We start from the raw sequence: 144,179 nt of genomic DNA, 5'->3' as shown, positions 1-144,179 counted from the left end.
CTTGTTTAGGTACGGTAGGTGATTATTTTTTATAAGCAAGACTACAAAAACCTACATCATGCGTATTCTGACACGCACTTGACCTGTTTATTGTATCATCGAAATAATGACCTACGACGGCAAAATTCTAACAAGCAGCGTAGGTACAATCAAAGTCCGGTTTATACTGTTCACCACCTATTTAGCATCAGTCGCTAGTCAGAAACCGTAGCACAAGATTTGCTCGTTCGCATTCGAAGAGTCGTTTTCGACTATGGAAATACTTGAATATCGGAGTAAAATCTCATTTGCATTGTATAAAGCTCAAATTTGCTTACAATACTTTAGCTCAGATGTTTGATAGTTTGTAAAACAAAAATCAGAAGAACATGGTTTGCGACTCTGAAACAAGTGACATTCGGTCCATTTTACTTTGACGATACAGAGTTTGATGCGAAAACGATTCCTGGATAGTGAGCGAGCAAATCTTGTACTGAGGCTACAGTAACCTTAGTACAAGATGCTCGCTCGCAATCAACTAGCAAATTTCAGAGTATCGAAATACTTGCACATCGGAGTAAAATGGATCTTATTTGAATGGCACTAAAGCTAAAATTTGCCTACAATTCGCTACGATGTTTGACAGAATGTTTGTTAAACAAAAATCATAAGAATAGGGTTTGCGACTCTAAAACGAGTGACATTGGGTCAATTTTACTTTGACGATACAGAGTTTGATATACGCAAACGACTCCTCTATAGCGAGCGACCAAATCTCTTACTAAGGGTAGGCACTGGGAATCGAATCCCATTACGGCAAATTTATGTCCTCCGCATAGGTACCTATTATTACCTACTCTCAATAAAGTAAGTGGCTTGAGTTCTCATAGAATATGGCGAGGCAATTAATTAATTTAATTCAATTTTTAGATTTGCATAATAGAGAAATTTCAACCTTCTATGATCACATTGTGGTAAATAAATATCATGTTGTCTATCCTAATATATTATGTAAGTCACAATTATCACAATCTCTTTATGAAACTTTCGAAACCGGTGGTAGACTCACTACGAACCGATAATCAAAAGTTTGGAAAGCACTCAGAAAATATGCCTACTTAAAATAAATAATTTGTAATTTTGCATCAATAGATACGATGTATAGTGAAAACATCGTGATTACTGTTCCTAATTCATTCTGCATGCGTCACAGAACACCAACCAAACATTTGCAATGAAACAAAACAGTGCAGATGCTTTGTGCAATGCTACACGTGTTCCGAATATAAAATTCACTAATTTGTGGGTGTCCTGTTTGTACTCGTTAGTGGTTGGTTTGCGCAGTTAACAATAATGTTTTTGTTTTCATGTAAATTCAAATTCAAATTTTCTTTATTCATGTAGGCCTATCAAAGGCACTTATGACCGCGTTCATACATATATGTTTACATAATTATAAGGGGATGGTGATAACTTTGTTCGCCAACTTAAACCTAAAGCTACGAGGTTTCCAAAGCGCCCCCCTGGTCTAAGAAGATCTCACAATAAACTTAGCCGGGTATTTTTTTTGTATTCACAGTAAATTAATATTAAGCTATGAAGTTTCAACAATATGTATCGAATGTAAATGGTTAAACTAACATTCAACTAATCATATTCCTGCTCTCATTGCGCTATCAGGAATAAGCCGGTGACGGTAACAGACCTGATGGATTGACACTGATTTCATTTCATGTCAGGGAGACAGCATCAAGACCGGGAGCGGCAGCTGAGACGGCTGACCAATCCATGGAGGTCAACAAAAACGAAATCACGTTAAAGCAAACTACGTTAAATGAGAAAGGAAAAAATATAAAGTAGCAAAACGGCTGATACAGTCACCTTTGTCAGCATATGCCGCAAAAATGTTATGTGAGACTCTTGCGTTCATTATCTTATCCCGCGAAATTACGTTGGAGTGGCATTTTGGGTCTAGCACTATGTGCAGTTCCAGTTGAGAAAAATTAATATATAAAGGCTAATAAATATAACCTAAAATAAACTAATTGTTGTATAAATATAACCTAAAATAAACTATTTATAAGGCTAATATGTTTTTTGATAGTTTAAAATGGTATCCTTTTTTTTATTTTCTAATGCATTTTAGCTTGATAGAAATGAAGTAACTACTCAACTGTTAACTAGCGGACTCGCGCGACTTCGTCCGCGAATAAGTCAACTTCACAAAGTTGTCCAGGACTGTATTATAGAACTTTAAAGAAACAATTCCGATATACCTACAACATATTTCCGTCGTTTGGCGTAACGTTTACCGTTAACGCATCGCACGCATCGTAATTTCTCAAAAAGGATAGTTTTTGCTGTTTTTGCAACATTTCTCTTGGTCGTAGCGTGATGCTAAATTTATACTACCAATCCAAAAAAAACTAAATCGGAACAGCATTTTCTGAGACAAGCGCCAAACAAACTCAAAAGCAGACAGACAGACAAGAATTCAATAAAAATCTGTTTTGAACTCAGTATCGACTATAAAGCATCCCCCGGTCAAAATTTCCAAAATATATTAAATGTACAGAAATCTTCCAGTTACAGATTTATTATATGTATAGATAACTTTAGTACTGAAACCCTTCATCCATAATTAAGAGGAGTTTCTGTGATTTATATAATCAATTTTCCTTAGTAAGCACTAAGCGGTTCAGTCGCTCACGCTAATGGGGCAATAACTACTCCTAAAGGTAAACAATTTATACCTGATTTTCCTTTAGACCCTTTTCCGTGCGGTGGATACATAATCATAAAGCTGAAATAGGCACCCATAAGGTGAAATGAATATAAAATATTGCTTATGGCAGCGGTTAACAGTGGGGTTTAACCTACAGCTTTATACCGATACATTTTATAGGTAAAAATGTTGGGGCTTGTACGAGTAGCTGTCAAAGTCTTCGTGATATTTTTTTTTCCATGCGTAGCTGTTCTATAGCGCTGATAATCAGCCTTGGTAGATCTATATTACTTATGATAAAAAATGGAAAATTCCAATATTTATATTTTTCTCGTCCTTTTCGCTTTCTGCTTGCCGGGGCTAATTATTTTTCCATACAGACCATAATATGTTCACATATGTTCTAACCTAGGTTAGGTTTTAGATACAAATTTAAGAAAGAAATGCAAAATATTTTTTCGTTTCCAATGATCCGCTGCTACGCCATCGTCCTAGGTTTTTCTGTCACTCGATTTGTCCAATCTTATGACGTACTTAAAAATACTCGAACGCTGTTTTCTGTATTATAGATAATGCGAAGCTTAACAGCTATTTGCGAAATGCGAAATGCGGAATGTTTTGTGGGAAACCTCATATATACTCGATGTTATAATAATTTCTATACCGATAGTGCAAGCCACGCGTATCTTACAAAATAATAATGTGAACAGATTTTCTATTTCAAGAATGGAAATATAGCTACACTAAATTATATTGTAAATAGATTTGGGGTACCTGAATTATGATGCATAAGTACGGCCGATATCCTTTTTTCTACACTAAATTTGCTCATCGAATAGGAAAATACGAGCTTTGCGCACGGTGGAGTGAACGTCCATTGTAGGTCATGCTAAAGGGAATAGTAATAAATATAACGTTTAGATCTAAACGTCCCAAAATTCATACTTTTGTGAAACTAGTTTGATTTCTTAGTATCAGCATGAATTATAGATTACAAATAATCATAGATAGTAAAGTACGTTGTTGGGATTTTTTTTTTAAATGTAACCAAAAATGAAACTTACGGTAATTTTTAATGACGTAAGCAGCACCCTAGACAATACAGTTTATTGGCGCCCTTTTAAGAAATTTCTTAACAAAATACAACTATAATGTAAATCGATATAGCGTTTAATTTTTAATTCAGGTTAGTTCAAAACATATATTCTGGTAAATGGATAAATGAGTAAAAGATTAGGATTTATTTTACAGATTCAATTTAAAACACCTTACGCCGTCACCTAGTTCGCCTATACAAGAATGGACCATTCCTAAATGTATGGTGCCTAGCTGTCAAAACAATAATATTATTCTTGTGTGATACAGGCATGGGCGAACAATACAGGTACGTTCATCTTATCCGAGGAATGAATACTGTTTACTGTTGGTAATTTAATATGCAATAATATTTATTCAGGCTCGAAGGAAAATATTATTTCGCAGTAAAATGGAAACATTGTTTTGTTTTAAATAACCAACAGTGATAACTTAACCAATATAATATGATTTGGAACTGTGCACTTTTAACTCATGATTACAAGATAATCAGCCAGCTACGAAATTCGTAGTCGCTTTTAAATGATGTTAACAAACCAAGATTTTCGGATGACTTCCGGATATCTTGGTTTGTTATTTGGTTTTTTTCATCTCCTAACGGTTGGGAAAGTGTATTTGGAGTAAACCAAAGAATAATATTAAAATTTAAAATTAATGTTTTATGTGGGGATTCATTTATTTTAAAGATAAGAGAAATAGAAATTATTGTTATTAATTTTCGTATGAGGGACGATAGGGCTGACGCTCTTATTCTTAAGAAAAGTCCTGTATAAATAAAGAAAAAAAAATGTTTTTCGGAGGTTTTCTTAGGATATTATTTTACCATAAAATATTTTTTAAGGCATGATTCTAGTTTCTCGAGCATCAAGATTAAATAACACAAAAACATACAATACTATTTCTCAATAAGTCGTAAAATAAGTTACTTTAGGAGGGCCGTTAAGATGGTGTTATTGAGATTCCTGATTCGAATAATCATGAACAAAACCTTTTTATCTTTAAGGAAAGTTTCCCAGAATAATTCAAAACTTTTTAGTAAAAGAAAATTATAACCTTTACATTACTTTGTATTAATATAGAGATTCGCTTTATAAAGATAATTTTATTCTAAAAGCAAATTTCTGCAGGGAAGAACTATTTTTATAAATGAATAAAAATGAATTAAACTGCTTTATAATATTAAGTCGTAGAAAGAAAATACAGAACATTAAATAAAAATAATGTGACCGTACTTTTTCCTAGGGGCGAGTTTTTTATTCACGTAGCGAAGCGAGCCGACAGTATTAATAAATCCCTCTACAAGTGAGAGCTGTAGGAACAGGCTTAGAGTAATCCCTGCAAACTGTTTGCAGACCTATGGCTCATTTTACTGACGCCGAATAGAATAAAGGAGAACGCGATAAGGGTACAAATTTCTACAAAAAATAATAATTTTGACGGCCGATTGGCGTAGTGGGCAGCGACCCTGCATTCTGAGTCGAAAGCCGTTGGTTCGATTCCCACAACTGGAAAATGTTTGTGTGATGGATATGAATGTTTTTTAGTGTCTGGGTGTTTGTCTGTGTTTAATGAGTATTTATGAATATTATTCATAAAAATATTCATCAGATATCTTAGTACCCATAACAGACTTTAGAGTTACTATTGTCGTAGTATATTTATAAATTAAGCGTGATATAAAGAATCAAAAGAATATTCAATCAAACAGGCAATTTCGATATGCGTTTTTAATCGTTCCCATGGTAATGGTATGATTTATTGCGACTGTTATCAAACGATTGAATAAGTGATTTAATAGGTTCCTCCTTTTTTCCAACAGCAACTTTGGCATTTGTAATATTTATTCATCATCTTCAACACATAACAAGGCACGGCTCTCCTCTCAGAATTTGAATGGTGTAGGCCGTAGTACACCATGCTCGCCAATAGCGGATTGGTAGGTAGCCATCACGCGCCTTTTAGAGCGTCATGGGGATTTCTAAGGCCTCCCTTTCTTCACGAGTTTTTTTTTCTTTCTACGTTAAAATAAGTGGTATTTTAATTGTTTAAATTAAAAAAAGCAAATTGCCACAAAAAGTTAGAAGAGCGTATCGGGAATCGAACTCCAGGTAAGGCTTACAGGTTTCTGTTCGATGTTTAGTTTCCTTCTACGTTAAAATTACTTATACTTTAATTGCTTTATTAATGCTAATCGGGAATCTAACTTGGTCCCACCGAAAAGGAGGCCGAAGCTCTAGCCACTAAGCCATCAACCTTTTTAAATCCCTACTTCCCTATCCCTATCCCTACTTAATATTATAAATGTATTAAGTTAAAACTACTTAACCGATCCTTATGAAACTTTGTAGACATACTCATGGAAGTAATATAGGATACTTTTTATCTCGACATTAAGCTCGGTTCCTTTGGGAGAGGGGATGAAAGTGTTAGACGATTTAACACCAAAACTCCGACAAATTATAACCGATTTAAATAATTATTTTTGTACTATAGAGGTTATAATATGTGATTAATTTTGCCCAAACTTTGCGTAGATCTGAATATTGTTGGAGATAGAGGACAGAACTCCTCAGCGGACAGCAGCAAACCCCTCATTTAAGGCTTAGCGATACTGAATACTTTAATTTTTTTTAGAACTTCAACTAAATTGAATGTCATATCAAAAAACAATATCAAACGCAGAAGAAGTCGCGGGCAAACGCTAGTATTGATATAAAGTAGGAATACAGAGGACGGAGAATCCACCTGCAAAGCAAAGTACGAAATGATAGCGGGTTTAAATCTACCTTATCCAGAGCTCGATTGCTACTTGAATGTTGAGAATAGCCTTTGATGCCAATACAGTACAGTGTACAATCCAGACTAGTAAGCGTGAGGCCAGGCGAGCGTAATTTTGTGAGTTTTGTGCGTAGTTTCGGTTCAACTAAAATTCTGCTGAGCTGAGCTACGTATTGGACCTAATATCCGATTTACAGCTCACAAAATTACATTCACCTAGGCACGCGTATTCATGTACCTTTCTACGTTTGTGTTAATTACATAAAGTGTAATTAATCCATAACAAGATATAAAATGTTTTTACAAATAACCGGCTTCTAAAATAAATGTTTTACCAACCAAAAATTTTAATTGCAACTTCTACTTCTACCTCGATATACGGAATACATCTGCGTAACAGTTTTGAGTGTACAGGCGTGTTATGCTGTGTGTGTGATTACGTAAAATTGCATATTTATGAAAGAGTGGCAGTTGATTTGGTGTCAATTTTTGAAGTTCCGTTGTCGGTTTTTACAATTCTTCATCTGATCTCTTTTGAACAACAAAATAATTTTGCAAATCCGTCTACATATGATAGAGTAGCCTGAACATATATTAAATAACATTCAAATTGATAACGTTCTCGGTTTTGAAGTTGGTTTAAAAATTGTGTGAATTTACGATGAATTTTTTCCTCGTCTCACCCCGACCGAAATTTGGTTGTTGATAGCGCGCGAGTCTTGAGGCGAACTCAATTTTAGTTGACAGTTTCAGTTTCAGTTTCTCAGTGTTTTCTATGAAACGGAACGCAGCCGAAATTTTGCGAACAACGCTCAAAAAAAAAACGCTCGTCTAGCCTCACGTTAACGATCAATAAATGAGTGGAATAATGTGTGGTGACTCGTTCGACACGGTCCAGTGACCACGCTTGAATGAATGTACTGGAATTATGTGAATAAGCGTATTATGAGATGTGAGACGAATAGAATTATATTATAATCATAATGTACTTATTAATTTTTTTAAGGATTGTACATAACATCGAGTAAGCACTAACCATGCTAATAATACAATTGTGACTATTCGTTTATTTGTTACATAATATGTTCATGTCAACCGCTGCACTGATTGTTGTGAAATTTGGCGAAAGAGATAACTGGCATCCCGAAGACTGACATAGGTTTATCGTTTTACGTGAAAATAAAGGGTTCCAGTGGAATTCATAATCCTCAGCTGAACCATCCAACCATCTTACCGTCGTCGTCAAGTCATCAAGTCAACAAGAAAATAGATTGCACCCTGGATATTTGCAACATAATATTTTTTAATCCAAAACTTACAACAAATATATTTTAGAACACCAACGCCTACGGTTTATGCGTGTGCAGCCGTCAATACAGCTAGTAAGAATATATTTTCAATAAAAAAAAATCTATATAATAAGAAGCTCAGATGCGACCTATTAAAGTAAAATCTTTATAAATATTCCTTCAATTCCTAATATTCCAATTAGTATCAAATAATAGTTTAATTTAAACTTAGTCAGAAGTCAGGAGCAATATTCCGAATATCGGATAAGATCCAAGTTATTTAATTAAAGGAGATCGAGAATTTAGGAGATTTAAATTAACGGGTGGAGCTTTAATGCTGCATCGGGCAGCTGCGCTCGATTTTATTGCCTTATTGCTCTGTTAATCCGTTTCTTTACAAAATTCTAATTCGGTACCTACTCGTTATATAAAATGATTTGTAAGAAACTTATTATTATTTTCATTGTCGTCTATGTTAGACCATTTAAACATTGTCTCAGAAACCTTTTTTCCTGAACAGACCAAAACGTGAGCGAAAATTTTGTCTTCATTTGCTACTCACGACCACTGACACAGTCGCGACACCGATCCGCCTCTTCACTCTTCTCTGTGCAAGAACTTCGAACAATGCGGTATCATTCACGCTCTTCGCAAACCACCTCTCTATCTTCGCCTGTCGATCGCAAAGATTGGTAGAATCTCTCTTGGGGCATGCTCTCTTGGCGCAGTCTATAAAGCCTAGCCACGTTCTGTCCGCTCTTCTCTTTGCGTATGCCACAGCAGAAGATTGGGAGCGGTGATAGCGCATTGAGTAGGACCTCGACTTCACTTTCGGTGGCTCGAATTCGAATCCCAGCTCGCACCTCTAACTTTTCTAAGTTATGAGCGTTTTAAGTAATAAGTATTGTTGTATTTTTATTTCTTACGGTGCCATTTTATAACAGGGGTTTACAAACAGTGTATTTTGGACGCAGCTACAAGGCATAACGATCAGATACTTTGCTTGCACCATTTAGTTAAAATTTTCAGATAAGATGATTTTTTTTTATGGGCGGTCCTATTCTGGCTATTCCTTTCTGAGCTGAAATGAGGTGATATTGTTGACGAAATTGAAGACTAAATAACCCTGCCATTTGATTGAGATTTCAAAAAAACACACAACAAAAGCACTGGAACTTATTTATTTACTTTTCTATATATATTCTTAAATTGTTGACATCGACTTTAGATACTTAAATGACATTTACTTCTGGTTAGTGACAAAAGGTCTTTTGGCAATTAGCTTATTGTTGAACCAGCTGACAGGCAGAAATCAGGTCCGTAGCTGGGTAGCAATTTGGTTAATACCAGGACGACTGACTTGTAATCGAAATTAAAATGCCTTTAAAAGAGATATATTACATTGTGACGCAAATTGTCTAAATCAATAGTGTGTAAGCAAATAGTATGCTAGTATTTTAGTTATATAACGGAAATAACTCAAACTTCCTTGTGTTTTGCCTAGTTTTTGTTAGTACTTCTAACGAAAACCATTCGGAATCACATGCTGTATCAGAACATTCCCAAAACTCTGTTGACATTGTTGCTGTTTAATTCACTAGTGATACAATGAAACGTGGGAAGAAAACAATTTACTGAGCTTTACCAAAGCCTGTTCGTGTTGGGCTCACTTGTAGAGGGATTTATTAAACGACTTCGCTTTTACGCGATGTAATAAACTACCTATTGCCCGTGATTTAGCCCGCTTTTTTTTCATAAAATCCCACGAGAAATATTCGTACCTACTACTGGAATAAAAGTATTTTGTAGAAATAACCGGATGCTAACTACATAGATGGCCAAATTTCATCTAGGTCAGTGCAGAGGTTGATTTGACATATGTAACAAACAGACAAACCAAAACACACTCTCGGTTTATAATATTAATATGAAGAACTAAACTATAGTTTACCGTGGCTTGGTCCGTAAAAATATATGTATGATATGTGTCTTATAATTATTTTGTGTATATATATATATATATATATATATATATATAAACGTAAACTATAGTAATTGATATTAATATTATAAACGCGAGAGTGTGTGTTTTGGTTTGTGGGTTTATATATATATGATTCTTCAGATGAGCCTTCAGTCCAGCAGCGGACTTCTATATGCTATTACTATTTCAACATTACGAAATAGGTATCACCTAATGGTGACAACTATTTCGTAATGTTGAATCTATCCTTACAATAATACTGTAACTGGTCGACTTAAATAACTGCAAGATATTTTGATACTTGTTTTGGAGGGCATTCTATATTGAAGCCAAACGGTGTTTTTATTTTTGTCTGTCTGTAGCAGCGTCTCAATCGTTTGTTTAAATATGTTAGATGTCAGATTTATTGAGGAATTATGTAGAAAATATAGCAGTACGCTGCGTCCCGCGTATGCATATGCGCGTACGAAGTCGCACGTCAAAGCTATATTATATATAGCAACAATTGTACCTACTGCCTTTCTTCGTACAACTTAAGAAAGTTACAATTCCAAAATATTTAGTAACAGCTCTTCAATCTACAAATCAGTGTAAACGCGAAAACAATAGTTTTGTAACTAGTTCTTTATTCTTCGGTTTAACAGTATTCATTTCCCAGCAATTCTGTAACGCTCAAGAACGAAGCCACGAAGTAATTACTTAAAGTGCATTCCATACCACTTGCTGGCATAGATACACTTAACTTGCCAAGTTTGTGTAACTTAGTGAAATTTACCTGGAAATTTCAACCAGTTACAGAAGGTCTGTTGCGTCTTTATCTTCTGTCCCATTTCAGTCAATTTCAATAAGAGTTTTTAACGGCTTAATCTCAATAGAGTGGTTGGTTTGCCATTCTGCTGGGATTACCCATTTCATCTAGGTATAAAAGCATCAAGATGCATTCAGATAATTGAATGATGATGATATATATCAGTGCATTTTTTTTTTGCGTTTATCGTAGTAATCGCTTAGTCGGCTTAGTGAAAAGTATTTTTTTGACGATCTTTATTTGCCCACTAATATTAAATCAAACAAGAATAGAAACTCAAAGATAGAAGTCGAGTTCTAGTTGTGGCTTTTCGTTTGTAGCAATATCTGACTTTGTACTAGGAAATCATGAGCGAGAAGAAGCAGTTCGTGTTAAATTATTATAGTCGTAAAAATGTAATAGGCCCGTTTTGACATTTGTGCAAGACCATAGAATGTAACTTGGAACGAAACTGAAAGAAACAAAAAAATAAAAATCAATTACATCACTTTACAATACATAATAATATCAACCAAGTACTGATACAAACTTGAATTGATTTATCGTGAGTATCGAGTACAGAGTCTTATGGTTCCATAACTAGTTACGTCGCGATGACAAATGTCAAAACGGACCTATTACATTAATTTTTTCAGTGACAGAATCTATCCATTTACACATACGAGAGATGTGACGTCAAAATTTTTTTTTTTTATTCGGATTAATGATTTTAATGAAATAACGAATATTACGACCCCGGGGTCGATATTCGTTATTTCATTAAATTGAATACGCGAGTACCTCTGCTCAATGTGCGTTTATGAAGTAACAATGATTGAAAACAAGATTAACGGAAAAAGAGATCGTATTTGTTTCACTAAGTTTTAGAGTATACTTTATTTACTTTATATAATGCTGTAATCTTAGTTGGTTGTGGCTGTAAAGTCCCGCATTGCAACAGTTAGGAGCTCCTCTCTCTCCTATGTGAGAGAAGGCCATTGGCTCAGCAATGCAACATAAATAAGCTGAGAGTAAAAAGTTGAACATAATTAGGCTTAGAATGAATTACAAGGATTAAATAATCCTTAGTAATATTATAAATGTAAAAGTGTGTTTGTTTTTATGTGTGTCCTGCCATTCGCCCTTAATAAGCTCGTAACGTATCAACTCGATTTATGGCACAGAGTTGGAAGGGCAGAGTGTAACATAGGCTATTTTTTATCCCAGTAAAACAAACGGTTTCCACTGGATTCGTAAAAAACCGTAATAAAAGCGGACGAACGAACGAAGAACGCGGGCAATAGCTAGTAATTCTGATAAAATATAACATGGACGATGCTAAGTATACCAATATTGTAATATATCCAATATTCCATGTTAAAGGTTTGTTTATGTAGGTTCAAAGAAAACTGCTTCGGAAGGAAAAACATTTTGTCATTAGCCTCATATCAACATTCACGCCGTCAATTCCTCCTGGGCGATCCAAAAGCGGTTTTATATGAATTCTATGTCTTTGATGCGAGATTTCTTATATTCGGGTTTGATTTCAATAGTTTGCGATTTACCACTGTTTGATAAAATTGCAAGGTTATTCCATGATGACCAATAGCGGATTTAGTATAACTTTTCCAATTTTATTTGCCACGTACATATATGTTGTACCATTTGTCTTCATAAACTTATTAGAAACACACGCGATAGTTTTTTCATGCACTGAAAAAAAGTATCAATATAATTCAAATATTCTACCAGTGAGTCTCCTTCACAGGCTCTGTTGAAAATCATACCTATGTTATACATGTAAAAGTATAGTGTGTTTTTCTTCCTTTTGTTCATTAAAATCTTATTATACAGTACAGCAATATTCATGTTTTTTTTGCAGGAATAACGTCTGAAGCTCAATCCTGCGACTTGTACCTACTCTATATGTATCTAATCGAACAATAGAAGTGGCGAGAAACGCAGATGTTTATAGTTGATGAAAGTTACGCTACTACTATTTTTTTTTTAACTAAATATTCCACTAAGACTTCTACACGAATTTCGATTAAATGTTAAAATTTGGTTATTAGTTTGCCCTTACTTTATGTAGCAATACTATTCAAATATAAGCACTTATCTTATATAAGGCAAGAGGGGTTTTCTGTACTTTTGAAGAAGATATGACGATAATTAATAGGTTCATGATCCCCTTGGTTATAACGATCCAGGAATGTAATGAATAAATGTTCTTTAGCTATTTTCTTATTTGTGATTTTTTTTAATACCTCTAGAGATTTTTACTTATTTTTGAAGTTTAATATCTTTTTTCCAAGTCAGTACCCTCGCCCCGCCCGAACCAATTACAGTTTCGCGTGGAATTTAACACTTGAAAGAAAATAAACTTAAGTAATTCACAAACGAAATAAACGAAGCTTGACAATATTTTATGCTAACATAAATTTATTTGCGCATAAATATTTACAGTGTTTGAAATATTGTAAAAGACAACAATTTTCTTCACGTTTGAGTTATTTTCCTTTAAGAAAAAGTTTAATTTCTTGTCTAATATAACTCGCTGAAACCTGCAGTCTGATACTCTATGACATTCAAACATTTGTTACATCTACAACATTAATTATTTTACTGACAAAATGTATTAACATTTACACATGTACGCATTTCTGAAATTTGTGATCTTTAGAATACAACAATCCTGTAGTTCTTAGAGTTTAGCTGCACTACTTAAACACTTCTAGAGCAGTGGACAAAATCTATTCTTTAAATAACAAAGACAAGGTAACAACTTCATTAATTTTAACACGCTAGTATGAATGAAAACATTTGTTAAATTGCAGATTGTGCAAATAAAAGTGGTTATTATCTTGGTGGTTAGGGTTTCGGTCTTCCTTTTGCGGGGACCAAAATCCCATATCCATGTTCCAAAATTTTACAAGATCGTTCTTTTGCTTTATAGATTTAAGTGACTCCGAGTTTAAGTTTACTACATTGGATAGATACACTAAGTCCTAGGAAGTCTTATCAAGGGCATCTTATCTATAGTGACAAGAGGCACCGGTCACATGAATAAAACACTATCACTATCACTATCAACCCATTACCGGCCCACTACAGAGCACGGGTCTCCTCCCACAATGAGAAGGGAAACATCGAAAAGCACACTTATAGGTTCCACTAATTACCCCGTTGCGTTGGTTTAGTGTTTAAGGGCTTTTTCTATTAAATACTTTTCAGTACCAGTCCGGAGTAAGAAAAATGGCGGTGTCTTACCTCGTGCCTCGGAGAGCACGTTTAGCCGTCGGTGCCGGTTATTATCACTTACTTGAGGTATCAATTATTAAAGCCCATCAAACCGCGTTTGAGCAGCGTGGTTGGTGTGAGCTCTATATGCGTATCTCCTATGAGAAGCGAAGCCCGTACCCAGCAGTGGAACATTCATAGCCTGCGGATTATGAAGCTGCTGTAAAATAAAATGACAATGTACCTCACATTACAATGCCAGGATTACGTATTTCGTATAGCAATATAAGAGCAGTTGATCGTTTGCGTTATACATGGGGTGTCGCTACAGATTGTGTGAGTCCCCGCATTGTCTGTCTCTAGTGCCGTGGAAAAATGCCACCCGGGATCATCCGTTCCACACGCCTGAACTAACATTGACAATCGGCGATATTATTTTTAGTCTGTTTGTTTTTTTACAGCTAACCTACGCAGACAACTTATACGTTGGACGTTGTATTTCTGTCTGATGACACATAATTACATAATTATTGATATTATAACAACGTCCCTTATTATAGCGAGGTAAATTTTAGTGTTCAGATGCTGAGTACCTGAGACCCTTTTTAAAATTATGTTTGAAAAACTTTGTTTACAGTGAATTCTTTTTTTTTGACAAAATATACCGACTTTGTTATAAATGTTGTAGAAAATATTTATTTCTTGCTTTTTAATCGTATAACAAAGTCGGATATTTTTCATTAAAAAAAAACCACGCTTTTCAGTTGGTAGGTTTGCAATCATATCGGAGTAATAATAGCCGAATGTCAATTCCTTATAACCTTCTACAAAATATTGCCGGGGCGTTAATGCTTGAGAAGTTCTCCCGGCACTTCAATAGGTACAACCGAATTGAGAACCTCCTCCTTATTTGTAAGTCATTTAAAATATATGTTTTTGACAAAATTTCTGACAGCGTCTCGGTATTTATCAATATTATAAGTATTTATGTATATTATTCATGAAAATATACATCAGTCATCTTAGTTTCATAACACAGGCTACGCTTACTTTGGGTCTAGATGGCGATGTGTGTATTGTCGTAGTATATTTATTATTTATCTATTTATTTATTTCAAAAAAGGAGAGCTTAAAGAAAAAACCCCATAACTTAGAAAAGTTAGAGGGACGTGCTGGGATTCGAACTTGGCCCTTTTAAAATTAGGCCGATTCCTGATCACTAGGTTATCATCACTCCCCTAGGCTATCACCGCTCAGTTAGTCTTTTGTTAGTTATAAAAAAAAATTGGATTTTATTATTGGGACACATAGATTAAAAAAAAACACTATATAATAAATAATGTACGGATAAATGCTTATCCTCGTTAAGTTTAATTTTATTTAGACGTTTAAAAATTCCAAAGAAAAAAATTTTTCCCACGTAGCATTTAAGTTCACATTCTAGTTGAACGTTCTAATATCTCTAAGCTCGTTTATTACCCACTGTTGGCGGCTCAAACCTCCTGTCACATTGATAGAGGTATTTAGATTTTTGATCGGGTAATGCGGTTTTTAACAACTATTACCAAACTTTAGTGAAGCAGGATCCAGATATGCTATGCTCATTTGCACGGTCCCATCACCGTATCCGTAACATACGTCTTGAAGAACCTTCTTATCTTATTGTGGACGCCTTTCTGTTTACTCCGAATTTCGAGCTATTCAAACAGTAATTATACTCGTATAGTCACTATAAATGGGTTATCCTATTTTTTTGCCGTAGGCAAGTAGGTAAAGCTATGAAAGAATATAGAGACTACGCAATAAATGATTGCGGAGAGGATCAAAGGGCGATATTAAATCTTTTTTTTTATCCGAAAAGTGTTTGGCAAATGTTAAAGGAAACTCGATTGGATGACAAAAATTCTCAAAAGCTTTTTCTCAATCTTCAAGATTTGCCTTTTCATTAAATTTTATCTGTAAGACAATTCTGACAAATGCATTTAGCACTTTTGTCGCAACATTTTGATAAAAACCAATAACATTTAATTGGTTTTTTTTTTACCGATAAACTATTCGACAATACATAGATTGTGATATTTCTCTGTTAACTCAGAAGGCACTTATTAAATTTATAAAACGTTATCAGGAAATAAATACCTAAAATATAAATGCTTATTTACTCGACCATGGGTAGGTACAATTAATTTGTAAAATACCAACCTACTGAAAAGAAAAACAGAATAACCAAGTGAATAAGGGCTTTTCTTCTGTACGCGTTTAACTGGGTGATCTCGTTACATGTTTCTGTGGTCTAATTGGACCTAGTTTCTGCGAGTAGTATGTAAATGTGGTAGATAATTGTATGAGGGTACAAAAACTCACGCTTTCTGAAATGAGTGTAGTAGCTATCATTTTTTTAGCTATCTCTTCATTTTGGACATCTTTTTTAAAGTCAGAAAGAAGTTTGCCATTTTCTGCTTATTAATCAATCAATCAATCAAAAATACTTTATTGCACACAAGAAAAAAAAAGAGATCAAAGGTACAAGTCAATTAAATTTGTGTAACATTTGTGTGTAAATTAATGTAAAGCTTACACGAATGCAATGCAAAACGAGAACTATGAATGTATGATATCTACTTGCAACTACATAATGGGTGAACAGCGTAACTTTGCAGTGGACCCAGGAAATTTAGAGATAATTAAAATGTTACCCGTCTGCCGCTGCAAATATCATTCGTTCATTCGCTTGAGTAAAACTTCATTCACAATTAAATTTGTCCGCCGTAAACATAGTGGACATGGGGTTTTTTAATTAGTCTACTATTCACTGTCATGAAAATGTCGGTTGATTTACAACGCTGAAATAATTTAATAAGCATCGAGGTTTTCGTAAGAAAACACTACGTGTTCCTTCATCGTAATAGAAGGTGAGATTTCATTGCCCAAATGATTCATTTAATCAATTTATTTTAGGTTTCCCATCCCATCCTCCTCCGGGGATTCATAATATGCTTGAGATATATAGGTGCCCAGATAGTAGAAGTAAGATTTTTCGTTGATTACTACATCCCATATATATTCTATACCTGTGCATACATTTATTTTTTAATATATGTATGCACAGGTATACAATATTTTATCAAGGAAACACTGAAATCCTATTTATAATTATTCTGTAGTTGTATACCAAATGTGTACCATTCTAAACTACTGGACTGATTTTAATGGATTGTTTTGGGTGTTTGAATAGCTCGGGGCATGTTTTTCAAATTTACAATTAGACTGTGGCAACTTAGGATAAAAATTAAACTTCAGCACATAAATAAGATAACCATAATAGACAGCTCTTTTAAAAATATATTTAGGTGCACGGTTGAGTAATCAGAATCTCCATGGTTCGGAGTCGTGACGAACAACATCGGCTTGTGTATATAAAATAAATATTAAATTCATGGTAACATCTCGTTCCTAATTTGCTTTATTTTATTATGCCACTAATCTCAGTAAAGCCACGCACTTAAAGTGTCTCAGCGTGCAAAAATATCACAAAAACACTTTCAAATGTACATAAAAACGTTCCATGCGTTCCTATCACTGTGAATATTTTACATATCGGAGCCATTAATCACTTGGACGCACGATAAAGTAGGGTGGGCCATTTTAAATAATTTACGTGATGGGATACTGCATGAATTTCCGAATTATGTTATCAGCACAAAACATTATATTGAAACTAACATGTGTACAAATTTGATTCTGTAGTCAACATCATTATCAATTTAACTGGTGGAAAGCTACTAGCGAGTTACTAGCAAGACGTGCCGCCAAGGTATTTAGCGTTCCAGTACGATGCCACGTGATAACCGACATGGGGGCTTATTATTACTGCTGTATCCCTCCACAGGTAAGCCTCCTACCATCTTAGACTGCATCATCGCCTTTTTAACGTCCGACCGTGTTTATCGCTGGACATAGACCTTTTTTCTCATAGAAGAGATGATTTTAGAGCATTGGCCAACTTCAGTGCTCCAATACGGGTGATGAATTTTAACGATTATATTATCGCGAATTATAACCGGTATCCACAACAACAGAATAGTCTTTACGGCTACATAGAAATGTTTCACATACACGTTAATACAACTGTATGTTGAATCACGTAGCAGACATGTCGCCCGAAACATCTATAGGCATATGTAAATTGTACATAGTCTGTCAGCATGTCCTATTATCTGTAGGCGTGAATTCGTGAGTAGCTAAAAGGGCCATTTGTAGTACAAATGGCCCTTTTAGCTACACCGTTAAAATACACTGTGAAACAGGCCAATAGGTACGATTCAGAATTTTAGTAACAATATTATAACACTTAATACATTTTTTAAAAGCAGTGATAACCCAATGGTTAGAGTTTCGTCCTTGACGAAGGAGAACATTGAGGAAACCTACATGCCTGCGAGATCTTCATAATCGTCTGAAGTCTGCTAATCAGCACATGGCCAACGTAACGGCTTAACGTAACCTCTTTTTGGGAGGATAGTCGTGCCCTGTAGTAGGCCGAAAATGTACATGAAACACCAACGCAAGTGGTGCAGAACTGCACAGGATTGGCAGAACATATAAAACACTTAGATCCACAGGCACATTCCTGGAAGTATTTAGCAGCCTGCGCGGTTTTCTGGAACGAGTTAAGATGGCTGGAGGAGAGAGCAATAGCAGCTAAGAAGTTTAATGTACAACAAGCGACATTCTAACGGGCGGAAAATGACCCAGAGAGATATTTGTAAGGTGTATAAACAATAATAATGAAACCATTTTAATACTTTTAACCCAATATACGCTACGTATACCAACAATTTTACCACACAAACCGCACTCCACAGTTTGATTCTATAATAATTAATTTGTTCCCTAACATTCAGACGCTCTTAAGGAGGGGAGCAACATTTAGTTTGTAATTAATGTCTGGTAATATTTCTTGCGCTTACGAACTCAATTTGTAACTAAACTGTTTTAATCGTACTCTGATTGATGTTTGTATAACATTGTTCGTTAAAGTGGCTAATTGACGTTACGAATGCGTATGAAACATTATCTATACTCATATATACCTAATACAAAAGAGTTTACCTTTCGGCCAAGGTGATTAATCTCCAGAGAGATTTTCCCACTACGCGAAAAATATTATAGAGTTCAAAAGGTGTGTGCGCAAATTCAGGTGCAATTATTATTATAATTTTTTTTACACCTTCTTTTGTACTTTTTACTCTTAAATTTATTTATTAAATACCTACACCTTTTTATTGTACTTTTTACTGTTAAATATGTAATGATTGTGTTCGTTTTATTTGTTCTTTTTTCAATTTATTACAATTTTTTATTAAAATTTAACTCTTTGTTATAATAATACCGCAAAGGGCGACGCGGTTGTTTGCTCAGTTTGATACTGGAGCAGACTGAAAATCATAAGGCTGGGCTTGCGGCTATTTGCCATATTGTTAATAACAAATTGGTAATAATTTAGTTCGAGTTCTTGTATTAACAATAGAGTCGGGCAATAAAGTATTATTATTATTTATTATTATTATTATTACTCTCTATTCCCTCAATCTCATAATCAGATGTAACGGCAGGCGACACGACTGGCAATGATCGGGCGCAGGACCGACAGCTTAACGTGCTCTCCGAGGCACGGGGGTTAATCACCGCCAATTTCCAAACTACGGGCTGGTATGATATTAGTAATTTCTTGATAGAAAAACCAAATACTATTCATTTGCCTCGTGATCCGCAGGCCGTAAGTAATACTCATAAATAGGTAGGTTTCAATAACTGTAACCTCGCATTGAACCACTGAAGAATTAACGGACTTGCTTAGCGACCATATTAAAGAAATCAAATCACGTGAAATACTTATAATTTTATAATTCCGGTAACCGTCCCTGGTTTTCATGATCAGTTTTACGTGATCAATTTGAGCATTTTAAATAAAAACGCACAACTATCAAAGAAGTCTAACTCGTGATGGCATGAATTTCCACTATGTTTTCAAATGAAGATACACAAGTTCCTTAAAAAATACTCATATTGCTATAGGTGTGCACATAATACTTGAGGAGCTCCCTAGATTTCTCCAGGATCCCTCCAATGAATTGTCACCAAATTAAAATGGGACCACCTCTGAACTATAACGTACCAAACAAAAAAATAATAATCAACATCGGTTTATAATTGGCGGAGTAATCGAGTAACGAATATACAAAAAAAACGTACAGTTAAATTCACAACCTCTTCCCTTTTTTTAAGTCGGTTTAAAATTAAGGAATTAAAAACATCTTCTTTACAGCGCATCAAAGTTCCCGCTGTTCGTACACTTAGATCTTTTAAACTAAGCAACGGATTTTACTGTAGTCTTCATTTTCAGCATTAGATAGAGCGTATATTATACTAAATACCACACTCTTATATTAGACTTCTGTTACTGGCAAAAAGGGAACTTTGGAGGGCTTAACTTTGGAAGTGCAGGAAGGCTACCGATGGGTAGTGGGAGGCATACTTTTTGCGCACCTTTATTCATTGTACGGTTCGTAGAGTATATATATCTCTCTTTTATAATCGACTTCAAAAAAGGTAAATGTTTTCCACTCGGTGAGTTTTGTTAGTGAAATAAAATGAAATAATCTTTATTGGCTGAATTTGGTATAATATTGAGGTTCGTTTTTTTGCGATAGGTATGGGCATTTTTATATGTTTTTAAGGTCAGTACTGAATTATTTGCTCCTCGTACACTACGTTTTGTTTCTTGGTTCGATGACCGATTCGGTAGGAGACGCTCGCGTACGTCCTATTAAAATATTAGTTACGGCCCATCAAACCGGGGATAAATAGTCCAATCTCACTTTTTTGATACCGTGCATCATTTCAGCAAAAAAATATTTCAGTCCCCAAGTCATTATTTATTTACTGTAGGGTCCAACTCGAAAATAAAGAAACTTTAATCTTCTTTCCAAACAAAATAGCTCCCGTTGTTTGAACACTTCGATCTCATAAACTACGCAACGGATTTTAACGCAGTTTTCAGCAGCCATAGATAGACTTATTCAAAATGAAGGTTTATACGTTTCTTTGTTTATATGTTAGTAGAGAAAAGCAAAGAAATTTAAAGATTTGTAATGTGATATGGTATCAAAAACATTTTTGTGCGCTTACAAAGCATATGCAGGCTAAGCCTTGAATATTTTGAATTTAATTAAATTAACGTACTTCATAATTGAATTATTAATCACTCCAAACTGTCACACACCGTCGCGGCCGGGCGGGTCGCTAGTATAAAAATAAAAGGTATTTACCTGATTTGGAGACCGATTGGAGCCGATTCGTACAAGTACGGTACGTAAATTAAAAAAAAAAAGTCTTATACCTACAAATAAAAGCCACTTAAATATCGAAGAAGCAAAATTTTTACCAAGTCATCAATAACTAATATAGCAATCAAAATCTCGTTGAAAAAGTTCCTAGTTACAAATTGTCATGTAAATGTAAGAATTTATTTCGTGGAAGCTAACTCTGGACAAGAAAAATAGATTTAATACAATCGGTAGTGCACGTGAATATTATTTGCTGAACTCTTAAGATCGTGGCTATAATTTTCCATACAGATGGTTTGTCATGGAGTAGTTATAAAAGTTTTGATTAGTTTTGAAACTCGAAATTTTTGCAGCCCAAATTCAAACTTTCAGTATTACATTATTACTAGGTCATTACATTTATGTCTGAAAGTTCTCCATAGAGTTCTCAAAGGTGTGTGATTTCTACCAACCTACACTTGTACCACGTCTAGGGTGGTAGTCTCTTACGGCCTAAACTCCTCTCAGAGGAGCACCTATTCTGTCATAGTATACTTCGTAGGACGTTTGATATATTTTAAAGTAAAAAGAAAATGATAAATTGTTAATCATTTCTAACCTAACTCGTCACCACCAAAGAAACCAAAGAACCTCAAAGTATAGGTTGGATATATAATACCGATAACACACACCTTATTACCACAGACAACATATGTACTGTGGTAATAGTTTACAATAGTATATTCATAGTATATTCAAAATGCGAAAGTGATGTGAAGCGATTTGTTAATTAGTCTTATTGTAAGCCTATGTTCCGCTTATCTTGACTTTTGGCAAATTGATAGCTTGCATCCTGGATATGGATATAAAATACATTTATTCCGGAAAATCAACCGGAGACGACACCCGCCGAATGAAAAAAATTCCGTTACGAGTATCTCAACAGCAAAACCGATCATGACAAAATTGATTGATTGATGCTTCCATTGTAGGAACGAACATGGTATTTTTTTCATGTAGTTATTAATCATTAATTTATTAAATACCCATCAGTATCTTGTAGATCTTATAAATGTCGTATTTAAGAATTCATATTTAAAAATTATTACATGCATTTACATAATTGATAATGATACGTACCTCACAACCTCAACTTCACCTATTATTCCCTCACCTCAACTATTTAAAAATTATAACACAGTATGCTCTTTTCCAGTTTAAAGGTTTATCTATCGTATGAGAAGAGATTTGAAGCATGTAGAATTTACTTAGTAGCAGGTTCAGATAAAAAACTAGTATTTTATATTTTACTGTTTGTAGATTTTCTAGTTAGGTAAAGCTGTCTTTGCTATTGAAATTGCAAAAGGAAAGTACCTGCCTCGCTAACAGCAATGCATTATTGCACGAATTTAAATTCGATTCAGCAGCGAAAACAAATACAGCATTTAATGTGTTTCTCTTGTTTATATTGCTAAGTGATAAATTTATGTAGTGTTTGCACACAAATTTGAATAATTACTAGTACTAATTCGGTAACAATATTTCGTCAATAACATACTAAACCCTAAAAGATAAAATATATTGTACCTAGCATACTTTATTGTTATTAATGTTTGTGTATCTCTGTGTAGTAGAGGCACTTCATTTAATTAAAATAATCATCTCAAGCAAATTGAAGAAATATCAATTAGGTTAAAACAGTATTTAAACTAAGAAATTCTAATTGTTATGTTTTAGCTTGTACCTCTTGATATTATTATTGAAGACGTTTCTATTTTGGTTGAATTTTCTTCGAGTGTTTATTAAATACTCGCAAAATGAAATTGCTTTCTACAGACTAATAACATTAACGATGAGCGTGGATGTAAGGGAACTTTGATGAAATTAATAACCTGAGTTGGTTTGCTTACACAGACTGGAAAGCAAAGATAGACTTTGTTTTTACTTGGTCTAGTCGTAGAAATTTTAATGACTATAATAACTTATTCAAATAAAGAGATGATTAAAACAAAAAGGATGTAAACATTGCCTACTGTTACAGATTTTAGAATATGTGATATGTTACAAAAACATCATATATTTTAGAATCTGTCCTCATTGGAAAATCGTACCTCATCTCGATCATAAGTAAATAGGCAAAATTTTTGGTGACCTTTATATATTTAAACCTAGCCAGCAACACAAAAGAAATAAAAAGTAATACTGATGGAGACTGATTTTTAATATTTTCTTGGTCTTAGTATTTTCTTCTTATTTCTCTTTTTAACACCTTTTTGGCTTCAAATTCTGGTCACTTTATAACTTTTACCGTAATTTTAGGAATTTCACATTGTTTTTTATTTATTTTATACTGTTGTGTATACTGTGTAATATTATAGTACAGATGATGCGTAGAATAAATAATATTTTAAGTAGTAATTGAAGTTAGGTAGTAGGATTATAATTCGTTTTACACATATAACACTAGGTTTTATATTCCTCAACTTCTTTTAATTATGTAAAAAGAAACTGTTTTATTATTCCTCTATTTTCAACGTCGCCAGTTCCACTGGGAATTCGTTGTCTTTTTGAACGGAGTTACTAAAATGGAGGCTGAAGTGATGTGTTTTAAAATTTCATCCCCATTCAACGCGGCTCTCACTCAACGAGGAGAAAGGATTACGGCACAAAGTAACTTTGTACTTTTATCACGTTAAAATTCGTAGTACCGAGGTACTTTTTACTTGACTTAGATTAGTTCAAATATTATAATAATAAACATAAAAATTACCATGGCATTTTTGGCAAATGAAAAACGAATCCTTACATTGAACTAGTTACATCATATTTATTAATAAGAAGGTATATGAATAAAATAAATACAGCGTGGAATCCGATCAGCCTATACGGATTAATATAACTTATGAAGAACAGAATTTCCATTAGTTAGCAATAATTTCGGCAGGTGTCGGTTGATCTCAAATGCATAATATATTCATTAATTAGAGGGTAGACTAATAACTGGGATTTGACATCGAACTTGACGTTTCAAAAGTGCTTATAAAGTAGGCCTACTTGAAATAAATGAATTTGAATCTGAATTTGAATTTGAACGTCATTCCTCATTCAATCATACCTCATTCCTCATTCTCTCCCACGAAATGCATTATTTAACCCAGTCTCCAGGCGAACTTTGTTGTTTGTTCCACCTAAGTAACAGACGTTTCTGAGTCGTGAACACATGCATTCGGCATATCGAAGTGTTATCTGAACTAATCATTTGTGTGACATTTTAAATCTCCGCGTCAGGTGAATTGTAAGGTGAATAAAGGATCATAGAAAAACTTTTGTGGGCTGTGCCAGGTGAGTTTGTTATAATCCCTAACATAATGCTGATTTACTTTAATTAATCGTTTTACACCTGCTGGTGTAAAGCAGGATTTACAAAGAAGCCTCTTATACGATTCAAGTGCTTTACACTTAAAGCAAGGATTCCTAGACTTTATTGGGTCTATCCACTAGAGCGTCGCAAGCTTTGCCAAGACGTGGCTTTTTAGGTAGGGCTCATAAAAGGAACTGAGATTCCGAAGAACCTGACTTTGCTACATCGTGTCTTTTACAGCGGGCGGAATAAAAATACTATCGTATTCTCGAGCGTCATTTGTTAAAGATTGGCTGTATAAATTGACTGATTGGCTGAATCATAAGCCATTAATTGAGGTAGATACATATGACCGTTTGGCAGGAACCGGATAGCAGGTCGCGGGAATGAGAAACGAAATTTAGTTTTAGCCTTTTAGTTTTCTAGACATTATTATGATGAATAAAAGGTTTCTTTATAAAAATTAAAAAAAATATATTCTCATAGCAAAGATTTTCGACTTCTCTTTTAAAAAATACGAGATACATCGAATAATAATAAAACCTTGATGCTTTCATTTTATTCCAATACAATATCCCTTGACCGCAATATATCTAAGACATTCAAAATCAACCCTTCATAGGTTTTATTCATTATCGTACCGGAACGCTGAATCACTTGGCGGCACGGCTGTGTCGAGAGGGCGGTAGCTCGCATCGGCCAAAGCCTCCCACCAGACAAAATATGAAACCTATGCAAACCTAAAAGACTAAAGTTTAGACATACATGAAACCTACGCCTATTATTAAAGATTTACTTTGTTTTAGCTTGTAAATATTTTGTTTTAAGATAAATAAATGTTGCCGCTACAAAAGTCTTGCTGTTTATCGGCTCTAACGAATCTGTGGGAAGCAATTACAAGGAAAATAATGTCAAAGGTGCTCGCTCTGGAGCCAATTGCTAGGGGACAATAGACATTTTATCACAATGAAAATAACAAAATGCTGCTGGAAACTCGCCAATTATTATGGTCGGTAATATAATATCAGGGTTGATTTTTTTATAGAACTCGTTGAAGCGTTGTGCCTTTAGAATCGAGAAGAACTATTTTTGTAGGTAATTGTATTCGTAATAAATAGAAAAGAGGGATTGAGAGCTTAGACCCATCGAGTTGACCCAATTCGGATTGGCGGGTTTTCTGTGAAAATAGAGGCTTTATAACATGATACCGAAGGTAATATTAGATCTACCTTTACCTAAGTTTTAACAATATATTAAAAAAACATTTAACAAATTGTGGTTACTACACGATTGATGAATTCCTTAACGACAAGGCTGCTTGGAAGCAGGCCACTCCGCTCCTATCTCTCACAAAACACAAAAAAGACAAACCAGGGTTTTTTAAGCGTTTTTACAAGAAGGTTTTTCTTTTGAAAACCTGCAAATCGCGTATATTTTCATCCGGCAAAGCAAAATGTAGACAGACACATTTCATCAACTAAATTAAAGTTATCCTATTTTAAAATAGTTAAAAGAACATACTTCTTATCTCTTACAAGTTTTTTAATGATGCAGGTCGTACTTCTTGATGAGCAAACTTAAATATTCTCATATAAGTAATAAGTAGGTACTAACTCAACTAAGTCGGCCAAAGAGAAACTTTGTGCTCGAGAACTTCATATCAAACAAGGATTTATAGGAAATGTTCACAAGAGTACGCAAGATAGTAGTTAAATCCTCTTAATAGGAATGTGAAGTACCTACTTACTTTCGAAGATAAAAAATTTAAAGATTTTGAAAAGCGTTTATCTGCTCCTAATAATATAAAATACCTTTAAACGAGAAATTCTTGTAATTATGTATAAATATAATGTGAATCTCGTAAACGGCTACAACGATTTTCATGAAACTTTGTATTCAAGGGGTTTCGGAGGCGATATAGCTAGGTGTCATTTTAAAAAACGTTTCTATCCGAGTTTTCAGGCAGTGAAAACTGCAACAAAATCATTAGAAGACAAAGGTAAATTTTACCACGATTTTCAAGGTTATACCTAATCTCGGGCGATCCTGAAACCAGAAGACCCAGATTCCTTCGAGTCCTGATTTTTTCTTTTTTTCAAAGCAAAGAATAAAAACCTAAGCTCGGTCCTTCATGTATTTTGTATTTCATTGGTACCGATTTAAGATTAAGAACATAAATCTATAAACTGGGGCTGGCTGAAAACCAGTGCTGCGCGTTTTAGTTTGCAGCTATACTGAGCCAGCTCCTTTGACACACATTTTTTTTTTTTTTTTTTTTATACTTTAACAATTAAGTATTTTATTTCACAAATGTAACATTTTACACAAATGTGTGACAATAAATACGATAAATACGATTTTTCTTTCTTTATTTCTTTCTTTCTTTCAAACTAAGCAAAACTGACAGGTGCAATTAGTAATATGACAGGTGCAATTAGTAGTAAACCGATAGAAAGATTTATTTATTTGAAATAATTGCCGGGCTATGGAAATTACCCACATAAACAGATCAACACTTTGCAGGGCATACAACGCATACCTCCTAGAAAGTGCCGCTCTGTGTCCACTGTCATAAAGACAATACTATGACTTTTCATTTTTTTATCTTAGGTATACTGACTGTCCCGGCAAACTTCGTACACCAAACCATTTTTTTTTGGATGAATATTATATTTAAATACTTATTAACCTATTCCGGACCAAGAGAAATCCAAAAAATCAAATATCATAAAAATTGGTCCAGCCGTTCTTGAGTTAAAAATGGTGAAACTAACAAGGCTTTGTTTTTTAAAATAGATGGATTAATTCATGTGTGCAGAATTCGATAAGATTTTGTATAAGGAAAACGTTACTAAATCAAAAATACGACATTAACGGGTAGGTTACCAGAGTCTTAATATATGTTTCTAATACAGTGCGTTCCGCAATTCTTGATCCTATGTATTGTCTAGAAAGAAGATAATTAAATGATAAATTTATTATTAATTACTGCACTTCAATTCTTTCAATAGAGCTTTTATGTACATTATTGACATTACATTGCTTTGCTGGTTGGAGTGTCGATTACTAGTGGCTTAGTTCGGACGTTGTCGTGGGAATCCGTCTGTTAATTTCAAAGGGTCTCAAATCACAGTCCATTAACCTTCTTCATAAAGAAAAAAATGGGTACAGACACACACGCTAGTGATATTATAAGTATTTCGTTACTTCATTGGCTAATTATTAGGGGAGTAGAGATCGTGCTTTGCGAGTTACGAGCAATGATAATTGATACAGCATACGTAACGAGTGCCTTTCAAATAAATTAAAATAAAAGTGTGCATTTAATGTACGAAAGCTTTGAGCGAAGGATGAAGGCATTTAGCGCGTTTAAGTTACTAAGTAATTAAAATTAACTAATTATTAGCTAAATTAAATAAATAAATATACTACACAATACACACATCACCATCTAGCCCGAAATAAAGCGTAGCTTGTGTTATGGGTAAGCTAGCTGTTGAATATTTTTATGAATATAATACACAAAAATACTTAGAATATACAGATAAACACTCAGACACTGAAAAAAAATCATTTTTATCACACAACTGTGGGAATCGAATCAACGGCCTAGGACTCTGAAAGCAGGGTCGCTGCCCACTTTGGTTTAAGTTAGTTAATAGCTGCAGTGGACTTTCATATCCGAAATGTCGCCCACTGAAATCTGCTGCATGGAATATTGCTTACACTGTGCTTATTGCTACAACGCTGTTAAGCGCCTATTCGTCTTTGTATTTTCTTCGTCGGTATAATAGCAATAAAGAGATCGAGCAAAGCAAAATTACTATGATAACTGAGCTGGTAAATGTAAGTTGCGGTCGCACGGTTAACTATACAATTAATTAAAGCTAAATCTCTGACGGCTCAATTATTAATGGCCCGCATACCGCTTACCAAAAATTAATCCGGAAAGTAATTAAACATTTTCGCCTGATTATAAAATGTTGCGCCCCTTAATCGGCATATGATTTCACGTAATAACCTATTTATTCTATTTTACCGCCTCAGTACCTTCTTAAATTAATTTATTTTTTTGAAATAAAATTTTTAAAAATATGTGGTTTTAAATATATACCTATAACTAATTAAAATAAAAATAAAATTGGTTTTCTTAACAGCATACAGAAATAGGTTACATTAATTATGGGTAATTTCATGTATGTTTATATTTTATTTGTATTTATATGTAATATATTTATATATATATATATATATATATATTATAGTTATATTTATATGTATATATTTTATTTATATATTTGTATAATTATAAATCTTATTTATTGCACCAACTACCTCTTTTCTATGTTTTTTTCTTTTACGCCATTGGTTGTCTGGAAGAAATCGCTATGTAGCGATAAGGCCACCAAATTGTACTTCCTTGCTATGTATTTATATCTCTGTAACTACTTTTTTTCTTTGGTGTACAATAAAAGTGTATTCATTTATTCATTCATTCATAGGTACCTCCAATATACTATGCTTTTTTATACTCGTAAACATACTTTGAAAGCATTGTTTAGTTTATTGCAATACAGGGCAGAAAAAATGGGCAATAGATTTACTAACTAGAAGTTTTGCTGTACAATAAAAATAATTCTGAGAAATAACATTATTATTTAAACTTTTGTCTAACTGTTTGCACATCACGTGGAAACTACAGAAAGGATTTGAATTCAATATTTAATATTAACGGTGTACCGCGACTTTGTCCGGATTCAATTTGTAAGACGTAAAATTTTGTCTGTCGTAATTTTTCAAATTATATACATGAGAGTTGTTCAAAAATAGGCTGAGATACTTTTTTGCTATGAGAGTGTTATTGAAGCAATGAAAAACATGTCTTTCCTCATTATGATCCGACTTTAAGTGGATCCCAACTCTTTCTTAGCGGAAACCAATTAAGCTAACTTTTAAATTTTAATTAAATAACATGGTAATCTCATGCTGAATACTCCCAACCTCCAAAGTGGGTTACCCTACTTGCCAACTTGGTTCGAAATGGCTTCGCCCAGCGCAATTATTGACTGAAATCGGTTACTGCTATACTGTCACAAGTTTCTTGATTATTAGCGGCCATTTGTGATAGGAAAGTATTTCTTTTTGAGCTAGAACCCATTACATATAATGGGTAATCCCGATAATAATTTGCAATTATTAATGTTTACGTGATTGAGGATTTAACATCATGGGAGATTTGAGCTCTATTCAGTGGTTCACTCAAATTGTGTAATGCGATATATGTTGTATGTGATGTGTGTGATATTGTGATTCATTTTTGACGCGGGCATGGTAGAATCATGGTCCAAACAATATTTATGACATCGTCCCATGATGTCATCACCTGTCCCGTCGCTAACCTTTTGACGATCTCTGGCGCAGTGGTGATAACTGTGGTTTTAAGTTTGAGGTCCCAGGTTCAACCCCCGGCAGGAGCAATTAAGAATTTATAATTACAGAATTTTCTCTGGTCTGGTGGTGGGAGGCTTCGGCTGACGCCAACCTGGGGATCGAACCTAGGAAGTCATGATCTGCAATAAAATATCCTTACTCAATTTGATTAACCACCGAAACTTTCTCTTTACTTCCACACCAGATGTCACAGTTAGTTATGGATATATTTCCTTGTTACTTCTTAGTACTTGCTTTTCAAATTTACGATTCACCAATTGCACGCTGATTCGGCTATAAATAACGGCCAGGCCGACATTCATCACGTTAAGGGCTCAAGTTCGACTAACGATTTAAGCACGGAGCATCGGACAAAAATTTCTAACAGAAGCCCTTGCTTCATAGAACCTTGAATCAATAACATTATTGATGATCAAAGGCATGGACAATATAGCCCATAGCGTATTTTTCTTTTTAATATAATGACAGTACTTTAGCTGTGCCCATCACCAGCGTGTATCGTGAATGGTAATGTATCTTTATTAAATGGAAAACCAGAAAACTTTAAATAAACTTTTTTTGTATTCTTCATTGGTAAATCTAAACGTTGTGAGGGCTCCGACGTTTTAAAGACACAAAAAAATGTCTCTTAAATCTTTTGTTTTCCCGGGATATAAGGTTTCTACCTCATACGCGTCTCTATCTAACCCGTTGGCGTTCGTAAACATAGCTTCAGTGGTAAAACTAAGAATTGGTAACAAACATACAAACAAACAGACACACGTTTGCATTTATAGAATAAAAATTAATAAGAACAAGTATTTGCAGGCCTTTTGTATGATAAGAAATCTATTTAGTATTGATTGAACGTGGTGACTTCATTTAAACTTCTTCGATCGGCGAGCAGGCCTCTATTCGAATTTAAGTATATTGCAGGTCGCAAAGTACATATTGAGCACACCAACCTAAACGATTTCCCGCTACTTCAGTGAATTACCATGATTGTGTCATCAACTAGCACCTATAAAAATGCTCTTTATTTGAATATTTCAATAACAGTGCTATAAGTCTTTCTCCCTAAGTCATTTCGAATGTTTGACAGTGGGTTTTCTTTCAGTAAGTTCTCAGTATCAGCTTGGAGTAAAATAAATGCCATATCTATTAATCAACGTTGAGGCAGTACGGTGAGTCTTAGTACAAAAACCCTTTTTCTTAAGAATTGGAACACAAAATGTAGTTTGCATTATAGACAAATACATGATTATTGAAGCTAATTTTTTTGTTAGATAACACAAAGGAAACTCGAATTACTAATTAGTCACCTGAATCCCAAATATCTGTATCATTAAATTTATTAGTAACTAAGTAGTATCTAACCGCGCAAACTATTTGAGCGATACACGTAGGCATTGGATAACTTTACTGTAATAATAAAATTGCCGTGTTAAATTGAATTTTGTAGATCTCGTGTAGATGAATCTTATTAATTGAGGTTGGCTTACACAAACGGCGGACACTGACAAATAGTTTGCGAAGACCGACGGGATGCGGTCTGCCTGTAAGCTCCGGTTGCTGAAGGTAATCTAGAGTCTAGACTGCAATAAACCTAGTGATGCTAATTTGTATCGAAAATAAACTGGTGTAAATAAATTACATTACGTGATGAATGTACGTATATATCTATTGCATTTTATCTTAACCGTTTAATATAATTTTTTAACGATTTTTTTTATTTGTATTTATTAATATACTAGCTGACCCGCGCAACTTCGTCTGCATCAAATTGGTTATATTACTGCATATTATTTGGTTTAAATATCTTAAAAAAGCGATGAACCTAATTGCAGCGCCACCTACCGAGTCCAGTTTTATTTCCAAACTATATACAACGCGGTCGGGCGGCCCTCCGCATTGTTCTTGCTTTTAGTGTTTCTAAACTTGTCGTAACTTCTAATTTGAATAATTTAAAGAGGCATTTACATAATCAATTTTAATGATCAAACTATTTATTTGGATAAGGATTAATATCATAATAGGAATGTCATAATCTTTACTCATGATTAACTTAAACATGTAGTACATTATTTTTATGTATTATCAATCATTTTCGCGGCGTACGCGAAGGTCTAAGTCGGTATGACATCTTTGACAAACATCGTTATATTTCAGCCAATTTACAGAAAATCATGGTTTAAGTGTATTTTAATACACTTACTAGTAGTTACTATTTTCATTAGTGAAAAACGCACGAAAATCCGTTCGGTCGTTTTTCAGTTTTTCGCTAAGACAGACAGACAGAATAGTTGCCTTGGTAACTTTCAGGTCCTTAACTATGCTTATCTAAAAAACCACGTCAATATAAAACGCGAATTGTGCGGATGTTAAAAGACAATTGCGGAAAAAATAGTGATGCAATCTGTTTGGAGCTGTATCCTGTTTGGAAAAGTATCCTATATGTTGATATCATACCACTATACCAAATTTTATTTCAATCCGTTCAGTAGTTTTTACGTGATGCCCGGACAGAAAAAAATGTTATATAAATCTGTTATGGACTCATATCGATTAAAAAGGTCCCATCCCCCGGTCAAAATTTTCAAAATATATTAAATGTAGAGAGATCTTCCAGTAACACTTTTATTATAAGTATGTATAGATAGATATAGATTGGGTGTATTAAATTTACGGGATTTATTTTATTCTGATGTTTCCATGATAGATAAATATTTATATAGCAAATTAAGCTTAATTTTGGTAAGAAATTCTTTTTTATAAAATTACGACAAAATCAAATTTCTGCTTTTCCCTGTGGCCTGTTACGTTAACTCATAACTTACCTAGGTATGTAATGCTTAAAACAAAAACAGACTAAACTGGTCAGATTGATAGCTTTTAGTATAACAGGAAAACAAGGCCAGAAAATATACCTGTCTAGAAATAATGCTTATAATATATGCGTTACTATGGCATAAATATAGGTACACGACATTAGACACTATAGGCTTTAGTCCGTAGAAAAACAGGTACGCTAAAATCTCATATGAATACGAAGTACAAATAAACCGAAGAAATCTTTTCTCTACATAGTGGTTGGACATGAAGTGTTATTCTTTTCTTACATGCTTTATTAGGATTCTTTCGGGGAATGGTGTCCATTTGTTACGGATACAGACAAATGTTGTTACAGACCTTGAATCGTTTTATGCATGACACAGAGTAATATCACTGTCCGATTTCTGAGTGCTCACTTGTATGATATAGATTGAGTACCATTTTAAGATAGTATTTTTCCTTCTATATTTCGCTGTTTCTTGTTCTCTTATCGAGAGTTGGTTATTATCACCATATTTTGGTCTTAAAATGTTTTGTATATATCTCGTTTAACATTGAGTAATTTTAACATACAGAGGTTAAGTTTAATCTAAATACACACACATAAATATATAAATATATTGTTTTTTTAACATACTCGCAAATAACAATGAAGAACATACTCTATAAAAATTGTAACGATGAAGTGGTCAGTTACTGGAAGAAGCTAGGAATCATCACATCATCCTATTACCGGCCCACTACAGAGTAAGGGTCTCCTCCTACAATGGGATGGGGATAATGCCGTAGTCCACTACGCTGTTCCAGTGCGGATTGGAGGACTTCACACAACTTAGAGAACATGATGAAGAACTCTCAGGCATGCAGGTTTCCTCACGACGTTTTCCTTCACCGTTGATGTGCAAGTGCAAGTGATATTTTAATTACTTAAAACGCACCTAACTTAGAAGAAAAGTTAGATGTGTGAGCTAGGATTCGAACTCAGCCCCCCGAAAGTGAAGTCGAGCTGTTACCAAATGCGCTATCACCGCGTAAGCAGTTAGTAGCTAGGAATAATGCTTCATAATTCTTAGGGAAGAAGATATGCCAAAATTCAGATACAGGACTGTGGTTTATAAATATCTTTAAAGTACGGCAAATCTGTGACATAAAATACTATGCTCATACTAAGATGAAATAAACTCCCGCTTGTTTGAGCTCAGTGGCAATCAGAACAACAAAACTTTATTCATATGATATTCACTAAGAATAAGTAATGTTTTGCTGTTTGTTGTTTCTAATAAATAAAAAGTATTAATCGTGGCTCACCGATTAAGACAGACAACAAACGATGAACCGTATGAATATATAGCGGTACGCATGTTACATATTACTTTCGCTACATGAAAGGCCTTTGTGGAAAATTCCGTGGTAAATGCTGACTGAAATGAAAACTCCACCCATGTATAAGGAAGATATATAAAAGATTCAAAAGTCAAAACTCCTGTGGGCTGACATAGGAAAACCTAACACGCCCTGCGTTCATCCTGCCTTGATCCCCTACTCATTGTGTTGTTTTGCTCTATCTTCTATGTATTCGGGCGGAATGAAACGTGTGACAGGAAACAGTTGGCGAGATTTAGTTTAAAGCCGGCTTGAAGCGATTACTTACAGACAGATTTGTCCCAATTGCTGACTTGCTGTCTGTTGTGGATACAATCGGTCTTGCTTGAGAAGAGCTTTACAATTGTAACTACTAGATGTGCTACGTGTAAAGCAGTGATCTGAACGATCGAAACCGTTCAGATTTCTTACCAAGTCAAGGATCCGAGTTTTATGTCTGAACGTTGCATTTTTGCATGAAGCCTCATATCTTGAAATACTAAATATTAAATGTAAATCTAGTCTAAAGCTAAAAATGAAATGATGAGAACAAAAATATACATGCTTTCTTACAAGCTAAAGTGGTAAACTTTTTAAAAATCTGTATCTGTGTGTGTGTAAGTAAAAGAGGCATGGTCGAAAAGCATATTATGTTTCCGACTCGTTAATTTGGCTATTATATAACTGCAATACCGACTTATACTGGTTATATTTGTTTCTCAATCATTCTTAAAGGACACATCTGCCTATTGGATTGGAATTAGGCAGAAATATTTTAAACTTATATACCTGGATTAACACTGGACCGTTTGAAAGCCCAATCAGTGGCTAACATGTATCTAAATAATAAAATAAAATTCTTATGGACACAAAACGTCAGCTGTCCTGTGACCTACGTCACGTTTAACAGCTAAGCTACCAAACACATTAGCTTAATGTGAAACGTGTTGTGATATTATTGTTGGAGAAAATTTTACGTTTCGACGACAACTTTTCTCTAGAAGAGAACATAATGTGATCCCCTGGAGTTATGTGTATTATAAGCAATTAAAAATCATTTGTTTCAACGGCAAAGGAAATTGTCGTGAGGAAATATTCATACCTAAGTTCTAGATAAAACACATTGGAGACCCTAGAGAGCCTAACTTATAAATATATTTCTCGTTAAAGTCCTATACCCAGCAAACGAACTTACGAGTATAAGAATATACTAAGGAGGAAGAAGGCGTGGTGTTTTATAAATAAAAAAATCTTATTTTCTATTTTATATATTCTTATTTAAATAACATCACAATCACGAATGCGACGCGGTTATGCCACAAAAGAATTCATAAAGTTAAAAGCTACCAGTGGGGGCGTTAGAAGACATTGTAGAGGAACTAAAACTGGGAAAGTAGACGTTTCTATTGAAGTGAAGTTAAGCGTAAGGATGTCGCTTAGAACTGTTGAGACGATAAAAAAATTTCCCCAGTTTGAATCGACGTTTGTTGAAATTGTTTTACATCTAATCAGAAAATAATTTTCAGTAAGTAGTATTCTATTCCATTTAGTTCGTTAGTTAGTCTTGTTCTTTTTATTAAAAGTGTAAGAAAGAGTACGTAACTTAAGCGTTGATAAAGGGTTAAAATAAATACATTAAACAGGTTCGTTATAATATGTCTATATTCAGGATCTTACAGGTTTAATTTGTAACTAACTATAGTTATAATAATTAAATTAAAGATCTAAATGTACAAAAAATGTTTATATACAAGAACTCCTATGAATATACGATAATATAATATTAATCTAGTATATCTATAGTTGGTATAATTTTCAACACATCAGGAATTTACAATAATTAATGTTGGCGTAAAACATTGATGACAATCATGAACAGTTTTTTAAATTATACAATACACTTAATAATAATTATTACGATATTTACAATAAATTGACAATACTAATATTAATGAAATTGTCGTATAAGACAAAACTTTCTGTAATTAAATATTTTATAATTTTTTTGTGGACAGCGTAAATGAAAATACAATATATTTTTATACACTGCATTTATTTTTGTATTAACATTATAATTATTTCAGTAAAAGTTTGGGAATGAAAATTTAATGTTCTTCATAAATCCTGATAATATTTCTTAATGTTACTCATGAAGAAGGTATTCTTCATGAGCACTTCACTAAAATTCACATTTTAATGCCAGCGCCTACATTATAAATACCTATATGTAGCAGAACAGGATTGTATGTTAAAAAGTATTTTACAGTTACTTTGACGTGGGAGTCTCTTAATTCATTCGTTTCAGTGGTGTACGTACGCAGTCCATTTTGTAAATATTAAATTAAAGCTTTACGATTTATGTATATCGTTTATTAATTACTAGGTAGCACGATAATGGCAGTAAGCCACCTAGTAACAAAGTAATCGCGAAATAGTTGCTATCGTAAATGATAGGCCAATAGGTTAAAGGGAATTATTAAAGTAGTGATTTCTGTCTTTCTCATTTACTTCCTTAGGTTTCTCACAATCTAGCGTACAATATGACAATGCAGTGTCATAATTCTTAATTTATTTCATATATCTACGTTCAGAAACTTTCACGTTCCTTATTATATAGTTCATGTGTTGTTCATATGTTCTCTAATTGTCACACTAAAACTGCACCATATTGAAGAAAATTTATAATGATTTTCCCTATATTTACATTATCAACAAACTCGCCATTCAGTGTTTGTTATATATTATCAATTGGACATTTGGCACTTTCTTGCTAACATCGCCGTTTTTACGAGTTCTGAACAAATTTAGGTATGCATCGATATCTACGAAATTCTGTATAGACTCACCTAATTCCGACTTAATATAACGGTGAGCTCTTAATCTATCTATTTACATCTCACATTCAGTCAAAGTTTCTATTTTGGCAGAATACCTTAATAACGGACTTAATTTTGAAACAATTACTATAAATTTGTAATAATAAACATTGTTTTTATATTATTATCAATAAAAATTGTAGGCCCATCTAATTTGTTAAACCTATTTTAAGATATTATTCGTACAATATCCAAAGCTAATCAGATTTTTTTTTTGGCACTAGTTATTTCTTGAAATAGGCCGTACTAAAAGCGCCTAATTTGTAACTCTAAAATGTCAGGTAATTCTTATAAAATCGTCATATTTTGGTGACCAATTATTTAATAATGAAAGCATACCTATTTCACAACCTGTTAACGATGTAAACTGGACCTTCAGCATTAGGGAATTCCGTTTTAAAATGGTTTTTATGCCCAGCGTTGTTAATGAATTTCTACAAGATAAGATTGAACCTAATTACTATTTCTAAACTCGAGGTTTAAAGATGATATTGTCAAGGGGTTAATTTAAATTTTTATGTTGAGATAATCCTAGAAATTGCTGTCATAGTCAGAACGGCGACGTGAGTAATGGGAGCGTGGGAGCTCCGCTGTATAACCATACACTTGTGATCCTGCGCCTGTTTGTCCATAAAGCTGCGATCCTCCATACCTAAGAACAGTAAATATTTTGTAAATTGGATACATTTTTATATCATTAATATCCATAGTAAAAAAATTGTCAATTATTGACAATATTAGATAGAAGAAGGCGTTACTTTAAGGAAATCCATGATATATTATGAAAATTAAGCTTAATTTGCTAGCCTCCGCGAAAAGCAGGAGAATCTGTATGGTGTAATTTATAATTTTTTTCAATCCTTATACTCCACACCAAAGAGATCTTCGTCAATGTACCCTCTATGCACGTTTCAGGAGATGTTGACTTTACAATGAATAATTGTTAAGTCTTATATATAAAAAAGCTTATATAATTATGCTTAATTTTCATAATTATTGACAACATAATAGAGCAAAAACAAAACAGATTTCAGTCCGATCATTTTGTAAAGAAAAGACTTTAAAAGTACTTCCTTTAAGAAAAAAAATAGTAGAAAAAGCCTAAAGAATGATATAATTAATTTGTTAGCGTACCCGTTGCCTGTTGTGCCATAAATTTGTGATCCTCGACCAGAGTCAGGTGTATAATGTGACATATATTTCTGGAGCTGTGGAGTCCATTCTGATCGCCATGAATCACCTGGGTTAGGATACGCTAGCTGCTCTATGAAAGCTGTTGACATGCGCTAAAATAGGAAAAAAATAATTTAATTTGCATAATTTTGCAAATGATAGAAATTAAATAAAACACCCTCATTATGTTATAAATTTTATGTTTCATTTTTTTATTACAAACCATAAATTCATAGTTACGTTATTAATATTTTTATAACCGGCAATGCGCAAGCCATAAAAGATCCAGAGAATGTCTAAAAATCATCAGCAATAAACATTTTATGGATGTTGTAGCAAGAGCAAAGTTACTTTGCTACATCGATTTAATATGTTACTGTTTTTGATAGGATTGAAATGTAGATGACATGTATTTTGATATAATTTTATGCAACAGTAAGGAAAATAATTTGCAATTAGTTTTGCTTACAAAGTTATGCAATCCATATTAACATCTAAGGAAATAAAACTTTCCAGTCCGGATTACAGTTATTTAATAGAATAAGGCAATAACTTACTTTTCCCGAAGGTAAATATGGTAGATCGCGTTCTTTGAGTTGATGCATATCATCGAAGCCGCCCATGTGACTCTTATCCAATTCTCGGAGCATGTCCTCACTCAACGGAATAGGCTGTTTTGTCTTTGTACTTTTCTGGCGATTAACAAGCTGAAACAGAAGTTGAAACGTTCGTAAATTGCGTTTCTTTACTTTTATATGCCTCTTCTTTTTCTTTACTTATATAAGGCTTGAAGCATTAGTTTTAGGCTCAAAATATACTGTGGTAATATTTTTAAACCTAATATTTACATACCACTGTAACACCGAAAATTACGACGAATAGTAGTGACGCCAGCGCTATGACAATAACCGCAATACCCCACTGCGGTAATAGAGATTCTTCTTCAGGTTCAGTTATTGTAGGCTCTTCGTGCTTTGGCAAAACTGAAATGACAATTTAGTGGTAATTTTAAATTAAGTGAATCTATAATCAAATAAATTAAACAATACATCTATACAAATAGTAAAATTGAATCTCATTTGTGATTTGAAATAGCTTCTTGAATATATAAACGATAGCTTTAACATTATGTTTTTGTCTGGGGTATTCGGAATAACTTATACTAAACTATTTTAAACATACTTTTCATACTACCCTTATAGAGTTGCCTGGAGGTTAAGCAGGTTGTATGAAACTACTACGTTTGAAGTTAGAATTCTGAAAGTATGTTTATAAAAGCCATAGGCATACAATGGGAGTTAGAAAGATGGTTTAAAGTTCTGCGTTATAACTAACATAAATATCTGAATTTCTATAGTTTCGAAGTTCTAGACATTGAAATGTGCGTATGATAAATTATCTGTTTTTTAACTACAAAATATTAAAGTAAGCCTTTTAATTTTTTGTGTCTGTTTGTAATGTATAAATACAGAAATAATCTTGAGTAAACTTGGTTTTTGTATGAAGGTATCTTTTGGAGACGGTTACTCAGAAAATATTATGTGCTTGATTCTTCTTTATTAGTAATGCGTGCTCAAAAATTGTACACGGACGAAGTTGCAGGAATCCTATAGTATATATTATACAGTATTCTGTTAATATGACAAACAATTATTTAGTTTACCAATAAATTCAGTGTATGCAGGATCCATCACAAATTTTCCCATTTCTAGTTTTCCTGCGGATTTGTCAATATTTTTTGTCATTTTTTCGTTACTCTTTTTCATTCTCTCTTCGTCTGGTTGGTCACCTAACATTACATCAGGATCAAATTTGTCAGTTTCTTCTTGTTCTTCTTGCTCCATCACAGAGCCAGCTTTTGCATCATTAAGAGTTTTATGGAAGATTTTTTTAAGTTGTAATGTATCAAGTTTGTCCTCCACATTATTTAGTTCTATGAAATAATCGACGAGCACAGAGCCTTGACTGAATCCATCTATGCGAACACCTTTGAACCATTTGCTTAGTAGATCAGATTTTGAATAGACGGAATTGAGCTGTAGAGTATTATACACAATAATTAATTTGGTATAAATTCAAGTATTTTATTAAAATAATGTGAACTTCAATTAATACTAATTTTTTTACCTCATGTTTCACCTCCCTTGCTAACTTTTGCCATTCTTTAGTATGATGATCTAAAAATTCTGGGACCCAATTAACTCCTGTAAATAATATTTTTAAGTTAGTTTACTTTAATTAAACATTGTAGCATACTTTTTCAGAAATATCTATATTTATACAAATATTATAAAGAGGAAAGATTTTCTGTTTGTTTGTACCCAATATGCTCCGAAAGCACTGGATCACTTAAACTATTTCCTCGCCAAAAATGTTGCTTTAATTAAAAATAAAATTGAGATGCTTAAGAAAATTGCAATAATGTAGTCCCAAATAGCAATATTTTTCCCATAAAATTTATGTGTTATGTATTATGTTCTGCATAATTAAAGTACTAACACCTACAAAAAAGTCCGCGAGGGAATATATCTAACTATCATAGTTAAGTCGCAATAGCAGCTTCTGTGTTCTAAATCTTTGCTAGATCGCCGGGAGAAACTAAAGTGGTTTAGATTAGTATCGCAATATTAATGTTTATTTAAATAAATAGTTTTATAATCAAGGGTATTTATATAGCAGTAAAAAATATTTTTAATTAATTCCGATCCGACAATTAATGTTATCGTGAGTATAAAAAAAAATTAGGACTACACCTAAACAAAACTTAAATGAAAAAAAGGTTTTTAAAAACTACACCCGGTTTTTTCACGCATTCACAACTTAAAAAAAATGCTTTAAAAACAAAAACAAATAAAGAGAAAGTCACAGGGCAACAGGTAGAAGACTATATAGTAATAACCTGCAACAATCTTGATAGTTGCTGCTATATCACATTCATGACGACATATTCCGGGAGTTGTAGGTTCTGGAGGAGCTGGCGTCGTTGTAGTCGTGGTTATGTATCGGCGAGTCGTTGGTTCGGTGCTTATTTCTGTTAGTGGAGTAGTAGAAGTAGCGTTACGTTGTTGTTCTAGAAGTCGTTCTATCGAGAAAGGAGTCGTAGATGGCGATGGCCAGCCGGTGAATTCAGTAGAAGCTCTGTAATAAGAAATGCAAATAGAATTTCATTTATAGAGTATTATTAAGGAGGATAGCTTTCAAATGTTGTCCCTCTAAATATGCAATTACCTAGTTGGCCAGCCTTTTTGAATCTTTGGGGTTACTGGAGGTGGACCAATACTTGATTTTTGCGTTGTACTTTTTCTGCTTGCTTTGCCCCCTGGTCTTGATGGGAAAACTACTTTAAAGCTTCCAGACGAAGCAGTAGTAGTACTTGATGTTGTTGTTTCTTCTGGAGTGCTTGGATTAAACCCTGGTGGTAAGAAACTAGATATGTCACTTATTTTGATTTTACTTAATGGAATCTCTTCAACTTCACTAGAATTAAGATTGAATCCTGGTGGTAATAACGCAGTAATATCCGCTACCGGCACAATATTAATTGGCAACTTCGGAATAATCTTACTTTTTTCTGTTGTAGTTGTAGAAGGGGCATCTAACTTAAATCCTTTTGGTAAAAAGGTTGAAACATCGATCTTTTGTACGGTTTTTAATACGTCTTGCTTCGTATTATCATGTGAATTGTTATTATCAGGTCTGTAGCCAGGTGGTAATAATTTACTTAGGTCATCATTTTGAACTTTCTTGAATAAGTCTTCCTGCGTTCTTTGCTTTGGCTTATACTCTTTAGGGAGTAAGGATTTGTCGTCCAAAATAATGACTTTGTTTTTGGAACTTATCCCGGAGGATCGTCCTTGTGTCATATTAATTATTCCTATCCCTGTGTGAGGTTTTGGAGCTGGTGCTGTAGTTGTTGTTGTGGTGGTCGTAGTTGTCGTTGTGGTACTAGTGCGTTTGTCTTTGAAAGATTGCCTTGGTTTGTAGTTCGGTGGTAGCAAACCTGATAAATCATCCATTACAGTTACTAACTTTTTCTTTGGTTTAGGTGTAGTAGAAGTCATTATTCGTGGAGTAAATTTCTTTATCTGAACTGGTAATGGATCTGGAGAAGACCTTTCTGTAGCCACCGAAAATAGCGTGCTTTTCAAAGTAAACACGTTTACTGCTGAAGGTGTAGTTGACGTTGTAGTTGTCGTGCTAGTTGATGAAGTGGTTAATTCTGTTGTTGATTCAGTTATTAATTCTATATTTTTATTTTCCTTATTTATGTTTCCTGACAATACTGCACTGGATAGCTCTGATTGAATGCTGTCTAATTTATCATTTATATTTTCAGTGGAAGATGAACTATTAATAACGCTACTTGAATCTTGCTTTGGGTTAAGAGTTACATTTTCTTCATCTTCTTCCGCCAACACTTGTTTCTTCTCTTCTTGCTCTACGGTTGGGAATGGTAAAAATCGGGCGCCAGAAACGCTACGACTTGTTTGTACAGACGCTACTACAATCCAACTTTCTGTTGTTACTAGGGAAGGGTCGTTTGTATCGTTACTTGAAGCAGAGGTTACAGCGCTCTTAGGCGTTGGTGGGTAAGTTACGTCGGGTATAGAAATTGTTCCATTTACAACACTTTTAGTAGTTACAACAGAAACTACTTCTTCACCGAGTATTGAAGGTACTTCTAGTGAAGGATCTTCTTTAGAAAACGTAAATGTCAAACTAGGTGCAGTCGTATCGTTATCTGTTCCCAATTCAGGGCTATCTATTACATCGGTATCAATAAACTGTTTAAAGTTATCGTCTTTCACCAAAGTATTATTAGCATCCATTGCTAAAACTTCAAACGAGTTGTTAGTATTTACTTTGATTGGTAATATAGTTGTTTCTTCGGGTTCCTCAGTAGCATCATATTCATCATAGATATCTGTGACTGGCTCCACAAAAGTATTAACAGGTTTAGCAGTAGTAGTGTGTTTAACTTCAGTCTTGTCTTCATCATCATAATATTCAACATATTCTCCATCTTCTTCTCCTTCTCCATTCAGATTTTCTTCATGGATGTCGTCAGCGTGTTCAATTAATTTTTCAGTTGTTGTTGAGGTAGATGATTTTAATTGCGTAGACGTTTCCACAGATAGTGTCATAAGTGCTGAATCGTTGGCTATGTTATCAGTATTCATTGAACTTGCATCCGGCTTACTATCATCAGAATCTACACTATTATTAGACTTGATTACCTGTACATCAAAAGACTCTTGACTGTTTTTCATTAATTCTCTAAACGAACTTAAGTCACTTATATCATCTTCAAGAAGTGGTTCTAAATCTAAAAGTGGTTTATATTCAGTAGAAGAACCTCTATTGAAGTCAGGCATATTAAACGAAGGGGGAAAATTTTTGTTCACCTTATAGTTGCTAGCTGGCACATTTTGAAGAACTTTCTTAACATTTGCTGATGGAGGATCAAAGTGGGAAAACCTTGAGTTAGTAGGTTTATTATTTATTTTTTGTTTACCAGCAAGTTTTGTAGGATTATATGTGGTAACTTTGTGTCGATCAAATATGTCCTGGTCATCATTATCAAATTCATCATCATGTGCAATGTGACCACTTTGTCCATTACTTTTGAGGCTGTTGGTATCAAACGGTATATTTTTAAATCCACTGTTTTGTAGGTAGTCTATATCAGGGTTGTTTATGGTAATTTGACCCAAAAATGTTTCTGGTTTTGATGGGTCATTTTGATAAGCAGCAGAGTGTATTTGAGAGACATCGGGCCTTTTTGTTGAAGCAGGATGAGGTATTTGAAAATTATAAGGTACAGCAGGCCTAAATCTTTGTCGCTGTGACGTTGTAAATTCGGGTTGATTAATATAATACTGAGAACCAGCTTGACTTCTTCCTGTGGGTAGTTGGAATGGGGAAGGATTCTGGTTGTAGTTAGGACTAGGGAATCTCACACGCCCATCATTATAAAGCGGCTGCTGGGCAGTGGGAGCTGCTCTGTAATTATCTCCGTGCTCGAAGAAAGATGTAGGCCGGCTATTAGGAAATATAGGCGGTTGAACTTGAGCAAAATTTCTTTCTGGTGTGTAATAAAAGCCGTTTTCGTCTGAAACAATAAGAAAAAATGCATTCATTAAATTAAATATTTAATATATTTAAATTTATTATTTGTTGATTTATGTGGATCTTTGTAATGCTAGAGCAAATAACTGTTCCAGCTACATTGAACAAAAAATTAATCCATAGATGAGAACATTTTCTTTGTGAGAAATTGCGTGAATGAGATTTGCACGCTTGCAATCCCAGCGGTTTTCGAGTCGGAACTTAAACTTAGTCGGAATTAAAATAAACTTAATGTAAAAACAGCCTAATAAATAAATATAAAAACTACTTTAAAAGAATTACCTATAATTCGGTTCATTTTACTTTGAGGTATTCGTTTTTTGCCACACGAAAACAAGTAATATTAAGAGCGCGCAAAATCCCATACTAATAACTTTCGTGTATCATATCGATCTAACACCGACACAGCGGAAATTATAGCATTGGAATGGGAGCTTTATGTTATGTAAGAGAAAGACAGGCGACATTTGACTAATTTGGAACTCCCTATAAAATACCCGAGATGTTAATCAGTAGACGTGCATCGGTTGAAATGACGGTGGAACTGAAGTAAATAACAAAAGTGATTGATACCAAAGTAAGTAACAAATGGACTTTGTAACTCGCTATGTATACTGTTCACAATATGAATTATATTGAATTAGTATGTATGCTTATGTAAGTTTATTTTATTTTTTTACTTTATGCACCATCCACATTCCACCGTCGGCTTCGCACGCTCGGGTTGCCTTTAAAATATAACTTTTAATGATAAGGCCTTAGCAACCTAGCTCTAAGGACTATTACTGTTTTCTTTGCGGTATTCCTTCTGTATTTTGTTGCAATAAAGTTGTCTTTTTTCTATTCTATAATAGAAGTTATCAGTATTTAACTAAACCAAAAAATAAGAACAATTTCCTAATTTCCTGACTCCAGAATTACATTTAGTATTATGGTTAGTGATAAAGTTCACGTAATAGAAAAGCGAAAGATTGGCAGATAAAGTATTAGTGTGACAACTGACTAAATATTTATCATCAAAAGCAATGTTAATTACTTTATTCGGGCTACAAACTCACTTAACACTACAAAGCTGCACCAAATTGTAAGCAAACAGAACAATACATAATGGATTTCACGAGTTAGCTCAGTATGAATTTCTCTTTGTTAACAACCTTAATCCAGTTTCATACTCAACCAAAGTTGGCCAAATATTTTTTTATACATATTTAGGCAAATCATATACACTGTTACGTAAATAACATCGTAGAACTGTGATTAGACTACCATTTTATTAGATTACGTGCTCACATAGGAGTCGCTTGAATATTTAATTTCAATTTAAAAAAAAAAACCTGCACTATCAAAAGTGAGTAGTCCTCTGCTAAAAGATTTTAAGATATAAGTTTGTCTGTTTATTTAACACTACGTTTTATTGTTTTTATTTTTTCTGATATTAAATTATTTGTTGTAAATACAAGTATGTAATAGAAAAAAGGAAACACGATTGTCGAACACTATGGATTTTCATATTTGAAAATGGCACCTATACAGTTGCCATATGCCTTTTCCTTTTTTAAATCATGAGCTAAGGATTTAAAGATACCTCATACAAATCCGTTGAGGCATACAGAAGTAATAGTGATCTTAAAACTTACCTACAAACCTGCATACCTGCAAACATATACTCCTCGTTTGGGCAGTCGTTTATTTACTACAATATAATGATTTCGTAAGAATCTGCCATATAATGATGTTAGAACTTCACTTTTTTTTCCTAACAAATTACCCCTTTACCACGAAGAGTCGTCAAGGAACGTTGTTTTGACAATCTTTAGAATTTTTCTATCTTGTGAGAGATGAGAGCGGAGCGGACTGCTCCAAAGGCGTTATCGTTAATAAATTTATCAACCGTGTAGTAACCACGATTTTTAAATACATTGTTTAAACTTAAGTAAAGGTAGATAATATCCTAAACATGATACCTTCGGTATCATGTTTTAAAAGGATAACAACGATTTCTGTATTTGTCTCTCACCCTGTACAACACATACTAAAAACAAAGAGATGCTTATCGAACGTTCTAGTCACAAGCTATACGTACTATTAAACACCATTGTACTGTTAGTTCACGTAAGCTTTTGTTCCCTTGGTTGTGCGTTATAATATTTAAGGTGTGCTTTAGAACGTATGTAGTTTGGCTCTTTAATGGCCTCCTAAAGTTTTGCTCCTAACTTTGGCTATCAACAACGGGACCACAGGTGCTGCTGCAGCAATTATTAAGCTTTAATGGGTCACCGATAAATTACAACACAACAGATAATTTATATGCACTTAGGTATACCTGCTCATACTATAGGAATATTGAGGTTAGTGCCATTGTTGCGATTGTATAGAGCCATGACCACAAATCCTGCAAATTTTAACGCGCGGTAGATAATAGTGAACTATGCGAAAAAATAACGTAATGAGTATCTTCAACTAAGTTTACAAAGTTATTTAACTTACAATTATAGCTATCTGGATCATATAAAACTTAATCTAATGATAAAAAAAAACAATGATATCGAGTTGACAAAAAAGATCCGGAAAAAGAAGATATTGGTAATGACACTGTCCCTAAATCTGCACAATGTTTTCTGCACCAAACGGAAAAACAGCACATGGCCAGTAACTTTTTCTTATTCAGTATATTAGGATTATAATATTGAAATGTAAGGAAGTATGTTATTACAGTACCAAAAAAGAAGGATCAACCCATTCTTTACATATCCCAACCCTCTAAGAGTATTTAATTTATGTGAAAATTCCTGTGGTCTCTTCATGTCTTTTAGAAAGATAATCCTAAAGAAAATTACTTTCTTGCGTATTATATTCGGAATTAATTAACGAGCAGTAAGGGCACGAGAGGGTTCTTAGATATTAAAGTTAATCGATAAAAAGGGAAGCTAAGAACCGGTTTACATCATACGAAAATCTTAAGGGCGGATTTAAGTACCTACCGAAATTTTATCATCGGTACTTTACTACTACTAATATTTACGAAATATATATATTTATTAAATATATATTATTTAAATATAAGAAAGCGCCCAGGATTCAGTACGAGTAGCACCTTCGTATTAAATCCGTGTATTTTATTTTCCGGTGGCTTAAAATTAACCGGAAATATAATTATATTTTTTTATATCTTAATTATTCCACAGGGTTATATTCGGTTATATTCCTTCTTTTTTATGCCAAATTACAATCGTGATTTCTTTTCATCGGTAGGTATCTTGGATTTTCTAAAAACTTTTAAAGCAATCGCAATACGAAAAACCATTTTAACGCACGCATTCAAAGCTTCATACAAAAGCTAGCATAAAATAATATGAAACTTTTCACATGAAATAACGTTAAAAAAATGTAAAACGTGAAGTGTAAATGCAACTTTCAAAAGGCTTACGTTCGTATGTCCTCTTGAGAGTAACGATCCGAACAGATATCGTTTATGCAGTCATTTTAGAATATTCTATACTTACTGAGTAAAATTGAACCTTAATGTTGTGACTGTTTTTAATCTAGGTCGTTAATTCATGACCTCGATAAACGAAGATAGGACAAAACTACTTGGCGGGAAAAAAGGAGAGCTAGGCTCGGAGATTCAAGATTTAAAAAAAGAGTCGTATAACAGAGTAACTTATTTAGTTATGGAGCCGAAATAGTATCATAATCATAGTAGTGTTTGGTAGACTAAGATATTTTGCCGCTAAAGGTACTAGAATAGCAACAGAGAGCTCAATGTTGCTGGAGACATCAAGCAAATCACACAGAGTCGCTGAACACAAAAGAGACCTTACCGTATATCAAGCAATACAAATAGATTAGAGAAAGTCAACTGCGATTGAGTGAAGAGAATTTCATAAGCCTGGCCACATTATCTAATCTTATATCGAGCTATGTTTTTCTGATCTTGAAATCCGTATACCAAAACAAGTAGAAAAAATACTTTCTTTGTTATACTTTCTGAACTTGATCTGCTGACTAAAAAGAGGTGTTAAATCATAAGATTGATTTAATGCAAGACATTAAATAAGTCATCGCTTATTGCCTTTAAGATATCTATGAACTTTTTTGAAATGACCTAAATTATGTCACAAAATACCGACGATTGTCGTGTGATCTACTCGATTAAACAAACGCGCTACTCATCCAGTAGAATACCTGGAAAATACCGAGAATGCCTTAAATGGATGGTAGCAAAATTTCGCCTATCTTTACGGAAATAACACGTAATACATATTGCCGTAATTTCCTTCGAGGATGATACCTACATGCAGACGACCCAATAAAATTGCGCGCCGGTTAAACCTAGCATATTACCGAGAAGGCAACAATTTAATAAATTTAATAACATTGCATTTTCAGCCGTTTGTCCTTGACAATAAGTATGACGGGCACGCCACATTGACTCACTTGAACAAACCAGATAACTGGCAAAATTATATTGTGGGAATGTGGAAATAATAAAGCAATTTACATATTATGAATATTTATTGTGTTGTCCCGAAAATAGGTGGTTTGGTTTTCTTTATGTTAAAAAAAAAAAAAAAAAAATCATAGTCAAACGATAAAGATGTTATATACTCGTATATGACGGTTTTGACAATATAAAAGAAGGAAAAGGGACGATCCCATTGAACTATTACAGTTACCATATATAGTGTACCAGCTGTTGCCCGCGACTTCGTCTGCGTTTGATTTTGCTTTTTGATGAGGCATTCAATTTAGTTAGTTGTAGTTCTAAAAAAAAAAATTAAAGTATTCAGTATCGCTAAGCCTTAAATGAGGGGTTTGCTGCTGTCCGCTGAGGAGTTCTGTCCTCCATCTCCAACCACATTCATCAGATCTACACAGTTTGGGCAAAATTAAACACATATTACAACTTCTATAGCACAAAAATAATTATTTAAATCGTTTTTAATTTGTCGGAGTTATGGTGTAAAATCGTCAAACACTTTCATTCCCTCTCCCTAAGGAACCGGGCTTAATGTAAGGATAAAAAGTATCCTATATTACTTCTAACACTTACAAGAATATGTGTACAAAGTTTCATGAGGATCGGTTGAGTAGTTTTTGCGTGAAAGCGTAACAAACAAACTTACATTGACATTTATAATATTTGTAGGGATAGGGATTACCTATGTTAACAGCTGACACTTATGGTACAAATGGTTTAAACTTCAGATTACGATTAAAATGAGATATATTTAAGAAAAATACCTATGTTTCAACTTTAATATTAAGTATCAGATACTATCACATAGGTACATCATTAAAATGGGCATTCCGAATACTTTTTTTGCTATGCCAACTAATCATCATTAAATTTTGGCAGGTGGTAGGTACAGAAAAAGTGCATCTTAGCCAAAATAAAAGTATTGGCTATAGGCGGTTTGCAAAAATATCTTTAGACCCCCCTTAGGTGTTACTAGGTATTATTGACGCCCATCTCAGACCTACTGAACATACTCACAAAATTTCATAAAAATCAGTTTCGGTGGAATTTTGTTACAAACACTGTGACACGAGAACTTTTTATGATTACCATAACTAAAGTGTTGGTGGAAAGCATGAATAAAAAGGATTATATATTTTGTTCTTCGGAAGTGAGAACATTGCCAATGTACCAAAATAGAATGATATTCTTTTACGCGTCTGTATTCGTTTGCACACACATTGGCCTATCATTTCCCTGTGCCCCTATCAATGATATAGAGAAACACCGCAAAAAGAGAGTGAAATATCAGTAGGTACATATGAAAAGTAACTGCTCTTTCGAGGCCAATAACTCCAGTGAATGAAACGCGCGAGTTTATTGCAAAAAAGGTTTTATTTGCGCACGGAGGTAATATTCGGTGCATTAACAGATTAAAAAAGATTTACAATATTCAAGCACTATAATTGGCGACACGAGTTCTGTTTTATCATATTTTGCAGCGATTTCTGTTATAATATACTTACTCAAAACCTTAATAGTAATTACTTAATTCGTTTCATTAGATCTCTTCCTTTTACATAAAATTTTACTGAATTGTGTAAAGCCTAGAACGACTTAGTCAGAAATATAGTCATATTTTTTTCCTTGTAAAGAACTACATCGTTTATTGATTATTTTAGTTCTTTCAACCTAATTTAGCAGTATTCAGCACCTTAACTAAAACAAAATGAATTGGTGGTAGAGCCTACTGTCCTTTTCAGTATATATCACTTTCAGAAGGATGGCACTATTTTTAACCATATCTATTTAAACTCTACTACTTCAGAGATTTATGAAAAACAGAATTAAAATTCTTTATTACACTCCAAAACATAAACATCTAATAAACTAAACTAGGGTGTAATGGCGGCCTTATCACTGATAATGATCTTTTCCAGGCAACCATTAAGAAGGAGAACAATAGATACAAAGAATAGTGGTTGGTGTACAAATTAGAAGAAACATAACAAATACAATAAAATTACGTTTACGTTTACTATAATTGACATGTTTAATTTTTACCTAGAGTGGACGATGTACGTGGAATTTTAATCTTAGATCTTGGTAAAGTCAAACTTCTTATAAGTATAAGACCGTCACCAGTTAACATCTCACCCGCTGACAGTATCTTGGAAACTTTATAAATAAATTATTCGATAGGGCGAACTCTGTAATTATTAAACTCCCTACTAGCATTTTCATCTTCCTTTACTGTTTATTTCAGAGTTGGAACATTTACTGAGATACATAATCATATTCCTTGTTATAAGAGGAGATGAAATTGAGCAACTTATCACAATCAAATGTGACGGCTCTTATGCTCGTTCCGTTGTTATTGTCCATTTTTCAACGTAATACATTTTGGAGGTGAATGTTTTCAAACTTTATCCAATTCCGTATTTGTACATGAAGGTTGCGGGTAAAACAAGGAAGTTACATGAAATCCCGATTTTTCTGCGTATTTATATTTTACATCGTGCGAACACGTCAAAAACTCATAGTCCATTGTTTCACATTACTGTTTGTTTTAAACAATTTTAAACTACGCAGTTCTCTGTTGAAATTGAACTATGTACCAAAAATTCTTACTTATGTCTCTGTTAGTGTTTTATACGCAAGGTAAACAATTTTTTGGTATATACGCAATATACCGAAAAATTGTTGACGTTAAAATATGAATGCATTTAAACAATGTGTGAAAACCCATTTAATACAGCGTACAGCGAGGCTACTATACATTTGATGAATTTCTAAATGACAAGGTGGATTTGAAGCAGCAGCTACGTTCTCAACTCCCTCAAGATAGGATTGTAATTGTTGATGTTGGAAAAGGGCAACTACTGAGTTTCTGGCGGCTCTTCTACGTAGAATATGCTTTCCGTAGAGTAGAGTCACTACAAACAGACAAGCTTGACGTTTCAAAAGTGCTTATAAAGTAGGCTACTTAAAATAAAAGAATTAAGAATTTGCGAATTAGAATTTTGGCGAGGTAATAGTAGAGCTTTTTGCGACAGACTTGGTCCGGGGAAGTACCGCCTTACTTATTTCTGGCGCCAAGCAGTATTGCTGTGTTCTGGTCAAAAAAAAAAAGGCTTGGTTGCCGATTAAATTACAGCCACATGAACCTACGCCTAGCTTGATGGACAAATGGTGGCACATTGAAGGACGTGATCTTGAGTGGTGCCCCTGGTTTTGATTTGTTTATACGCAATCTATCTGCTGACACAATTGACGGTCAAGTTCGAGTTCCGGAGGGTTCCGGACTTTAGTTGAAACTGTAACTTGTATATGTTTACGGATCACGAGGTCCATCACGGAATCTATCCCGGTTAAATAAGCTCGGTACCAGCTTGGCGTTAGGGAATTGGCGGTATTCAATTTCGTGCTCTGGAGACCACGCTAAGCCGTCGGTCCCGGCTATACCTATTATCACTAAAATGTCATAATCGTTAAAGTCCACAAATCGGCATCAGAGCAGCGTGGTGGGCTATCTTTGCGTTAAAACTCCTTCTACTTAAGAGAGAGGAGATCTAAGGCTAGCAGTGACAGTACGTGGAGGTACTTACTGATGATAATGAAATTTGATGATTTCAGATAACAAATCATAGTTGGACAAAATGTTTTTATTTTTCTTGCATTATTTATATACAGTTATTCCATACGTATTCATTTGTGAGTTTTTGCTTTGCTAACTTCGGAGATAGCGTTGGGCAGTGATATTATCTTCGGGAGTTTATAAAACAATGCAGTTTTAAACGAAATGAAAAGCTTTTTTAGAATATGCAAATGATATGCTATCCTTTTTGACCTTTTAAGTTGCACTGGAGCTTCGTTTCTTTGTCATCACCCTATTCACGTCCCAATGACTTCTTCTCTTATAGGAGAGAACGTTTTAGAGCATAGCACCCCATGCTGCTCTAATGCGGAGTTGTGGGTGAGTTTCTTTGTTGTTTGTTTATTTCTCTTATCAGCGAGTAATAAACGTTTATTTAAAGTGTCTATCTTAGTTTATTCTTTTCATTCGTTTTGTTTCAGAGTCTGTGAGATTTTTGCAATGAATACACAAAATGTTAATTTAATTTTCTAATTGGGGCTTCAAAAATAAAATTAAACCCATGTTTTCTTAACTTTCATAAGGGGAGTTTACACAAAAAATTAAGGGTAATTAATATTGGGGTGTAGTACGTCGTAAATCGAAGGCAATTAGGCCAGCGTGTTCGGAGGCCTGTGCGTGACGTGTAGAAAGGGATTTAAAGGGTTTTTTGAAAGCCATTTAGAGGACTTTGAATTTCGTAGGTTTGCAGAATGCCGGTTTAGGTTATGTAGGCGTATGAAATATTGCACAATAAACCCCAATCTCTCTTAATCTATGGAAATAAATAATGGGTATGTGTGCTAACTTACCTTTTACTATTTTAATATGATGATGTACGCGTTTATAAGTTTTTGTCTGATAATTATTTAGTGTAATTAGGTTTCACGACTAACAACGAATAGTAACCGTTAAATTAGGAGATAATAAACTAGAATACGTATTCTGTAAATAGCATTCAATTTATGTGTAGTACCACAGATATTTTTAAGTTGTGTAATGAAATTTGAATGAAATGAAATGAAATGAATGAAATGAATGAAATGAATGAAATGAATGAAATGGTAAAAATCGGTAAAGACTTTCGGAGCCTATTCCGTACAAAAAACCAAACTCGTACATCGCCATCTAGCCCCAAAGTAAGCGTAGCTTGTGTTATCGGTACTAAGTAACCAATGAAATATTTTTATGAACAAAATACATATAAATACTTATAATATACGTATTTATATGTATTTATATTATATAGATAAACGCCCAGGCACTGAAAAACATGTTACGTAAAAAAAAAATCAACAATCATGTTCATCGTTCACAATTTTTTTTCCAGTTGTGGGAATCAAACCCACAGCTTTGGACTCAGAAAGCTGGGCTGCTTCCCGCTACGCAAATCGGCCGTTATATCCGCAAATAAAATTAAATTAAATATACTACGAATATACTATATACTACGACAATACACACATCGCCACCTAGCCCCAAAGTAAGCACAGCTTGTGTTATGGGTACTAAGATGACTGATGAAATATTTTTATGAATTAAATACTTAGAAAATACATATAAACACCCAGAAACTGAAAAACACGTATTGCTCATCACACAAACATTTTCCAGTTGTGGGAATCGAACCCACGGCCTTGGACTCAGAAAACTGGGTCGCTGCCCACTGCGCCTGCGAAATTATTTACCATAGATAATTATTTAACATTATTTGCCAACATATTATCTCAGTAAAGTAAAGTAAAGTAATACCCGCTTAACTATTAACGATGTATGCTGCAAAAGTTTCACCTATCGGATTTATCACAATCTTCTTAGAGCATCGTAAAGGGAGTTAATCTCCTTTGTTCGTCCGCATAATGGGAACTCGAGCATATTGAAGAGCTGGTAAAACGATTATTCCATTAGATTTATTGCGCTAGTTACTTCTATGTTATTATAGTTGAAACATTATTAGTCATAGGTAAGTATCGGAAGGATATTATAAATCGAGCAAGTAAAAAAATATGGCGACCGGTAATGAGAAATGGTAATAATATACGGATATTATTAGCATTTCTCATTATATAACATTATATATAACATTTAGTAGTAGTAGAGGTTTTTGTGACAGAGCTTGTCCGTGAAAGTACTACCGCTTGCTTATTTCTGTCGCAAAGAAGCATGTTGCCATGCTGCGTTCCGGTTTTAAGGGCTTGGTTGCCGGTGTAACTACAACCATTGACACTATGCCTCAAGTTGATTTACACAGGGCGGCACTTAGTAAGACGGTGTTCCTTACATGACCGTCCACATACTTGGTCCGTCAATAATTACTTTAAAGGAAAATACAAAATTGAAGCTTTACAAGTTTCACGCCCGGTTTGAGTTGCCAAATTCTCAAAAATAATCCAACTGATCTCAATGTTTTTGAATTAAAAGTTTTCTTTTCAGAAACTGTAATTCTTCAGTCCCGCAAAGCTCGGTGGACAGGACAATAGCTCTTAGTAAAAGTTCCGCGTTTTGATTAGTTTGTTTTATCGCTTGTATTGCTACGGAGCTGAGTTGTAACGACCATTTTTACACCGCTAATACTTTGTGACCAAAAGCTCCCGTAATTTTGGTGCGTCGTTCTTTTTTTTTTGTTTTTATGTAACTTATTTTGTGTTTAAGAAAGATTTTGTGTACACAATTTCGTTCTTATTATCGCTTGTAGGTAAACATATAATTAGTAAATTTCTCTTGTTTAATGCGAGTTTCGTTGTAGAATATATAACTTGTATTCGTGTGGTTAATGGTTATAAGTACAAAATCTTCAAAACGAAATTCACTTGTGTTTCCTTTTCCAAATTTAGCTAGTAACGATGGCTATACTCATTTCATTATGTGATGTGAAGATTTTGCATTAGATTGATTTTTTATCGTCTGCCTATTTGTTGTTTACACTATACTATTCAATAACTAGCGGCTGCCCGCGATCTTCGTCTTCGTTTATCGACTTTTTATAAATCCCGAATGTTTTCTGGGATAAAAAATAGACTTTGTTACAATTCGTTCTTTCAACTATGTCAATGGTAAAAATTAACTTGATTGGTTGGTAGTTAGGACGAACAAAGAAACATACAAACGAACACACTTTCACATTTATTACGTTAGTAAGGATTTTATCTCACGTTTCTTTAAATACAAAGTTTCTAACATTACCCAAATATTATTCAACGGGCTCCTTTACAGCGCTTTGATCACTTAATAATTGTATGTTGTTCATTTAAAAACAGAATAGCTAAAAGCTATTTTGTATAGAATGAAGCTTTAAGCTATTCTGTCTTTATAACTGACCGGAATATTATATATTGTTGGAGAAATCGTCACAACACGTCATCGTGGAGGGGACAACGCGTAGTGGTGGTGTTAGAGACTATAAAAGGCGGTGCGCGCTTCATTCGAGAGAATCTTCGGGTACCGTCAACTAGTTTAAGGGGGACCCCTGTCCGTTTGGAAAGTCAACCTGCTCATTTTGTTTTTGTTGTAAATTAGATTTATAAATTGAATTTCTTTAAATAAGTTATCTGTTTTATTAGTTCCGTGTAAACTCTTGCTTCTACTAAACATATATGTGTGTGTAGTCATGATTTGTTTTTTTTTATTAAAATTTTACCTCTGGTTCCTAAAATCAGTTGTGGGATTTGAAAATATCACGTGACCTAATTTGCTTTGCTTTCCTGAAATACCTGCGGCAGTTTGACTATTCAAATTACTTTTTTTCGTTGCGTTTGAAAATTGAAGTTTAAATGTCCCTTATTACGTAAGTAGTGTGCTGTCTAAGTTATTAGATGGTAAAGTATACGTAGCTGAAACCCTGGTGAGTACTTCCTTTTTTTATTTATTTGCTAACTACCTACAGCTATTTTCAATATAATTGTGCGTGATTTTCAAATAGATTTGTGAATTCAAATTTAGCGTTACTTTTGGCCTATCTCGCTATTTTGCTATAATAGCCTACCTACCCGCATAAAAGTTTATTTGTATTGGGCCTAGTTCTTGCTTATATTTCGTAATTTACTGTTACCTACAGTAAAGAAAATGTCAAATCAAGGTCATGAAAGGAGAAGTCTCTCTAGATACCGCGCCTCGCTTTCCGGGCATGGTACCGCACCATGATTCTGGCCGTAGGCGTCGAAGGTAGCATTCTAGACTTACTTCAAAACTGCATAATTCCCCTAATAAAGAGTTAATCGAACAAATGCAACAACTTCAAAATCGTTTAATTGCATTAGAAGGGCAACGCCGCTCCTCACCGCCGCGACTCCATGGACCGAACGCTGACTGTTTGCCTGCGCTGTCGCCACCACGGCTGCGACCTGTGACCGCGACTGTAGCTGAGCAACGGAGGTCTGTGGTGGAGGGTCGAGAGTCTGCTATGCCGTCTTCGCCAGGGCGTCCTGTGAGCGCAATGACGGACCGCGATGCCAGCGGAACCGATCGTATCATCGAGGCGATAGGTTCAATCAATACGACGGTGAGATCCAACCAATCTTATTACATATCCAATTTCGATCCAAGCATCCACGATATAGACATCTGGTGCGAGGAAGTTGAACGTGCTAAGAGTACAAACTATTGGGACGATAACGAGTGTCTTTCTCGCATCGGCAACTGTCTTAAAGGGGATGCTAGGACTTGGCTCAATGAGTGGGTCACCAATGACCGTAGTTGGAGCAATTTTAAGAAAAAGTTTAAACCATTGTGCCCTAGGATACCGGGTATTGCAAGTATTTTATACAGATGTCATGAGTACTAACTCTGATACACTGACAGATTCTGGTTTTTCTATTAACCTAAAGAAATGCTCTTTTTTTGTGTACTAAAATAGAATATTTGGGACTGACTATCAGTCATGGTCAGGTGCAGCCGAGCGAACAAAAAGTCCAAGCCTTAGTTTAGGCTCCCATCCCAAAGACCATCTTGCAGGTTCGCCAATATTTAGGGTTAGCTAGTTACTTCAGTCGATATATAGCGGAATTTGCTACTAAGACTGCACCTATTACTGGACTTACAAACAAAGGCGTTCCTTTCGTAAGGGGTAGTGAATAAGAAGAAGCACGGCAAGATATTATCTCGCAACTAACAAGCGAGCCTGTCTTAGCCATTTACGATCTTGTTTTGCCTAGCGAAGTCCATAAGGATGCTAGTTTCATTGGTTATGGTGCAGTACTTCTTCAGGTTCATAAAAAGGTGTATAAGCGAGGAGTCACATACTTCAGTAAACGGACTCAAGGTGCTGAGCCAAGGTACCATTCCTATGAGCTCGAGACCTTGGCTGTCGTTAAGGCCTTGCAAATTTTCCGACACTATCTGGTTGGCGTTCACTTTACTGTCGTTACAGACTGTAATGCACTAAAAGCCACGCAACGAAAGAAAGACCTACTGCCGCGTGTAGCCAGATGGTGGATATATTTGCAGGATTTTAATTTCACCTTAGAATACCGCAAGGGCACCTCCATGTCGAATGCTGACTATTTGAGCCGCAATCCGATTGTTGTATGTGAAGCACGCAAACAACAGAACTGGTCACAAATAGCACAGCCTGCTGATGAAGAGTCCCAGAAATTACTTCAAACTAGCAGATATGAGACTAGACTCCAGTCATTACGTTCGAAAGAGGGACCCTCTCTGTTATAAGTACACTGCAGTAGGAGAAGACTTTTTGTGCCTTCATTTGTTTTTTTTTTGATCAAGCAGGCACAAGCGACTGGCAAGCCCGACTCTGGCATGCGCGGGCACATACCATACGACTTACTGTGTGGTCAAGGCGCTTCCGGTCGCGTCGAGCTGCAAATGCTGGCAGGCTCGTGTGGAAAGGCGACCCGGGCTACGGCAGAATTTATGGTGCCATGGCGAGGGGAATGGACTCCTGACACGTGTGCTGCCTTCTTCGAGGGGGAGCTTGTGTTATTTGTGTGTACAAGCTAACGTCGTGCCTCTGTTACACTATGATGAAGACCGCATAGTACGCTAACGTCGTGCATATGCTATGTGGTTTATTCGGAAGTGGTATGCTAACGTCGCGCCTCTACCATTCGTGAGAGCCTCATGTTAAGCTAACGTCGTGCCTATGACATGTAGGTGAGCTGATGTAGGAAATAAGCTAACGTCGAGCCTATGTTCCTTGCTATACGAGATAGCTAACGTCGTGCTTCCTCTCTGGTATTTGTTTGTGATGGACCATGGATCGATCACGGGTCGATGTGTCCTTGGTAATCACGGAGGTCCCAATCCGATATGCTTTATGTTCTCAGGTGCAGACGATGATGACAATATGGAGTCCACGCCTGAGCAAGCTGCCAGGAGCAACAATGTGCCTCGTGAACGTACTGCGGAGCCCGTGCCCTACTGCTCTGCGGGCATCCAGCAGCATGAGACAACGGAGCACGAGGACGTCCTCCAGTCAGGAGAGGCCGTGTTGGAGAAATCGTCACAACACGTCATCGTGGAGGGGACAACGCGTAGTGGTGGTGTTAGAGACTATAAAAGGCGGTGCGCGCTTCATTCGAGAGAATCTTCGGGTACCGTCAACTAGTTTAAGGGGGACCCCTGTCCGTTTGGAAAGTCAACCTGCTCATTTTGTTTTTGTTGTAAATTAGATTTATAAATTGAATTTCTTTAAATAAGTTATCTGTTTTATTAGTTCCGTGTAAACTCTTGCTTCTACTAAACATATATGTGTGTGTAGTCATGATTTGTTTTTTTTTATTAAAATTTTACCTCTGGTTCCTAAAAATATATAAACATAAATTTATTTATTTTACCATTTAAACCATTTAAACTTGCTTATACAGCATGAAGATAAAATGTTCAGCTACTGTAAGCTAAATGTTAAGTCAAATAAATAGTGTTAAACTAGCTTATAACTACACCAACAAGAAAATGTATATCCAGTGTAGCATATGTATAAAATTTCATTCAGGCCATCAAAACAATTTTAAAGATGTGTGTGTAATATTTTATGTTACCATAAAAAGCTGACATTTATTAACTACATAAAATGAAGAAAAAGTAAATTAAATGAATAAAATAATATGATTGTATAGAAGCATAAAATAAATAAATAGTATATGTGTATATATTTTATTACAATTTACAGATTTCCTGAAACAATTATTTCAAACAAAGATGAAATGTAATTCTAGATTTAATAGTTCATGAAAACTTCCGATTAATCTCAGTGGTGCAAGTGAAAAGTTAGTTTTCTCGAAAATGGAATTGTTCATCTCCGTAACGCAGTGGTCTGGACAATAGTTGTTACTAACAAGTTACGCGATTAGTTTGTTTAATCGCTCCAGGGAGTTATAACGATCTTAAGCTATGGGCATTTCTTGTTATTTATTAAAATAAAAGCCTCTTTCTTGATGTTTATTGACATAAATTTATTTAACCTCAGAAAAATCATAGAACAAAAGTTTATATGACTAGTTGTTCTTCGCGGTTTCATCCGCCTTAACTAAGGCGTAACGTAATGTTATTACATCGGCGACGCGGATACTTTACTTGTGGACTCCTCCGGACGTCCCGTAATATTAATATTACATTACCTTCTAAACTATGTGACCAAATCACACACTGTAAGGTTCATGAAGATTGTCTCATAATAAACTTACTCGTTTTGGTAAGAATTTTATGCTTAAAAATAACTTGTAAGATTTATTTTTTGTGGTTTATTTTTAATATTCAGTCTAGACACATATTCTTATTCGAAATCTCTACTGCAACAACCGTTCTTTTGTGAGAATTGAAATTGAATGTTGGGATGTATTCTCTACAAAAAAAGGCGTACGACAGGGCTGCATTCTTTCTCCAATGCTATTTAACGTGTACGGTGAATATATCATCCGTAAAGCACTGGAAAAGTGGAAAGGGGGTTTTCCACTAGGTGGGAAGCGAATATGTAACCTTAGATACGCTGATGATACAGTTCTCGTTACCACCTCAATGAAGGATATGAAAGAGCTCTTGCAAAGACTTGAAGTGGAGAGTTTGGAGCTTGGTCTGTGCATCAATAAGAGCAAGACCAAGTTAATGATAGTTGACCGCTCCGGAAATCTACTCGACACCACCAATATACCATCCGTAGACATCTTGGAGGATTACATATATCTAGGCTCCCAAATATGCAACAATGGTAGTTGTGTGCCGGAGATAAAGAGACTCATAGCAATGGCGAAAAGTGCTATGATACGGCTTGGCAGTATATGGAAAAATCGAGGCATAACATTCAACACTAAGAGCCGCTTGGTCCGTGCCTTGATTTTCCCCTACGGAATTGAAACGTGGACCATCAAAGCAAGAGAAAGGCAAAGGATAGACGCGTTCGAGATGTGGTGTTGAAGGCGCATGTTGAGAATACCCTGGACAGCCAAGCGCACAAATGTGTCTATCCTGGCGCAGCTAGGAGTTAGTGTTCGACTTTCGTCTATATGTTACCAACGTTTGCTTTCTTATTTCGGGCACATAATGCGGCGGGGGAATGATAGCCTGGAAAAAATTATAGTTACGGGCAACACCGAAGGCAAAAGACCTAGAGGCCGGTCCCCAACAAGATGGGCAGACCAGCTAAAAAAATCAAATTTAGACCGCTTCTATCAAATCGCAAAAATGGCCTCCAACGGAAGTCGATGGAGACAGTTTACCAACGCGAAGTTGAGATCTCACCAGGACCACGATCTTCAGTGTTGAAGGAACGACCATAGGAGAGAGAGATATATGTATTTTATTTAAATCTACTACAGACCAGTATTTACCAAAATATCTGTGTCGGAAGACCAAGAGCTCTGAAACGAGTTCGCTTACTGTAAGGCTAAGAAGGGTCACTCAGCGGGCGATGAAAAGAGTTATGCTTGGAGTGTATCTTTACGTAACAGAAATAAGCAGATCCGTAGAAGAACTAGAGTTACCGACGTAGCTTAAAGAGTTTCGAACCTATAGTGGCAATACTCGCAACGCATAACTCGGAGAACTGATGGATGTTGGGGTCCCAAGGGGCTGGAATGGTGATCTCGCATCGGTAAACGCAAGCCGGAGCCGCTGGCCCCAGCAACACAATACCGTGGTGTTTGTAACTCTTTACACTTCCCTAACCTATGTCCAGCAGTGGTCTATTGGTTGACATTATGATATTGATGACGACAGACCAGTACTTTTGTAGAACAAAGCATTTCTGTATGTCTGGTCTTACATAGCGCAAGCGAATAAAACAGATCGGGAACGGCTTGGTAAACTAAATAAAAAGTATAATTTTGTACATCCATCAGACCTATTCTCAGCGTATTCATAACCTACTGTTAGGCACAAGACTTTTCTCTAGTAGGAGAGAGAGATTCAGCAAATAGCCTCCAAACTCCAAACGCTATACAACTTTAAACTCCCATCAATCAATCATCAATCAATCAATCAATCCTAACCGTATTCGGTCACAGCGACTGTTTCAGATTCCGGCTGAGAGCGCCGCTGGTGAGCCCTTAGATGACTCGCATAACCTGATTTTGTGCTAAACGTGCGGCTGCATTCGCTACACGTCAACACACCGGCAATGTAGTTATATGATAAGGCCGCTGGTTGTCGGGCCTTTAGCTCATCGCGTTTAGCATCAAGCGCCTTAAGTCGCCTCCACTCAAACTTCGTCACGTTCGTGTTTACTAAGCGCCGCCAATGTGAGCGGTCTTTTGTAAAGGTCTCCCAACTTGCCGGAACTATGGAACATTGCTTCATATGACGCTTCAGCACATCTTTGTACCGCAGAAGCTGGCCGCCTTGTTTCCGCTTGCCATCTTGCAGTTCAGAGTAGAAGATGCGCTTTGCAACTCTTTCGTCAGACATCCGTGAGACATGCCCACACCACCGTAGCTGCCGCCTCATCAAGTATGCCTCGATACCCCAGACATTTGCTCGCCTTAATATTTCTGTATTGCGAACACGATCCGACCAGTGAATATTCATTATATCTCGAAGACATCTGATGTGAAATCTGTCCAGAGTGCGGATGTGTTTACGGTAAAGACACCAGGTCTCAGAGCCATACAAGAGATTTGGATGCACCACTGCCATGTAGACGCTCACCTTGGTAGATAGTTTTATGTCATGTGAACGGAACACCTTGTCTCTCAGCTTGCCAAAAGCTGCAGCAGCTGCTCCTATTCTGCAATTTATCTCACTGTCAAGGTGGCTCCTAGATGTTATCACGCTTCCCAGATACTTGAACTTCTGCACTTGCCCAAGTGACTCGTCCTCTAATTTTATGGCCATTGGCTCATCAATAGATGTATCTAATGCCATTACTTCTGTCTTCGTCACATTAATCTTAAGACCAAACCTGCGACAAGACACATCAAGACTAGTCATTAGGTGTTGCAGACCATCCGGGGATTCCGCTACAAGACACAAATCATCAGCGTACATTATTTCGGTTATTATGTCGTAAGACACTTTGGTATACGCTCTTAGTCTAGATAGGTTGAAAACACCGCCATCGGTTCGAAAGCGAATTCGAATGCCTTCATTAGAAGTTTGCAGGGCTTCTCTTACTACAATTGAGAAGTACAGGGCAAAAAGAGTCGGCGCAAGCACGCAACCTTGCTTAACACCACAGCTGACATTGAAAAATTCTGATTGCTCACCCTGCATCTTTATACAACATTGCATGTTATCATGTAAAAGCCGTATCAATCTCACAAACTTCTCTGTGCAACCAATTTTCGCTAATACTACCCACAAAGCTTCCCTTGGTACGCTATCAAAAGCTTTTTCCAAATCAACAAAGCATAGGAATAATTGCTGACCCTGCTCTCTGCTTTTTTCTTGAAGCTGGCGTACAGAAAAGATAGCTTCACATGTGCCTCGGTTTGGCCGGAAACCAAATTGTGTCTCGGGCAGTAATTTTTCCAATAGCGGCAGTAAACGGTTCATGAGAATTCGCGCAAAGACTTTTCCTGGAGATGCTAGTAATGATATTCCCCTGTATGAATTGCAGTTCGAGCGATCGCCTTTATTTTTATATAGCGAGCAAATGCATGAAATCTGAAACTCAGCTGGGATACGTTCTTCGCTCCACATGCGTATGAAAAGTTTCCAGACCGCTTTATGTAGCTCGTCTCCACCATATTTTAGTAGCTCTCCAGGAAGATTGTCAATGCCGACCGCTTTATTATTGCGTTGCTGCTGTATTGCAATAGAGACCTCACTCAGTGACAGTGGCTCGTCTAGCTCCCATTCAGTAGGTAGTGCCATTATCGTGCCGATGTATTGTAGATCCACGGCTCGGTCGACGTTGAGCAAGTTGTTATAATGCTCACACCAACGTTTAAGGAGGTCGCTCTTGTTAGCAATTAGCTGCGTACCATCAAGTGATTTAATTGGAACCTTGGAACGTATCGACGAGCCAGTTAACTTGCGAACCTCCTCATAAAACTCTCCACTCTGATGGGTGTCTGAGAGCCACTGTATGTGGTCAGCTTTATTTTTCCACCATTTATACTTCGTTTCTCGCACTAGCTTCCGGAGTTCTACATTGCTATGTTTCACTTCTTCAACCTGTTTATCTTGATGCAGTCGTAAAACAGCTCTGTGTTTGGCAATCGCCTCAGTGAGAGCTTGATTGTTTTCGTCATACCAATCATCACTCTTATTAGATTTGGAGCCCAATATCTGAGATGTGGTATTAGCTAGCTCCAATGACAGAGTTGACCATTTCTCAAGCAGATCGCCGTCTTCTAGTTCTATTGCTCGAACCATATCGCCAACTGCTTGAACATAAGCTTCCCTAGTCGATTCTTCTTGCAGACGTCTAACGTTTAACGACTGATGTTTGGTCCCATGAGAACGGCGACGAGGATAAAGATGGAGCTTCAACTTACTAATTACAAGTCGGTGGTCACTCCAACAGTGTGCACCCCGCATAACACGGGTAACTTGGACCTGAGAAACATCTCTTTGCCTCAATATGGCAAAATCAATTAAGTGCCAATGTTTCGATCTTGGGTGCATCCAGGTGGTCTTATATTTTGCTGGAAGTCTAAACATGGTGTTAGTGATCGCCAGATTAAATTGGGCACATAGAGACAGTAACAGTTGGCCGTTACTATTCATGTTTCCAACTCCATGTTTTCCTAGGACATTTGGCCAAGCTTCGAAATCACGCCCGACTCTGGCGTTAAAGTCACCCATCAAGAGTATCTGTTCTTTAGGACGAATTCTAGATAGAGTCTGCGTTACCTCTTCATAAAACTTGTCCTTAATATCCTCACTCTTGTCCATCGTTGGTGCATAAACACTTATGAGGTTTAAAAAGTTGTCATTGGCCAAGTGCAATCGTAGTGATGTTACGCGGTCCGAAATGTGAATAGGACATTCTTCCATTCTACTTACAATATTGTTTTTAATCGCGAAACCAACACCTGATCTTCTAGGCTCCGCCGCTGAATTTTCTTTCCAATAGAAGGTATACCCTCCTCCATTTTCCGTCAATTCACCTTCGTCAGCTAAATGTGTTTCGCTGAGAGCAGCAATATCCACATTATAACGCCCGAGCTCACGTGCAACAATAGCCGTTTTGCGCTCAGGACACAAGCTGGTCTCTCGATCAAGGAGGGTGCGCACGTTCCACGCACCAAGTATGTATGATATTTAATTTTGTTATTTACGTTCTTTTTGCTCTTTCGACCGCGACTTATATGATGCAGAGGCAGCCACGGTTACTTCCTCTGTATTTGAATAGGTTAAGCTTTTTTTAGGACACCTTTTCTAGTCCTTTCCCCGGCTATGCGAGGGAAGCAGTGCCTCCCTAAATAGGGCTGCTTCGTCACTCAGGGTGCTGCCGAATCCATACTGTTAACCTAGTGCAGTGCAAAAGCGACCACTCTCCCTGAGCCGCTTGTGTGCAGGCATCAGACAAAACCCAGTTGGCATCACAACCAGACCTCTCTACTTCTGCCTATCGCCACAAGTCTTTCTCTTCTCGGAATCCATTAAACAGAAACAGTCATTTGCGCAGGATATATTTTGGTGCATAAATTTTCGCGCAGAAACAGATGCACCCTCTCGTCCTCGCCTCTCTGTACCTGATGGAACGGGGGACCGCTACAATCAGAGAGAGGCTTGGATGCTGTGTCTGGCCGGCGCTCTCTTTGACCTCTAACGCCGCCCTAAGCCTTCCACCAGGCCTCGCTAACCCGCCGATTCCGCCAATCCCTGTGCTTATCAGCGTGGGTTGCCTTCCTCGCCGAGTTAGTCTCTGTACACGTTGCGGGAGGTGACCGCTTGCAACCTGCACACGTAAGTGCACAGATCCCCTCTACCAGGTTTGGCCCACGTGCCGTCGTGGTTTACCGGGGTGTGGCCGCTGCGTGCACTGCTGCTACTTGGAGCCACTGGTGAGAGATTGCGAAATGTCGGGGTGTTTTAATTTTACATTCTGCACCTTTAAATGAAGGTCGGCTTGCAGAAAGTTGACGCCGACATAACACTACACCCCAAGGCGGTTTGGCGGGCTATAACATCGACTTATTATCTTCAGTTGGTAACACATACCATAATAGATGACATAGTAATCCGAAGCTATGGGTCAACGGTAATATTTTTTATTCTTTGAAATCTTTTGGGGTGCAGTAAGCCATGGTAAAGAAATTAGCTGGGGTGGAAAAATTTACGACAGGACCCGTGCTCTGGGAAGGAAAGTAACTCCGCGTGTAGAATATAAAACTCTTACTTTATTGTAGCACCTAAAGGCAAAATATTAAATTCCCTAAAGTATAGGTATATATTATTTCCGTTATGAGAATATTTTCTTATGTACTTATAAGAAAAATAAATTTTTGCAGACCTACTACGTTGCATAACCCATCCATTCCCCGATTATAAGTCGTAGCGTGATATGGTGACGTGGTGTAATAGCCTGTAGCCTTCCACAAGAAATAGGCTACAAAATCCAAAAAAAAAAAAATATAACTGAGAGTTTTTAAGTTTAGCGCGTTCTACCAAATAAACCTTTATTCTTTATAAACCTAAATTTCTTATGAATTTTACCGTCTTAGTTGTAAAATACATATTTCTGACCCCAGGGTTTATTTAACCGATGAAAAATTAAATCAGTCTTTAAGAGCCGATTTAAATTAAGTATTTAAATCGGCTCTTAAAGACTGATTTAATTTTTCATCTCTTAACGGGTTACACCCTGTTAGGGGTGGAATTTTCCAAAACTGTCAAATACATATTACTTTATTTTAATATAAGAGTTTCATGCTTTATGGATATGACTTGAAAAACTACGGACTTTAAAAGATTGAATATTCAGAAAATCCTTTCTTAGGTCGTATTTACGCCATGTAAGAAACCTACTGTCAAACTGTCAAACTGTTAGGCTGTGCGTTTGTATATGATCAGTCAGGACTTTGAGTCGCATATAATAAGTTATATACTTAGGAAATGGAGTTCGTTCAAGTACAATTTCATTGCCTTGAAGCAGGCGTAACTTTGCGAAGTCCATGATACTAATGTTCATAACTACGAATATTAGGCTCAATTAGGCTCAAATATAATCACACTTGTAGTAGAATACTAAAAAGGTGGGTACGTATCTTAAAATGTTTATCCAACTTGTCCTTAAAAATAAATTTAGTCGCTTCACTAACGTTATATTTATCGGTGAGCAGGTTGACCTATATACAAGTGTTACACCGAAGGAAGTAGAAAAGTTTTAATTGGCACGATGTTGGTGAATATGTTACTAAAATATGGACGGCTGATCCGCCTACCATTTGGCATACATGGTTTCTGATCCCCAATTAGATCTGCGGCACACGTACGAAGTTCACCAAAATGTTTGAACTTGTAACTTGCGGCCCCGGATCCCATAACGTGTTTTCCTTAAGCCTAGTACACAGTGGTAGACTATATTGTGCTTCTTTTTAGATAGATAGATAGATAAATTCTTTATCGCACACTGTTAAGGGATAAATATAAATATATATAAAGGCAATCTTCCAGAAAACCCTTACCGAATGATTTTTTTTTTAGTGTTGATTACAAGTCAAAGAACATGAGAATATATAACAAGACGTAAATAAGTGTAAACCGCCGAATCACGTCGTTATCGTCTACAGGCGAGACTGATTGTCTCGCTTCTATACGGTGATGGACATCAACACTATCAAAATGTTGCATGTGATCTCCCTTTCCGATTGGGAGACTGTAAACCTGTGTTTTTTGGTTTCACAACAGGCCTGTAGACGGAGTTCTGTCTAAAGTCTGCGTTGACAAACGAAGTTGTGCCTCAGTTTGTCTCCTTAGACATTTTATCAGACACAAAAATCGCACAACTTATTGTCTACCAATGTATACTAGGCTTTACACCGAACTTACATAATTCAGTTTAAGTTACTCAGAGTTAAAGAATTTGAAAACCATCCATCCATTAGGGCTTGGAACCAGTTATAACATACCGTTAAACTTCGGTTAGTAACCGGTTAAAACATTGTTCTTTGAACGTTGAATTAACCTGAATAAACCTAAATGAATGTAACAATAAAAAACTGAACATCAGAGCTATCTATTATACCCGATAATAGGGATCCAAGATGCGAAAGAACGTGAAACCTTGGGCCACAAGTAGCGTACACAATAATGGTTAGAAAGCTAACAGTCTTAAAAAAATAAAGGTCCTCATGAAAATAAGTCTTACGTAATCCCCTCAGGGTCTTCTTAATTTCAGTATGAACCTTATCACAATGTTGTGAGAAATACGTATGTATAATATATTATTTAAACTCATACGTATGTTACGTACGCTTACAATGTGCCCGTATTTGATCGTATTGTGTATAGTGAAAACGATAAATACCTACGTTATCATATTCAATTAGAATATTATTTATGATGGGAGGAAAGATAAATTTAACTCTTTAATTCACAAAATTGAAAGAAATTTACAATTTAATTAAATAAAAACGTAAACAGGGTGAAAATTATGCGCAAAAGCTATCTTTTTCAGTCTCTCCTTTGTGGAAGAATAAAAAAATGGAAAACACTATTATAATACACATTTTTCACTTCCAGGTGTTTATTTCAGGATTTGGAGTTGAGAAGTAGAAGAAGAAGTTAGAAGTTATACGCGTGAAAGGATTATAGGTAAGTACGCAATTACGTATGTTTGGATGACGCTATGTTTACTGCATGTAACCATGTGGGAAATACGAAATTGTTACCTGCACGGTCCGCAGGTATAACGAGACCTGAGGGGACTGTGCAGTAAGGGTAAACGTTAATAGGGTAGGATGTTTGTTTATTTTCTTACCCTGCGCTGTAGCTTTAAGTCTTGCGGATAAACGGTTATCCTTGTGCATGAGTAAATTATCCGATTACTACGTATGAATGACTAGCTCTAGTAATATTCTTGTGTACTGGATCCGACGACTTTCCTGCTAATATATGGAACAAACAAAGAAACTAAAAACGAACAATTAGCGTTCCGGTTATTAATATTAGTATGGTTTCGGGTTATAAGTACCTATATAACTCAAATGCCTCAGTTTTTCTCAATACAAATTTCATCAACACCCCTGCTCTTATGCTAGGTGAAAGAAAGATAAATTAACAAACTAATAAATCTTTTATTATTTATTATTCTAGTTTTTGCTAGAGATGCTGTTCGCATGAAAATTTTTACGTGTATACTTATGTTGACCCCTGAAAAAAAAATTAACCGTACATTTTTGTGCTATTGTGTACTTTCATCATTTTTGGCGGGATTAAGTATCGAAAATCCTCAAAACTTGGGCCATCGACTTGGTCCGTCAAGCACACAAAATAAACGTAAAATAAATGTGTGAGTATGAACATTCCATCGCTTGATCTATTTCCATACGAAATGATGCCACTTGCGATAGCATAACAGACAACAATAGCTGCTTCTTCAATAATCCGATCGGTATGCAAATAAATTTGTTTCATAAACCAACTCGAAACCAGTTTCTTATGTGATATACAGAAAAAGGAATCACGTTTTAGCCTTAGGTAAGCTTGTAAACCGGTCGTACAAGACAGAAATGCATTGGTTCGGACCTGTTTGCAACTAATACATTGACAATAGTCGTGTGCTACCCTGCCCACGGTCTGGCCTTTATGTAAAGCTTCTTATACACCGTCTTTAAGAACGCTCGTGATCCTCTTAGGATGGCCGTTTAGGAACTAAAATAAAGACTCGCCATCGAGTGTAAATGGTCTTATGTAACAAGGATCTCCGATCTCTGGATTCCCATACTAAGCACAGACTTAAGGTTAAATGTCAAACAGATTTCATTAGGGAGCTTTGAAGGTTAGGCTTCATTTAGTACGGCAGTCGCGACTAAGTTGAACCATTTTGAATATTAACTTTACTGTTTGTGTTAATTCGTAAAGCTTAGAATCACACAGTCGAGCTCTACGTTTACTTAAAATATCTCTTCGTAATCATATTATGAGACGAGAAATTATGTATTATTGAAACTGAGTTAACGACATAGCTCATCGATTTTTAAAAAATATTTTTTAGGCTGGTAAAAATGGTCAGGCTAGTGATAAACATTAGGGTTACATCCTGTATAGGTAAGATGAACGTTGGTACTAAGAGTAGTTGAACAGACGATATTAAACAGAACCGCAAAAAATCGTGGCGTGTGTCTCTGCATCTGCAAACGCCCCATGTGACAACTACGCTTCATAGTGTGTGTTTCATATAAAACGATTTGTCGATCACTTTTTATTACCTAGCATAACTATAAAGATTTGCATCATGCATATTGGCACGGTTCAAGGGATCGGATCGTTCAATAAAAGTAAATTGCACAGCGCTAACACAACGATATTTCGCATTGAATATCTATGCATGACAAAAGCAGTCGAGTATTATAAATATACTGCTGCAGTATTTAGTATTTTAAATAACATTGAAGACTGGGAAAATGTTTTTTCCAGGGCTCACTTATGCATGCATGTGAATCAAATATCGTGAACCATGTGAATATATTCTTAGAAAGCCGTGTTGAAGGTTTTCAAATGTATGTAAGGTGCAGAGTGCTGCTAAATAAGGTTGATACGAGTATATATATATAGAATTATGTGAGTATTTGGCCTATTTTTTTATTATTAAATAGTAATATTGCCTCTAAGTGTAGGCAAGAACATTATTTATGATGAGCTCGACGACGACGCCTGCAATCCATCAAAAATTCAATAAAAAATTGACAGTTTGCAACGTTGCATACTTGTTTTTGGACATGTTACGCAAAACTTCTATTTTGCACTGGTTAATATTATAAGTAAAACATCAATGTATCTACCAATCCAATTAATTTCGAATTTTTATCATTTAGGTACATACACAATTTTGCTGCCGCAACTCCCTATATTAAACTAGAAATTACGAAGCTTCAAATATTTGCATTTAAATTAATAAAATCAAGTGCGTTCGAACGTGTGATGAACGCCAGATTCTAATTGCATAGATTCACTCAATAGTTTAATATGTAAATTTTTAACGTGGTACAGCAGTATGAATGGGGCTTAATTTCAGAGTTATCAGACGATTCGTGCTCTAAGTAAGAATTTATTGATGAGAATAATAAATGAAGCAGTTTCGTTTGTCATGTGGGCAGATCGATTTATTTATTTAATTTTCAATTTACCAAAACTATTTTGATTTACAATTGAAAAATAGTATGTTTTTGCTATGTTTAGGCAAAATAGTAAATTTTTACTGGATCGAATCTTCTTTATGTCAAGTTTTTTATAAAGAACCTCGCATAAGCTATGCTTCAAAATTAAGTTTAAAGAACATTAAAGATATAACCGAAATCTAAATTTTTTACGTTTGATCATTTACGTTCGAGGTTGCAAGCTATATATATTAGGTACAAAAAAATAGGCAACCTTGCTATAATAAGGGGTGTTTTTTATTGAGGTATAGAACTTTAAGTTGGCATCACTTTTTTAACTGGCGGCCATTTTGTCAGCTGTCAAGTGATTAATATTTAGTTTGGTTTGCCATTTCATCATGAACAGGTTGACAAAAGAACAACGCTTGCAAATCGTGCAAATTTATTTCGAAAATAATGGTTCAGTTCGCGAAGTTTACCGCAAGCTCCGTCCATTTTATGGTCGACATAATCGTCCATCAGAGCAATTAATTCGGTTAACCATGGATCGTTTTCGCACTACGTTTACTCTATGTGATAATACGCATCCGCAGAGACGTCGAAAAGTGCGCACCGAAGAAACAATTGCCGCTGTAGAGCAAAGTGTTGAAGAGGACCCGAATGAATCGATTCGCCACCGTGCACAGCAATTGGAGCTTTGTCCATCAACTTTATGGAAGATTTTGCACAAAGATCTTGGCTTGCGACTTTACAAGATCCAGCTTGTGCAAGAATTAAAGCCGCGAGACCATGCAATGCGTCGTGATTTTGGTGTATGGGCCGAAAATGAGATTGATCTCGATGCTGATTTTCATCGAAAAATTTCATTCAGTGATGAGGCTCATTTTTGGTTGAATGGCTACGTCAACAAGCAAAATTGCCGCATTTGGAGTGAAGAGAATCCACATGAGACCCTTGAGACGCCATTACATCCACAAAAACTGACTGTTTGGTGTGCTCTATGGGCTGGTGGAGTCATTGGGCCATACTTCTTCCGAAATAATGCTGGAGAGTCAGTTACCGTTAATGGAGACCGGTATAGAACCATGATAACCGACTATTTTGTTCCCGAATTGGATGGCATGAATGTGGATGAGTTGTGGTTCCAACAAGACGGCGCTACATGCCACACAGCGCACGTCAAAATCGATTTATTGAAGGAAACATTCGATGAGCGCATAATTTCGCAGAATGGACCTGTCAATTGGCCACCAAGATCGTGTGATTTGACACCATTAGATTATTTTCTTTGGGGATATGTGAAGTCGCTCGTCTACGCCAACAAACCAGAAACGTTAGGGGACTTGGAAGCCAACATTCGTGGCGTTATTGCCAACATACGGCCCCATATGCTCGAAAAAGTGGTTGAAAATTGGACCTGTTGTTCATTTTTAAACATTAATGGCATAAAATTATCCTTCCAATAAAGCCAAATTGATGGACATTAAAACGATTTTCTTGTGTTTTATTTCAATTCGAAGTTCTATACCTCTAAAAAAAACACCCGATATTAGTAGGTACTTATTAAAATCCTATAAATACACAGAGGATTATCTCTAGCTTGAATAACATTCAGTGACACGATAAGAAGCTTCAGAGTTTGGTCATGCACTGAAGTAAATGGATTGGGATTTTTGGCCACCCACAGGTTATGCGGCTTCAACCGGCCAAACTAAATACGCCAGTGTCCACAATGCTTTGCGGTGCGGTGCGCTTAAATGTTAGAAAAGGTCAGATCTTTTTACTGCAACGTATTCAAGACTCGCTTATGAATAGACCTTAATTTCAGAACGATCGGTCGTTCGTGACTTTACCCGGTGAATAATAAATGGAACGTCGTTTAGACGGTACACTGTGTCAGAAGAAAGTGACCACGTACTTTTTCATATTATCGGGAATAATTTAGCTTCTTTTATGAAATCCAATACTTTAAAGGAGTAGTTAAACGAGCAAATGTTCATAAATGTATATAAAAAGACACTTCTAACTACTACGCTGAGAAATCGCAGGCAATAAACAATAAAACATATTTTAGATTTTTTTTTGTTTTAAATGGCATACTTTCAAGGTGGTCCCATTTAAATTTTATCGAAACCAGTCGAGCTGTTACTAAAAACCAATTATAATGCAAACCAAAGCAGCAAATTTTTGCTAAATTTAAAAATAATTTATTACATCTTCGCTTCATTGCACTTGTCGGCGCTATTTCCGGGAAAATGCACCTTAAAAGTCACACTTCGCTTTATATTTTATACGTTAAAATTTAATTTTAAAAAATTTGAATAAATTTTATAAACCGCTTAATATAATGGATGACATTTACGGTAACCTCTTTAAGCATGAGTTGCTGAGTTAAGTAAGGCTTAATTTCAGTGTAGGCGGCATATGCAGGTTGCAAGCCTGATTTGTAACAAAGGTCGATCTACCTACTTAGAACATATTATATTACTAGCTGTTGCCCGCGACTTCGCCTGCGTTTGATTTTGTTTTTTGATGTGGCATTCAATTTAGTTATAGTTCTAAACAAAATTAAAGTATTCAGTATCGTTAAGCCTTTTAGCAGCAAACCCCTCATGGGTTTGCTGCTATCCGCTGAGGAGTTATGTCCTCTATCTCCAACCACATGCATCAGATCTACACAAAGTTTGGACAAAATTTAATACATATTATAACCTCTATAGTACAAATATAATGTAAAATCGCCAAACACTTTCATCCACTCTCCCAAAGGAACCGAGCTTAATGTCGGGATAAAAAGTATCCTATATTACTTCTAACACTTCCAAGATTATGTGTACAAAGTTTCATGATTATCGGTTAAGTACTTTTTGCGTGAAAGCGTAACAAACAAACTTACATTTACATTTATAATATTAGTAGAGTTAGGGATAGGGATAGGGATATCTACATTTCAAAGTGACCACCGATATAACTTTGTTTGACACGTCAAAATTAACTTAACTTTGAATAAAAGTAAAATTTTTTGGGTTCGACACATTCTTAACTTTTCAAAGGATTAGTAACTATTGTCTATTTTAAATGTTATAAATAAAATAAAGAAAGATAATATTAAAAATGCGAAAGTATGTCTGTCTGTTTATATGTTTCGTATTTTTTTGCTTTTGTTTCACTATTCCACAAATCTCGCCAAATTAGTCACAGAGATAACTGGCATCCTAGAGACTGACATAGGACACTTTTTATCCTGGAGGTGTACTAGGACACCGTTACCACGTAATAAAAAATTAATTTAATTTGTATACCATGCAGCTTAACACTTGAAAATTGATATAAGTATGGAGATAGCGTTTGGGCGTTTTAGAATCTGTTTAACGCCACACAGATTTGAATTTTGGTATCTAGAATTAAGAAATTATAAATAATACCTATACAGATTCGCCTGTTTATCGCAGATACCTAATAAAATATTAATATTAACTTCACCGTAGTTAGTCATAATAATTTTATTTATTCTCCATTATTCCAGTCGTTCCTTCACATAATTTTGCAGAATCAAGAGGACTGTTCTGCGCTCCTCAATAGATCAATAGTGAATGTAGAGCCAGTTAGGCAACACGTAGCAGAATATCCCAACGGCCTTGTTCTATTAAATTTATTGGACATGTCGAAAATAAAAATATTTTTGCTACATTTTTATGAAACAACATTTCTTGGCCTCAGACAATGCCTTCGAGTACCAAATAACTTTTGAGTAGCGTACGTTAGGCCTAGTAGAGGGAGAAAGGTCGAAGGTTTAATTAGGTATCTTGATTCAATCACGAGAAATATCCACGCAGATGCTATGATATACGGTATGCTATAGATTAATCTTAAAATGTTTACTGCAAATGTCCAGCGTTTATTTGTTTTAAAAAAAAATTACTGCAATAATTTATTGCAAAAGCCAGCGTTCTTTCGTTTTTTGAATAATCTTGAGCTTTTATGCCTTTTAAGGCATCATGCGATTTGCGCAATACTCACAGTTATTTGCTTTCAGACATTTCTTAGTCTCGTGTACTATAGACACAGTCTCTTATAGGTCTTACATTTTATACTGACTAATAATAAACGAAAACTAACTATTTTAAATTCCTACAAGTATATATTATTCTGTTGTTCATAATATTATGGGTTGTCACAGATCATATCATATTTAAAGCTGATTTTAAACGACTCTTGTAACAAAGACCAGCCGTTTGTTCTTGTGTTTGAAGATTTAGGCGCCATTGTGGCTAAACTACTTGAGAATTTTGCTACCACAATTTATTAGGTGTGTGGGATATTCGGAGAATTAAAAAATGTAGATGATTAAACCTAAATATTTTGTTAAGTATATTTAAATATGATGGAACTCATATTTAAATATTTTTAACATAATATTTAGGTTCGATGATGTATTATCAACTGCACCAACCTGCATTGAAGCAGCGTGGTGGTTCTATACTCTAAAACTGTTTCTCCTCTGAGAGAACCTGGCCATGCCCAGCATTGGACTTCAATAATTATAGGCTGCAAATGAGGTCATTCCCTCTCACAGCCAATTAGATTAGACAAATAGATAAAGGAAATAGAGAAGATCTCATACAGTTTATTCAAGTCATCTAGAGTCTAAGTAGTTACGTTAACTAGAATCACAATCAATAGTAATTCACACCCCAGTCGCTCATTTATGGATATGAAGCACAAGTTTCTAATAATAACTTAATTTCCCGCCGGCAAATGCCTGATCTTACAGAAGCTTTCCTTTTCACACTGCTTCAAAATGGGATGGTGTACCTTGGTAACGATCTCCGGATAGTGACAGGGAGCAATGGCTTGTCGTGTCCGAAAGCCAAATTTGCACCTTTAAAGTCAAACCCACTCTCACCGACCGATTTGGTCAATGTTACTTAAACATTGATCGCACGGCTGTAACTATGTTACAACTGTATAGGGTACAACGGAAGTTAAATTTTCTCGATTATTTTAATACAATCAAGTTAACAGTACTAGTAGTAGGTACAGCCTTTTGTGACAAAGCTCGTCCAGCACAGTACTATCGCCATGCTTATTTCTGCCTCCAAGAAGCTTTGCATCTGATCCGGCCCGCAGAGTGTGGTTGCCGGTGTATTTAAAAGCACATGAGTCCTAACACACAGTGGCGTGCACTTCATATCAGAAACTCTGCCTACCCTTAAATTTTTGTATACCCGATAAATGCGAAGGATTTTGTCATTTTATGCCATCTTTCTTCTTAATCATACCCTGGTAAAAAACCCTGTGCACGGACATAGGGCGGCACAATGCAGGACGGGCTCCTTGCATGCCCTGCGAAGTGTTACTCTGATTATAGGCGATGCGATAGCTATTATCAACTAACCATTAGGTGGGCCATCTGCTTGGCTAAACAATTATAAAAAATTAAATAAAAATAAGGAAGAACTGGACATACCTTGGCACTGCGTGTCTCTTGCTACGAAGAGTAGGAAAGCAGCGATTGTCGCAAATCTCCAACGTCGCCGCCCCATTGTATTCTTCTAATTTCACCGTATCATTGATACTTTTACAATTAAATAGTTCGTCATGGAAAATATTAATGCCTCTAGATTGTCCCTCGACTACACGAATATTCCATTTTTGGCACAAAGTAACTTGAGCACGGTCGATCACGTGGCGATCATACCGCCCGCTGTCACATCTGAAACAAAACAAATTGCTATTTTAATTGAAAATTGTACGCAGAGAAAATACGACAAATTGTATTTGGGTAGGCAGTTATCGAATTATTATAAAAGTAATATCAAATTGAACTCAGAGAATGTGAACGAATTGAGCTTTATCGCTAATAAATAATTATTGGTAAACGCAAAATTAAAAGCTCTTTTAAAGTCCGTTTTGATTTCCTCTTCTTCGTATGAAAATTCAATAATAAAAATCAATGCAATTCTAAAAAAATATAATGAAATATATAAATAGGTGATAGCCCAGTGGGTAGGAGCTCGAATTCACTTTCGGGGGGCCGAGTTCGAATCCAGCACGCATCTCTAACTTTTCGAAGTTATGTGCGTGGAGTCTACCAATCCGCACTGGGCCAGCGTGATGGACTACGGCCTTAACCCTTTCTCAATTGTGGGAGGAGACCCCTGCCCTGCAGTGGGCCGTTAATGGGTTGATATGATGATGATGCGCCAGCATTTTCAGACATTATGAATAAAATAAATATTAATTTCAATAGAAAAATTACCACAATTATGGTTGTAGGTCTACAGTTTATCTCAGTTGCTTTACTACAGAGAAACCTAATTAAGGTACCAGAGGCCGACCATGATGAGATGTCGCTTTGTGATTGTTAGGTCTTCTTTTATACACTAAAGACAAATTAACCCTAAGGGCTTTATTATTAAAAGTGACGTAACGTCGGAATATTCTTTGTTTTTTTACACCCTGGCAGTTAAAAGTTGCTGTCTGTTGAAGTATGATAAAACGATACCTAACCATTCCGACGTTATTTCAGGTTTATAAATAAAGTATGATAAATCGCTACCAAACTACCCCAACGTTATGCCTAGTTTATAATAAAAGGCCATGCATAGTTAAAACTGTTTGGTCATAATCAAGTCATAAAATTATTAAACATATTACTATTATAAATCCAGTTGTTGAAGTTAGCGGCAATGAAAAGCTTAACTGTACATTGGTAACTTTCTTTCTTGTTAAAAAAAAAAGTAGAGACAAAAGAGCAGTTAAAAAGTTCAATTAAATTAATTTATTATTTTCTTTTGTATGAGGCGAGCAAATTATAAAACTTTTACAGTTATTCAAGATAAAATCGCAAATAAAATAAAAAAGGATTTTATAGATACTATGGCCAGTGACTTCGCCTTCTTATTATTTTGGAACAATGTTTTTCACCTCTGTCTGAATGCATGTGACTGGTTTTTTCTTTTTTATAGGTATTCTTCAATGCTGTGTAAATATATTTGTGAATATAAAGTGTAATTACACTATGAAACTACGATAAACAAGGAAAGCTTGATTCGATTTCATATATCAATAAGAGCGCTAATAATGCGGGTGGACAACTACGTGAAGAAACAAATAAATTTTATCGTGAGTATATAAATAATCATGTTTACCGAGAAAACCGAACGATACGGAAGAGATATTCTTTCTTAGAAAATGTTTCCAAACATTTTTTTTAGTTCTCAACGAATCAATCTATAATAAAAATATGCAACAAAAACACATGTTTTGCAGCTGTCGATAGACGGGTCATTGTTCGTTTTGGTTTCGGTATTTTCTTTATTCCACAGGAAGGTTGATTTTCCAAGATTTTAAAGTTAAGTGGTTTAGCTATGGATAACTTTCGAATTTAGAAATTCAGTATGGGTAACAAAGTAGCTGTCTTATTTTATTATATATATTATGAATTAAACATAATATATTAAATCGAATAATAGTTGAGGCGTTATTTTATCTTTTACTAACAATCTTTTTCCTAAAGGTCAAAATTTATCAGAACATTTCGTGGTTGCGTGCACCCTTACAAAGGATATCCCGGTTATATAAAATTTTACGACTCATCCTCAAGTAAATAGCCTTAGCTTGCTTCCCGCGTTATTGAAGCAAATTCCATTCAAAGTAAATAGCATTATCCATCCAGTGGAAGTTTCGGATCCCTAATCAATATATCCGAAATTGGATGGATTTAACTCCGGGTTTGAAGTGATCGAGACGAGGTGTCAGCGTTAATGTGAACCTGAGTTTCTACCTAATAGAACTCCAAATAGTTATCTTGTACTGTGACTAACAAACTGAAACTAATGAGTATCTCTTTGTAGCTGCTCTTAGTTTGAGATTGCACTGTTCGCAATCGTTGATGGGATTTGGAGTACCAAAATACAATAAATTCAGTTAAGCAAAATTCATATAATGCTCTTTGCATCAAAGTCTATTTTTCCTTGATAAATATTTTTTTCCACACACTAGTTGCGCTGTATAAATATTAGATAGAATTTAGTTGTTTATCATTTAAACATTTGGCTCTAAGTAAGCCAGTAAGTTCAGTATTCACGTATTGTATGAGTGAGTTTTTATTAGTATATGTCAAGTAGTAAGCAGTAAAGTTTCTTGTTTTAATACTAGTTTGTTAAGTTTTGTGTTTCTTAAGTTTATAGACCTACTATTTAATCATGTTTTGATATTAAGTTCTAAGAAATAAGTGATGTGTTTTAACAGTTCACTTTATCAGTACATTACATTACAGTATTCAAAATATGAATCCTGTTCATGCCACTAGTCCGCGCTAGAATATGTGATATCCTAAATACAGTTATGACTAGTTAGGAGTCAGATACTAACCCACACCATGGCCAAATAAGGACTTTTTACCTGGATCTATTCAAATATTTGTGGGTCATGGTAAACCTTGTTTTTATACATATATATAAATAAATAAATAATAATTTCATCATCATCATCATCATTATCAAATTACCGTCCCACTTCATGGCATGGGTCTATCAGAATAAGAAAGTTCAGGCCATAGTCCGACACGCCCCGCTGGCCAAGTGCGGATTGGTAGATTTCACACGTTTCTGAGAACATTATGGAGCACTCAGGCATGCAGGTTTCCCGTCAATGTTTTTTAGTTACCGGCCAATCAAGTAATATTTTAATTGCTTAGATTGAAAAAGCTCAACGCACGCTCCGCAGAGAGACAGGTGCCTGCCGGGTATCGAACACGGTCCTGCTGCGATAGGAGGCCGAAGCCGCTACGCTAACGATTTACCCTAAACAAAACCATCGCATTAGATACGTCAGAGCTGTGCAAAAGAGTCAAACTACCGTATTTCTAGGCAAAGGTAGCCCTTGCAATCTTCCAATGTCGGCATAAAAATATTGGAGGCAATTTAATATCACCCCGGAAAAACGAAAGATATTAGAATATTCCAAGTAGACAGGCGTATATTGGAGTTGTAGGTTGGGAAAATAGAGGAAATTGACTCGCAGGAAAAGGCGCAAGTCACTTTGTACTTAACATTCACCTCGTGACCTTTCTGAATCATGCTGACTCGTCTTGATGCGTAGGCAGTAACACTCAACTGGAAACTTCAATACTTATATAAGAAATTGGAAAATTTTTTTTGTATGAATTTCGCGGACTATTATAGATTAGGCTAGTTAAAAACGCAGTATGGGGATAAATGATTTTATTTTACTACAAGCTTTACTGAAATCTGGAGGGATGGAAGCGGCCTAACATGTTAGGAGCTAAAGCCTTTATGGCCCTAATGGGAAACCCGGGACCTTGCACATAATATGTTGTTAACAGCGCTCATCATTGCGCCAGGGAGGTCGAAATAAAACCATTGGTATCAATAAGTCCTCCGTAACCACACTACAAAAACCTGTATGCCCTACTGTGAACGTCCATAGACGGGATAGATAGCTAAGGACCCCACCAGCACTGATAACAATAAGAGGTTCAACAGGGCAATAGGACCAAAACCTCCTTCCGTTGTCAGACATGCAAATTATTAAACCCACAAGTCAAGCAGACATACGATCTAGTCTACGTTCGTGCAGGTTGGGGTTTTTTGGTTCCTCTAATGAGACTTGATAATTTTATCGAGGCATCTATACTTATCCAATATAATTATTATTACGTATATATATAGGTCAATCCGCAGAATCGAAACGCATCTTCGAGTCGGTGTTCGTTGGAAACTTTAATTATTTTTCCTAAAATAACCTCCACGAACAAAATATTTATGCGAGAAGGTTAATTAATATTAGGAAAAATAAAAGAGAAGACCTTTAGATTATAAAATGTAAAGTCGGTATTTATTGAGCTTGTTCTTTTTCAGTTTTAAATTTTCGTTGCGAATTCAATTAATATGCGTACTTAATATCGTGACGTTCTAACTGCCTAAACCGTGCGAATGTTTAACAAGAAAGCTTAGTTGTATCGTTAGTAAAACCAAGATACCAGGTATAAAAAACTCATATGCATTACGAATTCTTTGCATGAAAAACAACATTTTTAGGGTTTTACATTTCCACGTAAACCCGTATTTACGTTCAATGCTGCAAACAGCCGGTGCTTTGTTATATAACCCTTGTAACAAACTACCAGCTGAAATTGGCTCACATCCAGCCCAATATTATAAATGCGAAAAAACAGGCATGTTAGTTTGTTTATTTGTTTGTGTCCTATGTTAATTTCAAAAGTCAAGGCAGGTGTTTTTATATCTGCACGAAATTTGGCTTAAAGACAGTTTGTATTCTGAAGACGGACATAGGTTTCTTTCATCCCGGTGAGAATCTGGGTACCGTTCTTATGGTATTAAACAAAGCTTTGCTACTTACAGCTCAACTGCATTGTTTTGTCAAAATGTTGAAATAAAGATAGTTTCTTTTTAAAATTAGCGGTTTTTAGCGCGCTATTTAGAACAAACTGCCCTATAATCGCGGGCAACAGCCAGTTTTAGCTGGACAAACAAAAGATTTATAATATCATATCATATATATAATTTAAATACCTTAAGTCTTACATGATTATATTTATCGTGCCTGATAGATCAGGCATAGATGTCACGAATTATATTTTTTTACAGTAATAGATTTAGTTCTGCCCGGGTCTAATTCAAATATTACCTACAGGAAAATAGGACAAAGTTCTCGACACGAATGTCAAGTGGGTAATACAAATAGTAATCGAAGTAAATTCAATCAATTTATCAGAAAGTTAGGCCTATAGAAATTTCACATAAAGGGTCTGCAAAAATAAAATCGTATAGATGATTTACTTTATTAGAAACTATCGGTTTCCCAAACTAAAAATTTCGTGTTAAACCGAATAGGTTTTGCTAGGCGTTCTTTCTGGCTCTTTTTTTCTAGTTGCTCAACCCTTAAGGGTCGTAGCGTAATTTTAAATACCCTCTAACTATTCTTGAGAATTGGCCTATCGGATTCAAGGATTTTTCAAATCAAACAAACAAACTCTTTTCCTTTATTTGAGATAAAGAGATTTTATTTATTTTTCAAATCTTTCCGTACTCCCGCGTCGAATATTGAATGATCGTACTGTCCTATGTTAATATTGTTATGATTTGGCTACTTCTTTCAGAGTCTTCTTCCGTGACTCCGTTGTTTAGTCCCTTCTCAATGCTTTGTCGATCTATGTTACAGTGGTGGATCTATGTTATAGATAAAAATAGAAAGATTAAGCAGGTCTTGCGAGCGATTCCCTTAAAGAGAGAACATTTTTTACTTGAGAGTTACTTAAAATATTCCAATTTATTCAAAAGATTATGCAAATAAGGTGTCCTTTTATCCAAGACAAACTTCCTGATCTACCTACGAAAAGCTGATAACCTGCTTTTATGTAAAATTTATACTTATCTAAAAAAAATAGGTAGTTTTTTCTGATTAGGTGTTGGGTGTATTCGATTTTAATAAATTTGGGTATACTTATCTTAAATATTTATTTTATCTCTTGATTTTTTCAGAGAAACACACACCTATAAAATGTATTAAATTAGGATCAAATTATGAAATACTAGCTGATCCCTGCGGTTTCATCCGCGTTAACTAAAGGCAAACCAAACCGGCACATTCAAAACGGGTCGACGGGTTTGTTACCCGATCGCACAAGCCGCCTGCTAATTAGGGACAAAACCATCCGAAATTATTTGCGTAAAGTAGTTCTGCGTTCCCGGAGGCCGCTGAGAGTTCCACCTATAGCACCCCGCAATCGTAGGACCCATTTTACAATCACAAAAACAGGATGCCGGGTACAAGACGTTCTTGAGTTTTGATAAACTTTGGACGTCATATCGAGGGGAAACAATAATCCAAAAAAACGGCTGTATGTGGATCGGTGGAAGAACCGAACTCATTTGCGTCAGATTTGCGAAAGATTGTTTCAGACGTGGTCATTCATGCCTTTGCAAATCTTGTTGATTCGTTTCGACTAATGCACACCCACACACGGCCATTACATTTTTTAATTCTTAAAAAGGACGTGTGCTGCCATTCCTCAAAGTGATTGTGTGATTTGTGTCCCACGGTGGAGGCACAGATTATTTTATTAATTTTTGCCCTTCAGTGCCTTTTTGCCATTTAATTGACGACATTTACCTACTTTGGTAAATTGGCCACATTTTGAAAAAAATGCAATATTTATTTAATTTTTACAAAATAAATGGGTAAGTAACCTATACATTGCATTAAAAGTTTTAGACTTGGTAAATAGTAGTTGGATATGTTTTTATATACTTATATATACTTGATCCCTGGACAATTATGATGTGTTTATAAATAATAAATTTCTTTATTATGACAACTACGGCATATTTGTTAGCAGTACAGCTTAAACGACTATGTTAGTATACATTTCTTATATTTTACATCAAAAGGAACGTTACATAAAAGGAACTTAAAAGAATTTTAATGTTCAGTACACCGTACAATCATTGACTTGAAGCCTCGCCAGGAGGGATGACATATTTTTTTTTCGATGCCTCTGTAACGTTTACTTATTACTTGTACATATCGGTACGTAGAGAAACGTAGTGACGCGTTCTACGTCACGGCATTCGAGTCGTGAAAGCGGCGCGTTCCGGCCTGCAGCACAGTTTCTAGGCACGAACCAACGAACGCTTAGAATCGGCTATTATTCGAACGAGTGGAGGCCATTTAAATTTTTTCAAGGAAAAAATAACATTGCCCGGAGTCTCGATTATAAAGTAGTTCTAGCTCTGCCCGCGGCTTCGCCCGCAGCTTCGCCCGCTGTACTGTATCACTATCTTGATATTCTGTGGAAGAACATATATGGAAGAACGAAACACTAATAAAATTATTATTATTGATAATATAGAGTAGTTTTTTTTTGGGATAAATAATACATTATTCTCTATTTAGTATCCCAAAACGTATTCATGAGAACACATTTTTAATGAAGTTTTTTATGGAAACCCATTCTATTGCGATAAAAATAACTTGTACCTATCTCTGTCCTGTCCATAAAGTTAAACAATAATCAATCCATCCACGTTACTGTATGAAAGACGGACAAACCAACATACTTGGCGGAATTATGATATAAGCAGGGATTAAAGAAACGTGTATTTTATCTATGACACTCGAAACTCTATAAATATGTGGCACACAAAACACAAAATATTTTTGTTTTAGGCTGCCTGCATTTGTTTGTCTGTAGTAGTTTGACCATAGACAAATAGTTATATACATAACTTCAACAACCGACCTCTTTTGTGTGCTGTGGTTGTCTAAATGGGAGCCTTTAACCGTTAGTTAATACTAACAAAGGTTTGCCAACAAGCACCAAACCTTGCTGCATCAGCACTTAAAACAAGGTGAGGTTATGTTTAGATAATGTATTTACCTACTTGTCAATATTTTTTTTAAGAACTCTCCTCAAAGCAATAAAAAAAAACAACTAGGTATAAACAACTAAGTCATCATATCAACCCATTACCGGCCCACTACAGGGCACGGGTCTTTTCCCACGATGAGAAGAGATTATGGACTTCGTCTACCACGCTGGCCCATTGGATGGATTGGATTAGTGGTTTCCACTTTCCCCATAACTTTGAGAACATTATGCAGAACTCTCAGGCATGCTGGTTTCCTCTCCATATTTTCCTTCACCGTTGAAGCTTGTGACATTTTAATTGCTTAAAACGCACATAACTTAGAAAGTTAGAGATGTGTGCTGGGATTCAAACTCGGCCCCCCTAAAAATGAAGTTGAAGTCCTGGGTTAACACCGCTTCAGGTATATGTAGGTTTACGAATTAAAAAACAAAGCATAGTTAATATGTCGGTGTATTATCTTTCGAATATGCCAACCTACATTAACATAAATGGTTACTACATAAATTTCAAAACAAAGTGATTATGCAGGAAAAATGTATTCTTTTTATATTCTTCAGCTACATTATTCATGTTTATAAATGTTAGAACCACATAATATTTATTCAGACCCGTAATTTAGAAAGTAAGATATATATTCTCATTCACATGAGATAGTACGTTGCGGGCATCAAACGGACATCTAATTAGAGAGGGTGGAATTATGTATGCACAGAATGGGCTTGACGATGTTTTGTGTGGCACCATCATTAATAATTCCTGGGAGCATTGAGCGTGCTTCGTTTAATATTACATGACAGGGAAGGGTTTGCTATTGTCAGTGTGCCATACATTCATCTAATTTGTTGCATAATGTATTTCTTTTTTTATTAGCGGAATTTTATTTTAGCCATGTTTCTCAAAACTGTTTCTTAGTTTGGCCCTGATTACCTTAAACCATCTTTTGGCGTTACACTATAAACAGAGGTGTCGAAATATACGTAGGCAAAAGTGTAGCCACCGTCGTGATTTCAAAAAATTGCGCCTTAACACCTAAACTTAGCGTGCGCGTGAGACTGGAATAGGATTTTATTCCAGAAAAACTACCACTACCGCGGGTTTTTAAAAAGCCAATAATTACTCTGGCTGTAAGTAAATACATTATGAGTTACTGTTCATGCATGGCTATATTTAAACTTATTGAAATTTGCGTTCAGTTTACTTTTATGTTTATGGTTCCTTCAAGTTAGTTTGGAGACATTAGAAGAAATATTGTTAAGTAGGAACTGGTGATGGTACTTTTCTTTTATAATAGCATAGCAATTATTATTGGCTGAATTTATAGTGCTCCTGCTAAAATTGCGTATTTCAGCTAATCAGAAAGCATTGCGACTAGTAAATTGTCACTAGAACTGTACATAATCGACCCTCTATATTTATATTTCTAACAGTTATTAACTTATCATCTCTATATATAGAAATGCCTACTCGCAGATGTATTGCGTAATACGCCCTCCAGCCCGATTGACCGATCACCTTAAAAAGGTGGCGGGAGAATGAGGAAAACAGAGGATTACCTATGTGTGATGAAAGGTCTTGAAAAGGTCTTTTTAGCAATGTATGCAAACAGGAGTTTTGAGATTGATACAATCTGTATCTGTAGCTCACTATGGGTTCCGTTATAAGACGATAAACGCTGACTTTGACAACTTGTTGGAAAATACACTGGAAGCTGAATTTCTTGAAATATACCCTGGGCCTCGTCCCCGTATCATATTATATTTATAGAGATTGATAAGAATAGTGTCAGCTAAATTCTATCAATCGAAATCATATTCCCAATGTAGTATTCATTTATCCAGTCTAGTGTGTATCACTTTATTGATAAAAAATAGACGCCAAAATAACACCGCGGTTTCAACATGCATCAAGTTAAATAAAACAGTTTTGACAATATTTATTCAATTTTGTTTCGAAATACTTTTGTTACGTTTGTAAATAAAAGCTAAATCGTTGAAAATATATATCTAAACATTTGGCATGTATTTACATTTAATATTGAAATATTAAAAAGCGTCAGAGTTTGTTTGTTTGTAATTTTGAGGAAGGAAATGCTAGTCTTTTTTTTTCATCAGTAGGTACTCTACTATTAGAAAAATATCACATTATTCTAGTGAAATGCAATTTATACGGACAGTTAAGCACTCATGTCTGAAAGCATAAGAAAATGGCAATACTTGCGAACAATTTCATAACTTTTTTCATATCCGCATAATACGTTATGCTTCAAGAATCATCTGGGTGAACGTATTTCAATGTTATTACAGATATCATAAATAGTACCTACTGTTGTATTACTTCACACGGTTTTTGCCACACGATGCAATAATAGTATTAACCTTATTATTTATGTAAGTAACAAACCTTAAACCTATACTCAGGTTATGTAAATATTATGTTCAAAGAAAAAATCTAGATCAAGCAGATACCAGCGTGATAGGTATTTTTCTTTTCTAAGCATCGTTGTGATTTATGACACTTAAAAAATGTCTATGAAGTCCATATTATATATATAAATTTGAAATATAATCATTAGGTTGCATATCAGTTTTAACTTCATAGCCGAATGCCCCATCTAAGCGCTGGTAAGATAGGAACTACAAGGTTAGAATAGAAAAAGGGAAGACCTAACTTCCCTATAGAGATATTGTTAAGTTAGTGACTGGTAGGTTTCCGGGTTCGATGCTGCCGGGACACCAGTAAAACCTGTGTCTCAATCATGGTGAATAGGATCCTTATATGGGACACATCACTGTTCAATTGTCCAAGGTCCTAGTCGTCCCCTCAATAAATACAATACACGTTGGATACCTTATGATGAATGTGATTTACAAACACACTCAAATTATCAAAACTGCTTTAACTCTTATAGGTTTGCTGGATTTCCTATTAAACTTTTTTTTTTTTAATGTTTATAGACGAGCGCTTGACTGCAATCATATCTGATGTTAAGCGATGATGCAAGATAAGGATCCTAGCGGTGCGGATCAGAAACGAAGCGAAGCGCTTCGTACTTGTCTGCGGTATATCGACTACGTAGGGATGCAGATCCTTACGGTTCCTCGCGGTCTTATAGTCCGCAATTAGATTCTCATTAATAATGAGAATTCATGAAAGATAGAATAGAATAGAATAGAAAAACTTTATTGCAACACAACAAAAAAAAAGGAAAATACAAGGAAAACAGTAATAGTACTTAGTGCTAGGGTGCAAAGGCGGCCTTATCACTAAAAGTGATCTTTTAAGATCTTTCTTTTTGCTAAGAGATTGTTAGCTTAGTTTATTTTTATGGGCCGGATATGCGTGATTAACTTAAGAGTGAAACAATTAACGACAACTAGGTAACCCACCCCATCTCAAACCACACAGAGATAAAGACAAGGTATAGATTAGTGATATTAGTTTATGTCTAGGTATTGGACAAATATTAAGTAAGGTAACTTTTTTAGAATGTTTTTGTGCTATAATATTTACATTAAAAATTACCAACCTTCAGTTTTGACAGAAAATATTGTTGGTGCAGTTTGTATTATATACCATCCGTAGAACATAGTCTTTAACAGGATATATGTTTCGCTGAAAAATATGTACAAAGGAAATTCCGGTACCGATCGATGATTTATTCGAATTGGAATAAGAAAACGTTACACGCGAATAGCGCCGTAATTTTTTGCCAACAAATACACGCACGTATGCTCTCACTCATCATAGATAACTATAAAATCATTAAATAGCCAGTTTCCAGGAATTTCAACTAGGTTACGAATTAAGATTTTTTTTTATTCCACTACATTCTAGTCCATTTTCTATATCCAAACTATCTATAATCCGTTGTCAAGCTGCTTAGCAAAGTTGTTATTTATTAAAAATTCTATGGTTTTTTTTGACAATAATAATTTTGCTAAGAAGTAAATCTATAGATTACTGATAGATTGAATATTGAAAATGGACGTAAGACAGTAACAGGATAACCTGGGAGGGGAATAGCAGTTATTTTTAACCAATACCCCTACGACATACCTACTGTCGAAGATCGCTTGGCAGCACGTCTTTGGTGGTTGCGTAGTAAAAAGCCACGGCCGAAGCCTTCTTCTAACCCAGAGTTTAGAAAATTCTAAAATTTACCTCTTGTAACTATATCTATATTCTTTTACGCCTATTGTTGCCTGGAAGAGGTCTCTATGTAGTGATAAGGCAGCCAAATTGTATCCTGTATCTAACTTGCCCTACGTAATCTTGTTTTCTGTTAAGTTTTTTTATTTTTGTGGTGAACAATAAAAGTGTAATTATTCATTAATTTAAATTATAAATAACGAATGCCCATGCCAGAAACCGAACCTGGGACCACAAATATATAACACTACACCGCGCTCGCCACTGCGCCAGGAAGGTCAAAAAACATTTTTAATGAAATGAAACAAGTGGATATTACAAATTACAATACACTGTGCCCAAAACAATATTCTAGGTAATCAAGTAATTTGGCGTGAGAAATACCTACACTAAAAACGCGAATCTGCGAACCGCCAACAATCGAACAGTAATAAAAGTCAATTATAGAACAGCATTTTAGCTCAATGACAGTCTTTCTTAAAAGCATTAATTGCTAAGCAATGGGCATTACTCAACAAAAGTATTGCATGCAGTAACGCAAGTCCGAGCGTGTCTGCAGCAGATTTAAATTGCCCCTATTGTGGGGTTATGAAATGTTCTCACGGCCAACTTATTGTCATGTGTGGGGCCACAGCTATGAAGGCAAGTGCAGACACGACGAATGTAAGCGAACAATTTAATCTTAAGTATACAAGAAAACGTGTCGTAAAGGCAAAATATCCTTATCAGGCAAAGACCCCTGCTCTTCCTGCGGGTATTGTACGAGGCAAGTATGAGAACATAACGGAGAATGGGCAGTTCAGTGCTTCAGTTACCATCTATTGCGGTCACCAACCCCTCTGCCCAGTGTGGTAATCATGGGCTAACCCTCCTGGTGGGCGAGACGTTTAGTCCAATAGTGGACTGTTACAGATACAAAAAAACATAACTTTTAGCCTTGAGGTAAGGTACGCCATTGGAGACTATTAACGACACGATTTATGAGGTTTATTTCCAGTAGATTTCTGGGTTTTTGGAGTGGAACTTTTAGAAGGCAAAAGAGATTGACAGCCACATTTGTGGCTTGAAAATGTAGAAAAAAATAACGTAGAGAAAACGAGATAATAGTGCGTGCGACAGACAGAAGGGTAATGTGATAATTATTTGAATTAAGCGGTATTTAAGAAAATATCACGTGTGTTTTATATTGCCCTTATAGTTTGCAACTTTTATGTAAATAACGTTAGAAGCAACTTACAATCTACACATAATATTTACATAGTTTTATATTGCGCAACCATCAAATTAGTCTGACCATTGGATGTTATAATTTTTTCATCATATGCAAAAACTGGTCAACATTCGTACTGGTCTGTGCACAGCATACTACATCTATTAATATTCAATTTTACTTGGTAGCTGCCGTTTTTAACAGCTTTAAACCTGGGTACCTTATACCTACTAAGTTCCAATCAATATCATTTATTTCTCATAAATAAAGGTTTTTTTTACAAGAAATTGGTTTTATTATTTAATTCTGTATTAAAATTAGTACCACAGAAATTAACAAGAAAATATATTTCAATGAAACATTGTCTTTTTACGAGATCCAGCGATGGGTTTGGAAAATACCCAAAGAGTAAAAGGAGAAGTAGATACTAACAGGAATTAGTGTGATGTAGAGACTGAAAGGAATATTATTACGAGTGCTGCGTGAGTACGATTCATGTTACAATAGTTACAATTATTTTTAAAGCGCTTCTTACCATGGCGATAAGTAGGTATAGTCCACCTGACAAATACTTAACCTTCAGCGGGCGTCGCGCGACGGAGAGAGTTATAATCGGAGTACCTCTATTTACACTACTTTAATTAGTGGAAAACTTTAAGTGACAATGGCCGTGGCATATAGCTTGGTTTAAGGTGTTGGAGTGGCGCCCCCACTTTGGTAACAGGGTTGATAAGTCCTCCACTATGAGGACAGACGCTATCAAACGAAGTAGATAAAAGGAAGCGTTTGGCAAAAGACACCGAAAGACTATATAAGATCTATATAACACGTCCAACGGTTGATAATATGATAATAATATAACAAATAGAAACCAAAAGTAAAAATTACTTAAATATTTCATAGATAAGAAAAAGGCATCGCAGCCTTCTGCGTGTTTTGTATCCGTGACGAAAAGGTTGAGATTATTGTGGCCACTGTAAGCAATTAGCATGGGCCATTACCACCCGCAAGGTCCTTTCTTGCTAAGTTATGTTAAGGTCCGTTTGACAGATTGAAAACGTATTAACTAAACACAACTGCGATTGTGACTAAAGGACGTTAATTTGATATTTACTACTGACCTCTTTGTTGCCTTCAACGCTACTGTTATTGAATGATGAAATTTAATTTTCATAGACTTATATTAATAGTAGCAGTTTGTTACCTTTTCCGTTTTTATATATAATTGAGTACGTAGATCTTCATTTGGACATAGATTTACAATCAAAAATTTATGTCAAAAGTGGGTGTAGGTACATCATAAGACTGCAATTATATGCAAAATTTGAATCAATTGTTCTGATGATGACAACAAAAGCTCGTATTCAAAAACAAAAAAAAAACAGTATATTTATGTAACTTCTAAGAGAAAAAAAGGTTTTTTTTAAATAAAGTTACTGATGAATGCAATAAGATAACAAAATTAAGACACAGAAGATTATAATTTTAACAAAGAGAATCACTCTGGTCTATCTAGCGAAGATAATTATATCGCCCTCACAAAATATCATCGCACATCATATGAAGGACTTGGTATAGATCAATGACGTGTGGTGTCACGGTGAAAAATGGTTTCGGCAAAATACATCGCGCACTCCGCGAAATTTCGCATGAAAAATAGCTGTCAACGGCGTGAAATATCAATTTCCATGCAGCAGAAATGAATGGAACACTGGAATTAATTGCAAATACTCACAACATGTGATAACGAACTACCTGTTTATTTTACTTTACGTATTCTTATTTTACATTTACTACTAATGAAAAAAATTTGTAACATGTTTCACCTCGTTATAGTTTCTACTAATTAATTAAGTCTCATTTAAATTAAAATGCAAAAAAAAAATCATCAATCATGATGTTGAAAGTGCGTCTTCTAAGAGAGAAGAGGGTGCCATTTTGTTGGACTAGAAACGTGACATTAACATTTTTAGGCTGATGACTTGCTGTCTAGCTCTAATTGGTTACCTTATTGCGTTACATTAATTATTTTATTTTTATAATAGTACTAAAATATATTTACATACTAATAATATTAAGTTTTGTTTGCTACAACGTGCTAGGGTTTGAAAATGATTTTATATAAACCCCATTTCTTTTTGAATTAGAAGAGGAGCAAAAGTGTAAAAAAACGCCTGCACAAACCAAATAGCACGGGCGGATAGGCGTAGAATAGCGGATAAAATATTATCAGTCGTGTTACTCTATCATACACGTTCAGTACAAAACCGCTGGAATTTTTATTTTTCATACTTCATAGAGGAACACCATGTGGGTTCTTGTGAAATATGATTTTAACAAGGTCTTACTTTAATTTAAACAATAGATGTTACTTCAAATATTTATTAGATTTGTTTTAAGCACATACATTAAATTAGAGTTTTTACAAACAAGAATAACGTACTCGTACGTTTATTGGATAGTTTCTAACAGATTTGCTACTCAATCAATTTATTTACTATCGAATTCGGAGATGAATAGTTCCCACGAGCACCGGATTCGATTTTGGGAAGTAGATAACATTTACTTAGGGTGGTGAATTCATCTCTCAATATTGAGTTATTTGAATTTGAAACTAGCTTATTTTAGCTATTCTAAATAAAACATCATTTCAAGTAAGATCTGGCACTCAATTCATAAATATCTTAAAAGTGGCATCATACAATATTGTGTTCGTTGGTACTTTAGGGACACTTTTTGTATTAATACATATGAATAAATCGAAAAATGAGATGGATGATTCTCACGAATACCCTTATCCATTACCTGAATACCGTAAGCAATATTGATGATGTAATTAATAATCTAGGGCGACAAAATTATATTGGAAATATGAAATGGACCGTCATCGTGTTATTAATAAGAAAAGATTTTTTTTGAGCTGTTAGTAGTTCAGATTTAATCACCTTATCTCTACTTAGGCCTCTGTAGAGGGTTGACCTTGACTTTTCTACCAAATTCGGATATGACCAAAATTGTTTACCCTAGAGATGCTGTTGGTATAAAAGTAAACAACAACTTCTTATATAGAAAGTTCCCCCGAACAAATCTAACTTTCTCTCGAAATTATTTGTGAATTACCCTGTAATAAGTCGAGAAAACTACCAAAAAGAGGATCTTTGAAAACTCATGTATTACCACGTCATTTAGAGCAGAAACAGTGCGATCTTATAGCCTGTCATTAGAGAATAGGAAAACGCAACACCTATCTGCTACGATTCAGTGACCACAAGCACGTAAATAGAGCGTAATAAATTTTACACTTTTAAGTAACCGATCTACTTAGGTATTATTTCACAGCGCTAGTAAATACTTAAGATGTTATGCGGGGAGTTATCCATTGCCAATAAGAAACTGTATTGATTAAAATCCTCCGAGATATATCATTGAAAAATATACCCTAATGTTATTGATATTAAGATCGATATTGCATGGTACCGAATAGTGGATTTCTGAGCTTGAGTTTGTAAACATCGAAATTTATTTGGTAAGACTAAAACCGCAAAAAATAAAATGGTATTACCACCGTGCATGGTAACGGTTTCTTCACAAAAAGGACTTATTTATTCGTAAGTGTCCTACTAATCAAGAGCACTTTTTGTTCCATCTTTTTTATTAGACTCCAAGTAGGCGATTATTTGGGTCTTGGAATTAAACGCCCAGGTCGAATGATCAAGTTTATTTGTTCCTGACAAGATTAAAAACGTTGGTCTACACCAGCCTGAAATTTGATAAAACTAAACCCTAAAAATCATGGTTTTTCTCTTGTTTCACAACCATATTATTTGTTAACTGTAAGAAAATCACAAGCGCCTGACCTACTCAGCAAGTAGATATGAACTTTTTGAAGAGATTTGATTACCTTTCCGTAAGATAAGAAAAACATAGGTAGGCAATAAATAAATAAATTGACGGCCGATTGGCGCAGTGGGCAGCGACCCTGCTTACTGAGTCCAAGGCCGTGGGTTCGATTCCCACAACTGGAAAATGTTTCTGTGATGAACATGAATGTTTTTCAGTGTCTGGGTGTTTATATGTATATTATAGGTATTTATTTATAATATTCATAAAAAAAACAGTTATCTTAGTACCCATAACACAAGCTTGGCTTACTTTGGGACTAGATGGCGGTGTAATACTACACCGCCATCTAGTCGTAGTATATTTATTTATTTAAATTTCCCCTATTAGACTCTTAATAAAATAGTGGTTTGTAAATACATCATCATCATTGTTCATGATTGTCACTTGGGAGTTTTTTTGGGCTAGAACAACTTACCTCTCAAATTGAGCCACTATCTTTACCACGTGTTTTGGGGTTTTCCTTTCCCTTTAGTACCTACGATTAATAATTATCTATTAATTTTATTGTAACGAAGGCTTTGCTTTGTCTTTTCATTTAAATATACCGTTAATCCGAAAAAATATTATTTTTATTTTAGTAACTTTAAATTCTCTAATAATTTAATGAACGGTATTATTACTTTTGGTATTTTAGTTAGTAAAATGGTTGTAGATTTTTTTTTTGTTCTACAGTGTAAGTAGCTTTGCAAGTATCTTTAAATTGATTATCAATTTTAGTAACTTAAATAAATATTTTCGTGACTGATATAATGTAACTTTAAGTCGGTACTCATTATGTAGTCTTTTTACATTAGTATACAGTGTAAGGTCACAGCAATGCATGACACGATACGATAGTAGGTAAGGAATGATTACCGCATTCCTTGTTACTCTTTGTAGAACTATTTGTATACGAGATTGACTAGGCAAGCTACCTTGTTTAGTGTTTCATAGAAATAAACAGGTATGCGATAGAATGTATTTCTTCTGGTATACACAGTTTGTTTCAATATACAATTTTATAATGTTTGTTTGGTTTCATTCTTTGCTTTTTGTAAAAAGCCTTGATCGTTATTTTTAAGCAAGTTGCCGATGCGTTTTATTAAAAAAACTCGCGATTTTTATCCAGCTAAGAAAAAAAGCCAGTTATATAGAATTAAACGTATCAAATATCACTACAATACGAGTACGAGTACATAAATAGCTATGTATTTCAGAATATAAATCTTAAAATTTAGAAGACCTGCTTTTAATCTACTGTACATTATTATATATTCTACTAGTCGAGCCCTTTAATTTCACACCCTATTAAGGGAGTTATGTAAAAATATGCAATCCATTTTGTTGCGGCGCTTTTCATTGAACCTTTCAAACAAAAAAAACTAAATCAAAAATCGGTTCGGGAAATACCACATACTCAGACACGTCAAACTTATAACAACACGTCGTTTTTTTGTAAACGTTTTACGTTTCACAGCACATCACAGACTTTATATTGATATTGAGTCCGATTGCAATTGTGATTACGACTTGATATTGATTACGACTGCAAATATCATTGCGACGTGTCATGATTCAGATTCCGACTGCAACTGTGATTGAGACTTATTACTGATTCCGATTACGACTGAAATTGTGATTGCGACTTATTATTGATTCCGATTGCAATTGTGATAGAGACTTGATATTGATTACGACTGCAATTGTGATTGCGACTTATTATTGTTTCCGATTCCGATTGCAATTATGATTGCGACTTAAAATTGATTTATAGCACAGCACAGACTTGATATTGATATTGATATTGATTACGACTGCAATTGTGATTGTGACTTATTATTGATACCGTTTCCGATTGCAATTGTGATTGAGACTTATTATTGATTCCGATTGCAACTGTGATTGAGACCTTATATTGATTCCGATTCCGATTGCAATTGTGATTGAGACTTGATATTGATAACGACTTCAATTGTGATTGCGACGTCATATTGATTTCGACTGCAATTGTGATTGCGACTTATTATTGATTCCGTCCGTTAAATTTTATTTTTTCAAATAGACATAAGCTTAAATCAATATAATGAACCTAACATCCGTTACGAAAATAATTTTCAACCCAGAGGCTTGCTCCTAAGTAAGCAGGTCATTTTTAGCCTAAGTTATTATCAGAATCCATTCATAAAAAAAATTCTAGTCATCTAAGTACCTATAGCACAATATACGCTTACTTTTGGGGCCAGATGTCGTAGTATATTTGTTTAGACAGTACATATATATTTATGATGCAGCCTATAGTGGAGCGCGCTTGCCTAGAGTACGCCTATTCACTCTTGATTTGAATGTACTCATATTATAGGTAAGTTCATTCTACTTGTAGAATTTCTGTTTTTCCGCAGGTTTTAATTTTTGTTTTAATTTATGGTAGATAAATACAGAAATATATAATATATATCAGTATTAATAGAAAAAAGATACTAATATTAAATTAAAAAAAAAAAATGTTTCGAATATACTCTTTAAAGGATGGTAAGCCTAGCCATTCGAGGTAAAAGTTTCTTGAAAATTAGTAACTACGGAACATCTGCAACCTCTACCTTCGATACTTCGAGAAAACTTTCTCCAAACTTACAAGCAAGGGTAAGACCCAGATTAAGATAGATTTATTCTCACCTTGGCTATTTACTTATATGTGGTGAAACTTCCGTTTTTTGCCTTAACGTCCGCTTCCGACTTAAAAACTTGGGCGACTGGTTTGATTGTACGAAATCCTTGAAGCTAATATAACTATGTACTGTATAATGTTGGTTATTTGTATTAATGATATTCTAATTATTTATTTCTGGTTAAAATTTAATTTAAATTTCGTGATGTACCACCATTCTACTATTTTGTTTATGTATTAGTTATTAATTCTTTAGTGATGCGCTAGACCAACTGCCTCGTTTGTATAGTGGTAAGCATGTTTAACTACGGATCTGGATCGGGCGAAAAATTGATATGATTACAGTAACAAAGAATAGCTCAAATATGATAGCATATATATAAATGATACCATATTTTATATAAATATATTATAATATGCTTTCTTAGCGTATTCTCTTTTAGCTCATGCGCCTTTACCTCAACTGTAAAACGCAAAGTAACATTACTTAATACATAATGTACTATTGGTAATTTAGTTTAATCACCTGTATGATCACAAATGCAAGTGAACGGCATGTGCGTTGTCAATGCAAAGATCGGAGTAATTATGTTGTGTTTTCTTTGATTTGTTAAGATTATATTCGTATTCTACAATAGAATGAATAATACTCGGTCTGTGACATCGGCTACTCTTTGTTCTGATATCAATGTAAATCGAAAAGGAGCCTATTGAGGTTGGCCAAACTTGCGTCCAACAAGTCAAGTCTGCTAATATTCTGTTATCTATTCCTTGAATGGAAAATATTTTTCCGAACATAATATCTTTTATGCTATGGAATAGGGAATCACAAATGGTTTTGTTATGTTCGTCTTTCGTTGCACTTATTCTATTTACAGAGGAGTAGGTCGCTTTGGCAAAAATTTGTAAGGAGAAAATTTTTATTCTTTCTTAATATTATAAATGCGAAAGAGTGTTTTTTGTTTTTTTTTTTATCGATCATGCACCAACAGAGTTAAACCAACAACTAATACTGCAAGATAAAACAATGGCAGGTACTTAATACCTATTGTTGTTGTGTGGTATTAAACGTTTCTTGCACTGGCAATGATATTAAATGTCCACAGATAAAACATTAGGTTTATTCCATATATTATAAAAGTTGTGGTTTATAATCCGACTATCCGACTGTATGTTACTATTTCTACACGTAAGTTTCGGAATAACTTTACATTTCTCATAGGAACTGTTAACTTTGCCCCTTTAATACTTACCCTTACAACCATTGATTTAATATGTCACCCTGCTCACATCCCCTAAACCATAAATCTCATAGAAATATTCTGATTAGTAACCAAAATTCAGAAAAATATATATTTTCTAAGCGAAATTAGCAACGCAGTGTCGGTAGCAATACAGTGTCTGTTCTATAAGATCCAACCATGTGAATATTTCTATTACGATATCTATTAAACGTTTTAACGCAACTAATTCGATTACTTAACTACCATTTGGCACGTTAAGGCTAGTGCAGCTCACAGCCTTGCCTCCCTCCTCCCTCTCCTCCCCTCTACTTAATTCTTCACACTTTCACTCACTATGGCCTTCCTCAGCTATTTTCGACTTTGAACTCTGAATCAATTCATTATTATAGTATGTATGTTGGTATTATCCCTGGTTTCTTTTTCTCCAAGGTGTAGAAGAGTGGCCAGGGACCCATGGCTTGCATTACCTCTGGAGATAGATTTATGTAGATAAATATTGCTGTGCTAATGTAAAAGGCGACTTTTGCCGGTGGAGCACAAGTCTGAAACTCAGTTTTAGCAAAATGTCAAAAAGTCAGCTTTAGCTCGATTTGCTCGACACAATACTGTGTTGCCCACCACAGAAAGTTTAAAGAAACCAGATTACATACACTTTTGATGAGTCGCAAGACATGTGAGATGCGATGCTGTAAATAAGGGTCAACATAAGGTAAATTTATGAAATTCTTCATAGTTGAAAATATAATGGTTCTCATTGACTCAACTGCTGACTAAATGGTTATCCGCTATACACGAATTTGTAACATTTTCTTGCGGGCGAAAAAGGTAAAAATAAACTACTCAATAAATACATTTAAAAAAAAAAATATTAGAATATGTGTATTGATTGATAACTTATTTTTATTTTATTATAAAATACTATTTTTCCCATTATTTTAATATGTTACTAACTGTTCATACCGTAAAACACCCATAACTCCTCCCTGGTATGGAATAAAACCTCAAACCTGAAATCTCAATGCTAATGTGCAATCATAACGAAATTACAAAGATATTCTGACATACCCATATAGTTTCTGGAGATTTACATAACACAGATAAGTACTTTAGTTTTACGTATGCGGTATTGTTTTTTATAAAATTCCTAGAAAATTAGTATGTAATGAACTACATGGCCCAGATTATAAGTACGTCTCTAAGTATTTAGAAACAAAAATGCAGAAAGATTATTAAATAACATTTGAGTGTTAAATTCACCAGGTACATCAACGAGAAACGAAATGTACAGGTTATTCTTTTTATGACACCTCTAACGTGTAATGTAATTTATTGTATACTTAGTAGAAAACCTCAAAGATAGGATATTTCAAATATATTTTTATTCAAGATGTTACATAATACACCATTTTAAGCTATATTTTCAAACGTAATAAAAATTTAATACTATGCTAACAGACGGATGTTTTTATTACATGTTTGTTTCCATTTACAGATTGCGACACGGTAAAAAATCGTCAACTATTCATTAAAAGCAAAAGTTGAGTTGAAAAGCCACATGAACTTGGAATATCAAGTATGACGAGGGAAAATTTTATTTCCTTTAAGTAACTCCAAGTTACAACTAGTAGGAATTAGGAATTTTAAATAATTATATTTGGCAATTCTTTTCGGCAAGCGCAATCTACCTAGGGCTACATTATCACTAACAATTAAGCATTTGTTAAATCAATACATAATAGATGACAATTAGTTAACTATACCGATTTATTTAATATGAAGAAGACGGCTCAGGAAGTCCCTCCCCCGTTTTATAAAAAGGTGCATATTAGGTAAAGACAGTACATACATTATTTGTATTCATGATATACAATGATCATTAAATAACTTAATTTGATACCAACAGAGAAAAAGTATTTCCTGATGATACTCCGGAGCAAAATGTGCAAGATGTGTAATCTGGGGATCTGTTGACCTATATTAAAAATAAATAATTTGAGTATTAAGAAATACGTTACACCACACAGATTTGTCAAGAGGTGTGCATTTAAGCTGTATTTTATATAGATTGCGGGAATTTATAGCAAATAAAGCTTAAATGCTCACCTACGCTTTTTGTCCATCATTGTCGCTCCGGCAATCAGAGTATAGTGGAGATTTGCCAAACCTGTGCCAGGACGAATTTTACAAGCGGCTGCTCTAGACTGGTTTATTAATTGGCAGGTTGATCTGCGGAAGAATTCGAGCTAAATGTCACTTGATCACCTTCCTTGGTAGGATCCACAACCGGTATGCGATAGACATATTGTTCCTAGTGCAGATGTTATGTTTTCTACGTGGTCTTTAAAATTATTTATTTATTTATTTTACATCTTGTGTACAGCACTTACACACAGGCTATTTACACTTGATAGAACTACATAATTTATAATTAAAAAAATACACTACGACAATACACTCATCGCCATCTTGCCCTAAACTTGAACAAAACTTGAATTACTAGCAAATACGTAAGTGATCATTAGTGTGTCATCATCATCATCAAGCTATTATCGGCCGTCCCCCTTCACAGTGAGAAGGGTTTCGACCGTAGTCTACCACGCTGGCCAAGTGTGGATTAGTAGACTTCACACGTCGCTGAGAACATTAAGGAGAACTCTTAGGCATGCAGGTTTCCTCACGATGTTTTCCTTCACCATTGAAGCAAGTAATATTTAAATTGCTTAAGTTAAAAATGCATACTATGTGGTGTGCGGGATTGAATGGTCTCCAGGAAAGAAAAGCCGAAGCCTTACCCACTAAGCTATCACCGTTTTAATCAATAGTGAGTAATATAAATTATTTGTAACTTTCATTATAAAGGCTTAGTAGCAACGTAAGCGAATTTCCAAATTCCAAATGTCACGTCACAATGTCCCTATTAGAGTGACCGCAAATTATGCAAATGCCGGACGTCCATCAAATTAACTCTGGTCTTGTTCTAATTAGTAAAACCGCAGTCGAATTAAACATTAAATAATTTAAATTAAATGACATTCTATTCGTTAAACTTTGATTATAGCAAAAACGTTGCATTCGACATATTTTGTTACCTTGCCTACAATCTATACCATATAATATCACAAGACTAAATGGTCGAGCCTTATTTTGAGTATCAATTATATTTTTGAGGACAACCGATCATCGTAACGTTGATTGGTTCATGTATAAACAATTTATTGATATTGAAAATAATGATAATACAGTTAACTTTTTGCGTTAAGTATTTGTTTGCCGATATTACCCTTTTAACAAGTTTAAGTTTAATTAGAATCTATTTCGAAAATTCAACTGTATTATAGGCAACAGCGTGTCTGTAGGTTGTTAATCAAAGTAGGCATTATGGGCTATTTATATTTTTTCACCTCTAGAAGTTACTAAGTGACTGTAATCTCACCTCTTGGTAAGTGATGATGTATTCTAAGTAAGATGGTAGTAGTTATGGTAGCCTAAACTGTTATTGGTATGGCAGTTATATTAAACGCATACCTCTAATCGGTTTCCACGCGGCATCGTACCGGAATGCTAAATAGCTTTGTGGCCTGTTGTTGTCGGTAGGGTGGTAACTAGCCACTGGCTAATCTCCTACCAGACCACACTATAGCAATATGAGCGCGGCTCCTAAGCTCTAGACTATTTTTCTTAAAAGACGTCCAACTAAAGATAAAGCTTGCGCTAGGAATAAGTATTACAATAGAACAGTGGGTTCATCCAGGAAACGTTGAAGAGCTAAGCAAAACATGTTAAGTAAAAATGTACTCAAGCCCCATTATATAAGATGTATTTTACGAAGAAAACAAAACCATATAAAATTCTTAGATTAAACTTCGGAAGTCAGTGGTTTTCAACATTCATAAAATAACAATGTAAATGATATGAAAACAGAATACAAAACAGTTTGCGAGGTCTTTGTTGAAGTGCTGATATGTGGGGGAGAGCCTCCTTTGTTCTCGGCGAAACGTATCTCAGGAAGCGGCAAGCGCCGAGGCTGTTTTAGATACAAAAGGGTAATTATTGTGCAAAACAATCTTTCTACGATAAAACATTGATATACATGAACAGATGGATTCAAGGTTACAACTTTTGGGGGTTAACCACACATGTTTTCTTTGATGTATGAAAAATGTGACAAATATTACAGTAGACTATTTACAACTTGAAATCTTACATAAATGACCTACAGACCACAAACGACAACCCGATTTGTTGGGTTTATCAGCACAAATGGTTTGTCACGGCTTTCATCGGCGTGGGGCGGGGACTACTCATTAAAAGACGCACTTGGTTGGTTATTCTAATGTTTGAACTTCTGAAATTTACATATATATATTAAACATTTAAGCTTTTTACACTTCTTCTCCAAACTTCAACCTATGCAAAATCTCAAAATCATCCGTGCGTAGAATATACTTAACATCGGGTGCATAATTTTCTCATCACGTATATTAATATATACCTCCTTCTAGATATTTCATGCCAATACTATAATTGCAATACCGATTGCAGCAGAAGTTCAGTTCATTAGCTTTTGCAAGCACCTAAGATAAATGTTATTACTTCTTAAGCGAGTTGTTGGAACATGTCCAGGTGGAATGGGACAGTTATCGTTAGATAGAAGTCATTAAAGTATCGTAAAAGTTGATCACGTAAAGAAAATAGACCATTCACTAAGGTAAGCTATAACAGCGAGCTTGCTTCAAGAGGCGATAAAATCTTTTTTTGGACTTAAAATAGGTACGTGGGAATAATTTAAAAAAAAGTAAAAAAAAATTATCTTTACATAGTAACGTCTACTAAATACCAATCTTAGCAATATAATGAAGGAAATAAATAATTCATATATGAATTAGCCTGAATGTAAAATAGTCGAACGTGCTTAAAACTAGTACTTTACTTCCACTCCGCCGTTTCGCAAGTTTCCGATATTAATGACAACTAGTTCACCTCCTTGCATCAATGACTTGCTTACTGTATTAATGAAATAGAATAAAAGCAGACCGGCTATTTGTTAATTTATCTATTTTTCTACTTTACCCATAATAATTCTTAGTGACTCAAAGATGATATCAAAATTAATGTACGATGGAAATATACGCAATTATATCAAGTAGTGTAACTAATATCTAGTTTAACTATAGGTACGTTTTTTGTAAAAGCCTTTAGGTACTTTTAAACTGCGTTAAATAAGAATAACCTATCCAAACATAGACGTGCGAAATTAAAGAAGAGAGAGCGAGAGGCCGGCTACCACTTTTGTATAAGTTTCACTCTCTTAAATTGTAAGGCAGTTGATCGAAGCCAACTCAAGCTCTGACCACCAGCAGAAAGCGCTGAAAATGACCGATTGATTAAACTCTGTGTTCTAGAACAATCGCAAAACAAAAATACAGAATAAAAGATACAGAGTAAATATAAACATAGGTAAAATGCTAGGTCAAAGAATAAGCCAAGCGAAGTCGTGATCGTAACTTAAGTAATACTTTCAATTTCTCAGCAGTAGACGGCCTCGGCGCGCCACGCCTCGCGTCGCCACTCACATACCATACTTGGTCGTGATCTAAAACAGGTTTGCCAACTGCTATGCGCAAATTATTTTATAAATATCATTATAATAATTATTCTAAGCATTAGTAAGCACGCTACAATGTTTGGAAATAATTGGAAAACAACATTTTTGATCCAGAAGTACTTATTAACACCTGTTGGTAGTATATTTTAGAACAAGTATTTTCACTAACATCAGTTATGAGACAATCAGCGTAAATTTAAATAAATTCATTTTAGGTTTTGCATGCGCTTATCAATTCTAGTTGTTTAAGTTTTATAAATTTTATTGCGGATCTAATAAAGAATAACTTAGAACAATATAAACAGACAACAATAACTAAATGCAAGGCGGAACAGTATTGTTTTAAAATTTATAGGCATAATATTTATAAAGTAGGCTTTTATATCGGAAATGTCGTAGTCTTACAATGTGGAGTGTAGCTTGTGTTATATACATGCTTAAGTTAAATTTAAATCTCGCTTTATATGTGCTAGTGCCAATCTGCAATATATGAACCATAAACATGTACCTTATCACAGTAATGGTAAATTCATTTCGCATACAATCTTTTGTATAAACGCTCGAATGATACAGATAATACACTAATTGGCTAAGTGTCAGAGCGAACGTGTCCAATGGGATTTGTTTATCCATTTTACCCGAAGGACAATACCTTGGACTCTTAATAGGTGAGCTGAGATCACTGGTTAAAAATTTAAACAGAAACAAACATTCGATACATACTTTTCTTGAACATAAATTACACTGCATAAAATCTTTTGTATAAAAGCTCGAGTATCAGAGTAAACTTGTCCTAAGGAATTGGGTTAACCACTTTAGTTGAAGGACATCGATTAAGAACTTCAACTCCTAAGAGGCGGAACGTGATCAACGATTAAAGATTTTTTTCAAACATTGATAGCCATACGTATTTAATATCCGAAGCTGGTTTTATTTTTATAAAGTACTAGTTATAACCCGTGTTAATGCAGGTTACAAGTTAAAGAGTTCCTTAGGAATCCTTTTTTTGAATCACGATTTTTTTTCGGGATAGAAAATAACATAGGCACTTTTACTCAAATCTGAAATCGTGTATATAAAATCTCATGGCGAACGGTTTAGTAGTTTAGTCAAAGAACACAAACAAAGTTATTAATACTCGCATTTAGATTATAAGTTCGGAAGTTCGGATTGGGATAACAATTCATGGAATTAATTTATTATATCAGACAAGTCTTAAGTCCAAAAGTTTTTAATAAATTCTAAACTAAAACTAACACATTATTAGACACTAGCTGACGTGCGCAACTTTGTCTGTATCAAATCGGTTATTATCCGTATTAATATCTAAAATAAACCACCTACCGGATCCAGTTTTACTTCTAAACTAGGCGCGGCAGGGCAACCCTCGGCATTTTTTCTTGCTTTTAGCATTTCTATACCCGTCGTAACTTCTAAACGATACGTCCAATTTGAATAATATAAAGAGGAATTTGCAGGCACATAATCTATTTTCATTTTAAAACTGTTTATTCGCATAAGGATTATCATGATAGGAATGTCACCACACAAAATACACACACACACACAAACACACACACACACACACACACACACATGCACGCTGCTGCTTGTGTTGCTTGTTTTTCCGGGATAGAAAGAAACCTATGAGCTATTCCCAGATTATATTGTATGTTTCTTCCAAATTTCATTCGCCAAATCGGTTTGTTCGTTTTGGCGTTAAAGCGTAATAAACATCCATCCAATACATCCATCCATACATACATCATCCATCCATACATCCATCCTCACAAACTTTCGCATTTATAATATTAGTAGGATGATACTCATGCATTTAATCGTTTTCCCATATGCCTTGCAACTTGCTGGTATCTCTGAAGAGCTACTGCATCTCCGACAATATTTATCAGATCTTCATTAAAATTCAACAGTATAAGCTTTATAGTATACACTTTCAAATAAAAAAATACTTATTAAAATCGGTTCAAATTTAACGGAGCTATGAAGTAAAATTGATAAGAATTTTCTTCCCATTTCCCGGAGGATAAAGTTAAAAGATAAAGTTTATGGGGATAAAAAGTATCCTATATGTTGACCCGGAATATCAGCTACCACTATACCAAATTTTATTTAAATCCGTTTAGTAGTTTTCACGTGATTTCACGCCGGGACAGACAGACAGACAAAATTTAAATAAAAATCTGTTTTGGACTCAGTATCGATTATGAAGCAATCCCCAGTGAAAATTTTCAATATAAATTAAATGTACAGAAATCTTCCCGTTACAGTTTTATTAAAAGTATAGATTATAGCGTACCATGTGTTAATGGCACAAGGCAATGCAAATGCATTATCAACCGGAGTGTAATCTATTACAACAGCCCGTAATTACGGGCTCAGTAGCTGTAATTAAAAGCTCAGTAATCTCTACATTTTTTTTTACGACAGTCTTGTATTTTCTAAAGAACATTCCATAATGCATTAGCATATTTTCAAAGTCATTGCATATAAAATAGACTCAAGGTAACAAATTTGAGTTTGAGCGATAATTACAAATTTACACAATTCTTTGTCACGATTTCCGGTTTCATTTAATGTCAATTGTCACAACTTATTTGGGAAACTAATTCCATCCTCCATCTATTTGCTCCGCAAGTTACGAAAGTTACAAAGAAAAAATTAAACTGAGTGGTTACTGGCATACTCATTTTTATTAAATACATTACTGGCATACTCATTTTTATTAAACTGAAAAATTGTTAGGAGAATAATCATATCAGTGTAAAATACTTATTTGGAAATGCAAACTCCGAGGATGACACCTGATGATGATGATGATTATTATGGTACTTAAATTCTAGGATTACTCGAAAAACCCTTTTTGTTATATTATAAATTTTAAGCTCGAATATCAGAACAAACTTCTGCTAAGAAATTGGGTCAGCCACTTAGGTGAGCGACATCGATAACGTACTTCAATTCTCAAGAGGCGAAACGTGATCAACGTTTGCAGGTTTTTTAAGTCGCGGATATCGAAGTATTATTGTATTGTATCATCTCAAAGTTGGGTAGTTAAGTGTTTTTTTTTCATACCAATTGCGTAATAGGTTGTAACAATAGGTTGTTGAGACATGCGGACAGACGGGCGGCTGGAAGTAAGACATGAAGTCGAATAACCTGGTTTTAATCCAGAACTCTACATAAAAACTAAGAATTAAATCAACCTTTCAGTAGGAAGTTAGAGTTAAAGAGTTTTGAAAAACCTTCGTGCCTTCATTAGGACAGTAACTGTTTGGTAATTATGGAGCTGTGGTCAATTTTCATTGTCAGTTGCGACCGCTGACGTAAATATATTGGCATCTAAAAACTAAACTGTCTGACGATGGCGGAATTCATGCGGACGTAGCCGCAAACAAATCAACCACATACATACCGTAGCTGTAGAAAGAAGAAGAATTCCGCTGTCATTGGCAGAGAGAGACTAAAAAAACTCAGTTTGGTTTGGTTAGGAGCGCGTTCGCTCGCTATAATTAGTTTTCGGGAATAATCGAATGCGAGTAAATTACAATACACTATACACAACAAAGTGCGGTGAAGGAACCAGTGTTAGGACTTCGCCTTAGCTTTCAGGGGGCCCAGTTCAAATCCCAGCCTGCACCTCTAACTTTACTCAGTTAGGTGCGTTTTGAGCCATTAAGTAAACCTGCATGCCTGAGAGTTCTCCTCACCTCACCTCACCAATCCGCACTAGGCCAGCGTGATAGAATACGGCCTTAGCCCTTCTCACTGTGGGAGAATACCCGTGCCCTGTGGTGGGCCGGTAATGGGTTGATACGATGATGATATACTACACGAAGTACACTGTGGTGAAGTTAAATCAAGAATGAAGAAGAATAAACCCGGGCCAGGAAACGACCACAGCACACGCTTCCAGGTAGCACCACATTCCACATTCGTTTTTTTAAATTTTGTTTTAGGGTTTTTCCACTCTGATGACCATGACAAAACTCAAAGGGGAAACCCCCGGTTACCAGCTGTACTTTAATAATATTATGTAGTCGTAGTGCGTTAAGCTGTAAAAATGATGCCGTGTTAGTTTTATCGAGTTTTCAGAAGCCCATGCTTGAATCGAAGTTAAACATACATCTTGATAGTATCAAATCTAAAGTAACTATTATTATTGTTTTTACTCCTAAACTACTAAACAGGTTTGATATTTGGCAACAAGTAAGATTTTCCCCTTTTTTTTTTAGACGATTACTGTGAATTTAAAACGAAAGAAGTAGTGGAAATGACGGTTATCTAATAAATGACAAGTAAATCTAAAAATTTGGAATACATACTTACGCAAAAAACATACAAAATTCAAACAAGGCATGTAAAACATATATCTTTAACAAAAGATATTATTAGAGCGGTGTGTATGAATAAGTAGCACCTAAGCCTTCGGGTGGTAGAACAAAAACCCTTGTTAGAATTAGAGAACATGACAAGGGGGAACTCTATAATAGCAAAACGAGTACACTCCAAACCGCCTACGGCTTTATTTGGGTTATTTGTATCGTTTGATATACCATTCCCTTGTCATACGAGAATATTATTTTGGACGAGTAATTTGCATACAAATGTAATTTTCCATTACTTTACTATGTTAACTATGATATTATCACTATCACCACAATATATATGGTAATTCCAACCAACATCAAACGGAGAGTTTTTTTAAGCGCTATTCTCGAAAAGTACTGAACAGCTTTTATTCAAGTTTCACGGATATATAGCGTGTCTCTCAGAACAAGTTTAAATTATAAGTTACATATAAGTATGTTGCATAATAGCTGTAAACATCCTATTTAAAGGGATTGAATCATAGCAAATGCTAATATGAAGCAATAATGTTAGTTATGGTGGGTTTCACGGGGCTAAAGCCTATAAAATAAAAGTTACAACCCCATTAATTCAAAAGAAGCAACCTCTTCAAAATACTTGATAAAGGGTGTTTATCTATTCAAAAAAACATCGATGAAAGAAGTTAAGAGTTTAAAATATACAAACCGGTGTTACATCTTTGGAATAACATAAGAATTTCGATATCCCCCGTCCTCTCTCGGGATGGGCATAAGAAATACAAAATAAGGTATTTTACTCCGGAACAGGAAGCCTTGTCGCGTCGATGGGTATTACATTACATCCCTCTCAAAGTAGGTATCGTATGTATGTTACACAACATAATACTGCTAAATAAAAAACTGTTTTAAATATTTCTATTACCATTTTAAAAGCAGTATGTGTTTAGTTTTCGTTATGAAGTTTATAATAGCTACTAGACGGTGCCCGCAACTACCTCTACGTGTAAATTTTGATGCGTCACGGTGATGCCTCTGACCTCGGAATTACTACTTTGGAACAAAAAACTTTGCTCTGTGAAAATCAGAAACAAATATATCCCACGAGAAGTGTAAATTTTTCCGGGATAAAAGTAAGTATTCGCTTTTCCAAAGTATAATCTATCTCTGTCCCGAATTTCATCTAGTCCCGTTCAGCCGATCTGGCTTGATTGATTAATAAAACATGAATCCATTGAAACTTTCTCATTCATAATGTAAGCATAGATCAAATAGATTGTCATATAATATCCGTTATCCCTTATTAAAAAAGGAGTAAGTGACATAACGTCGGAATAAGCATGCAGTGATTTGTCACGCTTCAGCTGACAGCACCTTTCAAATGTCAGAGCGTAACAAAACGCTAACGTTACACCACGTCTATTAAGTTAGGCTTTTGATTTTAGTCATACATATTTTTTATAGTAATATATAACGGACCAGTGGATAACCATCGCTTATGAACAGAGCAACACTTTAAAGGGCATACAAGGAGCCCGTCCTGCAAACTGTCGCCCTGCGTCCATCAACCAGAGGCGTAGGTGTTAAACCTCATGTGCCTGTTATTCCACCGGCAACCACGCCCTTCAGACCGGCAGGGTGATTACGTATCTAAATACGTAGGCAAGACTTGCAATTACTGCTGTCAAACGTCACTTTTGTTTGTTTATTGTATGGAAAAGTAAATAAATAAATAGACTACGGCAATACACACATCGCCATGGAGCCCCAAAGTAAGCGTAGCTTGTGTTATGGGTACTAAGGTGACTGATGAATATTTTTATGAATAACATACATAAATACTTATAATATACATATAAACACCCAGACACTGAAAAACATTCATGTTCATCACACAAACATTTTCCAGTTGTGGGAATCGAACCCACGGCCTTGGCCTTAGAAAGCAGGGTCGCTGCCCACTGCGCCAATCGGCCGTCTATACACAGCAGTGCAACAATGCTGCTTTGCGGCAGAATTAAGCTTGGTGATCGTACTTCCCCGGACGAGCTCTGTCAAAAAGCTGTACTACTACTAAAATATGTCCTAACATTATGTAACTACAATATGTAATAATAAGAAATACAATAAAGCGATAGTAAAAGAAAGAACCAGATGATAAATCTCGCCGTCCTTGACACATTTTCTCACACGATTATTTCATAAAAGCAAGTGATATAGGGCAGACGATATAAGATTATACTGAGATTACGGTAATGCAGACCCAAAACTTTTGTTTTTATAGAATGGGACGTAAAAATATAACGAGCGTACCGCATATTATAGGAGATAACAATACCCTGAGTCTGACACGTTTTTCTTTTCCTAACCTGCCTGTCTGTCTATGTTGTCCTTATCTTTAATCTCATTACGTAGGGTCGGCTCTCCTCGTCTGCAGCGAAGGCGATCTATCTTGCGCTGTCAGCTATTACGATTCAGATTTTATTAAGCTAGGGAGCCAGGGTACATTATAAAATCCATGTACGTTTAGGGTTTAGCACTACTGGGAAAAATTGGCGATCTCCCTGGTGCAGCGGTGAGCGCTGTTTTGTTAATATTCCGTGTTCGATTCCCTCCCTGCGGGGGCATTTTGGAAATTTATTATTTCTGGATTTTCTCAGGTATGTTCTAGTGGGCGGCTTTGGTCATGGCAAGTAACTACCCTACCGACGAATACGTACCGCTAAGCGATTTATAATTTTTAAAGCGATTAGGAGGAGATTTACTATTGATGCCATAATTTCTAACAGGTAAGCCCGCCACCATCTTAGACTGCATCACCACCTTGTAGTGGAATAAAAATAAAAAATCTGTTACAGCTAACTTATTTCCTTTAAAATAGGTACTAAATATGTAACCTAGTGTTCGCTCAGTTAGACTCTCTTTTTGGTTTCGTTTCAGCCAGGTAAAAAGAATGAGCATCGCAAAGAAACACTCCGACATAAAGCGGCTCGTTTTAAATTTACTTGATATGCATTCCCAATTCAAATGCATATTGTGAGGAACTCTGCTTGCTTCTTCGCTCACTTTGTGTTACCTTTAGGTAAAGTAATATTTCGAGAAGTAAAGGGAATATATAACTAGACTAGTAATAAATATTTAAGTAGATAGTTGAGTCGTTAATAAACGTGTATTTACCGGTGTTCAAAGTATGAAATTGACAGCTTCAGACCTATCAGTGGGGTGTATTTTTTTTACGCATCAACTAAAAAAACAATTGATTAAGCATGAAAAGTCAACATCATCATTCTTAGATATCAGAGCAAAACGTGCGTAAATAATTTAGTTATATTTATGAATCTGTATTACGAATCATATCACGCTCGAAGATAATAGTCGTTTTGGAGAAAAATAATCGTACCACAGCGTTTACTTTAATAAAATGTTAAACTAACAGGTAAATCGAATAATGATGAAGTCATGGAATTAGTAGTTGATAATAAGTTTTTTTGCATATAACAAAAAGTTATTAGACAAACGACTACAAGCCTTCAATAGATGTAAGTATTAACGTATGCTAAACCGATTCTGTTAGACAACCTTTAATGCTAGGGAGATGTTAAAAAGAACTTTTCTATCATTCATTAAATCCAACATACCGGATTTCTATGCTAATAAAACAAATACAGTTGCATCCGCTTTATTCCTACTTAATAGTTCTAATCTTCTAATTCTTAATCTAACAATTTATTAATTATTTTATTTGATATTACATTGTTCCGCCTAATTCGTAATTATTATGCAATTTGTAATGACCTACCGCCTACAATTTCGACATGTTTCCCGCCATTGTTAAATTGCTGCGGCCGATTCTTACCATAGCTTACTTGTTTTAATTTCACATTCTAGTAGTTATGTGCATACACATGTCATTAACAATAGTTATTGTGTACGAGTAATTGTTTTTTTTTGGCATTCATGCCAACCTCTTTGGCGCAGAGGTGAGATTAATGCCCTTACTAAAAGGATTAGTTACGCGGTGTGTAATTTATTAAATTCCATGTCAAATTATCCACCGCATTTTTTGACATACTTATCGCGTAAATACACTAAAAGAGAGCTACAAGAAAATCTAAATACCTACTCACTAACGTATACATCTCAGAGTTATGGGCCTCATAAGAAGGCTCAGAGACACTCAGCGGTTTTTGGAGAGAACTATGTTAGGAAAATCTCTATGTGATCAAATCAGAAATGAGGAGATCCGTAGAAGAGCTAGATTTACCGATATAGCTCAGCGATCAGCACATAACTCGGAGAACCAATGGACGTTTGGGTCCCATGGTGCTGGAATGGGGACCCAGCACAGGTAAACGTAGCATTGGTCGGCCCCCAACGATGTGGACAGACATTAAACGAGTCCCTAGGAGCCACTGGAAACAATCGACTCTAGACCGTGGTTTTCAGAGCTCACTACGAGAGACTAGTATGTCCAGCAGTGGACGTCAATCGGTTGGAGAGATGAAGCCGAATTCATAACGAACAGATTTTTAGTACCTATTGAATCTTCTTTACCTAATTATAAGTTCAATTTTAAAGTTAGCAGACCCTGTGCTTTATTCATAAAGCCAAAATACAGAGTCATACGTTTATGGATTATTATAAGTAGATACTTATTTAACAATGTTAGTTATGTCCCACGGGATTATCATCGGGGATATAATGTTATATGGTATTTTCACGACCTCCCTGGTGAGTTCGCTGTTGCGAAATGGAATTTAAAAGTTTAATGGCAACTCCCGGGTACAATTCCCTAGCTAGAGTCAATTGTTATATTTATATTTTCTTAAGCGTCTTCTGAATCGTTAAGAGCCTACGAGTGAGCTGAGGCTTCAGACGAAAATCATCATCACCTATGGAAAATAGAATCTAAAAGTGCCTATAGTTATAGAATACACCGCGTAGGTAGTAAAACAACATTTATTTTCTATTCATAGCTCGTTTAAATTTTCTTGCATTAGAATTAAGCCACGCTCTAAATGAAACAGAGAACATAATTGCGTACTTCAACAAATTTAAATAAAATAATACACATACCTATTTGTATTATATTTCATCAGAACTATTAACCTTCTTAGTGCAATAAAAACAGGTTTTCTAAGTAATTTATACCGAGACGTTATCATGATCATTTCGTCTAATTTACTTATGAACGATAACATAAAATTTGTAATTTTGATTACGTCATGCCGAAACTTTAAAACATTCCAATAAAATGAACCTTCGTTTAATAAAGAAACGAGGTAGCATTCCGAACGCGACGACGTAAGCTACTTGATAAACCAGCTTTGTACCTACTCATCGAAGTCTATCGTCAACTTATACTAACTTCTGTTCCTCCAAAAAACTAAATAAGTATGCTACAACATAACTGAAAAAATATTAAACATGTATCTACCTCCTACTTACTATACTACTCTCTACAATCCTAATGTACATAATATTATCCAATTAGTAAATACATATTGATAAATGAGTCATACATTAAACTTATAATCATAGAATTAAAAACGTACAGAACCCCCATTCAACCCTCAAAACAGTGAAAACGAACACTACTTACTAGTAAGTGGAGTTGATTTTGATACTCCAATATTAGGCGTGATGGTACACGATTTATGTATGTACTTAATTCTGTGCTTGAAATTTATGTTTTCTACTGTTATCAGTTACGATTATAAACACAATTTACAGTACAGTTATACAAGTATACAGTTTAGGTTCTCCCTGATGTTTTCACACAGAACAAACAACACAGAGTGAATCTGTGTTTTCGCGCAAACACAGATTCACTCTCTTCATATCACTCTCATATTCCGATGCGAGTGTAGATCCGACACGACGGAAATAGATCAGAGGCAGGACCGATAGCTGAAAAAATATACCTACCTTTACTGACTATTCAGTCAAAAATTTACAAGAAAATCATCAATAAACCTTTGTTACTTATGAACGGCTTCACAGCTAAAAAAAAGAGGACGAAGCCGAGCGCGGATCTTGAGGCATGCAAGTTAAGCGTTAATGAAAAACAATATTAAATGCCTGTATTCCTTAGCGGTCATTTCTCTAAACTCTGAGGCATTTTTAAACTCTGCACGTCCTAACAGAGTTCAGGTCACGGCTTCACAATGTTAGAATTTTATTAAAAGCTATTTACTTATAACTTTATATAAAAGCAAGCAGCATAGGTATGCGTATACGCTTGAAGTTTTTGAATACAATAAACATTTTTATGCTTATTTTTTTTATTTTATAAAGGTAATTTCAAAGGCTTGATTAGTTTTTTTTTCGACTCAGTTTGCTCTAATTATATTTAGTTATATATGTCATTTCAAAAATGTATATTAGTCACATTCCAGAGATTCCCTTGCTACCCGCCGCGCCGTGGTCGGCTTGTCTGCTGACCATATGCGCCATTTTATTAAATATATACTAGCGATTAATAAAACAATTCCGTAGTACATTAATTTAATTTATATCGTAAGCTGACCCAGGTAAAGAGTTGGAACACCGTGGTTAGTCGGTAAGAGCCTGAACCACTGCAACCCGTGGCTTGGTGGTATCCATAAGAGGGAAAAAATTTAAAAAAGGTAAATTATGCACTAAGCGCACAAATATACATATGTATAAAAATACTTTCTTGCTTATCTCTTATATATTATGCATGTAATCCTACATATAAACCTTCCTTTTCAATTACTGTATTTATTGCTGGAAACCGCATGAAAATTATTTGCGTATTGTAAAAGATCTAAGCGTACAAAGCGCGAAAAAGCGACTTTGTTATATACCATCACGGGTCAGAACAGTAGCACCCTTACATACGATATAACGCGGAATTTGATAAAATTACCTATTCGACGGTCTTCAGCATTCCATCATTCCCAGCATATCAGCATTCCTGAGTATCCGGGAGGTCATATAATATTTCATGCCCTATCCGTTACATTCTACTATTTTATAAAAAAAATGTCTGCTACTTAGCTAGTAGTAAGAGTTTGTTTATTTAAACGCGCTTATCTCTCGAACTAAAAATCAAATCCTTACGGAAGGTCATAAGCTAGAATATCACTTTACAGCTGTAAGACGATCAAATGAATTAAAGGCATTTGCGGGCGATGTGACACCATGGGTCGGGGTATATAGTGTAAAATAAGGCAAGAGAGTAGTTTTGGGAAAATATACGCGAACGTAGTCTTAATAGAATAGTAACCGTAAAAGCGAATATTATAATGAATGTGATATAATTATTTATTACTGATTTTAGGGAAAGTGAATGGACTGGTTAGGTTAGAAAGCAATTGTTCGTCATCTATTGATATTTACATTCGAAACCTGTGAAATAGCTGCCAACTTTCTCACAAACCACGCTTCGCTGCGAGGTTTTTATGGTATAATCGATACTTTTATAAAACTGTACGATAAGTGTTTTTGCACGTCGGTATAAAAACATTCTAGACTTTATCGTGAGCTCAGTGTTTTCTTTTTTTATTATATCTTCTTGCTGTATATGTAAAAGTACAAGAATAACCACTGCGGTGTCTAACGCGTTATCAGTGGAATGGCGTTATTTTATATAGCCTATTAGATAGTCTAACTACAATACTATTATTATTACATAGTCTGTCTTATTTATTTTTTAATTAGCGCTTAAAACTTAGCGCTTTCATACATATATGAAGGCCGACTGGCGCAGTGCCCACCGACCCTGCTTTCTGAGTCCAAGGCCGTGGGTTCGATTCCCACGAAAGGAAAATATTTTTGTGATGAACATGAATGTTTTTCAGTGTCCGGGTGATTATATGTATATTTTAGGAATTTATGTATATATTTCATAAAAATATTAATTTAATTTTTGATAACTATGTCTGTCTTCACAAAGTAATCATTAATCAAAATTTTTTCAAGATCGGTTTTTCTGTGAAGCCTTACAAAGTTATTTTTTAACAAAGCAGGGACGCGGACGGTTCCTGAGTATTTGTGCAGGATAAAAAGTCTCCAGGAATTAAACTCCCTCGGGATTTGTAAAAAAAACTGTAATAAACGCGGGCAAAAGGTAGTATCTACGAGTACTATAATTTCTAATCCAAACATGATAAAATAAACAATATTGAATATCTTAATAGTGGCCGATTTTATAGGCAACGATGACCCGAGTCGGTGTAACCTCGAAGTGACCTTTGGGGATATAGTGTAATATTTACAGCTGACCTTTTCCGGGCACCGAAAAGCCTATTATTAAGTTGATTTTGTTTTAACGATGAAGTGAAGACATTTACATAGGATTCTTAGCACGAGCGATGATAATTTTATTTGAATGCGATTACATCACCATATCGTCATCTTTGTCTGTTTATGTGGTCACTGATCTTAAAAAGGTGGAATTTTGATTTTATTATAAATGTTTCTAATTTGGAAACGTTTTAAATAAAAATAAATAAATGCACTACGACAATACACACTTCGCCATCTAGTCCCAATGTAAGCGTAGCTTGAGTTACGGTTACTAAGATAACTGATGAATATTTTTATAAATAATACACTTTAACATAACTAACTTATAAAAAACACCCAGAACAATGAAAAACATTTAAGTTTATCACATTAACATTTTTCACTTGTGAGAATCGAACCCACGGTCTAGGGCTTAGAAAGAAAGGTCGCTGTCCACTTTGCCAATCGGCTGTCACACGTAAACGTATGTAGTTCGATATTAATAGGTAATAAATAATTTTAGATTTTTTAGATTTTGAATTCTGAGCTGGTAATATTGAAACAATTAAAAGCAGATTTTTATGTATTTTAAATAATTACTACTTTCATAAATGTGATAGTGTATCTTTGCATAGCCACCTGGACTTGCATCCAGGAACAGGATATAATATAATTCTCTTTACCCCAAGAACATTAACGGTTCTTGAGTGAAATCGTTCAATTAAAAAGCGGACGAAGGCAACAGCTAATCCAAATAAAATATACATTTTGAAGCTGGTAAAAATATTGTCTCTGTACGAAGCAAATTGAAGTGTATCCCATTTAAACCAAAGAACCTTTTATCTGATTTGTTTATTCTTTACTACCTTTAGTTTTCAAATAGGCGACCAATTACTTGTGGTATTTTAAGAACTATCGATGTATTGAATAGCCAGCAATAGTTAAAATACTTATTTAGTTATTGTTGGCGCATAAATTTTACCACATAAAACTTTTTAAAAAGTCCACTTGCGTCACAAATGTGGCTTCGTCTTTTCACATTTCCTCGGTAAAATTTTCTCCTTTACGTGAAACTAGACGTCATAAAGGAAATTTTTAAAACTCTCTTCAAACTTGTTTGTTACAACGCTTATATGTATATTTTGATGACGAAAGCGGAGACTGTTAGGCAAAGTTGCGAAGTTCAATTTACGCAAATTCCATTTCAACATTACCCCAGATCATGTATGGGGCGTGTCAAGAACAAAACAAAAAGAATGACGGCATTTTTCGTGGGGTAGAACGCTTAGGTATAAACTGCGCGAATTTGCTGACACTTTTTGTTTTGTCGACGGATTTGTAGTAACCGAAATATCCCGCGATGTAGGGTGTGATTGCGTGTTACACTCACACACAATCAAGATCGCTTTCAAGGGTTTAACGGTAACTAGGCCGTGGTAGGTTCTTGCAGGATAAAAAGTATTGTACATGTTCATCCGTATCGAGGTTTTAAGGAAATTTTGACCAGATATATGGTGAAAATTTCCTTGAGATTGTGGCAGTGATTAAGCAAAACTGTGATTAAAAAAAATTTTACGTATGGAATCCTATCGTCTCACTTATGTTCACTTTTACTAATTAAATTAATTTTACCACATAAAAAATAAAACGTTATAAAGTAAATCTTACAAAAGTAAAATTTAAAACAAGAGTCGGTACGAAAACAGCCCGGTTTGATTTAAAAAATAATGACTTTATTCGATACGAAGTTTTCAAAACACATCCAAGTTTAGCCTACGCGATGCAGCGAAGTTGGCTTGGTTTCAAGGCTTCCTGCCAAGGTTCAAAGACTTGGTAAGAGTTTTTTGTCCGGCCTATAATGCTATCATTCTTCTTGAGATAAGGCAATAAACGCCACTTCAACGCAAAGCTCATTTATTTAGGAAAACACTGCAGTGGACTCCTTTTTAATTCCCCCGCCGTGGATTCTTTAGCATTTCATTATGTAAAGTTGTTGAATAGATGGGGGGTCACTTCAATAAGTCTAGGCACTTTTAAATACACGCTTACTTTATATTTTAGTTTCTTTAAAATAACATAGGTACTTATCACTTTCAACCGACTTAAAAGGGGTTTTATGTGTTTTTTTTTTCTTCAACAATATCTCTGTCAGCTGAGTATTGATTTAGAAAAATATTTTATTCTTTTAAAGTGGTTTAACTCTATGAAAATTATCAGAACTCTTCAAGTTATTTATTTTATATATATAACCTGATAGACGTATAACACGAAAACTGAATACAATAGTGCAAAAGTTATCTTATTATTTTATTTATTCTAGGACAATGTTCCAAACTTTTCAGAATTTTAAAACGACGAATCTATCTCGTATAGTAGGTATGTGTATTTTTGTAGAATGCACGCACGAATTGACCGATAGGTCTGACCACGATCTGACGATTCAATGAACGTTTTGACCTCAATTCATACTTTTGTTTTAAAAATAGGGTAGAAACAAATGAAACATTTATATTATAGATATCTAATGTATCTAATAACATAAATGCAAAAGTATAATATCCCTGCGTTTATACTTTTTCACACCACACAACCTTTTGAAATTAGGCACAGAGTATAGAACGCTAGACAGGTGTAGACATACTATTTGATCCCCGAAAAATATAGACATTCTTAATCGAGTTTGTAGCTGATATATTTACTAAGAATACCTATATTAAACTTCACATATATAATGCTATTTTTAGTTCTTCAGTATATACACTAATAATGGTTTCCGTACGGTTACAGCTAACAATTACTGATACATACCTTTGCTATTTAAATGATATAAGGCAAACAACCCTACCATAACTAACCATGGTATTCTAGAAAGTTGATTCCATATACGATATCATTAAGAAACATAGGTGCCTTACTAAGCAAGGCCACATGCGACCTTATAGTTCATGAGTAAGAAATAATTAATCATATTCTACGCACATCTCAGTCCTTCGGTCCTATTCACTCACAGAAAGTGGCTCACGTAACAAAGAACGGTAACCCAATACGTGACGGGAAAATATGATATATTATATTATATTTTTATTTATATTATTCCATCGCGGTACACACATTTACTGTCTGATTGGTTTCGACAGATTCCAATGTATGCGATGCTATAGGTAAGGATACTACATCATTGATTTAAATAAATATAATACATTGTCGAGCAAACAAGTTCTCAGACCACGGGCCACTCATATATAACTTTGTGTGTATTTGAATCTAAGTTACTCGACATAACCTTGCTGAAACGTCTATTTACCTAGCAGCAGTGGCGTGATCAGGGTTTTCAGCCAGGGTTTGCATAAAACAGACGCATGGCATGAAATTGAAAAATTCCCTTCAAATACGAGCTATATAAAATCATTAGGGTAGGCAGTGCTTTTGAGCTTGTATGAAGTGCATGCCACTGCCCAGCAATGGGTGAGGGATAGCCTGTTGTATCCAGAAAAAAAAATCCTGTCAAGTCGGCAAGGTTACATCGGGCGCCCTCTTGGTGCTAAAAGTTATAACTTTTAGCACAATTTTCATATATAAAAGGTTTAGTATATTTAGTAGGAAACTTGAGGTAGTTTACAATAAATTTCCAAATCTTCGAACCTGTTAGACGGCCAATTGGAGCAGTGGGCAGCGACCCTGCTTTTTGAGTCCAAGCAAACATTTTCCAGTTGTGGTAATCCTACCCATCGGTAGGTTTACCACAACTGGAAAATGTTTGCGTGATGAACATGAATGTTTTTTCAGTGTCTGAGTGTTTATCTGTATATTATAAGTATTTCATGTGTATTATTCATAAAAGTATTTATCCGTAATCTTAGTACCCATAACACAAGCTACTCTTACTTGGGGCTAGATGGCAATTTATTAATTTCCTATAGAATATCGAGTTCCATAATCCATTACTATACACCAAATTGATTGCATAAAACACTAGGCATCTAAATCACGGTAAAATCTCTGGCAGAAGGTCACATTTCTTACTGTATCGACGTCGTTAAGCAATATCTCTAGTACAGTGATGGATTAGGTGTAGCTAAACACGTAGGTATAAAACAAGTTGGATCATCGCGATGAATTACACCTTCCCGAATAAAAGTTCTTATTGTAACAGCTTTTTCATACAACGGATAAGGAGGTAGAACCAGGAAATTTTAAATTTAACTTAAAAGAGTTTTCCAATTCGAACGGCGTATTTTATTATAACGTAAAATATTTTCGTAATGTATGTACTTCGATTTCTGAACGAATTTGAGTGACAAATACATTTTTATTTGACAGAGCTGAGTAATGGATAGGAAAATGTAAAATTATATTTAATAATTATAAAAAACTATTTCAGCATTAAAGTATACATCTTCATCGACATCATATCAATTGTCAACCCATTACCTGCCAACTACAGGCCTCGGGTCTCCCCCCCCCACAATTAAAATGGGTTAAAGCCGTAGTCCACCACGGTGTCCACCACCCAGTGCGGATTGGTGGAATCCACAAACCTTTGAGAACCTCCACGATGTTTCCTCACGATGTTTTCTTCCACACAGTTGGTATGACCAACCAAGTGATATTTTAATTGCTTAAAAAAAAGATAATACAAATGGGTAGGTATCTAGACTTCTCATCATGAATTTCTACAATTAGTTACCTACTATTCATGTGTACGTTAGTTTTTTGTTTATCAGTATGATTATACGATTAAATATAATTATATAATTATATTTAATCGTAAAAATATGTCTATTAATTTTCGTATAATAAATACGAAAATTAATAGAAATTATCTACTTTTCAATTAGTTTTCCATCTTTGAAGCCCAATAGTATAATAAAATATAGAGTTTTAAAAACATCCTTAGAAGCCTTATTTCAATTAGGTATTTCACTAAATAAGACATCTAAGGTGTTTTTTAAGACTCTAAATTTTGTTATTACTATGGTATGGGCATAATAAAATTTTTCACGCTCCGAAAGCTACACCTTGGACTAGATACTTAGCGTAGAAAAACTCTGTGAACGGTGAATTATAGGCAAGCATAAACAAAATTACTGAATCAATTAAATTACAGAAGTTGCTCAACCCCTTTATTGAATTGATTTAAGAAAAACTTTTCATCACTTCTTTAACCGATAGATAATATTCTTGATATCTAAAATAAGATATAAAGAAAATACCTACTCGGTCTTTATTTTAGAACAAGAATTTTGCAACTATTCACTCGAAATTGTCGAAATTTCTGTTAATGTACCGTGAAACTGTAATGTTATTATTAAACGTAGAATCGATTGCAATTTGTTATTAAACATTTTTATTTTATTTTTAAACTTTCTTTTTAAAGGTGGTACGTTATTTTTAATCATCATTATCATTCATTATCATAAACCTGTAAGGTACCGGCCCACTTCATGGCATGGGTCTCTTCTCAGTATGATAAGGGTTTAACGCCGATATTCTTAAATGACTTATTTTAATCCAGCTGTTGACTGCAACTCCGCCTACGTAGTTCCGCTTTTTTCATATGAACAGAAAGCAAGCAAACTCTACGCAACATTTCCGTTAAGATCGGTTTATGAAAGCCCCCGGAAACGGTTCTATACTAGAGTGCGTTTTGGAGATTAAAGAATACTGTGGCCATATCAGAGATACAAGCTATAGGTATTATGCATCATATCAAACCATTACCGGCCCGTTACAGCGCACAATGAGAAGGGTTTAGGCCGTAGTCCACCACGCTGGCCCAGGGCGGATTAGTGAACTTCACACGCCATAATGGAGAACTTTAGGTAAGGCATACAATTTTCCTCACGATGTTTTCCTTCACAGTTGGATTATAATTGAGTGAGATTTTAATTGCTTAAAATGAGCATAGCTTAGAAAAGTTAGAGGTGCGTGCTGGGATTCGATCTCGGACCCTCGAAAGTGAAGCCGAACGCATAGGCTTCACCGCATCACCGCTTCCGTTCTCCGGTATTATGTAGGTATATTATTAATATATTATTGCGTGCAAAATTTCAGGAATTCGGTGCAGTGGTTGAACCGAGCAAACAAACAAACAGTGCCTGTTTGCTACACTTATTAAAGTATGTATTTTACTTTGTTTTATTATTATCAAATGCATCAATGTTTCTTATTGTGTTTCTGCGGTTTTGTAACCGCAATAGATATGTACCTACATGAATCTTAGAATAATATAATGCTCTTAACAAGGCTTTAACCTTAGAACTGTTATTGCCCTCTAGACGGTCTAGTATTGTAGTTTGAACTTCGCATAGAATTCCAGAAAAACTTTGCTATCGTTCATATCAAATTATATGTAACTGTTGCCCACGACTTCGTCCGCGTTAATTAAGGTTTTTACAAGTCCCTCGGGAACCGTCTATGATAACTGACTATGAACGCTATATATATTGCCTCGCTGATTATTGTAGGTAATATATTAGGTACAATCCGTGGAAGTAGTTCCCTTCCGATATTTAAGAGTCGTCTGAAGGACTACTACCTCTCTTTGAGTGATGAAATTTGAAGTAGATTCTTTATATTCTTTTTTTTTTTTTTTTTAACTGTGTGTTAAAATCTACTTATATATATTATGTTTATTATATATTTATATATATTATGTATATTTTCTATTAATATATCATGTAGGTTTATTTTATATATTACGTATATTTATTTAAATTATATATGTATTTGTATCTTATTCTTACATTTTGGTATTTATGTATATCTATCAACACTCTTGGCATTATCCCGTTCTCTTGCTGTAAGTCCTATCTACAAAGGTTGCCTGTAAGAGATTGCTTGCAGCAATAAGGCCGCCTTTGCATGTCTACATTGTGTACTGTATACTCCTTACTGTTTCTTTTCCTGTATGTTATACGTGCAATAAAGTGTTTCTTCTTCTTCTTTTTCTTCTTACAAGCATATTAATAAGCATTATATAATATTTAAAAGACAATTAGAACTAAAATTTAACTTGAAATCCTTCACTTAATTAATTTCATTTCCCTACTTAATTTCATTGTTATTTTTAATTTTGGTTTCGAATGACATTGAATATTATTCAATATAATCAAAAAAGATTTGCACGATTTGTCGTTGACAGCAGATTGTGTAGGAGTGTATTTTAATTATTGTAAAACAACTTATTATGACCCACAATTCTAGCAAATACATTCTATTACATATAAACAATTAACAATATAAATATTATTTAATCACTTAGTAGGTAAGTAGGTACATAAGGATCAATAACTTGTGAAAAAATATTATAGCCTATAAATATACGTGATATTTTAGCTTTCTATATTATCGTCGGTCCAGTATTTTCGTACCCTATTTGGTGAAAACAAACAAAAAAGCTTCCCTCTTAATATATTAGTACCTACCTACTATAGATAAAACCCCGACCTTCAAGCAAAACATTTCAACTATTTCTAGTATAAATGTTGTAAATTTTCTGTAAATCATATTAATAGAGTTTTAATTAGAATTTTAATCCTCAATAACTTCGCGATATAAAGCGGGTTGGAATCTAAAGGTTTATTCTCGTTACACCCTCCACGGGACGGGCTTAAACCACAGGTCCCCTGTGGTGGTTGTGAAAGCTAATAAAGTAGTAGCAGAGCTCTTTGTGTCAGAGCTCGTATTTGTGGAGTACTACCGCAATGCTTATTCCTGCCACTAAACAGCATTGATGGTTTCCGATGTAATTACAGGGCGATGAGGCTTAACACCTCAGGTTGATGGATGGACGGACGGACGGCACTTTGAAGAGGAGTTTTTTTGCATGCCCGGCGCAGTGATTCTCTCTTTACAGGCCTTGGTAATCTGATTGGTCCATCAATTATAACTATTAAAAAATATATAGATTTGTATAAATTAATTTCTTCTACACTGGTGAGTTCCTCTGGTAAAAACTATTAGTATCCCGAACTAATCTATGTTCGTGGGCCTTCATTCAGTTGCTAGAGGCACGACGGAAAAATATATGAACGAACGAACCTCCGCCTGTACCGGTTGTAACGTGAAACGTCCTTTACATTACATCACGCGCTTTAATCGAAAAACTCTAAAGGATGTTGAATTCCAATTAATCGTTAGCATAATTTACAGTCAATTTCCAAACTTCTTCAAGAAATAGTTGAAGTATTTTGCATTTGTAATAAATAAAATAGACTTCGCGCCCATGAAAATTATGTAAATGATATTCCAAATCATGAAAACTTAGGAAATCAGGCTAAGTTTAACTTAATGCCGACTTTTGAAAATTACTCTATTATACTCGTTTGTAACTGTAGTGGATAATATGTTCAAATATGGATAACGAAGTAATCGCAGGTTCGCATCCCAGTTTGCAACCAACGAACTAAAGTGATTGGCTCAATATATACTGCAATACACTAGGTGCGCCTCGCGTCTTACTCGGTGTGAAAAAGACGTAAATATTGAAATTTTGTGTACGCGGACATCGCGAACTAATTTTAAGGAAGTTTGCTATGGGCCTGGCTTAATTATAACTCATTGACTTGAAATTTGGTTTTTCATAAATCGTGCGTGGATTTTCTGTTGTATAAAGTAAACCATGTTGTATAAATTAATCCAGGGTATATAATCTATGTCCAAAATATTGAAATATTTTAATAGACAGAATTCGAACTAACTAAATATATTCGACATATATAATAAATATAATTCGGTAATATATATTTTGAACGTTTACGCCGAAGCTCCTAAAAGTAATATTTCCCGTTTTTGCAACATTGTTCATTGATGCTCCGCTCCTATTGGTCTTTCGCTCCAAACAATAAATAACCTGTCTGAGATTGGCGCGTTCAACCAAACTCTACGTTCAAAAAATATTATTAATATTAGTATATAGAAGTCTAGATTTCCTAAAAAGAGTTCTAGAAAGGAAGAAGTTATCACGGAATTTGAAATTTCGCGACTGTTAATATTTTGTGCACGCACGACACAGGTAGTTAATGTTCGAAGAGAGCTTGCGTAAGAATCGAAAACAGCGTGGATGGGAGGAGGCGGATACAGCGAGCGACCTCGAAAACGATCTGTGACTCACATATGGCATTTGACTGCAAACAAAGTTTAGAACTTTACTGTTGACGTTCTGACAGCTTCTCTGAGTCAGAAAAAATATATCAACTCGCAAACAAATAGCGACATGGTAACTTTCGGGTATTCCTACATAAGAAATGAAGACAGCTGAAATCACCAGATCTTACTAAGTGCAGGTAAGATTTTAATTGGGCTGTAATTCTTTAAGTCATTTTTATTGCCAGATTTAAATACAGGACTAAGTTTTTCATGTTTATGGGGAAATTGTGTGTATGATGTTAGACATTACTTTCACAGACGTTTTTTTCAACTTTAACATCCTAAAATTGTTTATAATATCTGATACCTACATATATATGTTTGAAATATGAATTCAAATAAAATGTTGCACTCTTTAACATTGTATAGAATAAGTTTAATTATTTAATTGAATTCCAATATTTGAGTATTTCATTTAAATTTAATTTAGTAGTATTTAATTAAATATAATTAATTGTATTTGATTTAATTTATCTTCAAGCAACGGTACTGAGAGGCCCTCGTCTCCATTACATTAAGGTTAATCTTAGTTTATACCTCTACCTATCTGTTGATATACATTAAAGCAAGTGTATATATGAATAAGTCATGTAAAGTAGGTACTTTTAAACTGTTAGTCACAAGGTTAGTGGTTGAGGGTTCACTGGATAATATTAGCGAAAATAACTAGGTGTAATAGATTTTTAAGCCACAATTTTTTTTAATTATGGTTGGAGGAGTGAGATTTACGTGTTTGCATTTGTTTTTATTCCGTTTATAAACAAATCCAAAAACTAATATAAAGCAGCGGAATTATTAACTAATGCATATTAAATTAGTTTAGTAACTGTAAAATATTGTACTCTATAAAAGCCAACTATCAGTTGGTACCGATTTAACATGGCATTAGAGTTAAATATTGGATTTTACAAGGAGTTCTAACTGAACGCGTTCATATATACTGAAGCCCAAATTTTAACGGTGAATACAGAGTAGGTATGGAATGTTTCGAAGCGCTCCACAGTATATCCACCTGGGCTATTACATATTAAACTCGATGCAGTCCCCGATACATGCTCTACTTCACGGAAACAAATTTGCGAATGCAATGCGGCCTATTTCAATGTGCCCGAATTCTTTAGTCAATAGCCGATTTATGTTACCTCAGCAGCGTATCCGTTAGTGCAGATAAACTATTGCAATTACCACGTAACAGCTGCCACGAAATCGAAAAAGAATACGAAGCTTGGGTAAGTATATTGATTCCGTGGCTCAAGTTACATAAAATGTTGCTGGAATAACAAAATCACTAAAATGAAAGGTTTAAACTGTTCGTTTTTCAATTTAACAAAATATTTTATTTCAAAATAAAAATGTTTTATAACTAATTAATAAATCAATGTAATTGTTATAAGGTTGCTTATTTCAATTAATTTAAATGCTTTCATGATGTCAATTTATTCAAACGTCTTATTTATTGTGGCCTGTAATTATGCACAAACGTTTATTAAATTTGAGTAAAGTAAATTTATTTGCTGTCGAAATCACTTGTCTTAATAACAATGTTTAGTAGCATTCCATTTGAATTATTTTGGAAAATAGTAATCTGTACATCGTTTAATCACTCGTTTCAAAACAAACTGCAATTTTTAATAAGAATTTATGTCACGTTTGTAAAAATTCTAAATATTCTTTACTCTATATTAACAGAATAGTTAGTATCATTCAAGGTACATCCAAATATATCACGTCAAGGATCCGCCGACAACGACAAAGGATGTACCATAAAGCTTTATTTAATGAGCTATTGCTGTTCAATTATATTCTATCTCATAGAGGAAAGAGGGGTTGTTGTTTTTTATTCTTGTGTTAAGTTACGTAGTTAACGTGCTATCCCGGGCAAGAAGAAATAAAAAAAGTTAGAAAAAAATATAAAAATGATACATAGCTATAACTTTGAATAGCACTTTTATTCAATCAGTGTTCCAAATCATGTCCAAGTCAAGTCACATTTTTAACGACACGATTTAAACAGTTTTTACACGAATAAATTGTAAAAACACCAAACAAAAATTTAATATAGTTCCCGTCTAGTTTTTAGTGTCTTGGATTTTGGTTTTTCATTTTACTGTTATTATATAATATGTATATAGGAACATCTAACAGCAAGTTTGTAACTGACTGATTTTACAGTTCCGGTGGTCCAAAGAAAAAACCCTGACCCTGATATGTCTAGATAAGCCCTTATACAAGTTGGCTAAGTCATTTAATCTTACAATTCTCGGCGGCGCACTCGATGTCGCAAAGAATTCCATGGTGACTACGAAATGCAAATTGCCACGGCCGAGGCGCCGAGCCGGATCTTACTTGTGACTGGGTTTTATTAACACTGGCGATGCTTTGTTTGGTTTGATCTTGGTTTTGATATAAAAACAAAGGCAATTTTATACCGAAGGTTTATTCTTTTCCACTATATATATTAAATCCATACCATTATTTAGTCTCCTTGCGTTATCACATTGGAATCTTACATCGCGTATTTACCGCCCTACCGACAAAGCCTCTTACCAGATCAGAGCAGAGAATAAGCAGAAATTGTACGTTCCCAAATGATTCCCACAGGAGATCGACCCTTGGACCTCCCACTTCTAAGACCACAGCACTCACAAATGTGGTTTCAATATTAATTGGCAATTTATATATATACCTGAATATTATAAATTAGTTGTTTATTTTATAGTAGATCTTATCTTCATTTTATTTCCTCATTGGCTAACTAGTTTAGCTTTTCCAACTAGGAAGGTCTCGAGTATCGAAATTTGGACTTGAAGTCCAAATTTCGATACTCGAGTTGAATTTAAAATTACTGATAGTCGATTTTTGGACAAGTACCTACCTATTTCTCACGACCTGAACTGAGGACTTCATCCCGACGGGCAACATGTTGATTAACTGAGCCCTGCCCTTTTTATTTTATGTATTGTTGTGGGCTCTTCTTAGACCAGGGCGCGTTTGGAACCCTGGAAGCTTTAGGTTTAAGTTGGCAAACGAAGTTATCACCATCCCCTTAAAATTATGTAAACATATATGTATGAACGCTTCATAAGTGCCTGTGATAGGCCTACATGAATAAAGTTTTGAATTTTAATTTATAATTTTACCACATCTATTACTAGTATCAATACTCATGTAAATCGTCAGTCATGTATCAATTCTCATGTAAATCATCTTTTGTAGGAATTTTCACACTCAACACAACTGTCCAGCAATACCCTACGATTGACTTTATGTCAACTTTCGCGGAGGGTTTTCCAACGCCACTCACGCTATTTATAAAAGAAAAATACCTGTTCCTCTCAACAACTCGGTAAAGCACTTGCTTATTTACCTGTTATTGATATAAATGAAAGCATTAAGCGTAATTATAATTATGGTTACAAGAAAACGAGTTCAACCGGCCACCTGATCACGATACTCAATTATTACGAAATGTTTACGAGGTGGTCGTGATTCGAAAAAAAAAAACACAAAAATTCGTGCGGTTATGTAATTTGTGGAATGGGCCGCTGTTACACAATAGAACTTTCTCAGCATTTGTTGGTTACTTGTTGATTTCTTTTAGTTAAAAAGTAACTTTTTACTTGGATGATAAATGTCACGTGCCTTAATGGCGTATGCCAGTCTGGTGGACTAAAAGCCTCTGGGAATGGGAAGGTTTGCCCATAATAAACACGCTACACTGGGAAGAAGGGTTAGAGATCGCAGTAGATGGAAGTGCTTAGTTCTCCGTTACATTCCCTTAGTACTGTACTGTTTGTAATACTTAACATGAATAAATGTATTTTCTTTCTTGCTTTTCTTTCTTTCTTCGTTCGTACGACACCCGCTGGATGAGGAAGTTTATTCTGATATCTGATGCTGAATGAAAAACTTTATTCTGTTCTGCTGTCACCATACTAAATATATTTACTCATTTATTTTGATTCGTTCATTCATTCATTCACATTCGTTTTGATCAATAATATACAAGATATGCAGCCTCATACAAAGTCCAGCAAATATCTGTTCAATGATAAAATATTGCATAAAATTATAACTCGTGACATTTCCACTGGCCATCCATGCCAGGGGTTTATTACATGCGCGAATTTTTTTGAAATCTATGAAGTTATAATTATCCTAGTATAATTATTTTAGTATAATGGGTGGGGTGTGAGTTATAGCTCTAACCAGGTTGCTCTTCTAATAATTTTAAATGACGATGTGAGAAGGTGATAACAAAAAAAAACACCCGGTTCAGTTTATTGTGGGTTTCTGCTTAGAACCCTCGTAACTTTAGTTTTAAGTTTACGAATATGGTTATCGCCATCATCTCACTACCGTGTAGTTCTCATGTAATGTACGCATCAAATGGGCCTACTAGAATAAAGATATTTTTGACTTTGACTTTGACAACACTTTGTAGGAAACATCCTATAGGCATGCAAGGAAACATCCTTTTTTTTTTTTGGCGTGGTGGATAAGCTCAGGAATACATCCTGCAAAGGGTCATCCTGTGTCCATCAACTTGAGGCGTTGGTGTTAAGTCACATGTGCCTGTAATTACACCGGCAGCCACGCCCTTCAGACCGGAACACAGCATTGTTTCAATTGCTGTATCACTCACTGTTATTACCTCCCAAAACGAGCTCTGTCACAAGAAGCTTTACTACTACAATCTTCTAACATACATACATGGCCCTTCTAAAGTTCTAATACAAAATAAAATAACACACTCATATATTATAGTGAAGAGAAATCTGCAGCATTTTTTTAGAACAGTCAGATTTGTGATTATACTAATTCCAACCACACACTGGCCGTAGCTTTTTTTTAGGCGCGAATGTTTTATTGAAACGTAGAGATGGGTGCGTTCTGTTTTCATTATTTTTCCATTCGGAATCTCTCGGCCCCAAAATTTTTTGGCCGTAAATCACTAATCCGAACAATGATCTTACCATAACTCCACTGGTCACATATATTGCGCCTTAAATACTGCCTTCTGAATTTGTATATAACCTAAGCTTAAGAACATAACATGACCGGATTCGGATGTAAAACTTTGCAAACTAAAACGGCCGCTCAGTTGAGGTCGTGTTATAGTTTTAATAAAATTAAACAACGAAAATAATCAATAATATCTACACATATACTTAAGACGATTGGTTTACTTATTTTGATAAGAATTCATAATTTTTAATACTAGGACCAATAAACATGACCTAACGATTTTAATTATTTGTTCAAAATAAAAAACTACTTTTTGTGATTTAAATATAATAGTTATACATATGCTATCGCGGTCTTTTTTGTGGGCATTATCAAGCTCTACAACTTTTCTATAGAACGCAATCATATATCTCTCATCGTTAAGGCAGCGAGCGTTTTTTCTCCGACTAACTTTGTTAATCCGACTACCTCGAAATGTTCTTTTTAGTTTTTAGTTTAATACGCCTATGACACTCACAAATAATGTGGCTTTATATCGGTAAAAGAATTTTCAAAATCGGTTTAGTAGATCCAAAGATTACCCCCGACAGTGTCTCAAACTCACAAAATGTACGTCTTTATAATATTAGTATAGATATAAACAACTATATTTTAGTTTATGCCAATTTTTTATATCTAAATACTAAGAAAACTAAATGCAATTTTTTTCTGTCGAGATTGTTGTATTTCATCGTGTACATAACCATTTAGTGTGATATGTGATAAAGAATAATATATATTTTTCTCTGTAAATAAACTGTTGTTACAACCTCATTTTGGAAAAGTCTATATGCATAATAAGTTAGTTTAATTTAAGTCGTATCAGATTTGAAGAATTGGATTTTGAAACAACAATATTTTTCACTGATCTTAAACACCTACCTACCATCCAATCGATACCATTATATGAGCTCATTATAAAGGTACCTTTCTACGTCGTTCAAATAGCCTATTGTTGAGATTTATTCTTCCTTTTTGATCTCTGTAACGAATTTCACAAAAGAAATGTATTTCCTCGTAAGTAATTAAGTTCGTTAAGGGTTCGAAGCGTCGAATTGCCCTTTGCTTTCATGTCCAAAGTAAGGGCTACTGGGAGTATCTTATTACAAGGCAGATATGAAGTTGGGTTATATTGTAGCTATCTTATTTTTGTCACCCATTTTTTCTCCACATAAAAAGTGAAGAAGCAAATACAGTTCTGTGGTTCTGGGTTTAGATTGAAAATTACGTTGTATATTTTTGACAAATATTTAGAGACATGCGTGTATTTTTTTTATCCCACTACAAATTAGCCCTTGACTGCAACCACACTTGAAGACTAAACTTGGCTGAAGTGGTGTATAGAATTTATTTTAGTCGGGTTACAAAATTGTAATTAGGTGCCAATGTTATTTGTGTAATACGTGCAGAATCTCGTCTCTACTTATAACGCAATATACCGAATATCAATTGTTTAGAGTGGGTTTAGCAGATATTACTTAATCGATAAATTGCTACAAACCTAAAATTTCTCATATGTACATAAATAACAAAATAATTATTATATAGGTATAATATAATAAAATAATATATTTATTTCGTACAATTTCATCATCATCATCATTATCCCGTTCAATGAAAATCCACTGTTGGACATTTCACACAAATTCAACGCTATTAATAATATACGTATAATTATTATAACAATTATAATTAACTGAAATAATTCAAGTGATTTTTGAACGAAATGTAAACAGCCTCAGGCTAAACTAAAGAAAACTTACCAACAGCACCAGTAACAATCCAATCTGGGGCAAATAATACACAACAAAACCACAGACGGTCCGAGCACTAAGAAACAGGGTTAGGAAATTATATAAAATAAATTCACCAGGGTCAAACAAGACGCACTAAAATAAACCGCGAACACAAAACACTGAATTAAAAAAAAATGGAATCAGGACATCAACGTTAGGGCTTGTTAACTGCGATTACATACATTTCATAATCGATGTATGAATGTTGTAATATTTACGTAATTTTTTCAGGCCGTCAGATGTTCGGAACGATGTTGTATGGGGGACCGAGTATACCACTCCCGGTGAATGGTTGCTCCGCACTGCTGCCCGTAACGGCAAAAGGTCGTTCGTTACCCACATTCTCTTTCCGCGCAAGCCTCCCCAAGTAGGAGCGAGACGGACAAGATTTATATACATATTCGCAGCGAGTTGAAAAGGGATAGAAACATCACAGCTTCACAGAAAACCCGAATTCAAGACTTGATAGTTTCAACTTAAGACCACGCTTTGCTTTGTGAATTATTTAAAAGATATTTGTAGTTTCACAATAATATGTGAGTAAACGGACACTATGTTGAAAAGTGACAATTGTTATATCTGACAATGAATAAAAAGTAACAATGTGATCAAGCACTTCACACGAACTTTTTACTTGATAATGAAATTACTGTACTCGTAAGAAGTTTCAAGTGCAAAAATAATGAAATTATTCATTACCACACTTACGTTTCTACGTTTCTTGGCTATATAAATATTAATGTCTTGTTAATCGTACTAAATAAAGCAATAAAATCTCTCAGAAATACTCTCCTTTTCCCATTTATTTTTCTATGAAGTTCGAAGCATAGAAGGTTATAGAGTTTAGGCTACTACCAATGTAGTGGTAGGGCTTAGGAAACGTACACGTTTTTGGTTAAAGGTTATTATCATGTAGCGACTGGGCTTGTAAAGGCTTAAGTTACTCGGATATACTGCAAAGGCCAATTTCAAACCCCCAAAGTAGTTACCTGCTTAAATAAAAGTTTTTAAATTAATGCATTCGATGGATTTACGCCGTCACTATAAAACCCCAAGGTGCATTGCCACCAGATCTGTGTGATTTAGCCAAGCAATAAGCAAGGTTTAGGCTACGAAACTTTAAGACCGTTTCTACTAATCCTAGGTCAAGAAGTGCTAATAACGTAATAGCTTATCCATTAGCGGTTCAAGGAGATAGCTCCAACCCTTAGCACGCATTTCTCTACACAAAACCTTGCTTCGTTGAACACGTTTTGACCAGTTTCTGCCTAAGATTAGCTATGAAAATACAAATGGATTGGTGTAAATCATAGGCATAAATAATTACATAATAAAGCTCATCTTTGGCGGAAACGCAGAATTATAAACGATTTATTCAAAGCGTTCTGTGTGACACAAATCTCTTAACTCGACTGAATTAACAGGTCAAAGTAGTGTCCTCCTTTTCTCGAAATCGAACAGTGAGTACTTTAACAGTATTAATATTGATATGGTAAACTGTATTTAGAGTTGTCACAGTAAATTACTTGGAGACTACTCATCAAAGCCTTCCCTCTCTGTGCGAATTATTGAGAAGCTTCCCGCTTAGGCCGCCGGCAATGCAACACTGTTGGGCGCCGGCGCCTTGAATAATATTTCTTTAAGTTTTTCCCTTGAGTTATTTGTATTCTATTTCGTGTTTAATAATTCACTTTTTCAGTTCAGTGGTCTATTCATGAAATCACCCGAAAGCTTCGCCAATTACTAGTTATTATTCAAGACGGAGTTTAGACGCAGAGCAAAGATATGGAAAAATAGGGTAACAGTGTTAACCTACTTTGATCTCGGTCGGTCATTGGAAGTCAACGGAATTGATTCAATAGAGCACCGAGCAAACTTTGTTATGAGTAATATTTCCAAGGAATTATTAAATATTTTCTTTTAAATTTTTACACTTACATGTTTTGTATGACATTTCCGTTTTGTTCTTAATATGTTCGCTATGCTAATGCTTCTGAATACCTATAATGAAATAGCATTACTGCCCTAAGGACTTTTGTTGGTAAACCCTCTTACAAGGTACACGGATAGCTACTACGTAGACAATAAAGTCGCAAGAAGTCACTTATAACAAGCGTGAACTATGAATTTTGGAAAGATCAACGTCAAACAACTGTGATTGCTGGTGGTGCCACCCGCATGCTTTTATCATAACTATGTGCTGGGCATACGGCATGCGAGACACCTTCGCACCAACTTACTGCACGGCATGGTATACCAAGCGAAAACTAACTGAATTCCCAAGTCACCACTCATATGAGTTTCTTTTCTTTCTTCTTTCTGAATTCCCACTCATATGAGTTTCTTTTGGTATTCTAGGATAGCTCCGAGGCTTCTGATGTAAGCTTGGGCTGTTATCACGTTGCGGTTGGATGCGAATCCTTCCTGTAGTCCAGTCACCAGACTTTAAGTTGTAACATCGTAGGGTTTCAGTCAGTAGGAGTCCAACATAACATCTACACCTCTCTATGATAAGAAGTAGCCATGAGGTTTCATGATAAAAAAACGTAGCGGCCTTCTACCTACAATATATAAAGAAATGCGCAAATAAGAAGAACAAGGACAAAATCGTCCTCGTTGTTTCATTTATTTTCTCTACAATAAGAACAAGTTAAAAAAAAATCGCTTTCCGCAGTGGCCCCTGGGGGCCTTCAACTTTGTAACATAAATAAGAAACTGCTCTGAGCTACCAAATGGTAATGCAAAAACTTGCATGAAGTTCGACTTAGTACCTACCTAGTTTTTAAACCTGATACCTGGTAACAGATACAAATAAAAACGTTTTTAGATCTAGTTTATAATGACCCTGGCACCGAGGTTAGCGAAAGCGCTCAGACTTATAAGTGGGAGGTTCCGGGAATTAATAACTTCGGAATTTTGACTTGCTTGATATATTAGGAAGCTTCAGCCGTGGTTAGTTACTACTGATAAAGGCTTGCCACCGAGCGATTTGGCCTTCTGGTACGATGCCGCGTAAAAACCGATAAGGGGTATAGGCCCACCATACCCCTTTAACAGGTGAGCCAGTTCTACCTTATATATATAGACTTCTTATCTATATCTTTAAATAAAATTAATTAAATTTTTAGATTTTTAAAATATTGCACTATCCCATTTCCATAATCATTTACTTTCTTCTTTCATTAAGGGTTGTCTGGAGGAGATCGCTTAAAGCGATAAGACCGCCTTTGCATTTACTTTGTTCTTTTACTGTTTCCAATATTTATTATCTTATCCCTTAATTGTGTGCAAAAAAGAATTCATCTATCTATCTATATCATTGACTGCATCATCACTTAACTCCAGGCAGTGGCGTGCACTTCATACATGCACAAAAGCTCTGCCTACCCTAAAATTTTTGTATAGCTCATAAATGCAAAGGTTATTTTTAATTTATGACATCTTCCTTATTTATGCATACCCTGGTCAAAAACCCTGTGCACGCCACTGCCTCCAGGTGAGGTTGCAGTCAAGCGTTTGAGTTTTTAACACCCCTCATTTTATGTTATGTATATAATTAATGTATATGACGCAATCTTATTTCGATTAAGTGTTTTAAAAGAATTGAATAATTGATAGGTAGTTGTACAAACAAATTAGGTTTGCACATATTGAATTTGAATTGATAATAGCTAGTTACCTGTGTAGTTTGATTACATGATTGGATACAGTATAGCAGTTCAGTACCTAATCAGCTAGTATCAATAACTGTGCTAGTTCAATACACGAGCATGCATAAATTGAAGACTACAGGGACAAAAGATAGATAATTGTATACGAAAAAATTTTGTATCTTTTTTCTATACTTATTTGTAAGTTTAGAAAAACAAACTAATGTTCTAGACATCAGTTTATTCCATTGGCACTAATGGATAAGTAGACAGTACCTAATCCTCGCACTTTTGTGCCTACATTTCGAAATTTATATATCAAACCTATACTTAATTTATTTTACTGTTCGCCAATAAAATAGTTAAAAAAGTTCGCAAATTAATTAATTACTCATTACTTTCTAGATTTCACACGACATTCGTTTTTTTAAACCATACGTACTTCATATCTTTACTTTTGTTTTTCTAATTATTTTTAAAATCCCGCGGAAACCGTTAGTTTTCACGAAATAAAAAAAGTCTTTGAGTATTTCTATAAGAAATTTCACCAGTATTGGTTTAGCTATAAAAAATTGCTTGAATAAAGGTATAATTTAAAATCCCACGAGAACGCTACACTGGTGCTTTTCTTGAATATAAATTATCCTTTGTCCTCCTCCAGGATGCAGCTATGTATGTGCCCCGTAAAGATCGACGCAGAGGTTGAGCCGAATATATGTAACATGGGAAGAAATAGTCAGACGCATTTATCATCATTTATCATCATCATCAACCTATTACCAGTCCATCACAGGGCACGGGTCTCCTCTTACACTGAGAAGACTTTAGGCTGTACCACGCTCTCACATACGGCGTGTGAAGTCTACCACTCTGAGTGCCAGCGTGGTAGACTGCACACGCCGTGCCGTTAAGAACATCATGGAGAACTCCCAGGTATGGAGGTGTGATTACGATGTTTCCTTCACCGTTTAAAGCACAAATATATATATTATAAGATATTTAAATTGCTTAAATTAAAAACGCACATAACTCCGAAAAGTCAGTGTTCCGTGCAGGGGCTTAACTCGGTCTCCAAGAAAAAAAAGGGCGAAGTCGCAAGGCTACCGCTAGGCTATTACCGCTTATTTATGCATTTATAATATACTAGCGCACCCAGCCCGCTTCGCCGGGCTTGATTTTGTTTTATTTTATTTAAACAATAAACTTATATCATTTAATTTTTAATTTAAGTCTCTCTGTATTCATTTTCTTCTATTTTCTTCTCGAGCGGGTGAAGATCATTATACACTACCATGTACACCCAACAATAGAATATCATCATAGTAAATAAAAGCTGTATTTGACAGTTCAAAAATAGGAGTGCTCTGATCGTCACCAAACTTTACAGGATTACTTGCCAGGTCAGTCCGGAACTTCCCTGAAAATTTTATTGAAATCGGTCCAGCCGTTTCAGAGCCTATACGGAACATACCCACACACTTTCTCTTTTATATATATAGATTTTTATTATTTATAGTATATTATGTGAAGCGGTGACAATCCAGTGGGTAGGACTTCGACTTCACTTTCCGGGGACCGAGTTCGACTCCCAGCACGTACCTGTAACTTTTCTAAGTTGCGTGCGTTTTAAGTATTCAAAATATCACTTACTTCAACGGTAAAGGGAAACATAGTGAGGAAACCTGCATGCCTGAGATTTCTCCATAATGTTCGCAAAAGTGTGTGGAGTCCACCAATCCGTACTGGGCCAGCGTGGTGGATTACGGCCTTAAGCACTTCCCATTGTGGGTTGAGATCCGTGCTTTATATAAAGTATATAGTAGGTTATATGCATAGTTTATAGTATATATAGATCTTATTAAAATCTATTTTAAATCGCTTACAAACAAGTACTGCCTTTTCTTGAATCCTAGGAGGAAAACTTCTAGTGATGTACCCGACGTCCTGAGAAATAAATCATAAGAAGGTACTTTTAGTAGCATAATTGAGTATAACTAAAATCTCCAAAGTACGAACCGATGCCTCAAAAATCGGTGTTTTTTTATAAATACCCAACATTTCGCTCTATCAGTAAGTACGACACCCAAGGTAGTGAACGGAAGGTGATTACTGTTTTTTGATCTGCCGACACCACTAACATAAATTTTAATATTTAAAATAATAATAACACTTTCATAAAAATACCAAACTAAAATTTTTAGAAATGCAGGATATACCTACTTAAATTAATTTGTAGGGCTTACGCGTATAAATAACACGGATTTTAAATAGCGAGTGGTTTAAAGGTTTATAGGCTCCCGTACGGAGTGGAGGCGTGTGACCTTGTCATGGGGAGGCTATGTTGGTAGGTACATTACGTAAAACAAAATGGCGCATCAAACAATGCCCTGTGGCGATGACAAGTTCCTTAATTTCGAAGTGATTACTTAGTAACAGGTTAACCTATCTGACGGATGATAAAAATACTTGTTACGATATAATTAGGTATATATTATCAGAGTTAGTTAGTTTGCATTAAGAGAGATGAAGGCAATTGCCTATAAACCTTAATCTATGTAATTATGTATGAATGAATGAATGAATATACTTTTATTGCACACCACAAAAAGTACATAGAAAAAAAAGAAATGTATAAGAAAAAAACGCATTTACCTACGATTATAGAGCTTCTTCTTTGAATCAATTAAAAATGTAATTTTGAAAAAGGGCCCATCTCGCATATTATACCTCAAACATTAATTATATATATTTCTGTAAATTACTTTTGCTAAGTGAAACTAAATGTGACTAAAAATAAATTTTACACTCATCACAATAAATTGTACTTTTAGTTTTCGAAAGTAAAGTTTCCAATTTTCAGACCGGCAAATAACTTTGAAAATAATACATCTTAATAGACAAGGATAAAAGATACTTCTTGCATAATATTATTGATTCCGATGCTATCTCTAGACAATTGTCTAGACCCGGTATTACGACATCCTGATAATTTGTTCACACCTAATATAGTAACTACATGATTGATATAACAAGAAATGAATCATCAATGTTGTTGTCGTAACGATTAAAGATTTTAAGGTCGCTTCTAAGTGTGACAAAATATTACCGTGAAAAATTCTTTAGAAGACTTCTGCTTTCCCGTGGGATTTGCCCCCGAGAACTGAAAAGATTTGTAAAGGTTACGTTTTATTTGCTTTTGTCATTTTATCCATTCAAAAATGGTTTAAATCCGGTCACTGAATAATTACGATATTTACAATTGATCCAGAATTCGGCACAACACCATCCTTAATAATTATTATAACTGAATTTCAAATACATGTTATATACATAAATATATAAGTAATATATTATATGATTTTTTATTGCGTTACTACAAATGAATATAAGACACTTAACACAAATGCATAAAAGATGACATTGCACTTTATAAATAAAGGACATGATATTAATATAGTGTAGTGGTACTCTGCAAATATTGAAGTAAAGGTCATTCAATATTTCAACGATTCACGGAACAATGCTGCCCACCCGTCATAGAATCTATTCTATTGAGTATTGCTGTCCAAGAGCGCGTTGAATGGCGACAATGAACACAATATAGGTGCAATGCTTCGTGCAACAGTGTAACAAGAAGGGATCACGAACAATTTATGTTTTTATGGACGAAGGTTTTTATCTTTTGATGCACGTATACAACACAGTCGGTTATGAAGATCTGAAGCAACGACGTATCCTCGTAAGATTTATAAATGTAAGATACTTTCTATTTTAAATGTTACTCTGCTCAAAATACATTTTCGTCATACATGGCTAGTTAGACTGGAGGCACCAAGCCCGAAATCAGTGGGGTTTCACATTACTCATAATAATGAAATACTTCTGTTCCACGACTTTTCCTGAGACTCTTGTAATTATACTCTTTTAGAAAATAACTGAAAAATGTTGTAAATCTCAACTCATATTTATGTCAATTTAGTTTAAAGTACATGCTGCCAACATGGTGAGTCCTTGGTTACGCTGCTGGCACTATTTATCACCGGTGGTTGCTAGTCGAACAGCAGAGGCAAAATTATATAACTTGTGGCCAAATCTTAAACGAATCACTTCGAATAAATACAACAAATGAATAGAAAACTTCAAAACACGAGCGACACTGTACGTTATCTTTAGGTAATAACATAATAATAACCATTTCGTTGACAGAATGTTAGGTACCAAAATTCTATATAAAGTTATTATAAAAGCCATAGTATTGAACTAAATCAACAGTTTGCAAATATAATTATTATATGTAAAACCTTTTAAAATATGTCTAAATTTTATATATCAAAGCTAAATATAAATTAAAATACATGCAACAAATTGAAACTTTAAAAGTTACCTATGATTTAGAACAAAAAAAAAGGAGTTAAACTCGCCTGGCTCTACGTATAGACCACAATATTTATGCTCAATTAAATCGTGTCAATACACGAACACTAAATGTTTGCTTAATTTGATTGAAAAAGGAATAAAAACTCAACAGTTTACGTGGCGGCGAGTCTGTTTATTTGTGAAAATAAAACTCTATTGGTTACATGTCACAGGCGACTGCACAATTTAGCGTTATGTGACGAGCTAAATCCTATTTATTGTACCACTATGGATCTGAGCTGCCGTATAATACTTGTAATTATGGTATTAGGTTGGTTAATTATCCTATTTATCTGTTAGGAACTTAACTTAATTAATCCCTTAATTCTTGCAGTTTAGTATTATATTCCTCAGAATAAGATTATTTATGGTCCCACTGATGGGCACCCGAAAATACACCTCAATTTTCGTCACGTTGCCCCCAATAGGGTTGACTGCCTCAGTAATTAACTTAGTTTTTAACTCTTTATATAAAATGACCGACACCGACTTAATGTAATATCAATTTTAGAACTCCAAATTCGGTCATCTATCCCGCTGATACCTAAAGTGATCAAGAAGAAGAAGACGAAAAAGTAGAAACACTTTATTGCACGTATAACATACAGGAAAAGAAACAATAAGGAGTATACAGTACACAATGTAGACATGCAAAGGCGGCCTTATTGCTGCAAGCAATCTCTTATAGGCAACCTTTGTAGATATGACTTACAGCAAGAGAACGGGATAGTGCCAAGAGGCAGAATATAGATATACATAAGTACCAAAATGTAAAGATACAAATACATATATAATTTAAATAAATATACGTAATATATAAATATAAAATATACATAATGTATATAAATATATGTATGATCAATATACAAATACACGATAAAAATCACACATTTTTCTAATTTGAATTTGGGATTATCTTCTTTAAAATTTAAACTTTTAATGATGCGAAAACTAGCCAGACACTAATAATATAGCCAAAGAGATTTTATTACAAGTTCATACATACTATAATGAGAAAAGCCTTTTTTCCCAACCTAATATACCACGAATTATTGAAGGATGCATAAGTCATAAGGAAACGCCCTGTAATAAAATTCATTAAAAAGAAGCATTTTTTTATTTTTTCATACAAACGAATTCAAAACATTCTTAGTGTTTACTTTGACAACTCTATTGAAGATAAAAGACCAACACGCGCATAGTACCTACGATATGCGACGCGTACCTAACAAAATGACAGGAGTCACTTTATTAGGTAGGTACGCGTTTGAATTTTGCACTCAATAACTATTAGGTTTTCGGTTTCTCAGATAAGTCTCAGAGACAGTACATAATCTACCTCTAAACCCTGTGAAGTATTATTTCGGTTTTCATTTACACGTTGTATATAGTCTACAACGTCAACGTATAAGTCGATCACAACTTACAAGAGGTCTAAGACAGCAAACAAAATGTATGGTCCATGAGAAATAGCTAGTGTTCGTCAATAGGTGATCGAATGCGGATCGTAACCATAATTTTAGAAAAACATGACTGAAACGGTCACCAGTATACAAACTCTCCAAAACATATACCCTTACCACACACCCAAAATCAATAAACATGGAAAATGCTCCACGATACTAAAAGGTTTCTGGACCTCTTATCTAAACCTTTACTGGGACATAGCCAGATAAATTGATTGATGCCATCAGGTTATAATAGCAAAGTGTAAAAGAACATCCCCGTTCTTGGACACTTGTGCCTTGTGGTGACGGCATATCAGAATACCTACAGTTGTCACCACCCCTCCTCCCCTTCCGACGAGTGTCGTGTGAGGTGACTATAAGGGAATAAACAGAGAACAGCCCACAGCGTTCTCGGTGCTACTAATACCAACCGAAACCATGGAAAACCCTGCTTGAGAGGCCCTTAGGTAGTAAAGCACTGTACTGATAAAGGCTATTGATGATGCGCCTTTGTCAGCGTCGTGAGTCAATGTTCTAATTTCCTATCTCCCATTTCCTCTTTATTTCACAATGCATGCATTAATTACGAAATTAATAGTATTACGAAAAAAATATACTACTTATTTGGTAATGTGATACCAACTGTAGATGGAATTTATCACATTAGGTAAATAAATTTGTATTGCCCGTAGGTAGCTATATAAAACCAAGCAAAGTTAAAGCCGCAAGAATGAGGACGCGCAAACTTGGAGGAAATAGATGTCTGTGTTACAGTTACAGAGAGATTAAGATCCCATTAACTCTTATTAAATATATATATATATATATATATATTTTTAATTTTTTTTTAATATATATATATTAAGTGAGCATTTATTAAAATTTTTAGTATAGGTACATAAATAAACAAAGTTCAAGATGTTTTTTCAGTTTATCGAGGAAAGTAGGTATCTTAATTGCTTTAGAAGACTTAAGTCGATGCCTTGGTTCGTACTTGACTGTCTTCGCTTTTAGATGGAAGGCATTTTAATTTTCTATCTGATTCCCTATTCACCGACACGAAACACTTCTAAACGGCTACAATTTATGGCACCAACTAAATCCTTAGTCTACATTAATTAAGGCAGGGCTTGTATCGGCTCCCACGTAAAATGGCAATGTTGTTGTTTTGTCCCCGCTCATTAGTGCTTTTAAGAGCTTTATGGGATTCTTGGAGTTTTTAATGACTGGGAAAATCAGTATTGGAAAGTTTTTATTAAAATAATTATTGACTCATTACGGATATCACTGAACCGTGATGGATGGTAGCGCCAGGCGTTCCATTAATTATAATTATCTATACCTAACTCATGCGCTTGTCTATATCAGTGGACTTTTTTTTTAATTGCTCTTTTCCTTTGTTTCCTTCGAATCCGAGTAAGTAGCCACACATTTCGCTCCGATGCTGCGTGAAAGACGGACAAATTTATATTGGCAAAGGATATACCACCTCATTCATTAGTATTTGGTGGGAAATCTCATCATCACATCAACCGATAGACGTCCACTGCTGGACATAGGTCTTTTGTAGGGAGTTCCAAGTTCCACGATTCTGAGCCGCTTGGATCCAACGGCTACCTGCGACGCGCTTAATGTCGTCTGTCCACCTCGTTGGGGGTCGACCAACGCTGCGCTTACCAGTACGGGGCTGCCATTCCAGCACCTTGGGACCCCAACGTCCATCCTTTCTCCGAACTATGTGCCCGGCCCATTGCCACTTAAGCTTCGCGACTCGTTGAGCTATGTCGGTAACTTTGGTTCTTCTACGAATCTCCACATTTCTGATTCGATCGCGTAGAGATACTCCGAGCATAGCTCTCTCCATCGCCCGCTGAGTGACTCTAAGCCTTCTTATGAGGCCCATAGTTAACGACCATGTTTCAGAGCCATAGGTCATCACTGGCAACACGCACTGTTCGAAGACTTTCGTCTTCAGGCACTGAGGGATTTCTGACGAAAAGATGGCACGGAGTTTCCCGAACGCTGCCCATCCGAGTTGGATTCGGCGGTTCACCTCCTTCTCGAAATTGGACCTACCTAACTGGATCGTGTGTCCTAGGTATACGTATTCGTCAACAATTTCGAGTGCAGTGTTCTCAACGATTACTGGTTGAAGCGGAACATGAGCATTAGACATAATCTTCGTCTTGCTCATGTTCATTCGTAGGCCAACCTGTTGAGAAGCTCTGCTGAGGCCATCGAGCATCGTATTTAGGTCTCCCAGAGTCTCTGCCATTATGACTACATCGTCGGCAAACCGAAGTTGAGTGATGTACTCGCCGTTAATGTTGATGCCAAGTCCGTTCCATTCCAGAAGCTTAAAGACGTCCTCCAACGCAGCGGTAAATAGTTTCGGGGAGATAACATCTCCCTGTCGCACGCCTCGCTGCAATTGGATTGGTCTCGTAGTCTGATCCTGTATACGAACTGACATAGTGGCGTTTTTGTACAAACACTGCAACACTTGGATATACCGGTAGTCAATTCGGCATCTCTGCAGTGACCTAAACACAGCCCAAGTTTCCACCGAATCAAAGGCTTTTTCATAGTCCACAAACGCTAAGCAAAGTGGCCGGTTATACTCTTCAGTCTTCTGTATAACCTGCCGCAGCGTATGAATGTGGTCTATGGTACTAAAGCCCTTACGGAAACCGGCTTGTTCGGGAGGCTGGAAGTCATCAAACCTACGAGCGAGACGATTCGTAATGACTCTCGAAAACAGCTTGTAGATATGACTCAGCAGCGAGATGGGTCTGTAATTCTTCAACAAGGTATTATCAC

General features: G+C 35.1%; 1 protein-coding gene across 1 annotated transcript; it reads right to left on the bottom strand.

The window, feature by feature from the left end:
* Positions 1-36,285: 36,285 nt before the first annotated feature.
* LOC120623410 (putative GPI-anchored protein pfl2) lies at positions 36,286-132,133 on the bottom strand. Its single transcript, XM_039889430.1, has 10 exons — positions 131,813-132,133; positions 76,588-76,833; positions 41,468-44,351; positions 41,139-41,377; positions 40,367-40,443; positions 39,903-40,275; positions 39,092-39,222; positions 38,797-38,946; positions 38,201-38,352; positions 36,286-37,718 (listed from the first exon to the last, which is right to left on the bottom strand). Exons 2-10 carry the CDS (start codon positions 76,661-76,663, stop codon positions 37,598-37,600), a joined length of 4,203 nt encoding a protein of 1,400 aa, XP_039745364.1. The 5' UTR covers positions 76,664-76,833; positions 131,813-132,133; the 3' UTR covers positions 36,286-37,597.
* Positions 132,134-144,179: the final 12,046 nt, after the last annotated feature.

The sequence above is a fragment of the Pararge aegeria genome, chromosome 4 (genome assembly GCF_905163445.1).
Source record: "Pararge aegeria chromosome 4, ilParAegt1.1, whole genome shotgun sequence".
Classification (NCBI taxonomy): Eukaryota; Metazoa; Arthropoda; class Insecta; order Lepidoptera; family Nymphalidae; genus Pararge; species Pararge aegeria.
The sequence above is the reverse complement of the archived record's forward strand: the minus strand, read 5'-3'. Positions and strand labels throughout refer to the sequence as shown.

Excerpts from the sequence above, each read along its gene's own strand:
- LOC120623410 (XM_039889430.1), bottom strand. The coding sequence starts at position 76,663 with ATGGGGCGGCGACGTTGGAGATTTGCGACAATCGCTGCTTTCCTACTC. Across the intron at positions 40,444-41,138 it reads AACTATCAAGATTGTTGCAG|GAGTTAATTGGGTCCCAGAA; the intron begins GTTATTACTATA and ends TATTATTTACAG. Across the intron at positions 38,947-39,091 it reads TAATTTTCGGTGTTACAGTG|CTTGTTAATCGCCAGAAAAG; the intron begins GTATGTAAATAT and ends CTTCTGTTTCAG.